The 144,179-nt window shown below is 43.6% G+C and overlaps 1 protein-coding gene across 1 annotated transcript; it reads left to right on the forward strand.

The window, feature by feature from the left end:
• Positions 1–24,572: 24,572 nt before the first annotated feature.
• On the forward strand, positions 24,573–100,079 carry LOC141147132 (lactase/phlorizin hydrolase-like). Its single transcript, XM_073634260.1, has 17 exons — positions 24,573–25,125; positions 30,709–30,779; positions 39,597–39,677; positions 43,243–43,348; positions 44,097–44,172; positions 46,973–47,642; positions 50,158–50,803; positions 52,981–54,534; positions 58,813–59,081; positions 62,711–63,001; positions 74,583–74,781; positions 89,140–89,339; positions 91,293–91,402; positions 92,442–92,576; positions 95,140–95,360; positions 96,788–97,030; positions 99,768–100,079. Exons 1-17 carry the CDS (start codon positions 24,573–24,575, stop codon positions 100,010–100,012), a joined length of 5,670 nt encoding a protein of 1,889 aa, XP_073490361.1. The 3' UTR covers positions 100,013–100,079.
• The last annotated feature ends 44,100 nt before the right edge of the window (positions 100,080–144,179 follow it).

Consider the following 144,179-nt stretch of genomic DNA (forward strand, 5'->3'; position numbering starts at 1 on the left):
GTGGAATGACAAAAAGAGGTGGGCCAGCAGGGATCAGTGTGCCAGCACGGGTAGATTTCTCATAGCAGCTTCCCTGCACTGCTCTGCTTGTGGAGAAAAGTGCTATATACCAGACCACTGCCACATGACCCCCCATACTATGCCCTCCTGACCTCCCTGTACTCTGCCCTGCTCATCCCTCTGTACTGTGCCCTCCTGACCTTCCTATTCTCTGCCCTCCTGACCCCCTGTACTCTGCCTTCCTGACCTCTCCCCATACTCTGCCCTGTTGACCCCCCTGTATTCTGCTCAAATGCCCCCCCCCGTACTTTGCCCTCCTGATCCCCTGTACTATGCGCTGCTCACCCCACTGTACTGTACATATCTGTCCCCCCTGTACTGCACCCTCCTGACCCCTTGTACTCTGCGCTGCTCACCCCCCCTGTACTATGCCCTTCTGTTCCACCTGTACTTTGCCCTGCTGACCTTCATGTACTGTGCCCTCCTGCACTCTATCTTGCTGACCCCCCTGTAAGGTGCCCTGCTGACGTCCCTGTATTGTGTCCTCCTTACCCCCTCTGTACTCTGTGCTTTACTGACTCCCCGGTACTCTGCCCTGCTGACTCTTCTGTACTGTGCCCTCCTGACACTCCTATACTGTGCCCACCTGAAATACCTGTACTGTGCCCTCCTGACCTACCTGTACTGTGCCCTCCTGACCCTCCGTACTCTGTACTGCACACTCCCCTGTACAGTGCCCTCCTGGCCTTTCTGACACCTCTGTACCCTGCCCTGATGATCCCCTTTACTGTGTCATCCTGCCTCCCATTATTAAGCCATCCTTACCCCCCTGTACTATGCCCTTCTGACACCCCTAAACTCTGCCCTGCTGACCCCTCCTGTATTGTATCCTCCTGACCATCTTATACTCTGCCCTCATGATCCCCATGCTCTGCTCCCTTGATCTCTCTGTACTGTGCCCTCTTGACCCCCCTGTACTGTGCCCTCCTGAACCCTCCTGATGCCTTTTTCTTTTCCCTTCTGACCCCCCTGTCCTCTGCTCTGCTGACCCTCTGTCCTCTACCCCGCCGACCCCTATCCTTTACCCTACTGATCCCTGTACCCCCTGTAATGTGCTAAATGCCACTGTACACTGCCCTACATACTCATTACCCCTGTACCACTGACCCCTGTAACAGATGGGTCCTTGTCGTGTAACCAATCTTATATAGTGCCATTTGCAATATTAAACATAAACTTTACCCCTATTAAAAAAAAAAAATACAACAATGACACCTTTATAGATATTTAGTAATGACAATCCTTTGCCACTACTTGCAGACTTTTTATGCTTTGAATATCTTATTTTCCTTTTCACAGTTGCCATTTTTAGCAGATGGAGCCATCTTCCTTTACTTCCTGGAACCCTGGGTCTGCCTCCTGGAACATGCGACAGTGTATATTATCTGAGGGGGACGGTACTACTGATGTAGCCTTCCCAGGTTGCATATGTGAGACCCTGGTTACATCACCAGTGCCTCACTCAACCAGTTTATATACAGTAAATAAAAGCAAAAAAATGTTTTACTAAGGTCGGCCATAGACAGATTAAAATGAATCCAGTTTAGCAGGAACCAGCCTAATATAGATTGGCCTTTGGGCAGGCTTGTTGTGAAGTTGATCTATCGATCAACTTCAGTATGACCAGCCTGTTTGGTTTTATTTGTGCAATCACTGTCGGCAGGGATAGCTGCTGGCAGTGATCATTGTATTCTGATGGCTGGGAAACTTCCCACTATTAGAATATATCAGCCTAGCTGGATAGATTTCCCCGTCCCCCAGAGAAGCCTATCCCACCTCCACCTAACAACTGTACTTTTATTTTCTCCATCAGCTCATCCCCCACAGTTATTACCTCTTGTATCTCTTGACCCTCCCTTTTAGATTGTAAGCTCTAACGAGCAGGGCCCTCTGATCCCTCCTGTGTTGAATTGTATTGTAACTGCCCTCATTTTGTAAAGCGCTGCGCAAACTGTTGGCAATATATAAATACTGTATAATAATAATAATAATAATAATCAATTCCAGAGAAACTCAACGACAAATGTTGTCATTGAATTTACTTGAAGATGTGACACAATCATTACACACGCAATGCAACAATTTACTCAAAAATGGACCTCTACTTTCATTATCACCAATATAGCTGTATTTCCTTATAGATTTGTCTTGATGATAGCGCTGTATAGTAAAATTGTTGTGGAAGAAGAAAGAAACACTTGCATTTCTCACACTTGTAAGTACTAACAAGTAAAATGTTGCAATGATTGCATAAATTTGGTGCAAGGCTTCTGACTACATCTGCACCGCCAGATGTGTGTCACAAATGCCCTGTTGTATTGCCCCTATAGAGTAGCACCCATTAGAAATAACATTGTATTAATAGTATTCCTTCTTGAAAAGTTATTTTGCCATTTTTGCAGCCATGTTAACATACACTATATTACCAAAAGTATTGGGACGCCTGCCTTTACATGCACGTGAACTTTAATCGCATCCCAGTCTTAGTCCGTAGGTTCAATATCTTCTGGGAAGGCTGTCCACAAGGTTTAGGAGTGTGTCTATGAGAATGTTTGACCATTCTTCCAGAAGCGCATTTGTGAGGCCAGGCACTGATGTTGGATGAGAAGGTCTGGCTCGCAGTCTCCGCTTTAATTCATCCCAAAGGTGTTCTATCGGCTTGAAGTCAGGACTTTGTGAAGGCCAGTCAAGTTCCTCCACCCCAAACTCGCTCATCCATGTCTTTATGGACCTTGCTTTGTGCACTGGTCCAAATCATTTGGTGGAGGGGGGATTATGGTGTGGGGTGTTTTTTTGGGGTTGGGCTTGGCCCCTTATCTCCTGTGAAAAGAACTTAAGGCTTAATGTACACGGGACATTTTGAGACGTCTCCTGAACGACAGATAGTAACCAACGTTTAAAAACAACCGATTTGCCGCGTTTAAATGCCGCGTTTGCGCTTGAAAGCGTTTTTTTTTAAATAGTCAAAATTGTATCTCCATTAAAAACACCTGTAAACGAAACTCGGCTAAATGTGAGTTACCGCGTTTACAAGCTGTTACAGGCATTTGGCGTTTCAAATGCCTCTGAACATCCGTCCTGAAGGCATTTTTTTTGCTTTCCAAAAAAATGCATCTAAACTCAACTGCCTGGAAACGACTATAAACGACCCTGTGTACATGTACTGATAAGATAACATAGAGGAGAGTTCAGGGGCAGCTGAAAAAAACGCCCAACTGCTCCTAAACGTCCGTTTACCAGCAGCTGTGTACATGAAGGTGTCAGCATACCAAGACATTTGGACAATTTCATGCTTCCAACTTTGTGGGAACAGTTTGGGGATGGCCCCTTCCTGTTCCAACATGACTGCGCACCAGTGTACAAAGCAAGGTCCATAAAGACATGGATGAGCAAGTTTGGGGTGGAGGAACTTGACTGGCCTGCACAGAGTCCTGACCTCAACCTGATAGAACACCTTTGGGATGAATCAGAGCAGAGACTGTGAGCCAGGCCTTCTTGTCCACATCAGTTCCTGACCTCACAAATGCGCTTCTGGAAGAATGGTCAAACATTCCCATAGACACACTCCTAAACCTTGTGGACAGACTTCCCAGAAGAGTTGAAGCTGGTGTAGCTGTAAAGGGTGGGCCAACTCAATATTGAACCCTACGGACTAAGACTGGGATGCCATTAAACTTCATGTTCGTGTACTTTTGGTAATTTAGTGTATGTCTGCATGCTGAAGCCTTGAAATGCATTCCATTTATATGTCCGCCATACTGCTCTTCAAACAATACTTGCAGCGGGAAAAATATGAATTCATTGGAAACGGTGTAACAGGCGTGCTTCTACACAGCCGCACTTGATTTCTAGCTAGCAAACATTTGATAAGATGAGTTGAACTATACAGTATTAACATCATGTGTTCCTGACTGCTGAAATACCATTTGATTGCTTCCCCAAGAAGTAGCCAGTTCAGAGAAACCGAGAAGACATGTCAGAAAACAGGCCTGAGACTCATGGTGTTCCCTTCATACATTATTCTTTCCAAGCTGCCTGCATGAGAGCCAGGAAAATTCTGCTTAACCAAAGAAGTGGAATCGTCGCTCAAACTTCTGTTGGGGAATAGGTAATAAATGTTGTGAAAACTCAACACGTTGCTATTCTGTAAGAATTATCTCACATTTTTATAGGCACAAATTCGGGAAAGTCAATACAACTTGTCCTTAAAATAAGGTGGGGGGCGCTTTAATAGTCATATAGCATAATGTCTTTTAAATCTATTAAAAGTGGACTTTCGGCAAATATCTAACTAAGCAAATGAAATATATAAAAGGGAGCTGTTTTACCTGCCAAAGCATTTGTACTTCTCTCCATCCAGTCCTCAGATTTAGACAGCCCTGCCACACAGCAAAGCCTGACAGATAACACCACTTTCTATGTTGCTCTTTTAAAGTTTATGAGAAATACAGGGGTAGATTCACTAAAACTGGAGCACTCAGAATCTGGTGTAGCTGTGCATGGTAGCCAATCGGCTTCTAGCGTCAGCTTGTTCAATTAGGCTTTGACAATAAAACCTGGAAGCCGATTGGTTTCTATGCAGAGCTGAACCAGATTATGCACTCTCCAGTTTTAGTAAATCTCACCCACAGTGTTGTTTTCTCTATGCGAGTGATAAGTGAACTTGCCTGGGTTTAATCCAGAGGGGGGTTGGCCTATCCTGCTTCAAATTCAGAGAGTCTGAACTTAGAGGTGAATTGCAATTGAAGTCTACAGGGCATATTCTGTTAGTAAATTTGTAGACCTACTAGGCAAGCTATTGTTTAAAGGCATGGGAAGCTGAGGACTGATTCCTACCTACTCCCCATCCCCAGCCTGCTAAGTGCACAATGAAGAATCAGAAGGAGAATGACCGGATAATCCCTTTGCTCACTCTGCCCTCTCCTCCTATCAGCATGCTCTTTGCCAGCTCACTTGCTTGCAAGACATCTGATCCGTTCCCAATGCGTCCGCTCCATCTCTCTCTTTCTATCTATCTATATACAGTATTTCACAAAAGTGAGTACACCCCTCACATTTTTGTAAATATTTTATTCTATCTTTTCATGTGACAACACTGAAGAAATGACACTTTGCTACAATGTAAAGAAGGGAGTGTACAGCTTGTATAACAGTGTAAATTTGCTGTCCCCTCAAAATAACTCAACACACAGCCAATAATGTCTAAACTGCAGGCAACAAAAGTGAGTACACCCCTAAGTGAAAATGTCCCAATTGGGCCCAATTAGCCATTTTTCATCCCCGGTGTCATGTGACTCATTAGTGTTACAAGGTCTAAGGTGTGAATGGGGAGCAGGTGTGTTAAATCCGATGTTATCGCTCTCACTCTCTCATACTGGTCACTGGAAGTTCAACATGGCACCTCATGGCAAAGAACTCTCTGAGGATCTGAAAAAAAGAATTGTTGCTCCACATAAAGATGGCCTAGGCTATAAGAAGATTGTCAAGATCCTGAAACTGAGCTGCAGCACGGTGGCCAAGACCATACAGCGGTTTAACAGAACAGGTTGCGCTCAGATCAGGCCTCGCCATGGTTGACCAAAGAAGTTGAGTGCTCAGCGCCATATTCAGAGGTTGTCTTTGGGAAATAGACGTATATGAGTGCTACCAGCATTGCTGCAGAGGTTGAAGAGGTGAGGGGTCAGCCTGTCAGTGCTCAGACCATACGCTGCACACTGCATCAAATTGGTCTGCATGGCTGTCGTCCCAGAAGGAGGGGTAGTGGACTTTTTTTAGTTTTCAGTAGGGCAGTTGATGTTGTCAGTAGTTTTTTTATTTGTATTATTTTATCTTTTTTTTTTTTTACAATTTTAGTTTTTTTAAGGTACTTTTTACAATATTATTTTTACATTATTATTTTTTTATTTTTTATTTTTTAAAAAATTTTAGGAGCCCCATTGGAGGGCTTTGGTGAAATATCAGGGGTCTAACCCACCATCCACTATGGTATTCTGTACACATATATGACTGTACACCACCATATGCTTAATAGCGCTCCAGCGCCTTTATGAAACTCTATGCAAATCCCACTCACAAAGCGGAAAAGATGAAGGAAGTGTGGTAGTTAAAATAAGAACTGTAAAATTGCACTTACATTTGATTAAAAAAAAAATACTCAGGCATATAACAACATGAAATGGAAACTGAAAGATTGCGCTCTACCTGTGTTCCAAGGACCGGAAGTGACGTGTCCCAGAAGTTCCGTCCAATGCGTTTCGTCAGCAACCTCATCAGACTGTTTGATGACATACAGCTCTTTAATTTATATAAATTCATTTATAGCTGTTGGGTTATGTAGTAGACTTTTTTATTTATTGAATTTTTACACATTTATATTTATTAAGCTACATTCACAATTCTTGCACAGTTGTGGAAAGTTTGCGCTCCACCTGCATTCCAAAGACCAGAAGTGACATGTTCTGAAGGTCCCTCCAAACGCGTTTCATCAGCAACATCATCAGACGTTGTTTGATGACATACAGCTCTTTAATTTATATCTGTTGGGTTATGTAGTAGACACATATATTTATTTATTAAATTTTACAAATTTATACTCATTAGGCTACATTCACAATAGTTACATAGTTAGGTTGAAAAAAGACACAAGTCCATCCAGTTCAACCTTAATAAGTTGCGCGGGTGTGGAATATTTGTTTGAGTAAATAGAATGAGATTCCTCTGAGCTGTAACACCTAGGCTGCCCATCCACGTAATAGTTTACTATTGATCACTGCAGGTGGTCTTTGGCTCAAAAAAGTTGCCAAAACAGACCAGACAGTCTTGGCTTGTTCACCAAATCTCCCACTTAGCGCAGTTCATTTCTGAAGGCTGAAATTCCTTCATTGACTGATCTATTGTAGTGTCATTTTGTTACATCTATATCTAGCAGTAAATGTTTTGGCTGGAAAAAAGTACCTTTTATTGGTGCCCCCCCTACACTGCAAGGGTTATAGCTGAACTCCAGGACAACTAAAAATCCTTCCTTGCAGTGGGGCTGCACCCGATCCGCAAGTGTTACTTGGTTGTATAGGTCTGGGGATTTGAAAAAGTCGTTTCATTTATCTGACCCTTTGCTTCTGGCACTGTCTTCTCTCCTGCACTCCGACGGTCTAAGGTCCTATGACGTCATTGAGACCAATGCATAGACCTAAATATAGTCCACCACAATAGCATAGAGCAATGTTTCTTTTCAACTCCAATCCTCAAGTACCCCCAACAGGTTATGTTTTCAGGCTTTCCATTATTTTGCACAGGTGATTTGATCAGTTTTACTGCCTTAGTAATTACCACAGCCGTTTCATCTGAGGAAACCCTGAAAACATGACCTGTTGGGGGGGTACTCGAGGACTGGAGTTGAGAAACATTGGCGTAGAGCACTGCTGTCTGCCGGGGAAGCAGAGGATCAGGTAAAATAAAACTGCTTTTCCGTTTCCTAGACTAAATGAGCAGTTAACACTTGCAATGCTGGCACAGCTCCACTGCAAGGAAGGGTTTTTAGTTGTACTGGAGTTGGGCTTTAGGTGCTTGTTAATTCTAGGTGGTAGATAAGGCGGCTGTGTCATCGTACCCCTCTTTCTGACACACCCCTCTTCAGCATGACATTGTGGGCAGTCCCTTAGCATCATCACATACAAAGCAGGGCTGTTAGTCCTGTACTGTATTTGGAGGGGGTAAGTGTGTGACCAGGGGGATCTTGGAGAAGAGGCTGTGGGGGTACAGTCACTGGAGCGATCGATACAGTGTTAAAGCTTACTCCTCTACCCCTAGACACAGAGAGCATTTAAAGTTGTTGTAAAGACTGAAGGTATTTTTACCTTCATGCATTCAATGCATGAAGGTAAAGAACCCTCCGTATGCAGCCTCCCCTAGTATTTACCCAAACTGGATCCCAATCCAGCAATGTGCATGAGAGCAGCTGCTCTTCCGGATCTCTGCCTCCTCATTGGCTGAAACAGATCAGTGGGCGCCATTGGCTCACGCTGCTGTCAATAGCAGCTAATGAGCCAATTAGGTAGAGAGCAAGGGTGGGGCCGAGCCTGGTTTTGTGTGTCTTATTAACACACAGTGCGGGGCTTGTGAGCGAGCACATACAAGTGCCCTCATAGCAAGCAGCTTGCTATGGGGGCACTCAGAAAAGAAAAGGAGCCAGAAGTGCCAGCGGGGGACAGAAGAGGAGGATCGGGGCTGCTCTGTGCAAAACCCTTACACAGAGCAGGTAAGTATAACATGTTTGTTATTTTTTTTTATTTTTATAATTTAACCTTAAATAGGAACCTTAAATAGCGAGCTTAAATAGGGAGCTCCACTGCAAGGGTAGTTTTGGGTTTATTGCTTTTTATTTTTTCCTGTGCCTGGCATTGGGCTTTTAGCCCCCGTTCAACCCAGTGCGACTTGTCATGCATTTTGACCGTTCCAAATCGCCTGACAAGTCGCACCCTATTGCCGGCAATGGAACCATTCAAATCGGTGGCACTCCAACTTTGCTGTGCCGCACCGGTTTGAAAAAAAGGTTCCTGCACTATTTTTGCGATTTCAGGTGTGACTTGCACAGACATCTATGCATGACGTGGCACAGATGTCATCCAAGTAGCACCTGAAATCGCGCTGACCTGCTACTTTCAAATTGTGCTACTTCAAGTGAAGTAGCACGATTTGAAAGCAGCATCATTGTGAACCAGGACTAAAACCGAGACACAGGATCCCCTTCGACAAGTAAACTCTTCATGCTCTGTGTATGTACTTTTTGGACTATTGAAATATACGTGTCTTTTTTAATCTCTTACAGTCCAAGCTTATGTAGCTCAGGGGTTTAATATCAAAGTTATCATGTTAAGTAATGCAATGTTTCTTAAGTAAGGGTGTTGGCTCCCTCTAGTGACCGCTGAAACTTTATCAGGAACTTTTCTTCATTTGAGGTAAACAGTTTTGCATTGTGGGATATGTAGTTTGATGAGGAAGTGACTCATGTTGTTAAAGTGGAGTTCCACCCAAAAAAAAAAAAGTCATTAATGTGCATGAAATAAATTAAAAAAAAAATTTGTGTGTGTATGTATATATATATATATATATATATATATATATATATATATATATATTTTTTTTTTTTACTCACCTTTAAATGGCTGTTGCTATGCGGTCCCTCAAAATCTTCCTCCTTCATCGCCAAGGCTCCTGGGAGAATGTGTGTCATCATTTCCCAGGAGTCAGTTGGGCAGCGCCGAGGGCTAGGTTGCCATAACAACGGGGCGGGCACTTCCGATGCCGACGCCCATTGTTATGGCAACCTATATACTTTACAGCGCCTCTACGGCGCATTATTGTGCATGCGCAAGAACGGGGAGAGAACGGGCGGTGCATGCTGGTCCAGCAGCAGCACCGTGTCCCCGGAACTGGATGCTTGTGGGCGTCACATGCCCACAAGCAAAATAAAAATGGACAGGACACAATTATATAACTTCATTTTTTATATTACAGCGGACATCGGAGGAAGAAATCTACAAAACAAGTGAGTGTTATATTGTAATGTTCTGACATTTTTTGAAGTGTTTAAAAAAAAAAAAATTTGAACATGTCGTTGGAAATCCACTTTAACTCAGTTTGGGAACTACTGAACCCACAACGCCAAGTCACAGACCCACAATGCTAAGTCACAGAACAGCCTGCTGGGTAAACAGATAAAAGGACAGGCGTGGCCGGTTTCGGCCTCTCCGGACGCCATTCAACAACCAGCAGGGAGGTCTGTGTGTGTGTGATCAAAAGACTGTGGCCTACACGGCGCGGAGCGGGATTGCCAGCCTCTGAGGGACTTCAGAGTACAGCCCGGCCAGCTTAGCAAGCGGATCGATGTGTAGTGCCAGGACATCTGGAAGTTTCCTGCATCTCAGCCATCCGGAGGAGCGGTACAGCGCGGCGGCGCCATCTTTCATCAGACTGAGACAGCAAGAGGAGAGTCTGGACGGAGCCTCACAGCCTCTGGGTCTATTGCGGTGAGAGGGCACCTGCCCATTTCAGTAAAGTGCACTGTTTGCTGAGTGAGTTATTTACAGACTGCTGGTGAGACTTGTAGTCCCACAAAAGTAATCCTGCCTATTCATAAGCCACACACAGCTGAATTCTAGGGTCTGTTATTCCCTGTGCTGTAAAGTTAGTACTGTATTACACTCACAGATAAGGAGGAAGTGTTAGAAGTGCTCTATTTCTTGAGTTAAACAGTTATCAATGTATTATTTATTCTACAGTTTGCTTTCTATCCATTTCCTTGTTGGATTCCAAATACTGCAGTTTAAACTAAAGGCTAGCTGAAGATATCGGAAGAGAAGGAACTCTTATAATTTACTGCAAAGTATCACGGTTCTATTTTGTAGTTGGGACACTGAATTACAACCTAGGGGGCTAGGGGGAGCCCTTGAGCACTGGCTAAATATTGCATTGTACTGCTGTATGTAAGTAACATTATAATATGACGGTTTGGTGTGTGTGTATTGGGGCTTCAGTTGGTAGGTGTTTAATATAGGTTTTGGAGCATATTGAGCACCTGTCCCATTGTGCGCTTGTCTGCATATACTCCCTACTGTGATTATTGAACCCACCGTCTCACATATACACTGACTGTTATTTACTGTCATTTATTATTTCTGATTGATCACATTGTTCATTGTGTTTAGTATCCACTTTAGTAAACTTTCTGAGTTGTTAATTGATATTCTGTGTGAGTCTCTATTTACTACCACAGCTGGTGAAGTGACTTGATCCGGGGCTATGGTAACTATATTTTATGGTTTATCATTAATGTGTTTCTCTCTGTTGCTGAGTCTCACACTAATATTACAAAGCAGGTGTGCCAGAGGGGTTGATACCGTTCTTGGGGTTGAGAGGCAGGGTGCAGAATCAAACATACATTAAGCTACTCCTCAGGGGGTAGCACTACACTTAGGATAATATGCCAATAGGGAAGTTCTATAAGGAATGTAGCGCTGTTTACATAGATATATGATTGCAGACTTATCTTTATATCTAATGCACTTCAAATGTCTAAATGGTTATGAAAACATAAAAGTGACACTAAACAATATCCTTTGCCTCCCTATACTGTATAACCCATACACATCCACTACTTATTGGCACTGTAATGGTCGGACATTGATCGGACATTCCGACAACAAAATCCATGGATTTTTTCCGACGGATGTTGTCTCAAACTTGTCTTGCATACACACGGTCACACAAAGTTGTCGGAAAATCCGATCGTTCCGAACGCGGTGACGTAAAACACGTACGTCGGGACTATAAATGGGACAGTAGCCAATAGCTTTCGTCTCTTAATTTATTCTGAGCATGCGTGGCACTTTGTGCGTCGGATTTCTGTACACACGATCGGAATTTTCGACAACGGATTTTGTTGTCGGAAATTTTTATTGCAAGCTCTCAAACTTTGTGTGTCGGAAATTCCGATGGAAAATGTGTGATGGAGCCCACACACAGTCGGAATTTCCGACAACAAGGTCCTATCACACATTTTCCGTCGGAAAATCCAACCGTGTGTACGGGGCATTATACATTTTTCATTAAATCGTTTCTTACGTCTCAACAATGTTTTATTGCATTTTCAAAGAAAAACAACAACAACAAAAAAAAGACAAAAGGAATAAACTCAATGAATGAAATAATCAGATAATGGAAGAAAGAAGGAAAAAGAAAAAAAGGAAAGGGGGATGGAAAAAAAAAAGAACAGAAAAGAAGAGAAAAAGGAGGAAAATGCTTGCAGGCTGCCATTCACTGTCAGGACCGGTCTTGTATCAGTCAGGGCCAGCTAAATTTAAGCTATAGATATGATTTAAAGCTGTCCAAGTCCATATTTATCCACCGCAGACACCAAATGTCAAAGTAGACTTATGTCCTCTCATGCATCTGGGCTGTCAGTTCCTCTGTGCACATGATATGAAATAACTCTTTGGCCCATTCAGAAATCGTCGGGATTAAATTATTTCTTACTGTGTTATGTCCTCCATAAACTTCCTGAACACCCCCCCCCCCTTTTCACCTTCTTTTGTTTGGAAGGAACAGTGTATGTTATGTAGCACCCTCTAGTGTGCTACTAGACTAGTAGTAGTGCAGGTAAATTACCGTTTGGCTCAGGGCTAAGCCAGAGCCATGGAATCTGGGTCATGGTTCATTAGGGTTCAAGGCTGGATGACTCACCCAGGCAGCTCTCTGGTGCCTCCCCCTGGTTCTAGAATGTTGGAGAATGTTCTAGAAATTTGTGGGCATAAGCTAGGAGGTTGTCTTGTATATTTAGGGGCCTTTAGGAAGTGGGCCTGGCAGGGGACTAAGTGAACCCTTAAATAGACATGCATCATGCCAGCAAGAGGAGTCAGGTGGAAGATGAAGATGCAGTGCTGAGAAGGCTGTCAGTGGCCCTCGAGAGGTTTTACCTCGGCCTGGAGCTCAGGTGGCTGACCTGGAAGGATCTTACCACAGAAGAAGATAGAGCTTTCCTGAGAGGCAGCGGAAGCAAGAAAGGACAGAGTGAGTAGATCAGCATGGTGCAGGGACAGACAAGGGGAGAGACTGCCACTTGCAGCAGATCTCTCTTGAAGACAGCGGTGTGCTAAGTCTTCATCAAACCTTGCCCTGGGAAATCTCCTCCAGTGTGACAGTCAGGTGGCCTGTTCGAGTGTGTCAGTCGGGTAGACTGAAAAGAAGAAGCAGCCAGGTGGGCTGGTAAAGAGGAAGCCGGGTGGGCTCGCATTTCCTGCTGTGATAGAACTGGAACCAGTGTCTACAAGGGGAGCTGGAGGTACTCCAGGAGGCAGTCCACAACCACTTTCTTGCGCTACTTCTAACAGGGCCGGAAATTTCCTAGCCTGTAAAGGGCTTTTGCATTTTAAGAGACTGCCAGTACTAAGGAGAATCAATTGGAGCTGGAGCTGGAGCTGTATAGAGGATCAAGTTAAGTTGTGCAGGAGGATAAAGAGGAGCTGTAAATAGGGAGAGATTGTCCCTGATTTTTTCCTACTGTCAAGTTGGGCATCCCATAGTTCCCATCCCCATCCAAGTTATTACCCCCTCAATAAAAAAAAAAACTAAACAACAAAAACAAGCTCAAGGACTGTTTTTCTGCATTTGGATGCCAACTGAAGATGCTATGTGCCTGATTGTGCAGCAGTGGGGAACCCTGTCACTTGCAGCCCCTATGGGGGTAGTGCTACAGTTATCTGCAGTCATGTGCACTGCTCTATGCACACTACACATCCCATAGTCTATAGTCCATCACAGAAGTGAACATAGAGGGTGGCTACATTCCTACATACAGAGGGACCATACAAACTTGAATATATATATTTTTTTAAGCCAAAGTTTAGTATCATTTTAATTTAAAGGGATTTTTTACTGAATTAGGCTGGTTATACGCATATCGCAAATTCGGTTGGTAGGTGTGTACCCCAGTTTGTTCAACAGAAGCAGGTTGTTCAGCATCTGCAGAATGGTCCTGTTAGAAAACCAGCATTTGATCAGTACTTGCAGCCAATGGCTGCAGCTCTGATTAGTGTATTCTGATGGTGGAGGGGGTGGAGTCCCCTCGGTCAGTATACAGTAATGCAGCAGGGGTGATCCCTGCATCCACATTTTTTGTGGGCAATTTATCAGGGAAATGGCTGGTGTTGGCGCGTCAATCATCCTGGCACCATGGCTGATATGGTGTCAGGATGATTGAAGCGCATTATTACCATTATTAAGTTGTTATATAAAATTAAATAGTTCAACTCACCATAATGCAGAATCAGTGGGAGCCCTGAGCGTGTCACTTGCCACATTGCCTGTCACCAGATGTGGATTGTCACTTGCTACGTTACCTGCCACAAGTTGCGAATTGTCACCTGCCACATGTTGAGGACTGTCACTTGCCACGTCACCTGCCACAAGTTGCAGATAGTCACTTGCCACGTTACCTGTCACCAGATGCAGATTGTCACTTGCCACGTCACCTGCCACACGTTGCGGATTGTCACTTGCCACGTCACCTGCCACACGTTGCGGATTTTCACTTGCCTGCTACAATTGTCATTTGCTGTGTCACTTTCTTGCTAAGGTGGGGATTGTCACTTGCTGTGTCCCAGAGTGAAGTCAGGCAGCAGAGAGATGATGTAATCTCTCTGCTGTCCGCGGCTGCCTGCACAGTGGGGACGGAACTGCAGGGATGCAGCGCGGGCGCCGGGTGGCGAGAGATGATTGGCCAGCCGCCCGCTCTCCCACCGAGCTGCCCGCACGCTCACCTGTCTGCCAAGCTGCCCGCCCGCCGAGCTGCCCGCTCACTCACACGCGACTAATTTCTCGGGGGGGGGGGGGCAATTGCCCCGTTGCCCCCTCTGGATCCACCCCTGGCGTGTATACCTATCTTTATTGTGTGCACATCAGTGTAACATTACTTGTTTAATGAGACACGTTGAGTTCAGCCCGCGAGTTGCGCTGCCAGTCTGAGTGTGGCTGTAGTGAAGTACAAAGAGTTCCACAAGTTTGTGATAAAGGCCGGAGCCTTGATGTTGGCCAATAAAGTGAGTTCTTCCTGACCGATTTGGTTTTCAACCCACAGGACTGGAAGCCAGTTTTGCAATCTCTGCATCCACTCTGAAGCAGTATTGAAAATGTTCACCAGAAACTTTTAACTTTACTGGAGACGTAAAGGGTTTGTATGTAAATCCTAACAATAAACTGATCTTTGGTCTGTCAAATAGATCATTGAATCAGTTGTTATATTTTGTTCCATGAGTGCAAAAAAAAAACATTAACCTAAACTCTTCCTGTGTTATTTCAAGGAATCCTCCCAGTTCTTATCTTGTTCTACGTAGCAATTAGTCCCTATGCTATGGAGTGAGAAAAATGGGCGGATTCAGTAGTTTAACAGACAACTAGGCAGGGTGACATCAGTCTTCATCCCTATAATGTGGTGTCATTCCACAAAAGGAATTTACAAGCTAAATGCTTGCAGTTTCTTAAAAGAGATAAAACAAACAAAATTGTCTGGCGCTTTGTTCAATCGCAGAAGCTAAAAGGACCAAAATATTGGATAGGATGTCCACAGGATGGTAAGGCCCGGCTGCTGTTTAATGTGAGCCAGAAATCATAGTTCAATACACTGAAACCAATACACTCAAGGTCCTCCCCAATCCAAACCAATAAGTGAATATTCCTTAAGATAGATGAATACAGTACAAGAACTGCCACAACAATGTAAAAAAAAAATCACAAAGTATTTATTATAAAAACACACCAATGTCCCAAGAGTCATATTACTCATACAGTAAAATAATGAATCCATTGTATAAGGATCAATATAGCAGATGAGCAAAGTAAAAAGATATAATTAAACAGTTTTCTGCGATCCAAGCAAGCTTACATAGTCCAGATGGGTGTTGGCAGTAGTAACGGAAATGCAACCTGGTAGAAGTGAGGACCCTCCCAGCAGTAGGTTGTGTCAATCAGAAGCCGGGGTAACTGCTGTCCATACCGGAAGTGATGTACAGGAAGTGATGTCACCAGACTGTCAAAGAGCAGCCGAGGATGGAGCCACCTTCTGGAACATTGGAAGAGGCTTGGAGTGCAAACAAACCTAGGATGCCACGTTGTCATGATGACGCGTTTCACGCATTCGCACTTTGTCAAGTCCTTAAAAGGTGAATAATATGTGGAATGGGCATGTATTGCAGAGATGGGCTTTTTCTTTTGTTTTATTTTGCTCTTTGTATGCCATAAAACATATCCTACATACATACCACAAGTATCTTACCTTAAAAACATCAAGCGTAAGGTATAAAAGTTCTTGAAATAGTGTTAAATCAGATTTTACCTGTCATATTACCTCTGACTGTTAGAAATTTAAAAAACATTTGGCTTTTGGGACACATCTACCATTCTACATAAAGCTAACTGACTTAGTATAAGCTGAGATTGTATAAGCTTAGATTGTATAACCTGCTACATTGTTCTGTAAGTTTGGGCACAGTTGGCCTTTGAGCTCAGTGCATTTCATTGCAGTGCAACTGCCTCCTTCCTGCAGTCTGTCCAACTGATACGCTTTGCCTTTCCAGGGTGTGAGTTACAATGATGAATTTGACAAAATATACCTGAAGGACCAGGTGGCAATCCATGAAGCCATGGAATAGCAAACAATTTTTATCACCAGAGCTGTTGTTAAGGTAATCGTTGCAAAGTGGAAGACCGGTTTCCCTCTTTCTGCCATCTCCATCCACAAATGGGACTTTACTGACTTTTACCTTTCTTCATCAGGCAGCGTTGAAGACAAGGACATCCATCTTGATTGCTGCAAATCATGTTAGTAATCGTTATGACGGATCAAAGTCCCTGAAACACAACATAAACTTGTCTGATCCAATCAGGTCAAGATTTGACTTCTTCTTCATCCTGGTTGATGAATGCAATGATGTACCATCATTGTCTAGGCTTTAGATATATTTTAAGAGGGGAAACTGCTGATAAACTGACCATTTTGGTTATAAACCCAACCGCTATTCCATACATTGCTTTAGTAGCCAGTTTTAGTAGCCTTGCCTTCCCGCACCAAAGAATCCATTGATAGAGTGTACACCCTCGATGAAGTCCATAGATATTTGCTCTTTGCCTGGCAGATCAATCCTAAAGTAGATTTTCTTAAGGCAAGATTTTCTGTTTCTTCAATTTTTCGTTTGTCCTTCCTCATTAAAATATCTACTTGTAACAGATGTAGCACCCTGTTCATGCACAAAGTTGTCTTTTTGATGGTCATTACCTTAGCTTGCAGGGTCTTGGAGTTGACTGTGCTTTTCGGCAAAGAACCTTTCCTTGTTAGTCACCAGGATATGGTGGTGTTGAGGCCTTGAGCTTCTTTCCTCCCCAAGGTGGATTCCTACCTTTTATTTTGGCTAATGTCTATTTTGAAGTTGGCTGCATAAACCAAGTAGTCATGAATATGAACTCCTATGTGTCCTGTGATGTGCTCCAAGAAATAGATTTTACAGGTAAACCAAAAGTCCTATTTTTTTCTCTTTTGTGCTTTAATTACTACTGACATGTATATTTAAAAACTTGTACTTAGTTAGGGAATATATAGGTCACTATTGCTGGCCAGCTGCTGAAAATGCTAGCTTTCTCTGGTTTCAATATCTTGTCAAGGTCTGTTGCAGTCAAACTCATATTTTTGCACGTTTTCTGAGTCACCGACTGAGAGTTGTGAATCCACTGAATCTGAATTGCCATGGAACTGCCATTTTTAGGAGAAATTGGCAATGACTTCCTCTTTATGTCTTTACCAAGGGTTCCTTCAAGACCCTTATATGATAGTGTTGCACAGTGTGAAATCTCTGGGAAAAAATAATTAGCTGCCATAGAAGAACATAACTGTAGTGCTATTACTTGCCTAAAATCATTGCATGAAGGAGTAAGATAATCCCTAAAAGTAGGTAATGTTGCTGTGCATGTTTTTCTAAACATTTTATTAAAGTGTTGCACTGTGTTCACTGTTTTGGGGGGCAGAATGGTTTTTCAGCAACTGCACTATTGCACACAGATACTGACGTATGTTATTGTATTTTGGCTGGGTATATTCCAAGCTGCATTTAAGCTTGTTCAGGTTACTAAGTAAAAGAGAAAGCTTAAATTTATGGTGAGGGTCTAAAGGTTTTTTGTGAGACATTGAGGTAATTACAGTACATGCATGGATTAAGACTCCATAAAATCAGCTTTTTAGATGTGCTCCCAACACATCCACAAAGGGACACAGGAAGTCTTAAACCTTTGGGTTATCCTGACATCTACAGGAGAAAGAGCAAACAAACTGTAGGCCAGCCTAGGTTTTAAGCCCTCCAATTCCAGCAAGCCTCAGTTTTTTGCTGGTGACCTAGGAGAATGGACAATTTTTTAAAATGTATCCTTCATTCTGGAAGGATGCCTCAGCTTTTCATTCATGCATTTCTTGGTGGCTCACACACATCATTCAAGCTCGATCTCAAGGATCAGGTTCCACCTTTTCCTTTCTAGGTGCACCCGACTAGATCTATGAGTGCTTTTCAGCATTAAGCATCTGTTTTCCAGCTTTGCAAGGCTGCCACCTAGTCTTATATTCACATATTCTCTAAGTTCTGCCAGGTGGATGTTTCTGCCTCATCTGATGCCAGCTTTGGGTATAAGGTCTTTAAGGTGGCTCTTTGAGCTGTAAGCAGTCCCCAGGTCTCTGATGTTTTCTTGGGCCTGTTAATGTTTGCTGAGTTTCTCACGTCTCAGTTGGACTGCTTTTGGAAATGCTGAAGGTTAAGACATTCTGTGTTCCTAAAAGGACTTTTGCACTTAATTTCTTTCTCACCCCCCTGTGTTTGTGTTGTGGTCTCAGTGCTACATAACTGAGGCTTGTTGGTAGTGACTCGGTTAAATTGATGATAGGCAACTCCTATCCTCATATTGATTAGTGGTTCCAAATTAATAATAACTACTGCAGTAGGGAACAGACACAAAAGATACGCTCAGCATCTTTCCAAATTACTGTTCTGCTTTATTATGACGCAATTGAAGGTTTTTATGCACATGATTACGTAGGTATCACATTAATATTACAATTGTAGGTTTATCGTAACAAGGGGCGTTACATAGGCAGGCTTATTCTAATCAGGACTCGAAAGAATGTAAACATTTACTGAAAACATTATTAGTGCTGTTACACAGTGAGGGCAGTGTGCAATACATACAAAATACAATACAATTATATACAGAACTTACAAATTTCTATTACAGTCTCCCCTCTTTTGATCAATATTTTGATCACTAACCATACCTGCTATAACCTTTAACCTGGAACCTCCACACGCTTAGGTGGAGATAGTCCTGGCCAAAGAAGCAAAATCTCCATTGTGGAGAAAATAATAGCTGAGCAACTTTTTCATTACCAAAATGACTTTTCATTGTAAAAAACAGATGATTGATAAGACATATTTACAGAGTACTGGCTGTACACTCCTGTGGCCAGAATGGCCTTCTAGCTTAATTGTTGGCATGCTGACTTATCAGCACATGTAAACACAGACAATTCTACATAAAATGGAAGACATACAAAAGACAAATATGACTTCAACTTGGCTGAACTACTTTTCAAATATATATATATATCCCTTACAATTAAAGTAATTGAATAAAAAAGTACCCTAGACTGTGATCACAAGAGGGAAACAAATCAAACACGGAGATTTCTTTAATTTAGTCATTTTCGCAGTGTCTGGTGTGGATCCAGGTGACTTTTTCTTCCAGTTTTGCAAAAACTGTACATGAAATAGATGCTGTATTGAGTCTCCAAACTTTTCCTTATATATAAATGTCTCTTAACAATCCACAAGTCACCTGGCTTTAGTTTTAGATCCTTCCAAACTTTTAGGATCTGGAATTGGGGAGAAAACACATAAATGAGTTTGTCAAAAAACCTTAAAAGATCAGCAACATTCTCTGTGAGATCCAAATGAAGGACTTCAGCTGCTGAGACAAAATATAAGCAAGTGAGTAACACACTCCCAAACCAAATCCCATAGGGAGAGAGTCCAACATCCCCCTTAGGGGCTTGATAAAATATAGGAAAACATTCAGGCAAAAGTTTTCTAGTTTCTTACTCTACTTTGTCCGCTACATTGTAGACAGTAAGGGGTGTAAAAATAAAACCTCAAAACTTCTATTAAGGACTCTCCTATAAAAAATGATTTCCTCTGTTACTCTCTGTACTTTCTGGCACTCTGTACTTACAAACTACTTCTGATAATACTTTTTACTGTGGCCTTTGCAGTAGCATTTGCCACTGAACATCCAAAAAACATGTCCATACAGACAAAATGCATACTCGTAAGATCCTAACTTGGGCATCTGGATATATCTTTTATGTAATCTCTGGGAGGGATGTTCAGCTTTTGGTAACACCTTTGGTAACAGGTAAAACAAGAAGTGGTTATAAAAACAACTGTGGTGAACCCTGGCTCTATCCCATGCTCATTTACTAAGGCAGCCATAACTTCTTGTGACTGATGACACGGTCCATGTGTTAAGCTGGAGGGAAAATGGTGGCTGGCAGACATAAATGATCACCTTTTCCAAAGTCCTGTTTCATAAGAAGTTGCCCCCTGTGGACCACTTGTTCTTCTCGTTCTGGGGTCCTTAAAGTTGAATTATTAATCCCAGCTATACTGGGCCAGAACTAGGGTGGAATCTGTGAGTTGCACAGACCCATCAAGTGTCCGGGGCTGTAAATGCAGCATCCTTAGTCACCTGGTCTGCTTCCATGTGTGAAAGTTAATATGGCTACCTCAGCAAGAACCTGGAAGGCTGAAAACAGCCGATCAAATTAACTTGGCATGCTTGGTTGGTTTACCTGCCGAAGTAAAAACAAACTTCTGGCCCTTCAAATGGAACCAAAAGCTCTCTATATCTCGACTATCTATATAAATATACACTCTTTTTATAGCTCACAGGCTTTGCTAAAACATGGTGCACTGCTTCTTGAGCTGGGGAAAAAGGATCCAATGACTTTGAATACAGAGTATCCTTCTGGGTGATAAACTGCATACTCAAATCTACAAAAAATGTAATATCTGGGTCTTCAGGGAGTGTGTCCTGCACTGGGCTCACAGCAGCTGATTCCCACATCAATTTAACACACATGTCTTCCTTTGTCTCCGGCCTCCAATAGAGGCAATAAGGTGGCTGGATTCAAATGTACGCATTTTTCATTGTTAGATTTGTACATAAACAAACTCATATTTTAAACCTTTCATTAGACAAACATTTAGTTATCTGTATATTTGCTGCACAGAATGTCGGACCATTAAAAATTAAATGTTTGACCAAAACAATATCTAACTTTGTCTAATAGCACCTTTGCATAAAAACTGCAGCTCTGATATATCGGGGTGAACCCTTCATTACTGGGTCCAGCTTGCATAAATATATTACAATGGCTTGTGTTCTATCACACTGTTTGTGTAAGAACTCCAGTTTCATGTTTCAAAAGACAACTTCTTCCTGGCAATATTATAATAAATGATAACAATACCCTGCGGTCATGCAGAGATGCCCATAAATCCAAAATATTCTTCTGCTTATACCACTGCACTTACAAGAAAAAGGGGCACATCATTTCACAATCCACACATTCTGCTTTGGATTTCAAAAATAAAAATAAATAAAAACAAAAGGACCAAGAATCTGTATGATGGACCAGAAAGCATCAAAAACTATAAAACAACTGGCTGCAGGCGGCATCTATCCTAACAGGGTGTGTGGACTTGATGTGATGGGTCTGTTATATTTAAATTTTATTTAATATTACTCTTACATCATGGACCGCACATCAAGTTATTATCAAAAACCTTAAAATTTCATTTTTGTAGAAGAACTTCTTATGTATTCCATCCATCTTGGCTTTGTTAAATATTATGGCAGCTTTATTCAAAATAACAACCTCATCTTAATCTTTTTTTTTCTCTCAATAAGGGCTTATTGTATAAATGTAAAATTACAAAATTGTTATCTTAATCTAAACTAATCTCATTCATTACAAATTTCCCCAATAACCTGGATTTCATTTCCAACCAAAGGTTGTCTAAACCAGTTTCAATATATCTATATTATTAATAAAATTGTTAAACTCATATTAGAAATTAATACTCATTACTACTTAATTTCCCTTTTTTAAATACACTGTTTCCACTATCAAAGGATATTCAATTTGTGTAATACACGGTTAAATGTAACCTTCATTTTACCATGTTTGGAAAACAGATTCAAAATAATTGTGATCACATTGTTTACCATTAGATTCGTTAACCCGGCACATTTTGTTATAAATGTTTTGTCTAAAAAACTGGAATTGGCATGATGTCCTTCCAGCTTATCACTAACCTCTCATCCCAGCCACATTTCTTTCAGAAGAGCACAAAGGAGGGGGTCACATCTGCGTACATGACACACACAAGCAATAGAACTAAAGGTCCCAGCATTCGCACACACACCAATATCTCTCTAAAATCGCTTACATTTTTCCCATTTGTGCACAACACATGCATATCATTCTCTCACTTTCTTTTAACTCTCATTAATATTTTCCTGTCTAAATTCTACTTTCTTTATTTTGTTCAGATATCTTTTATATCTAGCTTCTATTGTGAAGGAATGTGATGTAGATAATAATAATAGTAATCTGAAAATGTCTATTTTCTTATGTGCATACATATTTTTCTCCTTACTCATTATATAAGTATACAGATTTGCTCTGTTCCTATATTTTCTCAAGATGGCGATTACCCCCTGCATCCCACACACAGAAGAACGCGGAACTGGAGATAAGACCAAAGAGAGCCAAACCTCGTTATGAAAATTATGCATCTTCTTTTCTATCTTAACCAATGAGATGTACCTATTAGACTAACATAGCAATGACGTATTTGTGTGTATAAAACATTAACACCGCCTTGAATAAATTAGAAGTGTAACAGTAACGAAACTGAGCGTGTCTCAGTGTGTTTACTTTTATATGCATGCATATCAACACTTTTCAAATTAGAGACAGCAGCAGATAACCTTGAGCTCGATTGGAGCTCTTAATCATTTCCATAAAACTATGATCAGACGGGCAGCCAGAGTGCTCATCCCATCTTCCCTCTCTGACAACATATAAAGTATTCTGTTTTAACTCTCATTTCTCTGTTTCTGACTCTAATAGTTATAGTGCCTGACTCCAAATTCATCCCACAACTTAACATGAAAATGTCCCTTTCTGTCTAGTGTTAATGTCACCCTTGATCCATCCTGCTCACATAGATAGCTGTTTCTCTAGCTGTTTACTCTGCATGATTCTTAGTCCCTGTGGACTTTGGTAACCCAGTTACCCAATGTGGATCCATGTCCACTCTAACCATTAATCTAGGGGCTCAGTATAGGCGGAACCGCACCTTTGGTTCATATGTAGCGCTCCTCTTGCGCTGGGCATTTTTGAGGGTCTCTTACCCTTCATTCCCTTACTTAATTCAATGCCCATAATGACTGGCCAGTCTTCTCTCTTCTCTACGTTTGCCTATACCCTCTTGCCTCTAAACTACTTTATCTAGCAGATGTACTACATATACCTGTGAACAGCACTATTCTTCCCTTTCTTATCTATAACACTCCGATGGACAGTAGACAGGGACAACATAACATATAACCACCAATCGATACAGTTCGATTAAGGGGAGTAAAATAGGTTCCCTTTGTCCCGAAAATGCCTTACCGATCAAGGAAGTCTGATAACTCAAATGTAAGCAAAAGGCTTACCTCAGCCGGCTGATTATCAGAAATTCCCGGATCGTCTCAAGCTCCTCGTTTCGGATACTCAGGGTCACCTGGAATCCCCTCCTAAGGCAAAGCTCGCCATGCTGACTCGGTTAAATTGATGATAGGCAACTCCTATCCTCATATTGATTAGTGGTTCCAAATTAATAATAACTACTGCAGTAGGGAACAGACACAAAAGATACGCTCAGCATCTTTCCAAATTACTGTTCTGCTTTATTATGACGCAATTGAAGGTTTTTATGCACATGATTACGTAGGTATCACATTAATATTACAATTGTAGGTTTATCGTAACAAGGGGCGTTACATAGGCAGGCTTATTCTAATCAGGACTCGAAAGAATGTAAACATTTACTGAAAACATTATTAGTGCTGTTGCACAGTGAGGGCAGTGTGCAATACATACAAAATACAATACAATTATATACAGAACTTACAAATTTCCATTACAGTAGTGAAAAGGATTATCTTGGGCTGGCCTTCACTTTTTTGGCTTGCCAGTGTCCAATCCTGTAGGCAGCAGAATAACTCAAAGGTTAAGACTTCTTGGGGTTGATTTACTAAAGCTGGAGAGTGCAAAATCTGGTGCAGCTGTGCATAGTAGCCAATGAGCTTCTAACTTCAGCTTGTTCGGTTAAGCTTTCACAAAAAACCTGAAAGCGGATTGGTTTCTATGCAGAGCCGCACCAGATTTTGCACTCTACAGTTTTAGTAAATCAACCCCCCTTGTGTCCTTCAATTGCCTACACTGATGGGTTCCATTGTTCCTAAATAAACTCTTATGGTGAGCACAAAAATCTTATTTTTCATCGCTACTTCCCTTATTCTAGTGTTTGAAATTTCATGCTATTACATAGTGTGTGTTTATGTATGTAAGAACAAATCCCTTTGCTAAACCAAGGGTATCATGTCCTAAACTGAATCCTGTCCCTTTCAGCTAATAATTAACACTTGTTTCTGTTTAAATACATTCCATGGTTTTTCCATATCATACATTAGTAAATCTTCATCAATAAAAAGCTTTTCAGCAGTTTTCTTATCTGTAGGAAAGATAATAAGGAGTTTATGGTCCCAGATCAGGTATAAGTGTCCTAATACCAGTATGTTTGTACCTTCTGATCAGGATGGCGCTGGCCTGGAGAGGACTTATTTTAGTTCTCCTCTCATCACTGTATCATGGAAACTGTTCTGCAACTGCTAAAGACTTGATTACAATTGCTGGGCCTCTGAGAAGTAACAACGAAGGCTTACACAATGAAGCAAGGCCATTTGATGTGTTTGATTGCCACAAAAATGATGTACATGAGATGAGAGAGCGGATTTTGGTTCTGCAAAAGTATGGAGTCACCCACTACAAGATACATTTAGAAGAGAGCTCCATGGTCAAGGGTGACAGTCAAGTGCAGTGCTACAGGAGCCTTCTCCAGGTCCTGGCTGAGGCTGGGATCAAACCTTTAGTAGTATTGCATAGTGGAGATGGTCTATCAATCCGCCAAACTACTGAGCATAATATGTATGTAAACTATGCTGACTTTGCCTTCCGCACGTTCGGGGACCTGGTCCACACTTGGATCACCTTCGATATCCCCAAACATGAGACAACTGTCTCTTTAAAAGATCTGCTACAAGAACATGTGAAGATATCCAGCTTATACCGCAGCAAGTATTCCACAACTGGTGAGGCGTCCTATTGCATTTTGAATTATATCATGTTGAAGCCCTTTTATTAGGTTGTACCTTAGCAACCAGATATTTTGTCTGTTTTCCTTATTATTGCCCCCTTTTACAAATGGGCATAAACCAATCTGCCATTTCGGAGCAGCTTTTTCCTCTGCTATGTCACTGTACATCACTGTTAAAGGGTAGTAATCACCTGATAGAAATTGATGTGATCAGCATCCTGCTCTCTCCATGGTGACTGTGACAGTAGTTGGATGCCCATGATCCTGCCTTGGTCTTGGAAATATGAAATAATTAGATCCACTATAATTATAAGTGTGGATCTGCATACTAGTAATGTGTAAAACATGACTTACCGGCACAAAGAGCTGCTTGTAGTAGGCATTAAAGTTATACTCCAGCCAGGTGGCTGCTGTACTCCTGGGGAGCCTATCCTTATCATACCTGAGATCTTGAGCAATGGTGTCCTCTTAAGCAATGCTTTGAGATACATTGCTGCGTATGCCTAGGTTGCAAACCATTTCACCAGCTAGATTTCCCTGGATCCTGGTGGTTATTCCACCCAAAGCCAGTCTCAGGTGATTTTGATTCAATTTCCTGGTCTCCCTGGAAACATACGACGTAATTTCTCCGGTGATCTATACCACCGGGTTAATAACTTACATCCTGATTCTTGCATTCTAGACGAAATAGATGATTTATGTATAAAATGAAATAAAGTCTCTTTGCTCATCAGAGATAGTTATGTTCAAATGCATTTCCCATGTGGCAATATAGGATGGAATATGCAATTCTGGAGGTGTTATCAATTCTGCAGTTGCCCTAGAAAGGCCTTGTCTAAGCATTTGCCCCATTGTGCATAATTTCTCAAAAGCAGTAGGTCCAAGCAATCAAATGGTAAAGATGTAAGATAGTTTCGTAGTTGGGTTGCCTGCCATATCGGAAAAGGTGGTGATAGCATTGACTGAATATCAGCTATAGACTTCCATCTTCTCGAGTCCCTAAAATCTTGCATTATGATTTTATTAATTTCTATAAATTGATGGAAATTAGCATCAAATAGTCCTGGTACAAAATCTGGGTTTCTAATTACTGGTGTCATAGTTGACATCTCTGAAGGTTTTATCAACCTTGGTTTGGTTAAGCACGCTACTTTACAGGTAGTGCCCACGATAGGATGTTCCCTTACCTGGTTAGGGAATTAATTACATGGTAACCACGGGCGAGCCTCAAGTGGGACGGTCGTAATGGATTGTTCAATAGATATCCAACTCTTTGTCCCTGTGTGGTTGCACCAGTCTAAGATTCTGGATAGATGTACTGCTTGGTAATAGAGGATTGGGTCTGGAAATCCCATACCCTCACATTTTTTTAGGCATAGTAAGTGTATCTGCCTTGATCCCGGGTGGGCAATCTGCCCATAGGAATTGTATAAACTCCTGATTTAATTGGCTTAGGAAGTTAGCTGGAATTGCCACCTGCAAAGTCTGAAATAAATACAATAATTGAGGCATTACGTTCATTTTTAAAATACGGTATTTTCCAAGCCATGTATGTGTCATATTTCGCCATCTCCTAAGATCGCTTCTAATATTAATCAGCAGTTGTGGAAAATTATGCCGGAACGTATTGGTTATGCACCATGTAAGGTATATTAATAAATTCTTAATTCTCTCCATCACCCATTTAAACGAGAAGCTAGATTCCAAAGCAGAGACTCTAGCTTCAGGAAATGTTAAATTCATCGCCTCTGATTTTGCATAAATAATTTTATAATTTAATAATTGTGAGTATCGATCCAACTCTCTAACTAGATTAGGTAGAGATATTTCCGGATTGGTAATAAAAAAAGTAGATCATCTGCAAAGGCAGCTATTTTATGAGATGTCCTTCCAACCTGTACACCTGTTATATCTGAGTTACTTCTGATATGTCTCAGCAACGGCTCTAGAGTAAGTATAAAAAGAAGTGGTGAGAAAGGGCATCCCTGGCGAGTGCTGTTTGCCAATGTAAAGTTAGTAGATAATACACCATTGGGATCATACAATGCTTCCATCCACTTCATTGCATTTTTTCCGATCCCTATATGTCAAAGGACACTCCTCGTGAAAATCCCAAAAACTTACCCTGTTAAATGCCTTTTCAGCGTCTGTGGAGAGAAGCACATCTGGGAATGTGGCGTTATTACAGAAATAAAAGATATTGAGAGCTCTGGTGGTATTATCCCTCTCCTCTCTGCCAGGCATAAAACCTACCTGGTCCCCATGTATAACTCTCTCCAAATAGGGCAAGATTCCTATTGCCATTATTTTTGTAAACAGCTTTAAATCTGTGTTAGGGAGTTTGGTCTGTAGCTGGCACAGAGCGAGGGATCTTTATCTGGCTTCAACAATACAGTAATATGTGCATGAGAGGTATGCTTTGGGATAGGGTTGCCCTGTAGTATTGAGTTAAATGCCGGGACAAATTTAAGAACCAGGACTTGACTGAATGTTTTATAATAGAGTAGAGTAAACTCGTCGGGTCCTGGTGCCTTACCCACTGGCAAATTCTTGAGTGCTAAGTTAAAATCTTCTTCTGATATAGGTTTTTTAAGTACTACTATTTCATCACTAGTAAGTTTTGGGAGAGAAGAGTCTGCTAGATATTTATTTATGAGATCCTCTTTTTCGGTAGACGCGCAATGATGCATTTGATCCGGAAGGTTGTACAGAGCTGAATAAAAATCCCTAACAGTTTGCTATTTCTGCTGACTTATGCCACGCACACACGAGCAGACTTTCCGACCGTGTGTGGGCTTCATCGGACCTGCAGCTGACTTTTTCGAAAATCTGACGGACTTTAGATTTGGAACATGTTTCAAATCTTTACGTCGGAACTCCGCCGGACCCAGTTCCTATCGAAAAGCATGCTAGTCCGATGGACGAAAACCGACGCTAGGGCAGCTATTGGCTACTGGCTATCAACTTCCTTATTTTAGTCCGGTCGTACGTCATCAAGTACGAATCCATCGGACTTTGGTGTAATCGTGTGTAGGCAAGTCTGTTCGTTGGGAAAGTCCGTTGGAAGTCCGGCGAAAGTCCTTCGAATAGTCCGTCGGACCAGTCCGCTCGAAAAGTCTGCTCGTGTGTATGCGGCATTAGTGACCTTTTTATTCTCTTTGGACATTATGGCCTGAATTGAAGCCTGCATTGCTGAAACCTGGATAGAACGTGCAAGTAGCCTGCCTACTTTATTTTCGTATTCATAGTATAAAACGCCTACTATACAACATCTTTATTTTAACTTTAGATAACATAAGGGAGTTGACCTGTTCTCGCAAATTAGCTAGCTCTGTCATTAATTGTATCGCTTGTGATTTTTTTATGTTGGATTTCAATATGGTGTATGCGTGGGATTAATGAGTTCAACTTTCCAAGATGTTTTTTTTTGCGCCTCGAATCAAGTTTAATCAAGGATCCCCTGATGTAACATTTATGGGCTTCCCAAACTGATAATGATCTAATATCACCTATATCATTTAATTCGTAAAAAGTTGAAAGCTCGGCAAGGAGTTTTGTCCTCAACACTTCCTCCTGTAAAATACTTTCATTAAGGTGCCACCTTTTGTTTTGAGGGGGTTGTGTAGAAGTGGTGAGAGACAAGGTAATAGGGGCATGATCTGACAAAATTATTGGTTCTATGGTACTCTCCACCACATTTTCCACAAGTGCATGGCAAATAAAGAAATAATCGATCCTAGAATAGGTTTGATGTACGGGAGAATAACACTTATAGTCTCGTGCATACATCACATACAAGCATGTGGGCTGGATGTGAGAGGTGGATCAGCAGGATGAGTGTGCCAGGACAGGTAGATGTGTCTCATCTCTGCTTCCTTTCACTACTCTGCATATCACGCATATCATAGATGAGAAGAGGGTACATCGGTGGAGCAGATGAGCAGGAGGGTACAGCGGTGGGGAAAATGAGCAGGAGGGGTTCAGAAGTGGGACAGATGAGCAGGGGGGTACAGTAATGTGCCAGATGAGCAGGGGGGTGTAGTGTTGGGGCAGAAAAGCAGGGGGTAGAGCAGTGGGGCAGATCTGAAAGGAGGTGTATTGGTGGGGCAGATGAGCAGGGGGTTACAGTGGTGGGGCAGGAGAGCACAGAGGTGAGACAGATGTGCAGGAGGTACATTGGTGGGGCAGATGAGAAAGCGTGTTACAGTGGTGGGGCAGATGAGCAGATGGGTTCAGTGTTAGGACACATGAGAAGGTGATTCAGTAGCGAGACAGAAGAGCAAGGGGATACGGCGGTGGAGCAGATGTGCAGGGAGGTACAGTGGTGGGGCAGATGAGCAGGGGGGTTACAGTGGTGGGGCATATGAGCAGGGGGTTTACAGTGGTGGGAAAGAAGAGCAAGGGGGTACAGTGGTGAGGCAGATGTGCAGGAGGTACAATGGTGGGAGGGATGAAAAGGGGGTTCAGCGGTGAGACAGAAAAGCAGGGGGGTACAGTGATGGGGCAGATGAGCAGGGGGTTCTGTGTTGGGCCAGATGAGCAGGGGGTTACAGTGCTGGGAAAGATGAGCAGGGGGTTCAGTGTTGGGGCAGAGGAGAAAGGAGGTACATTGGTGGGACAGAGGAGCAGGGGGTACAGAGGTGGGACAAATGTGCAGAAGGGTGCAGAGGAGAAAGGAGGTACATTGGTGGAACACATGAGCAGGGGGTTAGTGGCGGGGCAGAAGAGCAGGGAGAACAGAGGTGGGACAGATGTGCAGGAGGTACAGTCATGGAGCAGATGAGAAAAGGTGTTACAGTGGTGGGGCAGATGTACAGGGGGTTACAGTAGTGAGACAGATGAGCAGGGGGGTACAGACATGGGTCAGATGTGCAGGGTAGTACAGTGGTGGGGCAGATGTGCAGGGTGTTACATTGGTGGGGCAGGGTGGTACAGTGTTGGGGCAGATGTGCAGGGGGTTACAGTGGTGGGGCAGATAAGCGGGATGGTGCAGTTGTGGGGCAAATGTACAGGGGGTTACAGTGGTGGGGCAGATGAGAAAGGGGGGTACAGTGGTGGGGCAGATGAGCAGGGGGGGTACAGTGGTGGGGCAGATGTACAGTGGTGGGGCAGATGTGCAAGGGGTTACAGTGGTGGGGCAGATGAGCAGGGGGGCACAGTGGTGGGGCAGATGAGCAGGGGGGCACAGTGATCTGAGGTGTGAAGGTGCATGAATTGAAGCTCATCTGAGGTGTGGAGTTGCAGGATTTGGGGCTGATCTGAGGCGTGTGTCCTGTGAGTGCAGGATGTTAACTTCTCACTACTAAAGTAGTTTACAGCATTTACTTTATAATAAATGCTTTTTGTGATTAAGAGTGTGAAGTTGACATTTTTTTTGTTATAAAATCGGCACGCTCAATTTCTTTGAAAACATTTTTCGGCACACTGTGCTCAAAAGGTTGCCTACTCCTGCTGTAAGTCATTACACCTAGCCTGATTTCTAGTTGATAAAGAAACAGGTTTTTATATCTCCTAAAAAGTAGATATAACGTAATTAAATCTAATATATATAACAATGTTTTTAAAATTCCTCCATCAGGTGGACAGCTGTCAATTGCTGCAGATCCAGCCCTTGTGGATGTATTCCCTACCATTCAAGAACATTTCTTGGTAAACGTAACCTCTTCACCAACCATTTATTCACTTATATGTGTTGGGGTTTTTTTTTGTTGTCTGTGGTATATAAACTAAACAGTCAAATGTACAGAAACCTAGCTCAAGCAAAATAATATATCATAAAAATAATTAAAGAAAGGACCCTTGGTAAAATTCACTCTGGATAGCTACAGCTCATATTTCATGGCTGTCAAACCCCTAGCACCCATCTTCATATCTAGTGGGAATGCCCTAAGATTAGATCTTATTGGACTTGCATATACCAAGTGGCATATATACTTTTGGGGCAAAGGTTTCCCAGAGTCTCCAAAAGAGGCCCTACTTAACCTGAAATTGCACGCTTGCACGAACACCCAAATTACACTGACATTCTTGTTTACCGCATCCAAACAAGTTCTTGCTAAAGCATGGTGGTCCTCAGACCTCACAATTGCACTAGTTAAATTAAAAATGAATTGTTTGCTATTGTTTTTTTTTGTTTTTTTGTTGTTTTTTTTTTTGTTGTTTTTTAGATCAGATTTTAATTTGGATTTTTTAACACATTAATATACAAAGAAAAAGCAAAAAAAAGCATATCACCAAAAATCTTATCAAACCTGCAACGAAAACAACAACAAAAAAAACAAAACAATCCCCACTGTTAACATATAGCAAACATGAAACATTGCAGATGGAACCTATTTTACCAGCAAACCTAAACCTGAACAGGCTCACCCCTAGCTCGAGCCCAAACTCATATGGTCTAGCCATGGTGACCAGAGTCAAACCTCTTAGATGAATTTCTAAGAAAAAAAATATGTTTGTCATAGGAAATGCAATTATTAAGTTCAAATATCCAATCGGATATAATCAGAGGATGCAGGGAGGTCCACTTAAGGGCAATTTGTCTCCGAGTCATAAACAGTGCACGTATGACAATAGAACACTTTGGTGGCTAAACCAATAAATGACCAACAAAGCCCAATAAGCATGTAAGAGGATCAACTTGAAGGTTCGCCTCTAAGATTCAATTAATTGTACCCAGAACCTCTGCCCAATACCTCTGAAGTTTTGGCAGCCCCATAATGGGTGTATCAGAGACCACAAATTACCGCATCTAGGGCAAGCCGAATCACCTCTTAAGCCAAAAGCACAGAAATTCAGGGGTTCTATACACCATATGTAATATAAAAAAAAATGTACAAACAAAAATGAGACAATAAGCCCTACTCCAATCCTCCTATCTCAGCGCTAAAGGATATTCGGTATATACAGATGGAAGATAATAATGGTAATAAACCGCAGTGATTTAACCTGATGTCACCATATTCTGAGTGAGATATCTCTCAGCAGCCACTTAATACAAAAAAAAAATAGAAATATAAGTATGGATGAATGAATGTACTATATGAAACAGCAATTAACCCATCAAAGCAGCGCTATTTTCAGTCCTCAATGCTGACTGATAAAACAAAGTCTTTGTAAATGCAAGCAAAACACATGCAGGCAGGTCATTTCCAACAAAGACACAGCGGTTGGAGCTCGGTCTGGATTCCCTTATATGAATAGTAGATCTGATGGGTGCACCTTTCACCATCTATTGGGACACCTTGTGCTGCACACACCCCGTAGGGGTTCAAACTCACCGGAGCCAAGAGGTTAACAAGCCTTGGATCAAATCCTCTCTCTGTTTACTCCCGGTCCTCCAGGGTTGAGATCAGATAACAGCAACAATATCCACATGTAAAAAAGAGACCCCGAATAGTCCAGTACCGTTTCGATAATTTATTGTAAGTCACAAATAAGAGAAAAAAATACTAATAAAGTAAATACACTGTAAAAATCAGTGGGCGCAGTTCCTTCTAGGATAGCCTTCTAGCTTTCAGTTGGTTGGTAATAGTGGATAACTCAAACTGCTTCTCTCAAAGCACAAGGGTACTGGTTGCAGACTGGATGGATGATACACACTCACAGCTGATCAGTCCTTCATTCCACTAGTATACAATTACAAGCTTGGAGCGCAGTGCGTGTCAACCAGGCACAGCTGATCCGCACTTCCTCCCTCTCGTGTCTGAAGCTTCAGGCTAGAAGCACACTGCGTCCTCACGTGACAACGGTTGCCGTGGTATCGTGCTCTGACTAGTTTCGTCAGGAAGACTTTTTCAAAGAGCATGACTACACGGCTTGTTGAACAAAATTTATCTGAAAACCAAGGGGTGGGGCACGACCTACACTCCGCCCTAATGAGTTAATACTTGGTAAGCACTAGGTCTGATTGGAAGGTGCGTCCCTATCTTAAACTGGGAACGTATCCATACTCCAACCAACCAAAAGCTGCAGGCTGCACATTTAAATGACACCGCAGTCTATTTATACCAGAATCTTGCATTACATCTGCAAACTCCCAATTCCTTGTGAGAAACAGTGCTTATGTCCTGGATTAAAACTAAACATCTCCTCTTCCATATATTCCAGGTGCAACTGAAGAGAGAGAGTCGCTTAACCCTCAAACATAATTAAGCTATATGGATGTCGCAGTGTAGTGACCAAGTAATTAAAATACCCATAGTTCCTCACCCGATATAATTATCATATTAAATCAGATACGTTTATCACATTGCGACATAAAATTGACAATAAATAAAAATGTTACATACAAAATCACATAAAATCGCATATAATCGCAGCAACATCAGAACTTGTGATAAAATCACGAAAATAATAATGATTAAAATCTAATCAGATTAAAATTACCTGACATACCTATTGACATAAAATATTACGTGCAAAATCGCATATAATCGCAGCAACCTCGGAACTTGTGATAAAATCACAAAAATAATCGTGGTTAAAATCCAATCAGATTAAAATTACCTGCACAGCATAATCTAAAATTCTACGTGGATAGAAAGCGGAAGTTGATAAAAGATTCTCCAGTACCGCTCTGTATCACATAGTTCCATATTGTACATACACAATAAAAAAATATGTAATCCAAACGGGGCATAGTTATTAAGTTATCTATAAAGAAAACAGATCGAAATCTCAGAGTGAGGAACCCCTCCATTAAAACTCTAATACATTGTGTAATCGTCCACTCTAGTGAACCTAAAAATCGCTGATAAAGCAATTAATATCGAGTTCGATATTTAACCCTTTCGGGCTAAGAGTGTCAGTTAAAGAAATCCATTGATTTTCTTTTTTTGATAAATCCCTTATTATATTACCCCCCCTCCAAGATTGTTTGATGTGATCAATCCCCCAGGGATACGTTATGGTCTTTATAGCCACAACATTACTATTGGCTATAAAGACCATAACGTATCCCTGCATTTCAAATTACATCACGGACAAGATCCTGCTGGATTGTTATTTTGGGGGATTGATCACATCAAAAAATCTTGGAGGGGGGGTAATATAATAAGGGATTTATCAAAAAAAGAAACTCAATGGATTTTTTTAACTGACACTCTTAGCCGAAAGGGTTAAATATCGAACTCGATATTAATTGCTTTATCAGCGATTTTTAGGTTCACTAGAGTGGACGATTACACAATGTATTAGAGTTTTAATGGAGGGGTTCCTCACTCTGAGATCATGATCTGTTTTCTGTATAGATAACTTAATAACAATGCCCCGTTTGGATTACATATTTTTTTATTGTGTATGTACAATATGGAACTATGTGATACAGAGCGGTACTGGAGAATCTTTTATCAACTTCCGCTTTCTATCTACGTAGAATTTTAGATTCTGCCGTGCAGGTAATTTTAATCTGATTGGATTTTAACCACTATTATTTTTGTGATTTTATCACAAGTTCTGAGGTTGCTGCGATTATATGCGATTTCGCATGTAACATTTTATGTCAATAGGTATGTCAGGTAATTTTAATCTGATTAGATTTTAATCATTATTATTTTCGTGATTTTATCACAAGTTCCGATGTTGCTGCGATTTTATGCGATTTTGTATGTAACATTTTTATTTTTTGTCAATTTTATGTCAATTTTATGTCGCAATGTGATAAACTTATCTGATATAATATGATAATTATATCGGGTGAGGAACTATGGGTATTTTAATTACTTGGTCACTACACTGCGACATCCATATAGCTTAATTATGTTTGGGGGTTAAGCGACTCTCTCTCTTCAGTTGCACCTGGAATATATGGAAGAGGAGATGTTTAGTTTTAATCTAGGACATAAGCACTGTTTCTCACAAGGAATTGGGAGTTTGCAGATGTAATGCAAGATTCTGGTATAAATTAGACTGCGGTGTCATTTAAATGTGCAGCCTGCAGCTTTTGGTTGGTTGGAGTATGGATACGTTCCCAGTTTAAGATAGGGACGCACCTTCCAATCAGACCTAGTGCTTACCAAGTATTAACTCATTAGGGCGGAGTGTAGGTCGTGCCCCACCCCTTGGTTTTCAGATAAATTTTGTTCAACAAGCCGTGTAGTCATGCTCTTTGAAAAAGTCTTCCTGACGAAACTAGTCAGAGCACGATACCACGGCAACCGTTGTCACGTGAGGACGCAGTGTGCTTCTAGCCTGAAGCTTCAGACACAACAGGGAGGAAGTGCGGATCAGCTGTGCCTGGTTGACACGCACTGCGCTCCAAGCTTGTAGTTGTATACTAGTGGAATGAAGGACTGATCAGCTGTGAGTGTGTATCATCCATCCAGTCTGCAACCAGTACCCTTGTGCTTTGAGAGAAGCAGTTTGAGTTATCCACTATTACCAACCAACTGAAAGCTAGAAGGCTATCCTAGAAGGAACTGGGCCCACTGATTTTTACAGTGTATTTACTTTATTAGTATTTTTTTCTCTTATTTGTGACTTACAATATATTATCAAAACGGTACTGGACTATTCGGGGTCTCTTTTTTTACATGTGGATATTGTTGCTGTTATCTGATCATCAACCCTGGAGGACTTCGGGAGTAAACAGAGAGAGGATTTGATCCAAGGCTTGTTAACCTCTTGGCTCCGGTGAGTTTGAACCCCTACGGGGTGTGTGCAGCACAAGATGTCCCAATAGATGGTGAAAGGTGCACCCATCAGATCTACTATTCATATAAGGGAATCCAGACCGAGCTCCAACCGCTGTGTCTTTGTTGGAATTTACCTGCCTGCATGTGTTTTGCTTGCATTTACAAAGACTTTGTTTTATCAGTCAGCATTGTGGACTGAAAATAGCGCTGCTTTGATGGGTTAATTGCTGTTTCATATAGTACATTCATTCATCCATACTAATATAAAAAAATGGGTTAGCCTGTGCGAAGGTAAAAGTGACATAGAAGGAAGTGTCCAAAGAATCTCTTCCCAGGTATTATTAGGAATGGGCCCAATATCCTGTTCCCACTTTTCTCTAAGGGCAAGGGAAGTAGGCAGCGGAAATAAGGCCTTTAGTAGAAGTTGTTTGAACTACTCTCTCCAGCACTGGCACCGGAGGAAACCAAACGGGAAGCTAAAAATTGGGCATGTAGAGCATGGCGTAGGCGTAGCTGCAAAAATTGATAGAATCCCCTCTGGTTAAGAAGAAATTCTTTTAACAGCTGCTCAAAGGATTTGAGTGAACCAATCTCATACAATTGAGACAGAGTAAGAACCCCCACCCGTTCCCACCCCTGAAAACCCTGCAGGGTTGATAGCTCAGGGAGCTTTTGAATACCCTAAATAGGGGAATATTTATTAAGGGAGGAAGCTCCCGTTAACTTCTTGACAGAATCCCACACCTTGAACAGCAGTACAAAGGTGGGCATGACAGAAAAAACAGAGCACCCAGACAACCCCTCCAGGGTAAGCAACGGTGGGCGTACCTGGAACACAAAGGTTCTTAATGCCTCTGTTCATAAAATTTGAATGAGTTCGGACTCCATAGATAAACACCTATTTCCCTATGGACTTTGACCATAGCATTCCTTTTGTGTTAGGATAGGATCCATTCTTAGATCTCTCATCCCTTCCCTCCCATTTAACTTGAGATGAGATGTCCCTCACTCTATTCTACTTTTTTCTTCTCACCTAAAAGATGTTAGGCCCTGGACTCGCATGTCAAACATTCCAGCCTGTAATCAGTAGCTGACCTTGTTCTTCACATATCTATGTGATTTTTGTAGCTCTAGGTTCCTGAGCCTTTTTGGTGCTAACCAGACATCATATACCCTAATGGTTTCATGCCATCTGAGGATATTATTTTTTTAGGATTGTTAAAAACAACTTATTGTCAAATATCTGTTTATGATTAGAGATGGGTGTGGGCTAATGAAGGGTCCCTCAATATCAATACAGGTACCACTGTTTATATTTTGTCAAATGTTCTATTGTCAAACTCTCAATAAAAACTCATTAAAACAGAAAATAAGGGCCAATTCAGACTATATGTACAGTAAAATGTATGCTACACACGGTAACTCAAGTACAGCTTTGTGGTATTGATTTTGAAAGTACCCTAACGCAACAAACCAAACAAAACCAAAGAAAATTCCCAGCTCAACTCACCACCCAGCCTGCAACCAACCAAATTCTATTGTCTAACAGTTTGCATTAAAAACAGGGGTTTGGTTTTCACACATTTGCAAGTACTGTATATGAGTAAGCTGCAGAGCCATGCCATGGCACCCCAATATTATCTGCAGTCCTAACTCTGTAAATGTATGAGAGCCGCTATAGTAGAAGCACATGCATTCTTATGGATATATAGAGGGCAGGTGAGCCTGGAGGGAGCCCACCCCTCCTTAAAGGCACAGGGGCGCGGTGGACACCCAGCACATAGCACAATGGCAGCAAAGGTGTCCAGTGCGTTCCCTTACCAGTATTACATCAGTACAAACAACTAGCCACTGCCTCCACCTATAACTGGCCTTTGCAGCATGGAGCACATGGTAGGGGCGACGCATGTGAAACAAGACCATAAAATTCCCAGCTCAACTCACCAGCCAGCCTGCAACCAACCAAATTCTGCTGTCAAACAATTTGCATTAAAACCGGGTTTAGTTTACACACATTTGCAAATACATACGTAAGCTGCAGAGCCACTCCATGGCACCCCAGCATTATCTGCAGTCCTAACTCTGTCAATTTATGAGAGCCTCCATAGTAGAAGCACATGCATTCTAATAGATAGGCAGAGGGACAGTAAGCCTGGAGGGAGCCCACCCCTCCTTAAAGGCACAGGGGTGCGCTGGACACCCAGCACATAGCACAATGGCAGCAAAGGTGTCCAACAAACCAAAGCATCTACATGCAATGCACCGCATGACTAACATACTACTGTGCATTGTGGTGTGCTGTGTTGGAAAAAAATGCATGTCCAATTTTGTGGTGTGTTGGCAGACCATTTAACACGCAATGCATGTTAAAGTACCACAACAAATCGCATAGCTCTGAATGGGCACTATGTTGTTTGGTAAGTAATAATGCATAATAAATGGTGCAGAAATCTCTTCATATGGGACTCAGTTCAGGAAGCTAACACACCAGAATAATGATCCTTGATTAAAAAAGTCTGGGTTTTTAAAATTATGATTAATGATTTAAAAATAAAGTTCTGTATCCTTGTGTTAAAGCTTTGTGAATTGAGCCTATAGATAACTGAAGTATTCTTACTTGGTATATTGACAAGAGCCAGCCACGAATCCCAAAATATTCCACTTTTTTCACTTTTATTTCCCTTATTAAAAAATAAATAAAAAATAAACCAATAAAAAAGGGACAAACTTGATGGACTGCTTGGTCTTTTTTCTGCTGGCACTCTTCTATGACACGGTTTAGCATGTTGTAAGCCATGTGTGAAAATGCAGCAGTGCCAATTCTATACTGAAAATAGAACAGTAAAGTGGGAAAAAATAACAGTGGGTGGGAAAACTCCAAACCCCAGGCAGGAAAATTGCAACCCCAATTCCAAAAAAGTTGGAACGCTGTGTAAAATCTACTTAAAGCGGAGTTCCGCCTGGGAAAATAAATAAAAGTCAGCAGTTACAAATAGTGCAGCTGATGACTTTTAATATAAGGACACTCACCTGTCCAAGGAGCCTGCAATGTCGGCACCCCAAGCCGATGTTCGGATCGACTCCCGGGTGCTGCTGCCGCCATTCCTGGTAAGGGAACCAGGCAGTGAAGACTTTCGGCTTCACTCCTGGTTCCCTATTGCGCATGCGTGAGTCGCGCTGTGCGTTCTGAATGGTCCCTGCTGTCTTCTGGGATGGGACCTGTGTGTCTCCCAGAAGACAGCGGGGGGGCGTAGTTTGCCACACAATGTGCGGCGTTTTTTTGCCGGAAGTGGGAGCAAATACCTGGGTTTGACAGGTATCTGCTCTCCCCTCCCCCCTGAAACAGTCCAAGGACGTCATATAAACAGGTGACCTGTAAACATTTTTAAAGCGTCGCCTATGGAGATTTTTAAGTACCAAAGTTTGGCGCCATTCCACAAGTGTGTGCAATTTTAAAGCGTAACATGTTAGGTATCTATTTACTCGGCGTAACATAATTTTTCATATTATACAAAAAAATTGTAAAACTTTACTGCTTTTTTTTTTTTAATTCATAAAACTGTTTGTTTTAAAAACGCATTTGAAAAATTGCTGCGCAAATACTGTGTGACATAAAAAGTTGCAACGACTGCCATTTTATTCTCTAGGATGTTTGGGGGTTCTGAGTAATTTTCAGCAAATAGTTTAGCTCACTATGCTCCACCTATAATTAAAATAAAACCTTTGGCAGACTGACGCTTTAATTCGTTCTTTTTTCTAACTTTAATCAAATTATTGTGTTCATTTAGAGTAGAATAAGCATTTACGTCTTTATATATTATTTATTTTCCAGGAGTCAGTGGATTTCCTGGCACTAAACCTGGAATATAATTGCCAGGATTCTAACCTACTGCCAACATGGACAGCCTATAAGGTAAGATTTGTGGCCAGCAATAAGAGGTACTTCAAATAAAAGAAAAGCAAAATGTCTTTATTATTCTACTTTGAGATCCTAGTAATTTACATATAATTATAATAAACACATGGCAGCACTCCAGTAGAGATCCTTGGCATCCTCTATTACATCACATGGCTAAAAAGTAGCTTGACAGAAGGGCACTCTGGAAAGATTCAACTTCATATGGGCCTCTTGGAGACGCCATGTATCTGAGGCACATCCGGTCTCCTCTAGGCTAGATGTGGCATTGCTTGCCTTGGCGGACTCAGACTTTCAACTACTTGTGCAGGCGCACCATTGGGGTCGACCCCCTTACCTGACACTTTGACTTGGCCGTTGCAGGTTCTTGTTTGTACTCTTTTTTTTCAGCCTGCGTCTTAGACGGGGTTGCTGAGTTTTGAACTGCTGGTTTGCCATGCGTCCTTTTTTTTTTTTTATTGGGTGCTGTTATCGTACTCTTTCACATTTTGTTGGCTCTATTCCTTTATTGTTTTGTTTTTGTAGACTGCAGCCTACGATTTGCCTTATTTTTTTTTTATTGTTGGTTGGTCTGTTATCGATGCATAACGATTTACATAATCTGATCCCTCCATTGGGTGCTTTTTTCTTTTTCGTTTTTTCTTTTTTGCCTTAGAACACGCCTCTCTATTTGGGAGCTTGAGGCACTACGTCTCTCAACTACTTGCCGCCCGTAGGACATCCATGGATGTCCTTGGGTTTCAGTAGTTATTCCGGGATGATGCCTGTACCTACAGGCATCATCCTGGTATGGATCTTTTCAGCTGGCGATTACCTTTCCATCAGAAGTGATTAGAGCGGCTTATTAGCAAATCGATCAATTTGTGGGTGGTGGAAGGGGGGTGATTTAACCTGTTACATTGTATACCTTGCTCACAAGTGGTTACAGTCTTTTATTCTGTCTTTGTATTTGAAAATTCGAATTTAAGAATACTTAAAAAAAAAAAATTTAGCTTGACAGATATGCTTACGTGTTTCAGCCACTCCAGAGCCCTACTTACTACTATGCATAAGGCCCTGAGTGGCTGAAACACGGCAGTGTAACCATCAAGCAGCTTTTTAGACTTTTGATGTAAAAATTATTACCAAGGATCGTTACTGGAGTGCTGGCTTGTGTTTATAATGATCGTTACTGGAGTGGCTTGCAGAGACTGAAGCTGAGCACCAGTGTTCCCTGATGAATGCAATTGGGTGAGATCAGGTGTGCACATGTTCAATGAGAGATTATTGACAAACTCCGCAATGTTGCCTGTGCACATAATGATAAACAAGGGATCAGTCATAGATATGTTTATTAAAACAATCTTTTGCTCAAATCTTTGTCTTTTGACACAAAAAAGAAAAAAAATAATTTGGTAACATTTTTATTAAATCTTCTACCAGGGCCGATATTCCTTTTCCATAGAAATTTTTTTTTGTTGATGAAATCACACTTTTAGTGCAGTGTGCTTCAGAAAAATACAGTACCTGGGCCCTTTTTACTGGGATATTCGCTCAGATTGCCAGTCCCTTTCTATATGTTTATCTCTCTAACAGCTGTTGTCGATTTCCCCCACATAAGCTTTTAATTGTCCACCATTTCCTTTTCGTAGCCAGAATGTGGCTCATAACCATAGGGGTGCGCACAGGGGATGCCAGGTGTGCCTGGGCACACCATTGACACCCCATGTGGCTCAGATTCCCTCTGCTGCCTGGGCCCCTATGTCATTTACTCTCCCCTTCCTTTTGTGAATGAACACGGTGAGTGATCGGTACTGGGTTCACACCTATGCGAATTGTATGCGGGTTTCCCCGCATCCAATTCACATGACAGGAGACTGTGACCGGCTCTCAATGGAGCTGGTTCACACATCTCCGGGGCGGCCACAGAGCGTACAGCGGAAGGGTCCTGTGCGTCTTTGGCTCAGTTTCAGCTCTGAATTCAGGCAAAAATTCAGACCTGAAACGGTAAACAGGGATGCCACGGACCCCCTGCTGTGCCCCGCGCCGCACATAGTGTGAACCCAGCCTAAAAAAAAAAAGGAGAAAATTAACAGCTTGGAAGAGAACTGAGCATGCTCAGTAGATGTGGCAATGGCTGGTCTACACAGTCTCAGGCTGCAGCGGGGACACAGACAAGGAAGGAGGGACAGTGAACAGCAGGATCAACCAGGATTTTTGCAGAATACAAAAATGAATCCCATTGAGTATGATCACTATGTAAAAACAGGTGTTTGAGCCGTGGTTTTACTTTCCCTGGCAACCCTCTTAAATTCTAACATTACAGGCTGTAGATAGGGCTATGCACATGCTGCAGCCTTGATGCTTTGCTTCACAGCCCCAGCGTTTTTAACTTGGCTAGCAGAGTTTGACAGCCAGTACCGCCTGTCAAGCTCACCCATTGAGGTCAATGGAAATTGGCCTGTAACAGCAAGCCAACAGGATCTCCTCCTTAAAGAGGAGTTCCACCCATTTAAAAGTCAGCAGCTACAAAAAGTGTAGCTGCTGACTTTTAATAAACAGACACTCACCTGTCCCACGGTCCAGCGATGCGGCCACCCGAAGCCTCGCTTCTTTCCCCCTCCTCTCTGCGGCGCCGGCATTGCAAATGTGGGCGCCCGGCTGTAGCTTCACAGCCAGGCACGCACTGCGCATATGTGAGCAATGCTGCGCGTTATGAATGGCCGGCAATCTTCTGGGACCTGTGACGTGTCCCAGAAGATTGCAGGGAGGGAGGGGGGAAAGGTGAACTTCCTTCCAGCGCCACGGAAAACTAGGTACCCACCCCCTCCCCCCCCCCACAAAACAATGACATGCCAAATGTGGCATGTCAGGGGGTCATGAGTACTTAAAGCGGAAGTTCCATTTCTGGGTGGAACAGCCGCTTTAATGCCTGCCAGCCGCTGCTCTACAGCCTTCTGGAAAGCAATCCACCACAGATCAGTTTTCAAAGGGCAGTAGGCATTGCCGCCAGTGTGAAAGAGCTTTTTGAAGTCGATAATATAGCTTCTGTGTCAGACAAAGAACTGCTTAACTAAGTTTAAATTGTATGGCTTGTTTGGGTAGGCTGCTGGTGAGCCTGTTGTTGAGTCTGTCCTGCAGATGTAGCAGTTAGAGGGTCGAGTCAAACCATTTTACACGGACAGGAGTGCTTACAATGGGCAGCTTTTATTCATGTATGTAAAACCTTTATCCCAAAAAGAACAAAACTGTTTGCTGGAACTGCTTATAAAGTGTTAGCTGGCTTTAATTGGTTAGTGTATCTAAATCTGCTATTCAATCTAACACTCCCCCCCCCCCCCCCCCCAGATTAACAATACTGCTGTCCTAAGGTGTCTTTGTTGCTCCTTAATACAAAATGTAGCCACCCTAATATAGAAGGTATGTTACTGGCAGGATCACCAGGTAAAAATAAAGGAAAACAAGCATAAAGAGAAGAAAACTAATGCAGCCACCACATCTAATGACTGGTAAGCTCCAATATATTACTTTTTGTTTTTGGATTTAACAGCGCTTTAATGGTCTTTCTTCTTTACATTTTTAGAACCTGAAGAAGAATCTAAAGATTTTAGTGTTTGGTTTATCCCCCACAAATTGTAATGGCAATCTGGAGAGCAGTAAAAATCTTATGGCATTTAACATACACACAGGTAAGAAAGTGTCATGTTTTATGATGTTGTGGCTGCACCCAGCTTAGACGTAATCCACCACCCAAGCTACCATATACTTACCTTTCCTTTGCCCCCCCATCCCCCCACATCTACATTAAAAGAAGCCAAAAGATAAGATAGTACTTCCAGGTTCTGAGGATCATGTGACTCACTCCATGTGACAGCACAGAGCCAATCAGTGGAATCCATAGCCTTGTGTGAGCTGTGACTCAGATAACTCATAGTTTGCAGAGGATATTCCTCCAATTCCAGCAGCTAAACAGAGAGGCGGGGAGTGAACCAAAGCTAAGTATGTTTTTCTGGAGAGGGCAGAGTTAAAGAGGACCTGTTGCTTTGCAAAAAATGTTTTCTTTTACATTCCTTGATAGATACAGCTCTTCTAATTCTTGAGCATAGGGTTTTAGCAGCACCTACAGGAGTAGGACACTAGACAGAAAAAAATACAGAGAGAATAGAGAGCTTTTTTCATTTTTTGGGCAAGGCCTCCACTTTCAATGACAGGTACAGGAAGTAAGGCAAGATCTCCCCAACAGGACTAAAAAATGGCAATAACAACCCTTTTGCAAATCTAATCCTTATCCACTATATCCAAAGTGAACAAAAAAGTTTTGGTTGAAGTTCGACTTTAAATACAGAGCAGACATACCTATAGTCTACCCCATTCCTCGTCAATTTTTTCACTGCCTGTTATGCCTGCAGGTTATTAACTCCATTTTCTTCCTTTCAGCTATAACTGGGACAGGCGCCACCTTCTTGGGATATGATGTCAACAATTTCCTCCCTGTATCTTCAGGTAAAATAGGGTAGGTATTTGTTGCATTTATGAGGTCAGTTTACACAAAAATGGTGCTTTTTTATTGGTTTAGTCAGATGTTTGCCTACATCTTTTATCTCTAATGCCCCCTACACACGGTCGGATTTTCCGACGGAAAATGTGTGATAGGACCTTGTTGTCGGAAATTCCGACCGTGTGTAGGCTCCGTCACACATTTTCCATCGGATTTTCCGACACACAAAGTTTGAGAGCAGGCTATAAAATTTTCCGTTGTCGGAATTTCCGATTGTGGGTACACAAATCCGACGTACAAAGTGCCACGCATGCTCGGAATAAATAAAGAGATGAAAGCTATTGGCTACTGCCCCGTTTATAGTCCCGACGTACGTGTTTTACGTCACCGCGTTCAGAACGATCGGATTTTCCGACAACTTTGTGTGACCGTGTGTATGCAAGACAAGTTTGAGCCAACATCCGTCGGAAAAAAATCCTAGGATTTTGTTGTCGGAATGTCCGATCAATGTCCGACCGTGTGTACGGGGCATTAGAAGTGAAAACTCCCAGCAATAGTTCAGAGACCCCAAGAGGTAGAAGAAAATGCTTTGTGAAGGGTGGAAAGCTGAATGTGTCAATAACCAGCAGCAGCCCATCCATTAGGGGCGCCCCTAATACTAATAATCCATATACAGTGGGGAAAATAAATATTTTTAATCCCCTGCAAATTTTGTAAGTTTGCCCACTTGCAAAGAAATGAAGGGTCTATAATTTTTATCATAGGTGTATTTTAAATGATATACACGGCGAGTCCCCCTCCTCAAGAAGGCACATGTACAGTCATGCCAATGAACATTTAAATGATTCAGAGAAGAATTGGGAGAAAGTACTGTGGTCAGATGAGACCAAAATTGAGCTCTTTGGCATTAACTTGACTCGCTGTGTTCAGAGGAAGAAAAATGCTATGACCCTAAGAACACCATCCCTACAGTCAACCACGAAGGTGGAAACATTATGCTTTGGGGCATTTTCTCTGCTAAAAGTACAGGCCGACTATGCCGCATTGAGGGACCATTGGACAGGGCCATCAATCTTGGTTGAGAACCTTCTTCCCTCGGTGAAAAGGTCTTCAGACCTTAATCCAATAGAAAATTTATGGAGTTGCCAGGAGACATCCAAGAAACCTTAAGGATTTAGAAAAGATCTGTAAAGAAGAGTGGACCAAATTCCTCCTGAGATGTGCGCAAACCTGGTCACCAACTACAAGAAACGTCTTACCTCTGTGCTTGCCAAAAAGAGTTCCTCCACCAAGTACTAAGTCATGTTTTGCTTGGGGATCAAATACTTATTTTACTCACTGAACTGCAACTCAATTTATAACATTTGTATCATGTGTTTGTTCTGGATTTTTGGTTGATATTCTGTCTCTATCATTTAATATACACCTATGATAAAAATTATAGACCCTTCATTTCTTTGTAAGTGGGCAAACTTACAAAATCTACAGGGGATCAAATAGTTATTTTCCCCACTGTACATTGTTGTTGAATTATATTCTATGAGAAACTCCATGCAAAACTGGGCACAACACCTGGCCCAACAAAAAAGCATTGAAGAAATCAGGTATGACCAAAAAGATTAGTACTAAGACATAGAAAAGTGAAAGCGAGGAGAGATAAAAGGGAGGACCAGAGTCTCCAAGAAAGGGAGAAGGGGGAATAGGGGGTCTAAACCATAGGTGTGTGCACAGGGTGTGCTGGGTGTGCCTGGGCACACCCTAATCACGCCAGGCACATTAGCATTATCACTTTGTGTGCCAGCAGGAAGATGGGAAAGATCTCCATCTTACCTGCTCTGCCATAAGAGAAGTACTTACGCACTTCAGTCTCCCTGCTGGCACAGTGAAAGAGATCTCCCTCTCTGCGTCATATATATGTAGGTACACATGTGTGCTTGAGCTTTAGGGTGTACACCCTAATACAATAGGCTGTGCACACCTATGGTCTAAACTCAAGTTGAATAATCTGTTATCTCTTATCCATTATCTGTCCCAATGGGATCAAAATCTTTATGTTCTTTATGCTGTGCCAATATTATATTTTATTCATGGATCCCACACCTTTTTAAATGCTTTCACTTTATCATTTAAATGGCCAATCATTTCTTATTTGATAATTTGCAGTTTACCCATTCATATTGGTTTCCATGATCGCCGGGTTTCTGGTGGACATCAGGTCCGCCAGACACACTGATTGGCTCCCACTTTGTCCAATCACAGTGGGAGTAGGCCTCCGGCTGTGCGCCCCAGACCAGCAAGAAGAAATCACGTACAGGTTTGTGATTTTGCACTTAAGGGCCGCCCTGCCACAGTATATGTACGTGGGGCGGTCCTTAAGCAGTTAAGGGCTCATTCACACCGTACATGCATGAAAACTGATGGGAACTGAGGGGAAAACTGACATTAGTTTCACATCAGTTTCCATTAGTTTTCATGCTCGTCAGTTATGTGCCCTATTCACACCAATGTTGATGTCATGTCAGTTTTTTCCTGTGCAGAAAAAAATCTGCATGTGATATCAGTGTTGGGGTGTAAACAGGGCACATAGAGAACAATAGTTTTTTTTGTGCCCTTGCAGAATGCGTGCAGAAAAACTGATGTCTCTGCAACATGGTATGAGCGAGGCCTTTTCGTTTCAACTGAAACCCTCGCAACCAAAAGAAATGTTATATTCAGCAACAACTTACAACAATGTACCTTTTTTTCTGGGAAAATGATTTCTCTCGTTTATATTCCTGGCACCATGGGAAAAGGCTGATTGTTTCTTTGGTTGCAGATCACAGAAGCAGCTGGATAGATCTTCACGGTCAGCATTCACCACTGTTTGGGAGAAGTTTGCCAGCCAGACACCAGATGATCGTGATGCCTTCTTATACGAAAGATTCCCTGGTAGTGTTTTGTGGGGTTCTTCCTCTGCTGCCTTCAAAGTTGAAGGGGGCTGGACTGAGGGAGGAAGAGGACAGTCTATATGGGATGTGTTTGGAGAACAAGGCAATGCTCAAGACAATGCCACTGGAAGTGTGGCCTCTGACAGCTACAATAAGATTGACTATGACGTATACCTCCTAAAAAGTCTACAGACTAAGGTCTACTACTTCTCCATCTCCTGGTCCCGAGTCTTCCCAACAGGGCGAAAGTCCACAGTTAGCACATCGGGGGTGAAATACTACAATAAACTGATTGATAGATTAATAGAAGAAAATATCACACCAATTGTGGCACTATACCACTGGGATCTACCCCAGGCTCTGCATGAGGCAGGTGGCTGGCAGAATGAAGCCATCATTGACGCCTTTGAGGAATATGCCGATTTCTGCTTTAGCAGTTTCGGAGACCGTGTGAAGATTTGGATAACCTTCCATGAACCCTGGGTGGTCAGTTATGCGGGTTACGGCACTGGAGAGCATGCCCCTGGGATTAAAGATCCAGGGAACGCCTCATTTAAGGTAAAACTTAAAAAAATATTGCTTTCTAGATTTCAATCTTTTTATTACATTTTTATGCATTTAAGAAAACAGAGCACCCATGAGAGGGAAAAAGTAGACAACCACTTGGGTACAAATTCCCTTCATGGGGTAACCAATAAAGTGAAGACAGAGCATTCAGTTAGGGTAGAGAAGAGAAATACTATTACATCTCAACAATTGCTGCAACGCTAGAGGAAAGAGCAGGTTCTAAAGAGGTCATCTCTCTTATTCGACATTCTCACTTGCTGTCTTACTTGCACCAAATGCCTAAACAAAAACAAATTACTATCAAGTAGAAATTTTTCTTGGATGTCCAAAAGAAGGAAGAAGGAGGCAGGGCAAGGGGGAAAAATGAAGAAGATTAAAGAGAAAGGACAGAAGTAGAAAAGATATGATCAAGATCCCCAGGATGCATTAAACTCTCGACAGTTATCGCAGCCAGACTTCCAGGTCTTATCAAACTTTGACTGGGTATATTTGAGGATACACAAGAGTTTATCGTTAATCATTATTCAGTTTCGTTTTTGAGCAATTTATTTAGACCACTGACTGGTTCCAACACCTAGCTCAACCCACCTGGTAAAAAAAAACAAAATACACTACAAAGCTGTAACAAACAACAGTGATCACTCTAATGCCACGTACACACGATCGGACATTCCGACAACAAAACCGTGGATTTTTTTCCAAAGGATGTTGGCTCAAACTTGTCTTGCATACACACGGTCGCACAAATGTTGTCGGAAATTCCAAACGTCAAGAACGCGGTGACGTACAACACGTACGACGAGCTGAGAAAAATGAAGTTCAATAGCCAGCGCGGCTCTTCTACCTAGCAGGCGTTGAATTTTGTGCGTTGGAATTGTCTACACACGCTCGGAATTTCCGACATTTGAAAATTTGTGATCCAGCTCTCAAACATTTGTTGTCGGAAATTTCGACAGCAAATGTCCGAAGGAGCCTGCACACAGTCGGAATTTCCGACAAAAAGCTCACATCGAACATTTGTTGGAAATTCCAACCATGTGTACGCGACATAAGAATAGCGCGTGAAGTCACAAAGCACAATTAATGCATTTGGACCAGTTGGGCTGCTTTTCGGCTCCTGAGTACTGATGCAATTATATACACACACCACAAAACAATATAAAACATGTACACACAAAACATTCCATACATATAAAGTATATCTTGAAAATGATTAAGGCCTCCATTTGAGGATAAAATCATTTTTTCATTCTTCTTCCCATGAAACATCTAATCCTGTTTAAAGCCTAGTACACACTACTAGTTTTTGTTCGTTCAACCTAGCGGGCTAAACGAAAAAAACAGACAGCTCAGGTTGGAGCCACTGTACTAACAATCCTATGCTAGTACAGTGATCTCTGCTGCTGTTCTACTGTGTTCTTACAGGGGGACAGCCCCCCTCTCCCCACTAGGACACTTCGGTCAACGCTCTCAGTCATTGACTAATGACAGGTCTGCAGACATTTATTGGTCATGTCCCTTCGAAAGAATCCGGCCAAATGGCTGGCTTCTATGGGACCAGCTGCAGTACACACAGGTCGAATGTCGGCCAGCTTCTATTGAACTGGCCTATACCGCCCGACATACGGGCCATGTGTACGGGGCTTAAGAAACACTAGATTATATGCAGATACCGGATTTCAACCCAATGTATGTGATAAAGACCTTCAGGTTGAAATGTGTCATCTGCATATCTGACGTCTAGTGGTGGAAAAAATTTCTGCAAGAGAAATCGCTGGAGAGCAGGTAAGTATCGCATTCAACACCTCAAGGGAGACTTTTTTTTTTTTTTTGCTCAGAGTTGGGTTTTAAGAGCTGATTTTAGGGGTTAACTGTAAAGTGATCAGAGAGGATAGGGTGTGTAAAGCCAAAACTTTTTTTTTTTAGATTTAGGCTGGGTTCACACTTATGCGAATTGGATGCGGTTTCCCCATATCCAATTCGCATGACAGGAGACTGTGTCCGACTCTCAATGGAGCCGGTTCACACAGTTCCAAGGCGGCTGCAGTCTGCACTGGAAAAGGATCCTATGCATCTATGGCTCTTTCTCAGGTCCGAATTCAGGCAAAAATTTGCACCTGATTAGCACCTGAAATGGAGAATGGGGACACACCGGACCCCCTGTTGCGAGCTGACCACCTTAGACAGTAGAGTAGGGAATGGCAAAAACCCCTGATGAGTTTTTTTTTTTTTTTGCTACCTCTAGCCCATTGGGGTGATTTCCTTTCACATCTCTCTGTCTAAAGGTACAAAAGAAAAGTGAGAGGAGAGCTCCCTAAAGTAAGAGAAATCTGCTCCCTCTGGACAGCAGTAAAATCTGATAGGGGTTGTAATCCCAATCCTATCCAAAACTTGGAAAATGTTTTGGCTTGACATATACTTTAACCATATTTGAAACTTTATGATTTGTCATTCTATAAGTAGAACTGCCTGCTCAGTAACACTCTTTCTTATGTTGTTTTCACAGGTTACCCATAATATTGTGAAGGCTCATGCAAGGGCCTGGCATGTGTTTGATGAAAAGTACCGTGCCGAGCAATTAGGAGCGGTGGGCATCTCTCTGAATTCAGACTGGGCAGAGCCGGCTAACCCCAATGACCCAGAAAGTGTGAGCGCTGCAGAGCGATATGTGCAGTTCATGCTGGGGTGGTTTGCTCATCCTATTCTGTTGAATGGAGACTATCCCGAGGTTTTGAAGACACAGGTAAACCAGAAGAACACCCAGTGCCCCAGCATAGTGGCTCCATTGCCCACTTTCACAGAAGCGGAGAAAAACTATATTTTAGGTACTGCAGACTTCATTGGGATCTCGCACTACACATCCCGACTGGTCAATGTCTCTAGCAGCTCTGTTTGTGAGTCCAGCTATGAAAATATTGGTGGGTTTACTACACATGTGGATCCATCCTGGCCAACCACCGCCTCTCCATGGATCTCAGTTGTGCCATGGGGCCTTAGGAGGCTTTTGAATTTTGTCAAGGAAGAGTATGGGAAAGCAGTAGTGTCAATATTTATAACTGGTAATGGAATGCCAACATCCAGTACAGGAGATGTATTCAATGACACGGCCAGAGTGCAGTATCTGACCTCCTACATCAATGAAGCTCTTAAAGGTAATGCCCATTGAATAAGAAATGTGATATTTAAAAGGCTTGAGAATTTGCATTTACTGTAAAGAATATCTGTTACTTTGCCCGTTTGCCTCTCAACCCACTGATACTTGCCTTACTTCGCCACTTAATTGTCAGTCTGTCAGTGCCCTCAGAAATACCCGCTTATCCTAGTATGGAAGAGTATGTGACCTCTTATTAGACTGGTAGTACATAAGTTGATAGATAGATAGATCAACTTGTGTATAATCAGCTATCTCATACTGTCCAGCTTTAGACCCACAGTCAGGGCTTTTTTTCTCAGAGAATAAGTGCAGGAACTCCCCACTCCCAAGTCACCACTTGTCTCCACCCCTACCCACCTCCAAGCACTGTCCCATGTTTCCACCCCATGCCCACCTCTCAGTACCACCTCTTTTAGAGAAAACAAAAGTATCGATATGTGGTGCTAATGGAATTTGGTAATTATAATAAGAAAAGCAGTAAAATGGATCCCATGCAGCCAGCAACAATACCCCCCCCCCCCCCCCCCAAGCAAAAATAAACCCCCAAGCAATAATAGACAACCCCAACAATATTAGATCCCCCCTGCAAAAATAGACAGCTTGCAACAAAATACCGCCTCACAACACAATAGCCTACCTTGATCATTTGCCCTTGTATGGGCATTACTAATTTTTAATGAATATCTTGTAACCTAGTTTGTATGAATTCGTAGTCATTTCTTTGTACTCATCTATTTTGTTTATGAATAAACTATATCACTTCGATTCATTCGTTAGATCACGTGCCTTCCATCACCTTGTTTCCACTCAGCCTCTTTTGGACCACCCTTGGTCAGTTTAGGCAGCGGGACACGCATGAACGTCCTATACTACTTACCATTCAAAATTACTACTATTTTACATTAATACAGCCTGCGCGAGCGCAGGAGAAACACTTTTTCTGTATATACTTTTCCTGCCTCACAACAGGCCCACCCCAGGAAAATAGACCCCCACCAGCAAAAATAGTTCTTCCAGCAGCCAGCAACAATAGACCCCCTCCTCAACAGTAGATCACTCCCAGAAACAATTTACCACCAGCAACATAAGACAACCCCCCAGCAACAATAGACCCCTCTCTCAACAATAAATCCCCCCCAGCAACAATAGATGCTCTAGCAGCCAGCAACAATAGATCCCCTAGCAGCAAGCATTAATAGACCCTCCAGCAGCCTGCAACCATATACCCCTCCCTCAACAGTAGATCCCTCCCAGCAAAAATTGACCCACTAGCAACATAAGATGGGGGGTCTTATGTTGCTAGTGGGTGAATTGTTTCTTAGGGCCAAAAACAATAGACCTCCCAGAAACAATAGAACCCCCAGCAGCTGGTATCATTGAACCCTCCAGCTTGCTATTAAGAGCACTGGTCATGGGTGAGGAGCCAGGAGGGCCAGCGGGGGACCTGAGAAGAAGAGGATCAGGGCCGCTCTGTGCAAAACACTTTAATTTAATGTACAACATAGCATATACAGCACAGGAGTCAAAATTGTAATGTACAATGCAGTCAGGAGTATAACATACAATATAACTTACTGTATATAGTGCAGGGGAGAGAGAAATATAATGTACACAATAGCATATACAGTGCAAGTGTCAGGAGTACAATTAGCAACATGGAAAATACAGATCAGGGGTCAGAAGTATAATGTTGGAAATGGTGAATGCAGTGGACAGGACTGTAAGATACAGCACAGTGTACAGAGTGCATTGGTTAGTAATATTTTGTCCCTAACTTGTGGTCAGTGGGAGAAAAAATGCCTCAAGCTGGTGTAAGAAAGTGGAGTAATAGACCCCTCAATCTCCATCATATAATGGAGAACCCCACTTTGCTTCCCCTCTAATGCCCCGTACACATGATAGGATTTTCCGTCGGAAAATGTTCTATGGGAGCTTGTTGTCAGAAATTCCGACCATGTGTAGGCTCCATCGGACATTTTCCATTGGAATTTCCGACACACAAAATTTGAGATCTTAATCTCAAATTTTCCGACAACAAAATCTGTTGTAAATTCCGATCATGTGTACACAATTCCGACGCACAAAGTATCCAGTTGGTACAATAAGTCATTTTTGACCCTGCCTTACATATTTTTTATATATTCTGACCTTTGTGCCTCTTTATTCTACTTGCAGCATTCAGTTCTGATGGTGTAGGTATAAGATCCTACATAGTCCGGTCCCTCTTGGATGGCTTTGAGGGCCCTGAGGGATACAGCCAGAGGTTTGGCTTACATCATGTTGATTTCCAAAACGCAAATAGACAACGTACCCCAAAAGCATCCGCCTATTCATACTCCACAATTATTGCGAACAATGGCTTTCCTAGTTTAAAAACTGACAAAAAGTTTTCAAGTGCAAAATGGCTGCAGTCTCGAAAGTTGGCTTCCCAGCCAGCCTCGGAGGTTCCTTCAAAAGCAAAAGTTGTGTGGGAGAAGTTTTCAGGGCAGACAGCATTTGAAAGAGACATGTATCATTATTCAGCTGTTTCAGAAGATTTTAAATGGGGGGTTTCAACATCAGCCTACCAGGTGGAAGGAGCATGGGATGAAGATGGAAAGGGGCCCAGTATTTGGGACACATTTACACATGTACCTGGAAATACATTTGAAAATGGCACTGGGGACATAGCATCCGACAGTTACCACCAGCTAGATGCAGACTTGTACATGCTTAGAGGCCTAGGAGTAAACAGTTACCGTTTCTCCATCTCCTGGTCTAGAATATTTCCAACTGGACAAGGCACGCCCAATGACAAAGGTGTTGACTACTACAACAGACTCATTGATGGTCTACTAGCAAGTAACATTTCTCCAATGGTGACCCTCTACCACTTTGATCTTCCACAAGCTCTCCAAGATTTAGGTGGCTGGGAAAATGACGCTGTCATTAACGCCTTCAATGACTATGCTGACTTTTGCTTTAGGACATTTGGAGATAGGGTCAAGTTCTGGATGACATTCCACCAACCGTACACCATTGCAACAGCTGGGTATGGGACTGGTACACATCCACCTGCAGTAAAAGACCCTGGGTATGCTCCATACAGAATAGGTCACAACTTGTTGAGAGCCCATGCCAGAGTCTACCATACTTATGATGATAATTATCGAGGAAACCAGCAAGGTGTGATCTCATTAAGCCTCAACACAAACTGGGTGGAACCCAAAGACCGAACAGACCCAAAGGACATTGAAGCTGCTGACCGTTACCTGCAGTTCACACTGGGGTGGTTTGCTCATCCCATCTTCATAAACGGTGATTACCCTGAGGCCATGAAATGGCAAGTGGCCAACAAGAGTGAGCTACAGGGTCTCTTATCATCCAGACTTCCAACTTTTACAGATGAAGAGAAGACCTATATCCAGGGCACAGCTGATGTTTTCTGTATTAACATCTACACCACCAAAATAGTTCAGCAGAAAATTGTCAGCCTGCACCCCCCATCTTTCAGTTCTGATATTGACATTGTAGAAAGCTTTGATGATAGTTGGCCTACCACAGCTTTTTATGATGTTTACAGGGCAGTAGCCTGGGGAATGAGGAGGCTTCTTAATTGGGTTAAAGAAGAGTACGGAGATGTCCCAATCTATGTCACTGAAAGTGGACTTTCAATGGACAGTAACCCAGATTTTGATGACATTGCACGAATAGAATATTACAAGACATACATTGATGAAGCATTGAAAGGTCTGTAAACTGCCTGTCTGTCTATCTATATCTATCTTTTGTAGGCTGCCACTGATGACTTCCCTCTGAAAATTGTCTAACTGTCTGGTTGTCATTTTGGTTTGCTGGCTTTACTACTTTCCAAGTCATAAGGATTGATTTACTAAAACTGGAGATTGCAAAATATGGTGCAGCTCTGCATAGAAACCAGTCAGCTTCAATGTTTTTTGCCAAAGCTTAAGGCCGGGTTCACACATATGTGTATTGGATGCAGGTTTCCCCACATTCAATTCAAATGACAGGCAAGTGTGACCGGCTCTCAATGGAGCCGGTTCACACATGTCTAGGGTGGCCACAGTTCGGATTGAAAAAGGGTCTGGTGCATCCTTGGGTCCGGTTCAGGTGCGAATTCAGGCTGAAATTCGTACCGGAATTGCACCTGAACTGGTTTACAGAAACGCACCAGACCCCAGGCACAAAACCCATGGCCGCACGTGTGAACCCAGCCTCATTGAACAAGCTGAAGTTAGAAGCTGATTGGCTACCATGCACAGCTGTACCAGATTGTGCACTCTCCAGTCTTAGTAAATTAACTCCACTGGCCCAGCACAAGTATGCAGATAAGCGTCTCTGATTTCCTTGGGTTAAAGCCCCCCCCAACTTTATCCTCAGGCCATACTCGGTACAAGCAGGGTCCTCTGCAGATAGTTTCCTGTAATGGAGAGCCCTAAGACCCCTTTCACACCGAGCCGCCTATAGCGTCGCTGGTAAAACGTATTTTTAGCGGCGTTTTACCGATGGATTTGCGGCGCATTTTCGGCCGCTAGCGGGGAGCTTTTACCCCCCGCTAGCGACCGAGAAAGGGTTAAAACCGCCCGCAATAGCGGCGCTTTGCCGGCGGTATCCCAGCGCTGCCCTATTGATCTCAATGGGGAGCAGCGGTGGAGGAGCGGAAAACACACCGCTCCTTCACCGCACCAAAGAAGCTGCTGAGAGGACTTTTCCTGACGTCCTGCCAGCACAGCGCTCTGGTGTGAAAGCCCTCGGGCTTTCACACTGGAGACAATGCTGCAGCTGTTTGAGGGTGGATTGCAGGTGCTATTTTTAACCTCCCTGGCGGTATGATTATTTTGGATTTTAGGTGCTGAAAGCGGTACAATTATTTTGCATGGAAATTTGGCGTTTTATATTGTAGGTCTGTAAATCTTAACAATAACACACTTAAATCTGTCCAAACCAGAGTCTAGTAGATATTCCGGGTATGATAAAGTTTGAAACACAAAAACATAAATTATAATATAATAAATAAAAATAAATAATTAAAAAAAATTTTAAAAAATAGTAATAAAATAAATTTCCCCACAATTCACTATCGCTCAATTCTGCAAGTGTTCTAATTTACTATCGCTGTTTTCTAGCTGGTCTAAAGCCACTTTTGACATAAAGGGACACTTTTTGGTTGCTATGGACAATCTCCAGTTTCCAGGCAGAAAGAAGAGTGTATATCATGTAAAACTGCATGCAGGGCATGGGCCAGAGCACTGGGGACAAAAGGGATGTGAAATCATTTCATACAGTACTGTAATCTGTAAGATTACAGTACTGTATGTGTTATGATTTTGACAGTTTTTTGAATTTGCCGCCAGGCTCCGCCCCCGTGCGTCGCGCCGCTCGCAGGGAACGGAGCCTGGCACGGAGAGGCTTCGGAGGAGGACGGAGCCCTCGGACACTGCGGGGGACATCGCAGGATCCCGGGGACAAGGTAAGTAACGCCGCCCCAGGATCCTGCAATGCGATCCCGAGTGTGGCTCGGGGTTACCGCTAATGGTACTGAATTTTAACCCCGAGCCACACTCATGAAAACCGCCAGGGAGGCTACACGCTATAGCGCCTGCAAAATGCCCTCGGTGTGAAAGGGGTCTAAAAGTGATATTAAACTCAAGAAGTATGGGGTGTTGAAAAAACAAATCTTAATCCTTGCCTCAGCTGTCCCATGTCAGCTCTAAGACATGACCGCTGATCACTGGGTTCTCGGCCTCAGATCTCGGAACCGGCTATATGCTCTGAACCTCCAGCACTCACTGGAGCTCTGGACTGGCCAGGTTACGGATGCAGCTGGCTACTGCTCTCATCTTCATGCTGGGAGACGCAGCCAGGTGGATCCTGACAATATTGTCAGGACCCTTCCAGAGCCTGGAGTAGCCCATCTTCATTAGCTTATAGTGGACAAACATAGGTGTACTCCTGTGACCCATAAGTATGGCCAAAAAATCTTTTGTCATAGTTATCCTTTAATCCATTCTCTGCATTATGGTAAACCCTGCCCCCATCCCTAAACACTTGCCTAAGTCCTGTCATCGATCCAGTGCTGTTCTGGCTGCTTCACCACCCTCTTCTCTTCTTGGTCTCACAAGAGACACTGAGGGCAGTAGGAGCCATGAGTTGCTGTCAGTCAAAATCCTGTGAAGAGGGAGCAGGGTCGTGGGTTACCAGTGTTGTGCATGTCTATGGGTGCACACAGCCCGGCTCGGGAGTGCGCCTGCACAGGTGCCCCCATAACACGCGGCACTCAAAGGAAGAAGGAGCAGATAGCGCCAGCGAGCAATTTCCAGAATAGGGGGTAAGGGACCACGCCCTGCAATATCGTTGCACAGAGCAGGTAAGTAAAACATCTTTTTTTTATATAAATGTAGCCTTTAATATCACTTTGAAGATACAAATTGCAGTACTGATGCAATGATGTCTCTCTCTGCATCATTTTATGTCAGTGCTATTCGTCATGATGACACCCAGTCCATGACGCCTTGCCATTAATAGATGTCCTCAGACTGCAGGGTTAAATAATTCTGTACTTCGTTTAACCCACAAGACGGGGACATCTAGCGGCAGAAAGGTATTACAGCGCCACTGTCTGGGGGATGTAAGTGTTGCATGCAGAGCTGCTTTTTGTTTTAATTGGATTTTCTTTATAGACCAGAGTGCTGTAATGGTGGTTGGATGAGTGACTCACAATATTACAGCCCAACACAGAGGTCAGGAGAGGCAGCATCCATGTTTCTGTTTACTCTTTATAGTTTCTGATGATATGTGTAAATGGGGGAAGCCTTATTTTCTAATTGCACATAAAACTGTGTTCCTTGTTTATTAGTGCAGCATAGTGACTGCGGTTCTGTATTCCCCTTTTTCCACAAAAGCCTGTTGAGAGAGTTCTGTCAATAAGTGTACAGTAAAACCTTGGATTGCGAGCATAATTCATTCCAGAAACATGCTTGTAATCCAAAGCACTTGTATATCAAAGCAAATTTCCCATTAGAAATAATGGAGACTTAAATGATTTGTTCCACAATCATTTATTCATAGGTCCTTCAGTTTATAGTCCATATAAAAAGATTATAGCAATGTGACCAGGTTGTGTAACCATAAACACACATGGAAGCCTCCACAAGGGGATTAGAAGCAAAATCCAGCAGGAGCTACAGGGTATTAAAGTGGTGTTCCGGCCGAAATTATAATTTTTAAATAAAAATACCCCTATAATACACAAGCTTAATGTATTCTAGTTAAGTTAGTCTGTAAACTAAGGTCTGTTTTGTTAATTTATAGCAGTAGTTTGTTATTTTATAACTTACAGCAGGCCATGGCCATCTTAAGTGTGGGCATCTGAAGCCAGACTGTATTTCTTCCTGGATCTCATCCTTGCAGATCTCGCACATGCTCAGTGCAGCACAAGCAGTGTAATAGGTTTCAGGTCAGGTTTCCATAGCATGACAGTGTCAGAGGAAGTTGCCGCCCCTTCCCAGAAGGCATTGCAAACAGGAAATGATGCGATCAGCCACGGCTAGGAAGGAGGAAGTGAAAAATGAATACAGCAGATATACAGTAGGTGCTGAGAAAAAAAATGTAAAAATATCCAATTTGTTTACAGTGCACAGTTTAGTGAGAGATGCTGAAGAGTTGTAAAAGTGGGTGGAACTCCACTTTAAAGAGAACAGAGACACCTCAAAGTGTAGCAATATGTTGCTAAATGTTGTACCTTCATTAAATGTAACCATATTGCTACACTTAGAGGCGCCTCTCCTCTTTTATACACAGTTGTGACATGAAGCTACTTGTATATCAAGTCAAAATGTATTTATAAATGTAGCTTGTCTTGCAAAACACTCTCAAACCAAGTTACTTTTAAACCAAGGTTTTACTGTATAGTGAAAACAAACAATTGTACTGATTGTTGATTGTACTAGAGGATGTTTCTATAAAACTATAAAATTTGATTTTGAACCTTTTTACTGTTTTGTGAAGCTCACAGCCTGGATAGTGTCAATCTAAAGGGTTACTGTGCGTGGTCCCTAATGGACACCTTTGAGTGGGATCAAGGATACCGACTCCGATTTGGACTTCATCATGTGGATTTCAATAATCCCAATCGCCCAAGGACAGCCAAGCGCACAGCCATTTATTACACCGAGGTGATACGCAACAATGGAATATTACAGTCTAGAGATGATTATTTCCTGTATGATGAATTACGCCCTGATTTCGCTTGGGGTGCGGCCTCCTCGTCTTATCAGGTACAGTAATGGTGCTTTTCTGGATTTTTTTTCCCCGATAGATAGTTTCCCTGACAGGCATTAACATATATTTTCCTGTGAAACTGCAATAATAGCAGTAGTGACTGATCAGATGTGGGGTTACTGTAGCCATTTTAGTTAAAGATAAATTTTGACTGGTTGCTGCAGGTTATTATTATTATTCTTATTATACACGATTTATATAGCGCCAACAGTTTACGCAGCGCTTTACAATGTAGAGGGGGGACAGCAGAATTACAGTACAGTTCGAAACAGAAGGGACGGGAGGGCCCTGCTCGTAGAGCTTACATTCTAAAGGGAGGTTGTGGTGGTACAAAAGGTAATAGATGCGGTAATAGATGTGGGGAATGATTTGATGGCGGAGGCTCAGGGACAGTTATTAGGTGGGTGATTACAATTGATTGTGCTGAGTGCCAAAATGAAAACAGTGAAAGCTGCACTTTTGTTGTGCTATTCAGTTAAAGTGCTAGTGCATCAATAATCAAATGAAAACAAATAAAGTGTTTAACCTCTTGCTTACTTGGCACTTAAACCCCCCTCCTGCCCAGACCAATTTTCAGCTTTCAGCGCTGTCGCACTTTGAATGACAATTGCGCGGTCATACTACACTGTACTCAAATGACATTTTTATCATTTTTTTTCACACAAATGGAGCTTTATTTTGGTGGTTTTTAATCACCACTTGGGCTTTTATTTTTTACTAAACAAACAAAAAAAGACAGAAATTTTTGAAAAAAAAAACAAAAAAAAAAACATGTTTCATAGTTTGTTATAAATTTTTGCAAACGGGTAATTTTTCTCCTTCATTGATATTCGCCAATGAGGCTGCACTGATGGGCACTGATGGGCTGCACTGATGGGCATGGATAAGGCGACACTGATAGGCACAGATAAGTCGACACTGATTGGCACTGATAGGAAGGCACTGATGGACACTGATAAGATGGCACTGATGTGCCCTGATGGGTGGCACTGGTGGGTGGCACTGATGAGTGGCACTGATAGATGTCACTGATGGGCACTGATAGGTGGCACTGATGGGCACTGATAGGTGGCACTGATGGGCACTGGTTGGTGGCACTGATGGGCACTGGTAGGTGGTATTGATAGGCAGCACTGGTGATGACGCACCGATTGGTGGTTTATAGGTGGCACTGTGGGCACTGATAGGTGGTACTGTGGGCACTGATAGGTGACACTGAGGGCACTGATGGGTGGTACTGTGGGCACTGGTAGGTGACGCTGGTGGGCACAGAAGCCTCTACAGAGGCTCTTCATGATCGGGACCGATGTCCCTCTCACAGCCGCCGGTGATCGGCTTTTTTTTTGTTCTCCTCACGCTACCAGCGTGAGGAGAAAAAATAGCTGACAGCTGATCACGTGGTAAGGGACCGGGATCGACCCCTTACTCCGATCTGTGATCAGCCGAGTCTCATAGACTCGCTGATCAGGGAGCGCGCCGCGTGCGCCCTGCAGGGGGCGCGCAGGCCGCTGAAGCACGGGAGGACGTTCAGGGACGCCCTCCCAGCAAATTAAGTCCGCGCTGCAGCCGTCTTTCGGCTATAGTGCGGACGGGAAGTGGTTAAACAAGCAGAATTCATGCAAGATAGATCATTTCATAACCATTCAAAAATAATTAATATAGAAAAGAATGCATAGTACAAAACAGTCCATCAATATATGCTCAGTGCAAAACAGTCCATATGCGGGATGCCCAAATCCAAAGATGCTGCTTGTACATATACACCACTTCACACCCGGGTGTGCACCCCACTCACAAGCTGCTTACCAACAGGTATGACCCACAAAAATGGAGGTCTGGCTGCACTTTTAGGGGAAAATCCCGCTGGGATGGATGGCTGGCACAGTCCCAGGCTCAGAAATTATGATTTCAAAAGTAATGTAATTCCTATACCCCTGGATAATGTCCTATCGAATGAAACATGTCGGGTGGAGCAACAGCGGTGACGTAATCACACTCGTCAGGGTGCTCACTGCGCTGATCTGGTTTACATGCTGTTTATGACCTGGCTTTGTGAGTAACTTTTTATCGAAATAAATGCTGGTATTTTATATTGCTACACTATGGGGTTGAAAGGGCAAAAAAGCTGTGCACTTTTCAAAGTGCAGTTGCACTCTCCATGTGCCATTGCTCCAAAGCAAATGAAGCTCAGGAAGTGATAAATGTAGAGAAGGGACTCATAGAGGTTGATTTACTAAAGTCAAATTGGCTGTGCACTTTGCAAAATGCAGTTGCACCAAAGCTTAGTAAATGGGGTAAAACTTCACTTTGCAAAGAATACCCAATCACGTTCAAGGAAAATAAAAAAAAAAAAAACAGCATTTTTGCTTGCACATGATTGGATGATGGAAGTCAACAGAGCTTCCCTTCATTTACTAAGCTCCAGAGCAGCTGCACTTGCACACGTTCAAATAAAAATGCTGTTTTTTTTATTTTCCTTGCATGTGATTGGGTATTCTTTGCAAAGTGAAGCTTTACTTCATTTACTAAGCTTTGGTGCAACTGCACTTTGCAAAGTGCACAGCCAATTTAGTAAATCAACCTCTATGAGTCCCTTCTTTACATTTATCACTTCCTAAACTTTATGCGTGGACTGCCTTGGTTACTTTTGAAATTATTGTTCCTGAGCCCCAAAACTTTGTCATTCATCCATCCCAGTGGGATTTCTCCCTAAAAGTACAGCCAAAGCTTTTCTTTAGTTTGGATGGAGTTGCAGTTGGAAGCTGTGCATGGTTTTTATTGCTGCCGGTGTTCCTGTTAAAAAATTAATCCTCACTTTCTGTGTGGTCACCAAAATAGGAAGCAGCAGGTTCGGGCGTTTGACACAGGCACCATTCAGAGAATTCTTATTTTTCTCAACGAATGCAACATATTCTGTGGGGAAACAGAGTGCTGACAGCACATGCTCCACCTAGTCCAATCAGAAAATTCTTGCAATTCATTGGGAAAATGCAAAGCATTCTCTGGATAGCACCTGTGCCAAGCGGCCAACCTCCTTCGTTTACAATGCAGCAGGGCAGCCACTTGGCACAGGACCCAGAAGCTAGCAGTGACCACTGTAGTAGTGGTGCCTACAGCAGTTATTTCCAGCTTCCACAAGCATTTCACAGGTATGGTATTATCCAGTTTGTACCTGCAATTCTCCCTTAATGTTACCAAAAGAGGAAAGAAGTAAATCCAGCCCTAGTGGATAAGTGAAATATAAGCTGTATTCTAATTGGCAGGCTTAGGGCTTTTGGACTTTGGACATCTTTTTTTGGCCCTTTCCGCCATTCAGTTGGGGTAGGTGGTAAGCGCATCATGAAATATGTGTCTCAGTTGCTTTAGAACTCTAGATAGGAGCAGGGACCAGGTCTACGTGACAGCAGGAGGAGTCCCAGTACCCAAAAGACCCACATCAAGTGTAAATGGTCCACTTAAATTACCAAAGGGTTGTTGTGCTGTTGGACAGTGTTCACAAATGGCTTATCCACCATTTTCGGACCACTCTTATTATTTTTGATATATAATTAAACCATTAGTTCAAAGGTCAACATGTACCCAGGAATGTATTGTGCCCTAACTCCATCTCCATTCTGATCTGTAGATTGAGGGAGCCTGGAGGGCAGACGGGAAAGGGATTAGCATCTGGGACCAATTCTCTCACACAGAGTCAAAGATTAGTGATGGCACGACTGGAGATGTAGCATGCGGCAGTTATTACCGCATTGATGAAGATGTAGAGATGCTGAAGAGTCTGAAGGTCACCCACTACCGCTTCTCCATCTCCTGGCCAAGAGTTCTCCCAGACGGTACAAAAAATGTGGTGAATGAACCAGGGGTCAATTACTACAGTCGTCTGATTGATACCTTACTTAATGCTGGTATTACTCCCCAGGTAAGCCAAAATTTTTGTTTCCATTGTAGACCAAAGTAACTGCTCAGCTAGGAGATACTCTTGCACTTTAACTCCAGTCTTCAAAGTCCAACATTTTTTCCTTTTCAATAAAGAGGTCATTGATGACCTCAAGTTAGCTGAATCTGAACATGCTGTAATTCATCCTTATGATTGCAAGATTCCCTCTTTATTGAGACAACCCTAAATTGTTTTTTTGGTGTTTAGTTGGTGATAGTGGCTCAATATGGCTAGCAGATTTATTGTGTGATTTTGAATGTTGTTTTTTTTGTTTTTGTTTTTTAACATTATTTGTATTAAAATGTATGATTTTTTTAAGGAATTGTTATATTTTGGTGCCTTCAAAGTCCATGGTTTCGTTTAAAAATTCCTAACCCTAAATTAAAGGTTTCAGCTTAAAGCCTGGAGACACCCTTTTTTTTCTTCTTATAAATCTTTTTCTTTGTTTTTTAGTGCAATATAAAATGTGCGAATGTACGTATAAGACAAACAACAAACAAATTTACAGTTTCGGCATTCTACCCACGCAGGGGTGAATAAGTCACAAGGAGTAATATATGGTAAAACAGGGTAGCTTAGCCAACTGTATCTGTTATGGAAATGATTAAGAGCTCCAATCGAGCCCAAGGTTATCTGCTGCTGTCTCTAATTTTGAAAGTGTTGATATGCATGCATATAAAAGTAAACACACTGAGACACGCTCAGTTTCATTACTGTTACACTTCTAATTTATTCAAGGCGGTGTTAATGTTTTATACACACAAATACGTCATTGCTATGTTAGTCTAATAGGTACATCTCATTGGTTAAGAAGATAAAGAAGATGGAGAATTTTCATAACGAGGTTTGGCTCTCTTTGGTTTTATCTCCAGTTCCGCGTTCTTCTGATGTGTGGGAGGCAGGGGGTACGCGCCATCTTGAGAAAATACAGAAACAGAGCAAACCTGTATACTTATATAATGAGTAAGGAGAAAAATATGTATGCACATAAGAAAATAGACATTTTCAGATTACTATTATTATTATCTACATCACATTCCTTCACAATCCCCCCTAAAATGACTATTTTCTCTTTTCTGTCCCTAATACTAAAGGTCCTACTTTTTAGCCTGGCCCTTCTCCTCAGCAACTCTTTTTGGCTGTATATAGAATTGGGCAGCAACTGTTCACTTCCCTCCTCGATACAGCTGGAGAGGTGCAGTCAGGCGCTATCTATCCCTAAAACCCTATAGGATTGTGAGGTTATGGACAGGGAGTGACTGTAGGGGAGAGAAGGGTTTGTCATCTTCCATCATAAGGGGGTCCTCTTCTTCTTGGTGGAGAAATGTAGGTGTGCTATTGTCTACAGCCTTGCTCATTAACTTCTTTACGAAAGGTAGAATACAGCATATAATCAGGGCTAAAAGAACCAGGATTATTAATACCGTTACCCCTATCTGGGCGAGCACCTTCTGCCACCCACTCATCCAGCTAAAGTATTGATCCCATGGGTCTGTGATACCTGAGTTCTTCTTCAACTCCAGTGACAGATCTTCTAATTTCTTTATAGCTAGAGTAACCTTACCATTTGGCCCAGTATTATCAGGAATGTATGTACAACAGGTTCCCGTTTTTTCCTATGATTTTACAAAACACCTCCTTTCCCAGATAGCACCATGTCTAAGGCCATCCGGTCCTGGAATGTCATGTAGGAAGTGGGGGCTAACTGATCAGAAATTCCCTGGAGGGCATCTTTAGAGTAATTTACAAATCTCTGTTGGTTATAATATGTGTAGTGTCAGGTCACCTAGAGGCTGGGTGACAGATGCACACCGTTGGGATCAGGAATGCACCGCAAGGTAGTGGTCCCTATGGCTGACTGCTGCGGATTGTACCCTGGGAGGTTCAGGAATCAGGTCTACTGGACCACTGACACAGATCCCACTGGGAGCTAGAGCATAGATTCCCCAGGGCGCGGAGTCTAAGAGCCAGCAGGTGTTCACCAGAGCCTCTAGTGGTGAGGATGGACTGCGCTGCAGTCTGGCTCCAGGTCGCGGCCCCCAGGGTCTCACAGCTCACGCTCACGGTAGACTACAGGAGAAGAGGAAGGAGGGAGCTGTCTGGAACATCAGGGTCACAGGCAAACAGGGATGGTCGGGAACAGGCCAAAGTCGGTAACAGGAATCAGATGTAGGAAACACAGCAAGTACACATAGAGGCTAAAACACAGTGGTTGATCAGCACTGCTGGCTTGCAGTGCACAGGTTAATATAGGGTTCCCTGATATGGCCTGGGGTGGGGCCATGCTTAGAGGGGAGGTTACAAAAGCAGTCAGGTGAGGGTCAGCTGGTCTCTAGAGATGAACACATGGAGACAGGTATGCTGATCGACAAACTCTATTGCATAACCATGACATGTAGTTAATTCAATCTACATTCTTGCTGACAGTTGTTATGGGGATCAAAGACTCAAACCCAGCTTTTACCTGATCCCTGGCTTTAAACTCATCAGGGACCCCCCTTGTAACCCCTATGACATGTATGTATACATGAGAATCAAAGCTTCCGGAGAGAGCTGCTCGCTTCCTCCTCTGACTGTGTGCTGGGTCAGTGCATGTATCAGGGGTATCTTTGGTTAGGATATGGGGCTTTCTATTTTCATCTTTTTTTTTTTTTTTTTTTTCTAATACACTCTGTGGTCGCCCAGTCTGGCCCTGTGTTCCAACCCACTGGCCCCCACAGAAACCACAACTCTGTCCCCAGTAACTCTGTGTGGCATACATATATGTCCTTACCGTCAGGGATATCACTGTACCAATGGCATCACCATGAAGGGTCAAACGGACAAGGTACTATATCACAGTAATCTAAGGTAAAGGTGGTCACATGTGTACCTGAAGAGTTACACCAAAATGTAATTATGTTATCATTTTTGTGATGGCCACCTCCTGGGTCCCTCCCCCCTAGATCAAACAGAAAAAGGATATGCAGCACCCGAAAACACGCTCTCCTGCAGTGATAAGCGTGCATTCAGGTGTTCTTCCTGGCCAACTTGACTGAGGTAGCTGTGGTCAGCAAAACTTGGAATGGACCATCATAACTTGGCTCAAGGATCTCCAGACAGTAGTTGGTGTGTTCCTGTATCTAATTCAGGATCTGGAATGGAAGAAAACACCTGGACATGCATTCAGGTTAATTCTCGTGATAATGTGGTTACATAATTAGTCAACACATCAGACTGCAACTGTAACTGTTGTGGAAAGTAACAACCAAGTCTGGGAGCTGAACCAAACAAAATTTCATAAGGGGATAGGGCATGTTTCCCCTGGGGGTGTGTCTGACACTGAACAGGGCAATGGGCTAACTGTCTGGCCAACTCAAGTTAGTTAGTCTCTTGGGCCATCTTTAACATCCTGTTTTTAGTGTCCCATTCATCCTTTCTACCTTCCCGCTACTTTGAGGGTGGTATGGGATGTGTAGTGCCAACTGAACCCCCAGTGCTGCCCAAATCTCTTTTGTAAGGGTTGTTGTTAGGGCTGGTCCCTGATCTCTCAATATTACCTCTGGGACCCCAAATCTACATACTATCTCACTCAGTAATTTCTTAGCTGTGGTCCTGGCAGTCATGACCACTTCCACTAGGGCGTATTCGAATCTGTCACTTCTTGGCACTTGAGAATGATCAATTTGCATCCTCTGGAATGGGGTATAGGGCTTTTGCCAGGTGCTTCTTCTGTGCATCTTCTGTGCATCCTGGGTTACATTTGGTGCAGATAATGCATGATCTGCAGAAGCTGTCGGTCAGTGGAGTAACTCTTGGTGCAACACTTGTTGATAAGAGAGTTCATAAAAGTCTTTGTCAAGTGGGCAGCTCCATGTGCCCATTGCACTACGGCTGGGTACATACTCCTGGGTAGACAAGGCTTCTTGTTGCACTCGAATAGTCCATTTCTGAGAGTTGTTCCTCTCCGTTTCCAGCTTTCCTTCTTATCCGGACTTGCTGTTTCCTGTAGTTCTTTTAGATAAACTCTGTCCACTGGGAAAGTCTGTAAGGTAAGCACGGGGTGGTCTTCTTCTACCACCCTGCTGTCCACTTCCCGTGGATCACCAGCTGTCTGTTTGGCAGCTGTATTGGCTCGATGATTGCCTTAAGCTTCCTTTGAGTTCATTTTGTCGTGTGCTTTACTCAGAATAGTCAGTTGGGTTGGGAGAAGCAAGGCATCAATCAAGTTTTCACAGGTGCTCCTGCAGCCATCAGGAATCCTCTGTCCTAGATAACACCATAATCATGGGCAATGCTGAAAGCATATCTTGAGTCCATATGAATGTTGGCTCTTTTTCCCTCTGCCCATTTACGTGCTGTAGTAAGTGCTTATAGCTCTGCCTCCTGTGTAGACATCACCGGTGTTAAGGCTTCAGCTTGTAGAACAGTGTTTTCAGTGGTGACCGCGTGTCCTGTGTGGTCATGGGGTGACAAGTCAAGACTCTACTCCTCCTCCTCCTTTCCCCCCTCGAGAAGTGGAAGAAGGGTGGTAGGGTTCAGTGTTTGACAACTTAATAGAGTAATGCTGTCCAGTAGGAGGGAACACTGGAGTCTCAAGTGTCTGGTAGTGGACAAGTGTTTCGGCTGGATCTTGGTTGAATATGGCAACAACATCATGGGGGGCAAGCACAACGAGGCAGTGTCCGAGGACCAAGTTCAAAGTTTTGTCAAGCAAGGCTTGTGTAGCAAATCCAGCTCGCAGACACAATAGGCCTCCTCTTACTACCGCATCCAGCCGACAGGAATAATATCCTATGGGGCGTAGGCTGATGCCGTGTGATTGGGTGAGTACACCTGCAGCATGTCCCAGACGTTCGGATACAAAGAGCTTGAGCGTTTTGTCGTAGGCTGGGAGCCCTATCGCCTGAGATGGCACACTTGAGGGCCTCGAACTTAGATATTTCTTCAGGAGACATCTCGAAGGGGTCTGATTGCAGAGCATCAGTAGGAAGGCTTCTGTAATCCATACTCTGCACTAGGAAATTAATCCAAGGAAAATGACAGGTGTTGAGCACCACTGCAATTTGGGCTTTGAGGCTCTGCACCCCTGGTTGGCAAGATAGCACAACAGGCTTTCTGAGGTGACTTCAACAGGGGGTAAGTCAGCTGCACAAAGGATAAGGTCATCAACATGTTGGAAGAGAATCACTTCCGGGTGTTCCTCTTGTCATGTGTCAAGGATGATAGCCATAGCTTTTGCAAACTGGCTTGGAAAGTTCTGTGCCCCTTGTGGCACAACTGTTTAGGTATGTTGCCGTTTCTTTCCGTGGATGAATGCAAAAAGGTACCAGCAGGAGGGGTGAGGGTGGACACTGAAGAAAACGTTTGTAAGGTCCACCTCTGTGAGGTATTTTGCAGTCAAAGGCATCCACAGTAGGTACCTGGTTCTCTTTTTAGGATTCTCTTCTTGGGGTTATTGTGGTTTCCGGGGCAATGATGCGCCCTCTTTTAGCTTGACTGAAACTGGTGGCACTTTTAAGTGACCGTTGTCTTCCGGTCGTGTGGACCATAGGCACGCAGGGATTCTGTCAAGTACTTCCTGTGGTATTGAACTTGGAGTTATTGCTTCATGAAGTGTCATCATGAGAGGCAGAGAACACAAGGCAGATGAGTCTTCTAAAGATAGGGGAGTATGTAACTTCATCCCCCCTTCAGGCGTGTCCTGATTGAGGCCTGTAGTCTGGACAACACATCAGCTCCTAGTAGATTCAAGGGACATGTAGAGGAGACTACAAATCTGGCAAGTAAATCAGGAAATGTTCCCACCTGTAGTGGCTCAGTAAGTGGACTGGAGCGGGGTACCCCATCCACTCCTACACAGGAAACATCAATAGTAGAAAGAAAAGAATTATCAGGCAGGTCCACAGCCCTCAACACGCTTCTGGCTGCACCCGTGTCAATGAGAAAGGTGGTAGGTTTTCCTTGTATGGGTAACGTGACCGTTGCTAGGGGTCCCCCAGTTCCACTTGAGGACACTGCCATAAGGGGTGACACGGGTTTGCCCATTTCCTAATGAGAGTTGGGGCGTGGTGGTGGTGGTGGTTCATGTCCCCTTTGCCCTGCATAGGGTTCCCTGTCTCGTTTGGGATATTTTGGGGCTCTGCATTCTTTCCTTATGTGACCCCGTTTCCCACAGTTGTAACAGGTGTTCCTTACCCTGGTATTGGGCAGTGGTGGTGGACGAGTATAGGTGGGATCTTCGTCATGGGTTACCATGAGGGGCGTTGGTTTTTTACCTTTTTGATTTTCTATACCTCTGGCCACCAACAATAAATCAGACATTTTCATTGAACGGTATTCTGGGCGGGCCACCATCAGGCATTTTCTAACATCCTCCTTGAGTCCTGAAACAAAAGCAGTTGATAACATGTTTGTGTGTGCCTTTTCATAATGGGAGAAGCCCAGATCATCAAAGGCCTGTATGAGTCTAGCATGGTACTTCTCCACAGACTCCCCTTTGTCTTGGGCAATATCTTGGATTGTGGTAGTCTGGTCTGCTAATTTCTCCTTTGCCCAATCATGGAGTTGTGCACAGAACTCCGCACCTGAGGTGTATGAAGTGGCGCTTGTCAGGCAGGCATCATTGAAGGCCGTCTGCATGACCGGCCAAAAGACATGTCCTGCTTTGATTTGGCATAGGCTGATCAAGTCTCTCCAGGCAGCTGAGTAAGTTTCTTGTATCTGCACTATCCTGCGGTAGAAGGGCATTGGCTGCTTCTCTGGGTCAGGCAGACTTGTCACTAAGGCCGCCGCTTGTGATGGAGTAAAAGCGACATACATCACTGGTGCCCCTTCTGGTAACCGAGACTGTTGTTGTTGCGGGGGCTGGGAAGGGACACTGTTCCTTATGGTTGCCAGCATGTGTTTGAGATCCTCTTTAAACTGTGAGTCTGGAACTGGATTGGGGGTTAAATCAGCAGGTGGTCTTGCTGCCTGTTGCTGGTCTTCCCACTCAGATGCTTCTTCATCATTAATATATCCGGCCTGTGAATGTGGTGCTTCCGTATTGGGGAAGACAGGTGTGTGGAAGGAACCATCCCTGTTTAAAACAGGGAGGACTGGGTACAGGCGGTGTTTGAGCTCACTGGGTGTACCAAGATGGCCTCCGGCAGGAAGTGCACTGGGCTGGGCAGTCAGTGAAGGCATGGGTGCACCAAGATGGCCACCGGCAGGAAGTGCACTGGGCTGGGCAGTCAGTGGAGGCATGGGTGCACCAAGATGGCCGCCGGCAGGAGTTGTCACAGTGGGCTGTGCTTGGGCTGGGAGGGAGAGAAGGGAGTGGATGTCAGGTGGAGGGCAGGGTTGTCCCTCCCTTCTCTCGGTCCAGGTTTTTTGATAGGGGGGTGGTTTAGGCACATTATCAATTCTGTGATAAACATACATAATACAATTGGCATCTTTCTTGATTTCCTCTTCAATCCAACCCTCGTTGTGCAATGCCTTTGCAGTCCTATACCAAGCTTCTGCCACAGCCAACAAGCCATTATCACACAAAACCCCCCTTTGTTCTCTTATCAGCACACGCCATTCCTCTGCTTGTAGCCTAGCAACCTAATCTGTGAAACCACAAACTTTCATTAATTTGGAAAACCGATTAACTGCTTCACTGCCCTCCCTCCTCTTCACAATATCACAAGCTAGGATTCCTTTCTCTGGTTTAGAGTTGTTCTGACCCATCTCCCCCTCCTCTCTCAGGGCCTCCTAAGACGTAACCAAGGTCTCTAACTCTGTTTTGTTCGTCTGCCGCAGTCTCGGCTGACGGTTTGAAGGGGGAATGAGGACAACTGATGGTTTGATGACCCTCCTCTCTGGCTCTCTGTTCTATCTCTTCGAGGGTCTGCCCAAACCCCCCTGTCACCGGGTAATGTACGTTTAATCTCAGTACAAGCACGTCAGGGGTAGTAGGGAGCAACGGCTTGTGACCCAACAGATCCTTCGGGTAGCCTCCTTCTCTGACTTTCACCAGCCCCCAACCCCTCTCATGTATAGCAAACAATAGACCACAAATACACTCATGACAGGACATTACACCTGCCACTCTTCAAACTGCAAAATTTCAGCAGGCTAAGATAACCACAAGGGCAGACCACCCTGCAAAAATAAACCCGTTTTATAGACGTTTGCCACAAGGGAAACCAACTCATTCCAGAGACCGATAGTTCATCTGGAGATGAGAGCACACATTCACACATGTAGCACTTTAGTCTGCAAAGCCAGCAGCTAAAATAGTAATCCGTCTATAAACGTTTGCTACAAGGGAAACCATCTCATTAAAGAGACCACACAATCACACATGTAGCACCCTTAGACTGCTGAGTTTCGTAGCCCAAAGAATGGCAGACAGTGAACAAATACAGTCAGCAGAAACCCATCAGCAGGTTCGTTAAAACAACCTCAGGCGAGGAAATACCTGCCTCTAAGACAGTCTCAGCATACCGACAGAATCCAGCCGTCAACCGAAAGATAAGAGAGTCGTACAGTGGTAAGAATATAAATCAACTCACCGGTACTGTTAGGGCTGCGCAAACCCCACTCTCATTAATCAGTTAACGCCCGAATGCTTGTCGCGGTATAACTTCGACTGTAGCCTGAGGTCCCGGGTTTCGGCACCATCTGTTATGGAAATGATTAAGAGCTCCAATCGAGCCCAAGGTTATCTGCTGCTGTCTCTAATTTTGAAAGTGTTGATATGCATGCATATAAAAGTAAACACACTGAGACACGCTCAGTTTCATTACTGTTACACTTCTAATTTATTCAAGGCGGTGTTAATGTTTTATACACACAAATACGTCATTGCTATGTTAGTCTAATAGGTACATCTCATTGGTTAAGAAGATAAAGAAGATGGAGAATTTTCATAACGAGGTTTGGCTCTCTTTGGTTTTATCTCCAGTTCCGCGTTCTTCTGATGTGTGGGAGGCAGGGGGTACGCGCCATCTTGAGAAAATACAGAAACAGAGCAAACCTGTATACTTATATAATGAGTAAGGAGAAAAATATGTATGCACATAAGAAAATAGACATTTTCAGATTACTATTATTATTATCTACATCACATTCCTTCACATATCTTCCCTATAACGTATTTATCAGTATCAAGACCTGTGTACCACCGACCGGAGTATCCCCATCAATAACTTAAAACCCCAAAACCAAAACACGGTTAATATTCCAGCTTAATAGAGAGTGTAGGTGGGGTTGCCGGTAAAGGTTGTTAGTTGTCCACGGCCATGGATAATTCTGCAAGCCATTTGGCCCAAATTTTTTCATACTTCTTAGGGCAACCTCTGTGAAGGTATGTGTCTCTATAATAAGGAAGAGCGCTATTAACAAAACATTTCCATGCAGAGGGGATGCCTGCTTCTTCCAGTGTAGTGTGATGGCTTTCCTGGCATAGAATAGTAAAAGGCCAACCAGAGTCCTGTCTGCCAACCCAGGGGCTGAAAGGATGGTCATGTGGTTTCTGCTGGTCATGTGGTTTCTGCTGAAGGTGAGGATCAGCGAAACTGAACATTTATCCTCCCTTTCAGCAGAATCTTCAAACTAAAAGCCTAGGCTTCAATCAAGAGACAAAGTACTGAAGGGAGCCCTGAACAGCATTTTCTCCATGAATCCTAAGTATTTAATTCCTTTTGTTACTCTTTTTTCATCTGTCTGTTTATAATAGCTTCAATATAACATATGTCTACGTTGTAGTTTAAATTTAATAGTAATCTATATGCTCATAGGTAGTAGAAGGCACCATCTGCCAACCGTTTTTCTCAAGAATAAGCTAGTGATTGACCAGAATGGATCTTGTGGCCTGATTGCTTGCCTTTCCTCAAGGTCAGGGGTCTCCAAACTTTCTGAAGAAAGGGCCAGTTTATTGTCCTTCAGACTTTAGAGGAGCCGGATTGTGGTCAGTGGGAGTGGAAATATTCTTAGCATCAGTGAGAGTAAACATTGTTACGTTTGGTATTAGTGGGAGGAATAGTGCTCCATCGTTGGTATCATAGGGAGTAATAGTGCCCCATTATTGGTGGTGTCGGTGGGAGAAATGGTATCCCATTATTAGTGTCAGTAGAACAAATGGTGCGCCATTATTGGTGAGTTGGCAGAATTGTGTCTTGTATTAGTGGAAGGTCCCAAGGGCCGAATAAAAACAAGCATAGGGCCACATCTGGCCCCGGGGCCGCAGTTTGGAGACCACTGCTCTAGGTATTTCTGGAAGCTGCTTACTTCAGAGACATTGAGATTGATTTACTAAAGGCAACTAGTGCACTTTGCAAAGTTCAGTTGCACCAGAGCTTAGTAAATGAGGTAAAGCTTCACTTGCAAAGAATACCCAATCACATGCAAGGAAAATATATATAAAAAAAAAACAGCATTTTTGCTTGCACATGATTGGATGATGGAAGTCAGCAGAGCTTTTGCTCATTTACTACATTCTGGAGCAAGGGCTCTTGCAGAGTGGAACTGCACTTTGAAAAGTGCAAAGTTTATTTGCCTTTAGTAAATCAGCCCCATTGGTACATGACTGCACAGCCTAATACAACCCCTGGCAAAAATGATGGAATCACCAGTCCCTGAGGATGTTCCTTCAGTTGTTTATTGTTGTAGAAAAAAGCAGATCACAGACATAGCCAAAAACTAAAGGCATTTTAAAATGGCAACGTTCTGGCTTTAAGAAACACTAAAAGAAATCAAGAAAAATAATTGTGGTGGGCAGTAACAGTTAGATTTATAGAACAAGAACAGGGAATAAATTATGGAATCACTCAACTCTGAGGAAAAAATTATGGAATCATGAAAAACAAACAAACAAAATAACACTCCAATGCATCACTAGTACTTTGTTGCACCACCTCTGGCTTTTATAACTACTTGCAGTCTCTGAGGCATTGACTTAATGAGTGATAAACAGTACTCTTCATCCATCTGGCTCCAGCCTTCTCTGACCCCCTGTATTGCTTTAATTTTTCTGTTTTGACGCTTTGATGTCTTCCTTGGTCTACCAGTATGCTTGCCTTTAACCACCTTCCCATGTTGTTTGTATTTGGTCCATGTTTTAGACACAGCCGACTGTGAACAACCAACATCTTGTGCAACACTGCGTGATGATTTACCCTCTTTACCTACATACTAACAAGCAGATTTAATCTGATGCAGGTGTTAGTGTTTGTAATGAAAATTTACAGGGTGATTCCATAATTTTTTCCTCAGAATTGAGTGATTCCATAATTTATTCCCTGTGCTTGTTCTATAAATCTAACTGTTACTGGCCACCACAATTATTTTTCTTGATTTCTTTTAGTGTTTCTTAAAGCCAGAAAGTTGCCATTTGAAGTGCCTTTAGTTTTTGGCCATGTCTGTTGATCTGCTTTTTTTTCTACAACAATAAACAACTGAAGGAACATCCTCAGGGACTGGTGATTCCATAATTTTTGCCAGGGGTTGTAGAAGAGATTGCTTATTCAAACTCAACGTTTGCAATGTCCTATCACCATCTAGCTCACTTTATCACAACTTGGCAGTAAGACAAATATATCTTTACATCCAGGTGACAATGTATCATTGGGACCTGCCACAAGCTCTGCAGAATGTAGGAGGCTGGGAAAATGAAACTATAGTGGAGAGATTTAGAGACTACTCGGAACTGCTGTTCCAGAGACTGGGGGACAGAGTGAAGTTCTGGATCACCCTCAATGAGCCGTATATTATTGCCCATCTCGGATACGGAGAAGCAGTATTTGCACCCGGTAAGTGTTATGAAACTATATACCATAATTCACTGGATTTATTAATCTATGCAGGGCCGGCCCATTGGACCCAGGCAGCACTTTGGGAGGGGCAGCAAATTGAACCACGGCCACCTCTCTTTCTCTTCTATTTACCCAGCAGTTTTGTGTGTCATGATGACAACTGCCCCTGGGCCACTCCGCCTGCCCCTATACTACCCTATTTTACCCCTATACTGCCCTAGCCTGTCTATTTACTACCCTATCCTGTCCATATACTACCCTAGCCTTCCCTTATACTGCCCTAGTCTGTCTATAAACTACCTTAGCCTGCCCCTATACTGCCTTAGCCTGTACATATACTACCCTTGCCTGTTCATATACTACCCTATCCCTATACAGCCCTAGCCCCCCCTTGGAATTGAACATAATGGTATGTCATAAAATGTTGCATATAGACAAGGTACTGTGGCATGCAAATCTGCAAATCAAAGGTTTAACTGTGTGCCTAGCCAGTGTTTTTGTGCACACAGTGTGCTGCCTTCATTAGGGGAAGAGACGGATTCTAGTCTTTGCTTTGCAGACACAGAAATGTCCCTCCCCCTGTCAGAACTGAGATAAGCCTTGTTTACATATCTCAGTTCTCTGTGTTTTACTAACGATCGGCAGGTACCGGAGGACATCGAGTCCCTGGGACCCGCAGATCAGCTTCTGCTGTGAATTATTAGCTGGATTTCTACTCACTTTCTGTTCTATGGACACTACAGGAAGTCTCTTTAGTGTAAAGGAAATCTTCTTTTAGGCAGTTACTACTTGAACACGTGTGGCCATGGAAAGATATCCTCTCTCTTTCTGTTGCTTTGACAACTCAAAAAATTAGATTTTCCTTTACTTTGGGGTTGTTTTATTAAAGACAAATAGACTGTGCACTTTGCAAGTGCAGCTGCTCCAGAGATTAGTAAATGAACAGAAGCTCTGCTGACTTCCATCATCCAATCATGATGCGGTCAGATGGCATGCCGCTCACTCCTGGTGGTGTATAGGCGGGCGTGTGACTGCTGCTGTAAATAGACAAACGGAGTTGCCCTGGTCCAGATATAAAAGCCGCAAGGCTGAAACCGAGGTCGGACCGGGTAGGCTTGTGCAGGTGGCGTGCAGCGCTGATGGGAGCCGAATGGACTCGGGAACCTGCATGTGCTGGGGACTTTTTTTCTTGCACGTGTTTGGGTATTCTTTACAAGGTGAAGCTTTACCTCATTTACTAAGCTCTGGAGTAGATACACTCGCAGAGTGCACAGTCTATTTGCTTTTAGTGAATCAACCCCTAAGAGTCCCAGGGGTTGATTTACTAAAGGCAAGAAGACTGTGCACTTTGTAAGTGCGTCTAATTCTTTCCATCATCCACATCATCATTGTATTGACTTTGGATTTTGGCTTTCTTATGTGCATTATTTATTAAACCTGTTACGCTTTTTCATGCTGCTTCCCAGAGACTCTTTTCTACTCCAAACCCATTGAGCGCTGATACCCTTGGTTTTGCTGTCACCCATATTCTCCAGTTATGGTCATTGTCCAGCTGCCCTGTTTTTAGCCCCTACTATAACACCTGAGATCCCTTTCCACATGACCACAGTTGAGCGTTGATGATTTTGCTTTTTTATCTCGTTTATTAAAGCGAACTTCCACCAAAAATTGAACTTCTGCTTTTTCGGAATCCTCCCCCCTCCGGTGTCACATTTGGCACCTTTCAGGGGGGAGCAGATACCTGTATAATCCAGGTATTTGCTCCCACTTCCAGGCATAGATAGCCGCAGTATCCGCGTAAATCTATACCATATCCGGCGCCTCCTCCGCCCCTCCCCCGCTGTCTTCTGGGAGACACACAGGTCCCAGAAGACAGCAGGGACCAGTGGGATCGCGCAGCGCGAATCGTGCATTCGCAGTAGGGAACAGGCTGTGAAGCCGCAACTTCCTGGTTCCCTTACCGAAGATGGCGGCGCCTCCACCCGAGAGCCAAGGGACAGATCGGCTTTGGGTGCCGACATCGCGGGCGCCCTGGACAGGTAAGTGTCCTTATTTTAAAAGTCAGCAGCTGCAGTATTTGTAGCTGCTGACTTTAAAAAAAAAAAAATTGGCGGAAATCTGGTTTAAGCTCTGGAGCAACTGCTCTTACAGAGTGCACAGTCTATTTGCCTTTAGTAAATCAACCCCCCAGTAGGGATGAGCTTCGAGTTCGAGTCGAACCCATGTTCGACTCGAACATCGCCTGTTCAATTGTTCGTCGAATTGCGAACGTTATGGGCCGCAAAATGGCGCATCATGGCCCATAATTCACTGTGGCATCGCAGTGCATTTCTGGCTGGTGATTGGCCAAGCATGCACTATGACCCGCATGCTTGGCCAATCACAGCAGCGTTTGTACAGAGAGCCGCAATTGGCCAAAGCCAGGGTGGCTTTGGCCAATTATGGCTCAGGGGGTTTAGTACACGCCCCACACTATATAAGGCCGCCTGCGTGGCGGCGGCGGCCTTGTGTAGTGTGTTGCGGTGGCGGAGAGAGATAGACTGAGAGACATTTGATTTAAGTTAGATTAGGCAGGCGAGTCAGTTAGCCACACTTAAAGTGTATTGTGTGTGTATATATATATATATATGTGTGTATATATATATATATATATATATATATATATATATATATATATATATATATATATATATATATATATATATATATATATGCATCCTAGGTGATATATATATATATATATATATATATATATATATATATATATATATATATGTAGAAAGGCCAGTATGGTGGCCTGAATTTATGGGAGGAGCCCGGGGGGTATTTAAGCAGCCCGCTCACCTGTGGTGCTTGTCGGTTTCCTGTGCGCGATATACGTCACTAGGCCGACTATTCGATATACCAGCGTCCGCAAGTTCTTGCCTCGCAAGTTCCCGTATTCGATATTCCGTACTCAAACCTTCGAAGTCCGCGTTTTTCGTTCGTATTTTGTACCACGCGTCTGGCTTGGCTGTCGCAGGTAAGGTCCCGTCGGACTTTTTCGTTTTCATATCATGTCACTAAACCGTTATTTCAAATTTTCGTTTCACTCGCATTTCACAAACTGCAATGTATATCGCTCGTACGTTCGATATGTTACCCTTTCGACAGCACCGCGACGCAGACGTCGCTTCATTTCTAGCATGTCGGTATTCAAAAACGAAAAAAAAAAAAAAAATATGTATATGCGTCGGTAGACAGCCATAGCGAGTCGCAAATTGCAATTTATCAAGTCAGTTCGATACCAACCATTTCTCATTTCTGAAACATTTCTAAACTCATTTCTGACATTTCAAATCATTTCTCATTTCAGTCACTTACCGCGCTCCGATTCGAATCCAGTCGCACCAAAGGTGCGCCGATTCGTTCCGGTGTGCCCCAGTTATTACGGCCTCATTTCTATACATGCACCAGAGTTACGTTATTGTCAGTCAATTGTACCTCTGCCATGGTTATCATTTCATTTCCACGTATCACGTTCCGACATGAATTCAGTCGCATGAAAAAAAAAAAAAAAAAAAAATGCACCGATTCATCTCGGCGTGCCCCAGGATTGGCCTCATTTCTATACATGCTCCAGAGTTACGTTTATCAGTCAATTGTACCTCTGTCATGGTTATCATTTCATTTCCATGTATCACGTCCCGACATGAATTCAGTCGCATGAAAAACGCATTGATTCGTCTCGGCGTGCCCCAGGATTGGCCTAATTTCTATACATGCTCCAGAGTTACGTTATCAGTCAATTGTACCTCTGTCATGGTTATCATTTCATTTCCATGTATCACGTTCCGACATGAATTTAGTCGCATGAAAAATGCACCGATTCATCCCGGCGTGCCCCAGGATTGGCCTCATTTCTATACATGCTCCAGAGTTACGTTATCAGTCATTTGTACCTCTGTCATGGTTATCATTTCAGTCCCACGTATCACGTTCCGACAGGAATTCAGTCGCATGAAAATGCACCGATTCGTCTCGGCGTGCCCAGGATTGGCCACATTTCTGATACATGCTCCAGAGTCCGGATCATAGCTAAATCGTAGACATCGGGGGATTGACCCATATCTCTGTCATGCAATTTCTACCATTTCACTCCCACAACGCATCACCGTTTCGGAACCAGTCGCATCTGAGGCGCACCATTCGTCACGGCATGCATCACTGGTTCCGATCACATTTCATACCTACACCAGAGCTCGGTTAGTTGCCAGTCGCTAACACGGCACAACCAATTCGAGCCTCGGTCAAAACAATCATTTCTCTCATTTCATTAATACTGCACTCCTATTCGAATCCAGATGCATCAAACAAGCACCGATTCGTCCCAGGAGCACCAATATTTTCAGTTGCCTCATTCCAATACACGCTCCAGAGCCCGGTCCACGGTCGAACAAATCGTGACACGACCAGGCCGCACCTCTGTCATGCAGTTCATTCATTTCACAATCAAGGCAAAACATTTCGAATCATTTTCATTGTCACAAAATTGCAAGCACCATACAAATCATGGCTTCAAGTTACTTAGCAATCCCTTCACGAATTGTCACCTTTCATCTTCCTCAGGTCAGTCAAAGTTCAGTAGGTCCACCCTGCACCAGGTTGGACGATATCCCCCCAGGTAAAAAAAAAAAAAAAAAGGGAGAATAAGTCGGGTAAGTATGACTCAGCGGATCAAAGAAAAAACTTGAAATTCATCTCACCCCCAATAGGTCACAGTCAACCAGGAAATAAAGCTCGAGAGATCCTCACCAGAGCAACCATGTCCCAGGCCGGCAGTGAAGACTTCACGGCCCCTCTATCACCTACTCCGGTCTCAGAAAGCGGCAGCGTGCAATCCCTCAGGGGATGGACTATCCCCAAACTGACGGCAGAGCTCAGACGCAGAGGTGTCCCCTTCCCCGCCACAGCGAGGAAAGGCGAGCTCTTCAAACTCCTCTTCCCCCCACCAGCAGCAGGACCCAGTACCCAACAGGCATCCCTCCAGTCCATATCATCGGCCATCTCACAATTACACACGATGGTGTCATCTCTATCCACCTCAGTTGCAGACGTCCAAGCCAGGGTGGCACTTCTGGAGGCCCGACCGGCCACGGCTGTCCCCGACCCAACTGCAACTCAGACCTTGACACCTCTTCCTACAGGTACCTCAGGCTCAAGCGCCATTGTCTACCCCTCCCACCTGGTCCCAACCAGTATCAGGAAGGACATTTTGGACGGCAAGGACGTCAACCTGGCCTCTCTCCTTATCTCCGTGCATGATTTGGCAGAAAATAAGGCCTACTCCTGGGGCGACATATCGGTGGTCCTTAAAGCCAAAGACCCCAGGCTGAACCGCAAGCTATCAGTCCCCGAATTTACCCTGGCCTTTGGCATGCTCAGAGATGTCTTGTGCTCAGCCACCCCTAGCAGGCGGGAAGAGCTGGACTTATACCTCCATACTGTGGTAGACTTGGGCCACAAGTATGGAGGTTTCGCCTTCTACGATTATCATCGTTCCTTCTCAGCCAAGGCCGCCGCCAGATTCTCACAATTCCAGATCACGACAGATTGGAGTCTCATGGACACAGAGCTCTTCTGCCGCCACTTTGCCGGCTTACGCTCACCTCTGTGTGCAATTTGCCAGTCTTCCACCCACACTGCCACCTGGTGCGCCAATACGGCGATCAGACGGCCCTTCGAGTTCCCCTCTACCTCAGGTACAGTACAGGGCCAGTCGATCCCTGAACCAACGCCTCAGGTGGACAAACTCGGACGCCCAGTCCGAACCGTGGGAGGGGCAGCCATCTGTAACAACTTCAATTATGGGTCCTGCAACTTCAGCCAATGCCGTCTACTTCACATCTGCACTTTATGCCAAAGAGCACACCCTAGGAATTTGTGTGAAGTCAAGCAACACAAGAGGGCATGACTAAGCCGAATCAACATCTTATGGTTAGGACTGTATCTCACTTCACACCCCACCCCTTCCCTGGCCACCTACCTTATCCAAGGCTTCACAGTAGGCTTTCACACCGGCCTCATTGCACTGCCCCACGGTACTCACGAATGCGCCAATCTTCGTTCGGCAGCCATCGACGAACAGGCCATAGATCAGCTCTTACAGGCAGAGGTAGATCGAGACTACGTAATAGGCCCTTTCACTTGCCCCCCTTTCAGCACATGGAGAGTCAGCCCTATTGGGCTTGTCAAGGGCAAATTCTCTAATAAATTGCGTTTGGTGTACGACTTGTCTGCGCCTCATTCTTCGCACATACCCAGTCTCAATTCCCTGATCCCCTCCGAAGAGTTTTCCCTAAAATATTCCTCCGTTGACATGGCAATACAAGCGATCATCAAAGCAGGCACAGGTGCCTGGCTCTCCAAAGCCGACATCTCGGATGCTTTCAAGCTCCTGCCCATCCACCCATCCCTTTGGTGCTGGCACGGCATCAAATGGAAGGAAGCGTATTATTTTGCCACGAAACTCACCTTCGGTTCGAAGAGTAGCCCGTGGCTCTTCGACACGTTCGCACAGTCCCTCGTTTGGATACTATTACACAAGGGTCAATGCCATGAAGTCATCCATTACCTGGATGACTTCCTACTGATAGAACCGCCCAACAAGCCCCCAGGAGATCTCGACAAACTTAGAGCAATTTTTGGAAACCTCAATGTTCCTATCGCCGAGCACAAAGTCGATGGTCCAGCAAACATCATCACCTTTCTCGGGGTCAGCTTGGATACCTGCGCAATGCAGGCCAGTCTCCCCCCCTGACAAATTAACACGCATTAGGGCAGTCCTTCACGACTTTACACACACCAAGGGCTGTACCAAAAAACAGTTGCAGTCTCTCCTGGGTATGCTCAACTTCGCTATGCGAATTATCCCACAAGGCCGCACATTTGTATCACGCCTGCTTAGATTTCTGTCAGAAACTCAAGACCCTGATCAGATTTTGAAATTAGACTCCGCAGCTATAGCGGACCTAGCAATGTGGGAGGAATTCTTGTCCGCCTGGAATGGCATATCTCTATTTATACCTATGGTTTCGATCCATTCACCCCAGGTGGTGACTGACGCTGCAGCCTCCACAGGTTTCGCGGCAATTTTTGGCCATCATTGGTTTTCAGGACCCTGGCCTCAACAGATACTGTTGATACCCGGCTTTTCCCAAACATCTGCCCTCTTTGAGCTTTATCCCATAGTGGCAGCCGCACAACTCTGGGGCCACCACTGGACAGGACAAACCGTAGTCTTCACCACCGACAACCAAGCCACGGCAGACATCATCAACAGAGGCAGGTCCAAGTCCCTAGCAGTCATGTCCTTCCTGCGCAGGTTGGTACAACTGTCTTTACAACATCAGTTCAACATACACTGTGAATTTATACCCGGCAGATACAACTCAGCAGCTGACGCACTATCACGTTTCAATTATCCCTCCTTTTTCAAACAGGTTCCCGATGCCGATCCAATGTCGGCCCCTATCCCCGTCTGGTCACAACTGACCCTGGACTAGTTCAACATCTACACGGAGCTACGCAACTCATAAATAATTCCCTCTCCCGCAACACACTCAAAGCCTACCAGACAGCTTGGAAGGCTTTTAATAAATTTCTCACGTCCTGCCGCAAAGAACCAACAGATATCAAACAGGTACTGGCCTTCACGGCACACTGCCACACGCAGCTGGCCTTATCCTACAACACCATCCGGTTATACCTAGCCGGCATTCAACATTTCATGGCACTTGAAGACCCGACGAAATCGTCACTGTTCTCATCTCACGCTATACGAGCCATCCTAAGGGGAATACAGAAACAACAACCAGTCATCAGCACTAAGCGCTTGCCCATTACAGGGCCCATCTTTAGGGACATGTCAAATATTCTGGCTACATCGCCATTCGGTCTGCTCCCCAGCACGGTCTTACAAGCAGCCATATATTTAGCTTACTATGGGTTCTTGCGGCCTGGCGAATTCACCTCTAACAAACCCACAGACCAAGTACTATGCAGACGACACTTGCTTCGACACCAAGACCACTTTATCCTGCACCTCGAGGTCTCTAAAACCCAGCAAACGGGCTCGGGAGTGAACATCCACCTCTACAGAACCAACAACAGCTGGTGTCCAGTCGCTGTACTCAACCGACTCCTATCTCTCCTGCCTGAGCAACCAGACAGCAGTCCCCTTCTACCATTCCCAGTCAAACCCTTAAACGCCTCTCAGTTTGTGAGTCACATAAGGATACTTCTCCGCAATCTTCACCTTAACCCTAGTCAGTATTCCGGACACTCTTTCCGCATCGGAGCAGCCTCCGCGGCGTCCCGCCACGGGGTGCCAGATCACATCATCAAAAGACTAGGCAGGTGGAAATCAGCCTGCTTCGCCCGGTACATCCCCAATCCACAAACAGAGATGGCACAGGCATTCTCCAAATTGGCTCAATAAATAACTGAAAACCAATAAAATTATAACCCTACCTGAATGTTTTTGCCCCCTTATTTTGGCATACCGGCCATTAGACCAAGGCACACTTTCAGGTCCATTTCATATGGTAAGTCCACACTTTTAGGTCTATTTCCGATGGTAAGTCTTATCTTTACTATAAGTGTTATCTATGTCCATATCGGACATAGGGCTCCGACCATAAGTAGGAAGGCCAGTATGGTGGCCTGAATTTATGGGAGGAGCCCGGGGGGTATTTAAGCAGCCCGCTCACCTGTGGTGCTTGTCGGTTTCCTGTGCGCGATACCCACCCTCCCATCCCCATTTCATAGCATTTCTCAACTATTCATTTCTCTTACAGAATAATCATTTCTTAAACCAGGGTATGCCCCCTTATTTTGGCATACCGGCCATTAGACCAAGACACACTTTCAGGTCCATTTCATATGGTAAGTCCACACTTTTAGGTCTATTTCCGATGGTAAGTCTTATCTTTACTATAAGTGTTATCTATGTCCATATCGGACATAGGGCTCCGACCATAAATATATATATATATATATATATATATATATATATATATATATATATATATATATATATATATATATATATATATATATATATATATATATTGCATTACATACACACACACACTGTATTCAGTTTAGCTAGATCCGTTACTGTTATTCTCTTCCTAATATACTGACACAGGAAGGTGTTTTTACAGTGTTTACAGTTAGTGTACTGTGTCCTTTGCACAGTGTGCACCTAAAGCTACCTGAAGAAAATTGCTGGTGTTATTCTGATCCTATTAATACCACAGGCAGGCAGCTGCAGTATTTACAGTTAGTGTACTGTGTCCTCTGCACAGTGTGCACCTAAAGCTACCTGAAGAAAATTGCTGGTGTTCTTCTGATTCTATTAATACCACAGGCAGGCAGCTGCAGTATTAACAGTTAGTGTACTGTGTCCTCTGCACAGTGTGCACCTAAAGCTACCTGCAGACAATTGCTGGTGTTCTGATCCTATTAGTACCACAGGCAGGCAGCTGCAGTATTTACAGTTAGTGGTACTGTGTCCTTTACACAGTGTGCACCTAAAGCTACCTGCAGACAATTGCTGGTGTTCTCATACTAATAATACTACAGGCAGGCAGTTGATTCTGCTAGCTGCAGTATAATGAGTATATATACACATCCCAGCTTTGTGCAGCTACATCTCACTGCAGGCCATTGGTATGTCTGTAAGGCCAATAAGGAGAGGCAGACAGTCACAAGCCAATAAAAGAGGGCAAGCAGGCTCTGTGTCTAGAGGCAACAGTGCTGGTCGTGGACACGGTGCATCCTTATCGGCATGTGGCCATGGGACATGCGTGTCCCTTTTTTCGGCAGCTGGCCGCGTTGAGCCGCAACATGCCGAAAACTTGGTAGAGTGGATGACCAAGCCATCCTCATCCTTTTCATCCTCTCTCACCCAGTCTCAGGGTACTTTGTCTGGCAAAGCAGCTGCCAACGCGGCCTCTTTCCTCGGCTCAATGGCATCAGTCACTCCTTCCCTAGCCCCACCATGTCCTCCTGAGGAGTCCCCCAAACTGTTTGACCACAGTGTTGGGTACATGCTCCAGGAGGATGCCCAGTGTTTTGAAGGCTCCGATGATGGTACCCAGCTAGAGGAAGGCAGTAACGTGAGCCCAGAGAGAGGGGGTGCCCAAGAAGGACAGCAATCTGGTAGTCATGTTCCCCCAGCTGCAGCATACTGCCAGGTTTGCTCCAGTGATAAGGAGGGAGGGGATGTTGAGGTCACTGACTCCATGTGGGTGCCTGAGAGGAGAAGGAGGAGGCACATCTCCAACGAAGAAGGCTGCCCTCCAGGGGCCAGCTTAAGGGCAGCACACCGACTTCATTACACCGCAGAGCTCCGCATGTGCAGGGCGCTACTGTCTCCACACGTTTACACCGCTGCTATTTGCAATATATGTCTCAAGTGTATCTCGCTTGGCCAAAACATCTCCCGCTTGGGCACCACATGCTTGACCAGACATATGTCGACCTGCCATGCAGTTCGTTGGCAAGCGTACCTAAAAGACCCACACCAAAGAACAAAGCGGACCTCTCCTTGCTCCTCATCAGCTGGGATCTCCAACCCCATTATACCTTCAGTCCTCTCTGAAACCTGCACTGAGAGGAATGAAGGTGTATAATTAGGTGTGTCACAGCCAAGTACTTGCGGGTAATCTGCTAGCAGTACACCGACGTCAGATTGTACCAGGCAAATTTCCCTGCCCCAGCTGCTGCACCGCCGAAAGTAGTTCACTCCCAGCCATCCACATGCCCAGGGGTTGAATGCTAGCTTGGCTGAATTGCTAGCACTTCAACTGCTGCCTTTTCAGTTGGTAGACTCTGCCCCCTTCCGTGAGTTTGTGGAATGTGCGGTTCCTCAGTGGCAGATTCCCAAACGGCACTTTTTCTCAGAGAAGGCGATTCCGGCTCTCTACCGGCATGTGGAAGGCAATTTCTTGGCCTCGCTGGACAGAGCGGTCAGCGGTAAGGTGCATATTACCGCTGACTCATGGTCCAGCAGGCATGGACAGGGACGTTACCTCTCTTTCACGGCACATTGGGCGACTCTGCTGGCAGCTGGGAAGGATGCAGGACAAGGTGCAGTAGTGTTGGAGGTTGTTCCGCCACCACACCTCCAAAATGCTACTACTGGCGACTCTGACACACATCTCTCCTCCACCCCCTCCTCTTCTTCTTCCTCCATGGCCTCTTCCTGCCTTTGTGCTCGGAACCAGCGGTGCTCTGTAGGCAATCAAGGGGCTACGCAAGTACGCAGGCAAAAAGATGCCATGCAGTGCTTGAGCTGGTGTGCTTGGGGGACAGGAGCCACACTGGGGCAGAGATTCTGTCAGCTCTGCAGGGGCAGGCTCAGAGGTGGTTGATGCCACACCAGCTTAAGCCAGGAATGGTGGTTTGCGAAATGGCACCAACCTCCTCTCCGCCCTCCGACAGGGAAAACTGACCCATGTGCCCTGTTTGGCTCACATCCTTAGCTTGGTGGTGCAGCGGTTCTTGGGCAGGTACCCGGGCTTACAGGATGTCCTGAAGCAGGCCAAGAAAGTCTGTGTGCATTTCTGCCGGTCATATAATGCCAGTGCTCGGCTGGCTGACCTCCAAAAGGAATTTAACCTGCCCAAGAACCGCCTCATCTGTGACATGCCCACCAGGTGTAACTCAACGTTGGCCATGCTGCAACATACGTGGCTGGGAGGGGGTGGCTGCGGATCATGTCGTCCTTAGTGACCCAGAGGACTCTGGACCAAATGCCTCAGCAAACCTACGCTGCATGGCCTCCCTGATCCTGCAAAGCCTGCGGAAGGATCCTTGTATTCGTGGTATCAAGGAGAGGGATGATTACTGGCTGGCAACCCTCCTTGATCCACATTACAAGGGTAAGGTTGCGGACCTTATCTTGCCGTCGCAGAGGGAGCAGAGGATGAAACATCTTCAGGAGGCCTTGCAGAAAGGTTTGTGCAACGCGTTTCCAGAGTCTGGGAGGTTACAATTTCCTGATCCTCCTGGACAACGTGTTGCTGAGGCTTCGGTCAGTCACAGAAGGAGCGGTGGAGAAGGTGGCCGTCTGCCCAATGCGTTCAGACAATTTTTTAGTTCGCAGCCCCAAGGTATGATCAAGGTATGATCGGTTTTAGCAACCATCGCCAGCGTCTGATTCACATGATGCAGGAATACCTAGGGGCAAGATCAGACTTGGACACCTTTCCCACCGAGAATCCTCTGGGTTACTGGGTCTTGAGGATGGATCACTGGCCAGAGCTTACACAGTATGCAATTGAGCTACTGGCCTGTCCTGCATCCAGCGCTCTTTCAGAACGCACATTTAGTGCTGCTGGAGGCTTTGTAACCGATCACAGCGTGCGCCTGTCCACCGAATCGGTCGATCGGCTAACCTTCATAAAAATAAATCTTGGATCACCAGCTACCAAGCACCTGATGCTGATGTAACTGAATAATTTAGTTTTTTAATGTGAGATCCCTTCAAGACTGCCTATGCCGATGCTGAGTGACTATCCTGCTATGCTGAGTGACAATCCTCTTCCTCCTCAATTTTCATGCTGTTAGCTTGTAAGAACATTTTTGGTTCTGGGCACCGCCACCAGTGGCTAAGGCCCAATTTTTCTGCCCCTGTTTAACAGGGGTGTGTAATTACAATTTTTGATGCAATACTTTGCAGCAGGGCTCATTCCTGTGGTCCAACTTTAGTATCTGTGAGGGGTTGCAGTGTTGTGGCACCAGCACCAGTGCCCAAGGCCCAATTTTTCTGCCCCTGTTCAACAGGTACATGTAATTACAATTCTTGATCTAATATTTCACAGCAGGGCCCGTTCCAGTGCCCACCAAGAGTAACTGTGAGGACTTACAGTGTTGTGGCACCAGCACCACCACCACCACAGGCCCAATTTTTCTACCACTGTTCAACAATAGCATGTAATTACAATTCTTGATCTAATATTTCACAGCAGGGCCCATTCCTGCGCCCACCAAGAGTAACTGTGAGGGCTTACAGTGTTGTGGCAACACCAACACCTAAGGCCCCAATTTTTGCAGAGTATATAGGGCAGGCCCTACTTCCAAACATCCAACTTACAAACAACTCCTACTTGCAAACGGAAGGAGACAACAGGAAGTGAGATGAAATCTACCCCTAGGAAGGGAAATTCTCTCCTGTAAGAGTTAATATGGGAAAACATGTCTCATCCCCACTGATGCTTCATCACCAATCCTTGTTTCACTAAAAACCCCAAATTTTCAAAAAACATTTGTCATTGGGACAGAAAGTGAGATGAACTCTTTTGAAGAGGTGCACAGACAGCAAAACAAAATGTTACAGGTGTGATAACCCTTCCCTATTTTTTCCAAAAAGCTTAAAAATAGATTTTTTGGCTGGAGCTACACTTTAAAAATGTACCAGTTCAAAATTACAAACAGATTCTACTTAACAACAAACCTACAGTCCCTGTCTTGTTTGCACCGCCTGTATACTGCTATTCAGAGTAAATAGGGCCTGGGGGTCCCACACCTTTCTTTTTTAAATTTGGGTGCGGGGTTCCCCTTAATATCCATACAAGGCCCAAAGGGCCTGGTAATGGACTGGGGGGGGTACCCATGCCGTTTGTCTCACTGATTTTCATCCATATTGCCGGGACCCGACATTACATTAAAGCCGCAAGCAGTTTTAAATTACTTTTATTCCTTTACAAATGTCATTTTGTGCAGGGACTGTTCTAAGCACGGGAAACACGCGCCACTTTACAGGCATACTATAGACACCCCCCAGGTACGATATTTAAAGGAATATTTCACTTTTTTTTTTTTTCATTTTAAGCATTATTAAACTCGCTGCTCCTGAAAAAACGGCTGTTTTTAAAACTTATTTTTGCATTGATGCATGTCCCCTGGGGCAGGACTCGGGACTCCAAACCCTTTTTAGGACAATAACTTGCATATTAGCCTTTAAAATTAGCACTTTTGATTTCAAACGTTCGAGTCCCATAGACTTTAATGGGGTTCTAAAGTTTGCGTGAACTTTCGGTCCGTTCGCAGGTTCTGGTGCAAACCGAACCGGGGGGTGTTCGGCTCATCCCTACCCCCCCAGTGGCAGCGGTTCCATTGACAAACATAGAGGGTAAATCTCCCCATTGGGACCACAGACCACAATAAAAAATAAAAAACAGGTAGCATTACCCTTGACCACTCTATCCAAAGCTAAACTTTTGCCATTGGTTAATTTTGGTATAAAATGATACATGCGCTTTGAGGTGACCCTGTTGATCGGTAATGTTCTCTTTCCATTACTAGGCATTTATTCCCCTGGTGTTGCGGTGTATGTGGCAGGACACAACCTATTAAAGGCTCATGCTGAGGCCTGGCACTTGTACAATGACAAATACAGAGCCACACAGGGGGGACAAATCTCCATCACTATCAACTGTGACTGGGCCGAACCCATCAACCAATACAAGCAGGAAGATGTGGATGCGGCACGAAGATACTTGCTGGTACGTTGTATTTGTTTGAAAAATAAAGCGGTATTAAACCCAAAACCAAAAATTGTATATATTGCAGCTTTAAACACCCTTCCCCCCTCCAATGCCACATTTGGGGATGAGAGGGTACCTGGTTTTGACACTTCCAGGTAAGATTGCCGATCTACAACATTTCCATCGGACCAAGCTGTCCTGCAGATGTAGCAGTTAGGCCGCATTCATGTCTAAGCGTTCCGGGAATGCAGGTGGAGACGTGCATTTATGACCGCATTTCCAGAAACGTGCAAAAAAAAAAGTGGCAGAATTCATTACGCGCTTACTATGCCATTATTAAGCAGTCCTGCATTTTTTTTTGCAAGTGTATTGTGCGTCAAATTATGTTTGGCTCCATGCCAAAAAGAGGTAGATTAGCTACTTTGGCACATTTGTTGTGCATAGGGCAACCCTGTCAACTGGGCTGCCCTATGCTGTCATGTGACAAATGCATCTAAAAACTTGATGCATCATGAAGGTGTGAATATGGTGTTTTGCATGGCTGTGTTTTTTCTTGCCAACTCCTCCTTCCCATCCATAAACAGTCCAGCCATTTTGCTTACCCAGGGAGCTTGGGAGTCATTTGATTTTAAGGGTCATCGCCTTGTGATTTAATCAGCCCTTCAGGTGTCTTAAGAAGATGCTTAGCATCTCCCAGAGACTCATGAGATGCTTTAACTGCCTACCGAACATGATGGGGGGCTATTTTTTGCCATGCAGCAATGCAAATCATTGCAGCTGCATTATGTGCATACCCTCATAAGGCTTGGAGCGTTGCTTAGACAAATGGGGGGGGGGGGAGCAAGCGTAAACTAGGATCAGCAGGGAGTGGTAAAATGGTCTGTGCTCTATAGTTTCATATGATAAATGTACCAGTAGGTATTCATCTTCAGTTTTATTCTAAACAGGTGAACAATTAGAGCGGAACTCCACCCAAAAGGGGAAGCTCCGCTTGGTCAACCCCCCCCTCCACTGCCACATTTGGCACATTTCCAGTCTCCCCTCCTCCCCCGCTGCCTTCTGGGACACACACAGGTCCCATAAGATGGCGGGACCATTCATAAAACGCAGCACGACTCGCGCATGCGGAGTAGGAAACCGGCTGTAAAACGTAAAAGGCTTCACTTTTTACGTTTCCATTACTTACAATGCAGGCGCCTTCACCCGAAGCGGATTGACGAATTGGCTTGGGGTGCCGACATCGCGGACTCCCTGGACAGGTAAGTGTCCTTATATTAAAAGTCAGCAGCTAACGTATTTGTAGCTGCTGACTTATTTTTTTTTCCAGGCTGGAGCTCCTCTTTAAGAATTGGCCAGGGTCAGGTTTTATTCTGTTCAAAAGCTGCTATAGAGAAGACATTGATGACTCAAGCTGTAAACTTGCAGTCAATTGGTCTCATTGCTCCTGCTTGCAGAACAGATACTCCCCTCCTCAAGCCCTGGATTTCACTGGGGCAACTCTCAGCTATAGTCACCTCTTTACACAGAACATTTTTATGATTTCTTCAGTCAGGCATAAATAAATAATGTTATAGTAGACGACTGAACATCTAGTGATGATTAGTGAAAAAATGTGTAGCCAATCAAAATACAAAAAAAGGCCTCCTCTTTGTTTCTTCCGCCTGCTGTGCCTCAGCCTCATTCACATTGGTGTACTACAATGTACACCCCTGCGAGTGCCCTGTTTGCCCACACAGGGATGCACAGGTGTTCCGTGAATCCCTGTGCAGGAAGTCCCATTCATGTCAATTGGGATGCAGCAGGTGCATGGACACAGCCGTTGCTCCAAATCTGACAGCCGTCTGGGTTTGAGTGCACAACCCCCAACGCAGACAGTTTAGGCCTTATAGTAAGTCCAGTCCTGTGTCTATTGCATTATTTAGATAATAGATTTTTATCACATAAATAATAGTTCTTTACTTTTTGCCTTAGTTTTTTTGTGGTTGGTTTGCATACCCAATATTCAAAACCGGGGATTACCCTGAAGTCATGAAGAAGAATGTGCGGGAGAGGAGCCTTGCCTTTGGATTGCCTAAAAGTCGGTGAGCATTTCGTGTTCCATGTCACCTGAATACAGTATGCATAGGATTACATGACACATGAGACCAGTATGCAGAGAGACCTTTGTTAAATGCTTCATGACATATGAGCACAGCATGCAGAGAGACCTCTGTAAACTAATACAAAGATAAGAGTGTCGCTCAAAGCTCCAAAGTTTTCAATCCAGTGATTCCCACATACGGATGGTTGAAGCTCCAAAGGGGCCTGTCCTACCCGGATAGATAGACAACAAGCAGAAGAAGATAGGAGCGCACTCTGATGCTGCCCAATTCTAATACTTTAAAACAAGTTTCAGCTTTTCCTCTTCCCAGACCACGCCCCTCTAACGCATTTCACCCACTCCTGGGCTTAGCCGTAGCAAGACATGACACATGAGCACAATATGCACAGCTAAATTTGTTACATGTCAAAAGAGCACAGTAAGCATGGGCACCTTTGTTACATGTCATATAACTCATGAGTACAGTATATGCAGGAACCTTTGTTACATGTCACGTGATACATGAGTACAGTATATGCAGGGAACTTTGTTACATGACACATGAGTACAGTATGCACATAGACCATTGTTAAATGACACATGACATTTGAGTACAGTATGCACACATGTAACACATGAGCATGAAATGGCTGCTTCATAGTGCACATGTGCGCTGCAGCCCCATTCATTCCTATTGGACAGCTGTATTCCAGGCCACCATTTGTGGCAGCAGGTTTTTACATGGGAATGAACTGGGACGTGACCCACATTTGTGGTACTAAGTGGCCATTTTTGGGAGAAAAGCTATGTGGTTCTAAAGCAGGGTAGCACAGTGCAGATCATTAATCAGGGCTAAGGGACATATGAGACTTAAGCCGGGTACACCCTACAGTTGGCTGAGAGCACTGATCGGGAGTCGGTTGGATGCTGGCATTCTGCCCTTTTGTACGGGGCTTTAGTGGAAAGCACTCAGAGTGCGAGGAGTTAATCATGGACAACTGAGTGTCTTTTAATGTTATGTTTTTGTTTTTTTACCACAGTTTGCCAGAGTTCACAGAAAGTGAGAAACAAAGGATTAAAGGGACATGTGATTTCTTTGGCCTTAACCACTACACTACAGTCCTGGCGGGGCGAGCTGTCTATGACCTTGAATACCAGGCTTACCAAGGAGACAGGTAAATCTCAAAACAGGGACATTATTGTAGTCGTTCAACATTAATGAAATATACACCGTGAATCGGACAGGCTGCCTGACACTTCTGCTCAGTAGAGGGTGACCTGTTCTGCAACATATTTGACCATTGGTGGTGAATTGACCAGATGGTTGACCTGTGTTTGGATCACCTCTGCCTTTGCAGGTTGTTAGTGTAGCACTAACTCTCAGTGGAGCTGCTAATTTAAACGGGTCTGTTACCTTCATTCTGCTTCCCTCTGTTTCACCGGCACCGGGTCTAGGGTCCCGTTGAGTTTACTGATGGACGACACACGCACCAACACTGGAGTACGTTTTCAATGCTTTATTAACACAAACGATTTGGGAAGTAGCAGGAAAGAGGTAGAAAGGAAACTTGCAGAAGAAACTCAAATGTTCCTTAGTAGGGTTCTCTTGATACAATGTCCTGGTAGAATTCAAATACTATTTAGAATGCGTTCCCCTCATGAGACACACTCTTTGCTCGTCTGGATAGGCCTCTCTCACCGGTCTAGCAGCCAACACACAGCACGAATCGAAAGTCTCTGTCACAGACTTGTTTAGGAATAAAATCCGTACGATCCTCTGCCACAGGATGTATAGATTTTCTGTAGTGAAAGTCAGCCACAGTGCTTGAAGCTTTAAGCCAAGCCGGTAACACTATGCTGTATAGATGCTTTTGGATACGTCCTCCAACCGAGTCACCAGGCCCCTCTACAGACCAGCACGTTGCGTGATCTCTCCAAGATGGGTCCTCCCTTGGGATCTTCTCGGTTGTCCAGCTTCGTCACACAGGACCGACAGCTCAGGACCATTCCTCGGCCGCGGTGGTAGGCCCCAGACAAGCCTCTGGACCCACCTCTGCGCCGCAGCATCGTGGGCCTCCCAATTGGAGGACCACGAAACAGCTCCTTAACGCATACCTGTCGGCCAGGAGGGCCAGCAGGTGGCTGTAAAACGAACCCAAAACTATGGCGTCTGTCCCATAAATACCCTCGCCCAGAATTCAACTCGGAGGACCACCTCCACCGAGCTTGTCCCCGGGACAGAGGAGCATCCATACGCTTCAACACGTTGCCTTTCCAACCCTGACCAGTGGTAACAGCGACACCCACCGGTCAGCACGGAAACATACACAATGTCAGCCAAGCTGGAACAGAGGCAAACTTTACCTTAATAACGGACAATTCACTAAATTTACCTAACATGCGGTAGATCGTAAATCTACCAGCGCTACATTAGTATCAGCAGAGAACTGGCATTTCAAAACACAAAGCAAACTAAAGGTCATTTTGAATAATAAATCCCAGTTAAATCACATTTTCACATATATGACACTATGAAGTTGATTTACTAAAATTGGAGAGTGCAAAATCTGGTGCAGCTGTGCATGATAGCCAATTAGATCCTAACGTCAGCATGTTTAATTAACCTTTGACAAAAAAAAAAAAAGGAAGCTGCACCAGAATTGGCACTCTCCGGTCGTGGCAAATCCACCCCTATGGGAGAGATTTACTAAAACAGGTACACACAGAATCTGCTGCAGCTGTGCATGGTAGCCAATCAGCTTCCAACTTTATCTTTTTACACTAAGCTTTGACAATAAAACCTGGAAGCTGATTGGTTTTTATATAGAACTGCACCAGATTTTGCACATTCCTGCTTTAGTAAATCTCCCCTATGTGTGCTAGTTAGCAATGATGGTGGTGGGCTTCTGTTCAACTCCAACGCTCCCACAGGGCACAATGCAAGTTACACCATCAGTAAAATAAATACAACTGATCTAAGCAGGACTTTAGTTGGCAAAGCCAGTTATCAGACTGAAAAAAAGGACACCATACTGGAAAAATGTCTGATGTTGTCCAGTGGTGAAAAAAGTAGAATAACAATGGCAGTTGGCTGTGTTTCCCAGTTACTTCTTTGCTAGTCATATTTTTACAAAATAAGAATCAAATAAACAATAATAAACTGTAGAAGTGATCTTAAAATAAATCTGTCCATATTTATTTAAAAGGTCTGTCCATATTTAATTGTTTTTGCAAAATCCTGAAGAATTAAACCTCCAACTGGGTTTTTTATATCTGTCATAGCCTCAAGCTGTGGCAGTGAGATGTCTGTGCTTACATACCCAGCCATACACACCAGATACAGGTTTAGCAAGGTGGTCCAACTGTTCCTGATGTTTATAGTTTGGGGAACACAACTGGGAGAACGGAAACACCTAAATGTGGGCTAGAGCAGACCCAGGGTCTAGCAGGGAAATCTCACAATTGGGGGCCTTAGGAAGCCAACAGATGTCACTACGGCACTGCTGCAACTTTAATATTGTCTTTGGATGGACCAGCCCTTTAAAATCATGCATATGAAAATCAGGAAATTCAAATGGCCTGTATTTGGAGAATGAGCACTTCTCCCAAATTCCTCCCTTTAGCACTTGCCGGCCAACTTTTGTCTAAACCTTTACCCTACACTGCTGGCTTTCAGGAGGCCTGGATGTGTATAAGATGGCGGTCTGTCCAACTAATAGATGTGTTTTATCATGACAGAGAAATCTACACATGGAGTGACCCCACCTGGCTTGGGTCAGGCAGCGTCTGGCTAAGGATGAATCCTGTTGGCCTGCGAAGGTTATTAAACTGGATGAAGGAGGAATTCAACAACCCCCCCATCTATATAACTGAGAATGGAATATCTGAACAAGGGACAAACTTGAAAGACGTATGGAGAGAACACTACTACAGATATTATATCAACGAGGCCATGAAAGGTACAGAACAGAAGAATTTTCTCATAACTGAGCATATCATTGAGAAATATAATAAAATGAATAAAAATACATAACCAGAGGCTACCATCAGGGAATAAATGTTGAAATGGTCAGTAGTAAAACTCCCATCTGTCTGAGGTGGGAAAGAAGGATACTTTTTAGCAGAAATTGTTTAGGGAAAGGACATACAGTATCCTTGTCATACATGCACCCCCTCATCCTCCAACCACCTTGATTATTTTAAGTGTATCTAAAGCCAAGGCCCAGAGACCAATGTCAATGAGAAGGGTTATCAACAATCCACAACATTTTTTTTCTGAAAAAACATGACAATTTTTTTGCATTCTTGTGGGATTCACATACAGTTCTGTGCAGTGCAATTTTAGCCCATTCTTTTTGAATGGGCTGAAATCGCATCACACCCGAAGTAGTAGAAACTCACCGTAACCGGATCGTATGGTACTTCTGTACCATGTGATCCAGTGCGGGCAAACACACCACAAACACGCACAAAACACAGGTTTCCTGCAACGTATTTTGTTGTGAACAGGCCCTATAAGGATTTTGTTGTTAGTATAGAGAGTCCACTAGATGGCACACAATATAATATATCCATTTTGTGGGTCCTCTTATGGAGTACCCCTAAAACCTTATATCTTACACTTTATTGACAACAGTATGCTGGCTTTCAGCTGAGCTCTCAACCTTCCATGGCCTTTTTAGGAGTTAGGAAAGTTTTTCCGAGGGGTCCTAGAAAGAAGTGAAGACCCAAAAAAGGGAAAGAGTCTAGCCAAAACTTCACTGAAAATGGAAGAACACCTTTTTGATGCGGTTAAGTTTTACATTTAGGTATTAAAGAATGCTTCCTATTCGTTTTTACAAAGTAAAGTTAGTGGAGAAATGCTGGCCAAGTCTTATGCAGCGTACACACGGTCAGACTTTTCGACCAGACTGGTCCGACGGACCGAGTCCAGCGGACAATCCGATCATGTGTGGGCTTCATTGGACCTTCAGCTGACTTTTCCAGTCGAAAATCTGACGGACTTTAGATTTGGAACATGCTTCAAATCTTTACATCGTAACTCTGCCGGACCCAGAAATCCGCTCGTCTGTATGCTAGTCCGACGGACAAAAACCGACGCTAGGGCAGCTATTGGCTACTGGCAATCAACTTCCTTATTTTAGTCCGGTGTACGTCATCACGTACGAATCTGTCGGACTTTGGTGTAATCGTATGTAGGCAAGTCCGTTCATCAAAAAGTCTGTCGGAAGTCTGTCAAAAGTCCGTTGAAAATCCGTCGGAAAGTCTGTTGGACCAGTCCGGTCGAAATGTCCGCCCGTGTGTACGCGGCTTTAGTGGTTAAATCTAGATTAGGAAAAACAAATCTGACATTTTAAAATTATTGTCTATGTTTTTTCCCACACAGCTGCAAAACTGGATGGGGTGGACCTGCGTGGGTACTCAGCTTGGAGTCTCATGGATAACTTTGAGTGGGCTAGTGGTTACGCAGAACGCTTTGGTTTGTACTACGTCAACTTCTCAGACCCGGCTCTGCCTCGCATTCCCAAGGACTCTGTCAAATTCTACAGATCCATTATTAGGTGTAATGGTTTCCCCAATCCCCGGAATATCTCTCATCCTTGTTTCCAACCAGAGAATTGGCCTGAAGGTGAGTCAGGGGGTGTTTTGTGTGACCTAACTGGGTTGTTGTCATGTAAGGCATAGTGACTAAAATAAGGAGACCTTGCTGTCTCTGTTAAAGCGGTAGTAAAGGCAAAGGCAATTGCATAATGCATTATGAAATACTTACCTTAGAACGAAGCCCTCGAGTGGCGCACTGTCACCGCTGAGAGAGTTGACATCTTACCCTGGCCTTTCTTCTGGGTTTGCGGTCTACGGGGCTGTGAGTGGCTGGAGCCGTGATAACGTCACGGTATGCCAGAACTTCAGAGCACATGCGCCGGTTACGTCACTGGCTGCATCCAGGGGGAATATCTCCTAAACAGTGCACGTTTAGGACATATTCATTACCTACAGGTAAGCCTTGTTATAGCGGACTTTCACAAAGCGGACTTTACTACTGCTTTAACTGTCATTGAGAAATAGGTAGGACTTGTCTGTTGCTTGTACATCCTTTTCTTGTGTCTAATCACCACAAGACAACAGGGGGAGCTGGGATTTTTAGCAGTTGTAGGGACGCCTTTTAGCAAAAAGAATGTAGGCGAAGAACTCGCACCGCCATACCACCAGTGAATTATGAAGAATTACAGTATTACTCAAAAATTAAGCACTTTTTTCACCTCTACGTTTTTTTTATACTGATTTTTCAAAGTAACAAATGCAATAATTTAGAGGTTTGATGAACAGTTTAGTGCAGTATAGCACTTTTAATAGATAAATGGGACCTCTTAGATCTAGACCCCTTTCTGCTGTCACATAGACCTGAACACTTCTCATTTCCTGGGCAGGTGAGAAGTAAACATTCCTCATTAATGTCTCCTTTTAATTGAATGGGGGAAAAGGAGGGGGCAGATTTATTATAGGGTTTTTCAATGTACTGTATGTCTGTCACTTTCTTCATTTCCAAAAATTCGTATTATTTATATTTCAAGAACAGTACAACGTGATATACGTTTCATTGAACACATCAAGTAATATAAAATGTTTCCCATACAATACAAGCAAGAGAAAAAGACAAGACGTTTTTGGTGGTCAAGGAAAGCAGTTAAAGAGCTTCTGGGTACCATTACATCAGCTGAGGTCTGTCATTCCACTAACATAGAGGTGACCCTCCTCGTATGTCTCCGGGGCTTACCCACTAGGTGGCATTATAATGCTTGTTGACGGGTGCTTCTTAAGATTCACTTGAGCGAGAGAGTAGATAAGGTTGTATAGTCGTGTCCAAAATCGTTTCGGGCATGTCCATCAAATCTGGAGTGGTGTACCCTCCTGGCCACACCCTCTGAAACAGTGTGGAGAAGCCCCCCGGGACATAGGATACCACCAATGACTTATCAACTGACCAATGACATCATCAGTTGATAAGGAGGATGTCAGTCGCCTGTATAGCGTCCTTGTTTGACCCTCCCCTGCCTCTCTCCATCTGCTTTGGGGTCACATTAGCTGAGTGATGGAGAAAAACTGAGGAAGAAGAGAAACATTGGAAAACTAGTCAATACCAGTTTGCACCTCTAACTTTGGGTCTCCTACGTATGTGAATGTTGCTGTATTATGTAAAACAATTAGAATAGTGTTTACATTTCAGAATGGGTGCCTCAAGACTGTCCATAATTTTAAAGGGTGCCTTGACTTAAAAAAGGTTGAGAAACACTGCCACATACCATCTCAACATCACTTTATAATTGGTTTCTATGACGGAGGTTTAATATAGGTCCTGAAGGTACACTGTGCCAGCTTGTACCAGTCATCCAGCTCAAGTATCTCACCCATATCTCGCTCCAATTTCTCCATTTAAGGCAACTTGGTAGATGTAGAGGTGAGTATGGTGTAAATCTTATATATATAGCCCTGCAGCTTGTCATAATTCCTGCATAGGTGTTATTTTGATGTAAAAGTGGTCAGGTCAGAATTACTTTTTAAAGACCTTAAAAAATGTGCTATCTGAGTATATCAAAAAAATTCTGTAGAAGGTAGCTGATACTTGTACTGCAAGAATTGTTTTTACACGATGCCCCTTTTGTCACATAAATCTGCAATTTGCAACAAGCTCTTGTTGGTCAACCAGTTAAAGTTTTGTGGAGTTAGGCCCAGGGTGAAAGCGGGAGTTGTGGGAATAGGAGGCTATTCATGGATCTGAATTTATAGGTAGTCAACAACCTATCCCATAAATTGAGCAAAAAGGATCGAGTTGGACGGAGGATAACAGGTCTGCCCTTAGCCAACACATCAAGTGACTAATCTTTCTGGATGGGTGAAGAGAAGACTCCAATTTTATCCATAAAGGAAAGGACTTCTGTGTATGAAATCTTATTAGCTGTGCCAATTGTGCAGCCTGGAAATACTTGGCTAAGTCGTCTGCCACTTTTTTATACTAGGGTTATCTGTTCTGATAACATGTAAGCATGCTTGCCAGTGTGGCAAGTGTGGCTGCTGATTGATTGGCTGCCTGAGCAGCAAATCTGCGCCTCGGACTCATCCAAATCCATCCCCTTGCCGTGGATGAAAACAGGAAGCAGCTGGAAGGATCAAGTCCGTAGAATGCAGGGAGATTATGCCACTTGTAGGTTTATCAGCACCTGAATTGCAGTTTTTAAATAGTCAGCAGTGGGGATCGGGGAGTTGTATAATATGGCTGTAGGTCACTCGACATAAGGACAAATCAGCTTGAAAAATATTTTTTAAAGAATAGCTAAGCTTCTTACTAAAGATCTTGTTTTGCTCTGCAGATACAACCACCAGCACATCAAGCACCAGCAGCACCACCAGGAATACTCAGGCAGGCGGCAGCCCAGAACCCACCAAGAAAACAGAATCTGTCAGTTTCCTGGGATTGGACATCTCTATGAAAGATGCCTCCACTGCCTTGTACGTGGAGTTTGCCCTGCTACTCACTTCTGTCTTGGGCATTATTTTATCTATTGTGATGTACATTAAAAAAGGCAAAAATTCAGTTAAAACTGAAACATTCTAACTGTGTTTGTAACTAATGTATAATGTTATATAAAAGATCTTCCTGAATGGCCTGAAATAAACTGATTCCAAACAAAAATCGCATTTTTGTTTATTTGTCTGATACTTTGTATGGTCAACCACATAGTCATCCCAAATGTAATATACAAGTAAACCCAAAGCATAACAAATTCCTTCTCAGGTTCAAGGCACCTCTAGGTGTATACTCCTGTTTCCATATTTTTTGTAGAGCGCCCCAGAAGCTTAAAATCGCGAGGTACCGTACATAGAAAATTGCAACCATAGCAATCATGGTTCCTGTGTAGCCCTTCCCCTTCATGCTGCCTTTGCCCAACTATTGAGGAGGATATGAATGACATTGCTGGCCAAAGAAGGATGCAGTGGGTAGGAATGAGTGGGTGTTCACAGGGACCAGGCAAGCACTGGCTGCAATTTCCATTAAGTAGTAAAGCAGGATTTTCAGCTACTGAGGTACTGTTCGAACAAACTGAATAAACATGGAGGAACCCTTGAAATAACTTGCTGGTCTCAGGTAACCCCTGCTTATAATTACTATATCTACAGTTTAGAATACATTGTGATGATCACTAGGAAGAATGTTCATTACATTTGTGGTCTTTACAGATAGCTTAAAAGATCATAGTTTCAGTGGTTACTTATCTAAGAGGCAGAAATTACTCATTGTATGGTGGTGGTGCTGCGCGGCAGGATGACTAGTAAAGATGAAAAGGTCTACAGCATAAGGTGCAAGTGACAATCGATATGTAAAAATGTAAATATAAATATTATACCCACAATATTCTTATGGTAAATTTGCAAATGCGTGGAAAATCTTAAATATAAATTGCAAGTGCAGATGGCAAACAATGTGTACAAATCTATAAATATTCCCACAGTAACTTGATAAAACAATATAGATTGCACAGTAAATAGGTCAAAAACTTAATGTGCGGAAAAAAACAAAGGTGCCATACAGTGCAGTACACTTAAAATGTCCCATGTGTCACCTTAGGCACAAGTGGCAATCAGAAAAAAATAGTTCATATAGCAATCGAAAGATGATGTGTAGGTGATGATGCCCTTCACCATAACCAGTGATTAAATGGCTGATGCCTAGCCAGTCCAATACAGTGACACCTCAGTGTTCGCTCGCCTCTCACCTTACTGCTGCAAGGTAACAGCATTGAACTAGAACGGATTCTTCAGACGGCCTCCGGGGGTTTTCTGGTGGTCCCTCTCCAGTGTGGTGGCAGCCCACCCTCTTTCCCCAAAGCTTTTCTACATACTTAGACCTTATAGAGTTTTGGGAAGAGAGGGTGGGCTGTAAAAGCCTTAGGAGTAGATCTAGCTTTTAGGGGTGCAATGGATCAAAAATCTCAGGGATCGGATCGATCCTCAAGTCAGAGTCACGGATCGGATCATTTTCGGATCAGCCAAAAAAAAAAAAAAAAAAACACACAAATCTTGTTACACCCACCGGAGTTTTACATTTAAAAGCTATTTTCAACACATTTAATGTTAAATGTGAAAATCAGAGGTGTTCTGTCACATTAGCAACCATGTAAGGTCAGCAGGTTTGCTGTTGCTTTTAAAATCTAACATCTAAACAGTCTGTCCGATCTACAAATACTGTATTTATGCATATAAGCTCGGTTTTGTGTTGAAAATGGCTTTTAAATCTAAAACTCCGGTGGGTGTAACAAGATGTCCGCTTGTCCCCTTCTCACTCTATCATTATTGTACTGTGCAGGAGTGTGGGGTGTAGCAAGATGGCGGCGACGAAACATCACTTCCTGTCGAGACAGCAGCCGCTTCCGGGTATACCAAGATGGCCGCCGCTCCAGAGCTAGGCCGAAGCCACGGCCTTTCCTATGGCTGAGGACGCAGAGTGCTCCGCGGATCGCGGGTGTGCCGATCCGCGGAGGGTGATCCGTACGGATCACGGATCGGCAACGATCCGTTGCACCCCTACTAGCTTTTGATGCCTTATGATGGGTAAGTCTTCCTAGATGGTTTCCTCGGTGCCAGTAATAAAGGTAAAAGGAAGATCCCGGATAGTGTAGTAACGTTTGGTAAAAGGTTTATTAAAATAAAATTGTGGCTCATACACTCACTTTTTTGAATTAAGCTCATAAACAAGCAATCTACGAGCAGCGAGCTTGTATTCCTGCGTCACTTCCGGTTTTGCCTATCGCTCAAACCGGAAGTAACGCAGGAATAAACCTTTTACCAAACGTTACTACACTATCTGGGATCTTCTTTTTACCCTTATTACTGGCACCGAGGAAACCATCTAGGAGGATTTACCCATCATAAGGCATCACTAGCTACATCTACTGCTAAGGAAGCTTTTACAGCCCACCCTCTCTTCCCAAAACTCTAAATCTCTATAAGGTCTCAGTATGTAGAAAAGCTTTGGGGCAAGAGGGTGGGCTGCCACCACACTTATGGACTAGTAAACTGCAAAATATTACATTTTTGTACTTGGGTTTAGTTATCCTGCTGTGATCCAATTTTGATGGGATTTCTAGTGTGATTATGTAGTGCAACTTTGTCACTAATTGGTTGCATTTTGGATGTGGCTTGCGTATTCTATGAGGCCAAAATCATACTGTTAATAAAAGTAAAGTAGTAGAGGAACAATTTTTTTAAAGTACACTGCATAGAGTCGCATTGTTACGAACGGGCACCATTAAAAGCGCTGTGATTTCTATTGTCATGCAATTCTGTGTGACTCAAGTTGCATCTGAATTCGCACTAGTGTGAACCAGGCCCTAATCTGAGTTCATTAAAATCCCCAGATTCACTCTGAATAATCAACATATTAATCATTTAAAATAAATACTGACTAAAACCATAGTATAATTTTCCCTAAATATTTTTTCCCTATCAGTCATATGATTGGTTACTCATTATACCTGCTAATCATATCAGAAAATTGTAGATTTGTTGATTAACAGATTGCAATAAATGCCTCTTTAACTGAGATCAAAGACCAAACTGATCCCGATAAGATATGGAAATAGCAACACATCAACAATAAATACAACAATCATGTGTCATCTGACAATCACGGCAGTCTATTAAATTATTATCTCAATTTTATAGATTTTTTTGCTAAGTCCAAAAACATTATAGACTGATGAGCAAATTGGCCATTTTCCTTGGAAATTTCACGGGGCTCACTGGGTAATAAAATCCCAATATTTCTTTCTGCATTGCACAGCCTTCTTACCATTTCAGCCTTTGATTTCAAGGGAGAATGGTCTCTGGACTAATTACTAATGACTTTTTTTTGTACTAATTATTATTATTATTTAAATTAACATTAAAGGTAAACCTTTTTTCAGTTTTGGAAAGAAGGTAGAGGGAATAGATCATATGTCACATTTTTATTGCTGTCTGTGCCCCCGTTGGGGAGATTCACCCACTCTATTTGTCATGTTTACCGCTATCACCGAAAGTGAATGAAAATCCCAAAGTTTTTTTTTTGTTTGTTTTTCAATAGTTTTTATTAGTTTTAGAAAAAGTACTTTACAAAACAGAGCCTTCGGGCATTCCCTGGCTCAAAAGAAAACATAATACAGTAAAACCTTGCTTTTGTGAGCATAATTCGTTCCAGAAACATGCTTGTAATCCAAAGCACTTGTATAGCAAAGCATTTTTTTACAGGGTATAAAAGAGAAGAAAGGCAACTCTAATGCCCTGTACACACGGTCGGATTTTCCGACGGAAAATGTGTGATAGGACCTTGTTGTCTGAAATTCCGACCGTGTGTAGGCTCCATCACACATTTTGCATAGGAATTTCCGACACACAAAGTTTGAGAGCAGGATATAAAATTTTCCGACAACAAAATCCGTTGTCAGAAAATCCTGATTGTGTGTACACAAATCCGACGGACAAAGTGCCAGCATGCTCAGAATAAATTAAGAGACGAAAGCTATTGGCTACCGACCCGTTTATAGTCCCGACGTACATGTTTTATGTCACCACGTTCAGAATGATCGGATTTTCTGACAACTTTGTCCGACCGTGTGTATGCAAGACAAGTTTGAGCCAACATCCGTCGGAAAAAATCCATGGATTTTGTTGTCGGAATGTCCGATCAATGTCCGACCGTGTGTACAGGGCATAAGTGTAGCAATAAGTTGCTAAATGTTGTACCTTCATTAAATGTAACCATATTGCTACACTTAAAGAGGAGGGCCAGTCAAAAAAAAAAAAAAATTAAAAGTCAGCAGCTACAAATACTGCAGCTGCTGACTTTTAATTGGACACTTACCTGTCCCTGGGTCCAGAAATGCAGGGGATCGAAGCCCCGCTCGTCTCCCCCTCCGTTCGGCGGCGCCAGCATTGCAACTGTGGGCGTCGGGCTGTGGCTTCACAGCCTGGCACCCACTGCGCATGCGTGAGTCACCTGGGAGGGAGGGAGCAGAGCTGAGCCCTTCCTGTGCCGAGACGGAAGTGATGTCACCAGACTACGAGGGAAAAAATGTTTTTTTGTATTTTTTTTTTGGATTTTTCATGTAGTTTTTTTTTTTTGGGTGGAACCCCACTTTAAGCCCTGTACACGCGGTCGGATTTTCCGACGAAAAAAGTGCGATCGGATTGTGTTGTCGGAAATTCCGATCATGTGTGGGCTCCATCGGACTTTTTCCGTCGGAATTTCCGACACACAAAGTTTGAGAGCAGGCTATAAAATTTTCCAACAACAAAATCTGATCGGTTAAATTCCGATCATGTGTACACAAATCCGACGCACAAAGTGCCACGCATGCTGAGAATAAATTAAAAGGCGAAAGCTATTGGCTACTGTCCCGTTTATAGTCCCGGCGTTGGTGTTTTACGTCACCGCGTTCTGAACTGACAGTCCACTCCCTCCCTCCCTCCTCCTCCATGCCCACCAACCAGCTAAATACAATGGATGTGGGATATTACATCTTGATTGGTGGAGGCTGCACCTTCCTCTTCTTCTTAGACACAGGCTGGAGGAGCATGACACAGCCTGTGACTGGCAGAAATCAGCCCACACCATGTTATTGCCAAAAAATAATAAATATTTCATTTCAAATATACAGTGTACTTGATATAATTTTTTTTATTCTGTATTCCAAAGGCTGTTTTTTTATTTTGAACATGTGATCAGCAGCAGAGGACTAGAAGCTCCTTCTGCTTATGTATCCCTGCAGACAGGCTGGGAGAGATCTAGGTCATGTGGCAGCTGTATATGAAAAGGTACTAAGATTTTTTTTTAGTAAAATAATTACAGTACTGTGACGAGAGTCACTTTGGGCGGGGGGCACGTGGAACCCAGCTTACCTTAGAGGGGTCAGGAAACTCCTTTTCCAGCTCCCCGGGCCCCTCTTATGTGTTAGTCACCCTGTGTCTATTAGGGGCACAGGGTGACCCGAGAAGCCCAGTCTGGTCTGCACTAATCAGACTCAGTGCAACCACACCGGACTCAACATTTCATTTTACCCCTCAACCAGCCAGGTTGTTTACACTATGTTTAGAACACTGACATTGGACATTTGAACTGTGTGCAGGCACAAGTGGTCTGCACGCCCAGTTAGGCCCCTTTCACACTTATACGACTTCAAAGTCGCGCGATGCAGCCGCGATTTTACCGCGATTTGGGAGCAGTACTACTTTGTACGACTTTGCCACGTTTTTGGCATTAACAAATGAAAACATACAGTAGTTGGTATGAATCCTAAGGGGGAACTCCGCGCCAAGTTTTAAATAAAAAAACTGGCGTGGGTTCCCCCCCAGGGGCATACCAGGCCCTTAGGTTGTCGGGGTCTGCGACAAATCATACCAGGCCCTTGGCCGTTGGTTGTCGGGGTCTATGGGCGGGGGGCTTATCGGAATCCGGGAGCCCCCTTTAATAAGGGAGCCCCCAGATCCCGGCCCCCCACCCTATGTGAATGAGTACGGGGTACATAGTACCCCTACCCATTCACCTAGGGAAAAAAGCGTCAATAAAAAACACAGTACACGGGTTTTTAAAATAATTTATTAGGCCTGGTATGCCCCTGGGGGGGAACCCACGCCGGTTTTTTCATTTAAAACTTGGCGCGGCGTTCCCCCTCTGGATTCATACCAGACAGCTGTCAGCACTGCCTGTCGCTCATCAGGAAAGGAAAAAAAAGTTTTCCTTTCCCAATCAGCGAGCCAGGCTTGTGCTTAAAAAGTCGTACTGAAGTCGTGTCTATATTATTCAGGCACGATTTGCATGCTACTTCAGGGTTTAACATTGAGGTCTATGAAGTACAACTCGCATAGAAGTTGGACCAAAGTAGTGCAGGGACTACTTTCAAGTCAGTCATGCCAATATGAATGGTAGTCATTGCAAATCATGGAGAATGACTTGTCATACGATTTTGCAGTTTGGGACAAGTCGTATAAGTGTGAAAGGGGCCTTACTGTTTGAAATAGTTGTTGAAAGGTTAAATGTTTCAGTACCATTAGTTGTAGGCTGCATGCCCAGATTTTGTTTATAGATGTGTTGAAAAGTTTGAATGTACCTGTGCCTGATGTTATTGGATGTAAAGTTTATCCAACCCTCTGTCTCTATGCTAACAAGGAGAGGGAGATTGTCTCCAGAGATATATACTAGTTGAAAGGAAATAGAAGGTATTCTGGACGACCACCCTTCTATAGGTACACCAACAGGGCCCTCAGATATCTAGAGACACTGAATGAAACGAGAAGCAGGTTGTGCATTCGTAAAATGTCTACCTTTATTAGGTGCGTATACAACTTATATATGGTTCAACTTACCAATAGAAAGAGGGGAGGGGGGAGTGGTTAGTAAATGATGTATTGGTATAAAATATATGGTTACAAGTCAGTGACCCCTAAAATACATTTATTATGAGGTTACAAGAGTCAACAGATCATCTGGTTATGAGTCATAAGTCATGCATCCTGCCCCATGGCCTACAGAACAGGGAACGGGAAAGGACAAACCAACCCACAATGATATATATATATAAAAATGTATTTTGATTTCATCTGATATCCTTCTACATAGAATGTTTTACTTTCCCATGCAGCTGAGCTCTCTCCTCATATCCAAGAGAGGATCATGGTTTTGGATCTAGAGGTTCTGACCAATGAATGAAAAGAGGAAAACATGTACTGTATATACATTACTTGCAAAACTTTGTTTTGTTTTTTATTCCAAAAGTCAACTTGATTACCACTTAAAATCTATCTATGGTCGAAATGTAAAATCGTACATTAATTGCCAATTTCAATTATTTCTAGCTGACTCCCATTAATCGGAACAATAGTAAAGTTTGTAAGGTCACTTTGTGAAGATTCTGACACATTTACTTTTTTTAATTATGCAACACGTGTTATATATATAAAAAAAGTATTACGATGTCATGTGAAAACACGACTAAATATTAGTTAAACATTAGATTAAAGGAACACCAAAAAGCACCAAAGCCCATACAGTAATGAAATGTGCAAAATCCTTCAAATTCAGTGCAACACCCGGTGCTCAGACAAGTGAGGAAAAAATATCTTCTTACCAGATCCAAAGACCTTTCAAGGTCTATATTCGCATCTGTGAGTTCTCAGCTCATCCAACCTTCTCATGGAAACTGTTGGTGAAAACAAGCCAGGGATAGAGCTCTCAGGGTAGCCACAGATGCCAATCAAACCATCAATCAAACGAGAAAAGGAAAACTCATCGCACAGAGTCCAGATTAAAACAGGGAATTTATAAAAAATCTAATTTAAACAGATCAGTGAATACAGGCATTGGAAAAATAACATCCGTCCTACACCCTCACAAGCATCTCAACATCACCACTATTTCTTGCCCTGCCTGTATGTTTCGTCTGAATAGACGTCTTCTGTGAGGCATTAGGGTTAGCCTAAAAGGGTAAGGTTACAGCAGCCATATTGATAATGTGCTTTAGCTTTGAAAGAGAAAGCATAGGGAGTGCTGCATAGAGTAGGGTGCCTGGACCTCCCTGATTTCTAGGAAAAGTCCCTGATTTCAGGATACTATCTAGGGAAAAAAGTGTCCCTGGGAGCTGCGTGTAATCCTTATACCTCCCAATTTTGTCTCTATGCTCTGGACTCTCAGCTAAACTATAGGTTTATTACATATACACAGACCCATTCAGACAAAGTGCACTTATTCTTTTAGGTCTTCCTTGAAGTCACATTAAAAGAACCCTCTCCTAACAGATGTGCCCATCATACCCTGATTAATTTTTTTAACAACAGCTTTCCTATTAGTCTTTAAAATTGCAAAAATGTAATATCATGATTTGTCTCTCCCCACAAAAAAAAAATAGGCATAAAGCCCAGAACAAGGCATGCATGCCAAAAATGGGAGAAAAATCACTGCATGGAGCCCACAGGTAATACTGGTGTTTATTTCTTTGCCATCCATTAGACCAGGAGTGTCCAACCTTTTGACCTTCCTGGGCCACATTGAAAGAAGAGGAATTGTCTTGGGCCACACATAAAATACACTATTAATAAGGATATCTGATGAGCAGAAAAAAGGCGGGCAGATCACAAGGCAGCGATCACTGATATAAATAATGTACCTGAGTAATAAAACTTAATTTTTTTGTAATATTTTTTAATATGAAAGTAAAAGAGGGCAACATAAAACTAGTGCAATATTTGGCACTGTTTTTGCTAAACTAACCCATCATTATCTGGTTGAATGGATGTAGTAGCAATTCTCAATGAATTCTAAAGGTGCTCATCAGATATTTTGGTTCTAATTTTGCCCTTTGCGTGCTTCATCCTTGAAAATAGTGCTGCTGAAAACTGATCATATGAATAAGGCGTGATTGTGAAGAGTGGAAGATTGTTCTTTAGAAAGACAAAAAAAAAAGTCCAGTTAAGAGACACTGGGGGTGATTTACTAAAGACCTGCGCCTGTGGTGCAGTGGAGAAATTGGAGCAATTGCACAGAAAACGGGACTCAAGACAGTTATCAAAAATTATGGTGCACTTATATGCACCAAACCATATTTACATAGGAAGCGCTATTGCGCACTTGCGCTATCCTTCGCGCCTACCATTAGCAAGCGCAGCCAATGTAATAATCTACATTTTTGTCTGAATACTGTGGATAACTTTACTACAGTTTACCATCTTCTGTTACCAGGCTAAAAAGTATGTATATAATATTGTTTAAATGCACAAATTCTGTCCAGAACATGTAGATCTGTCTTACAACTAATCAAGCCTTTTTACAACCTTCTTTCAGCTTACTCAACTGCACATGCTCATTGTCAAAACTCACCATTTCATCCTCGCCTGACAGGGCGCACACGTTTTAGCTTGTTAAAGATGTGTGTTGCACACAGGCGCATCTGCGTTCTCCAGCGTGCACAACTGCTTATACATTGTGCACTTGCTCATTGTAGTTCTAATCATGATAATGAGCTTTTCCTTATCACATGGAGAATATTGCTTCCAGGTTTATTCCATTCATTCACTTCTTTTTGAAACAAGTCAATATTCATTCTAGAGATCTTCCTCCTATCAACAACTGTGCGGATGTTCCCTTAAGCCTCCGTCTGATGATGTGGCCATTTGAAACCGACCTCTGGGGTAGACACACAGCGGAGGCATCCTCCCCCCCACGTTAATCGCCACAGACCCATAAGGGCACTCCTGAACTGGAACTCTCTTTGTATCACACTACAGATTGACCAAAGGCACTCAGAAAACGAAGCTAGTTAGGAAAGACATGATCAGTGGGTTGTGGAGGGCTCACGAACACGTTTGTGATGGGGGACACTTGCATATTATGATCAAGATCAGTGTTTCTCAACTCCAGTCCTCAAGGCGCCCCAACAGGTCATGTTTTCAGGATTTCCCTCAGACGAAACGGCTTTGGTAATTACTAAGGAAGTGAAACTGATCAAATCACCTGTGCAAAATAATGGAAATCCTGAAAACATGACCTGTTGGGGCGCCTTGAGGACTGGAGTTGAGAAACACTGATCTAGATAACCTGGTCTCATGATCCATGTGCTTGTACATAATTAGGGGGAAAACTCGCGATCCAAATGATCAGGCACGGGTTTGCAGAAAATTTTACACATAACAGTTGTTTGTTCCAAACAGGTTATTTTACTGCCATGCGAAGGTCTGTTCACCGTGGGGGACTGGGACAAAGTGGACCATTAGATACGCTACGGGAAGGGTTTTAATATCTTAATTTTTTCTGGAATAATTGGCCGCCTCCTCCTCTCATTCACGCTGCGGGGTGGGGGGAGGGGACAGCTGCGGTGAAAATACTAATTACTACATACTTTTTAGAAACCCACTGACCTACCCCCACGGTGTGAATGCCCGATGTATATGGAAGATGATCTCTCCTTTTAGATAATAAACTGGTGAATGTACAATGCGTAATGAGAATGGCACTTTGGGCTATACTTGGGGAACTCTGGAGTCATAGGTGTCACCCGGGAGGCCATCTCGGATTGGGTTGTGCGAAGAAGGGAAAGAAAGTCCCTCAACGGGAGAAGGGGCTGGATGGGTGGCTTTATGAGCCACAAAGACAAGTTCTCGCGCTCCCTCTGGTTTATCCCCGGAGAGGCGTGGTTATGTTTCTACAAAGTTGGGCTAGATCCCCCTTTCCGAGGAGATAAAGGCACACTGGCTATTTCCAAGAGATCAGGTCTGCCCACGTCGCAACCAAAGTTTTCTCAACTGAAGTTGGAAGATGGGTCACAATAAATAAATCTGTTCAATAAGTTAATACTGGGGATATGCGTGTTCTACATATGTGTGTATGTTTAAGTTATCGCCTGTTTGCTTGCTTATTTATATGTTGTTTTTCTGTTTTCATACAATATACATGCCAAAGTTGTACCTTAGGGTTGGGGGGGCTAGGTGGGGCCGAAGTCTAACCTCATCCCCAATAGGCCGAAACACCTGCCCAGTGATAGCCGGATTGTGTTTCATTGCAATTAGTACTAGTTAGGACAATTTATAGCACTTATTGTCCACTCTACTCTTTTTTAGAGCTCTCTTGCTCTCCCTTTTCTACCCTATCCCCCTTCTCTACTTCCTCCACTTCTTACTATCCCACACCGACCCTAACCCTTCCCTACCTATAGCCCCCCCCCGGACACGGGTCGTGATGGATCACGTTAATATTTTTTCACTGAATGCCAAGGGGCTAAATGTGCTTGAAAAGCGCCGTATGCTCTTGAATGATCTTAAAAGATCTAGAGCAGATATAGCGTTCATTCAGGAAACGCACTTCAAAACAGGCACACCACCTTGTCTGAAAAAACGTTACTTCCAGACCACTTACCATGCCACAAATCCAACAGCAAAATCTAAGGGTGTATCTATACTCCTTGCAGGAAAATTACCTTGGACCTCCCGTGACACTAAAATAGACACTGAGGGGCGGTATGTGTTCACTAAGGGGCTAATAGGAGAGGTGCTGGTGATGCTAGCTACGGTTTACGCACCAAATGACAGACAAGATACTTTCCTACACAATACACTGACCCTCCTGATGGATTTTGCCGAAGGGCATTTTATTCTAGGAGGTGACTTTAACGTACCCCTCAACCCCATGGTGGACACATCCTCTGGTACCTCATCTCTCCGCAACAGTATACACAAACGCATCACTAGAGAACTCCATGAAGCCCAACTAATAGACATATGGAGACTTCACCACGCTGGGGAGAGAGATTACACATTCTACTCATCCCCTCACAAAATATACTCCCGTATCGATTATTTCTTGGTACCACATGGCCAACTTGAGGCGGCACATGACCCAGTGATAGGAAATATCACCTGGTCGAACCATGCACCCATTACAATGCGCTACACTCTCTCACAGACCTCCACAGCTAAGGCAAAGTTTTGGAGGCTTAATGAAAGCCTATTACAGACCCCTACGGTGCTGACAGACATTACAAAAGAACTGAACCAATATTTTCAAACCAACGACACCGACAATTGTGACCCAGGGATACTCTGGGAAGCCCACAAATCCGTAATTAGGGGAGTCCTGATCAAGCATGGGGCACATATCAAACAAGAACGGGAAAAACAACTTTTACTACTCTTGCATAAGATACAGGAATTGGAAACCAAACACAAGAAAAACCCCATACCCTCATTAGAAGCAGAATTGCAAACTCTTCGCAGACAAACAGTAGACCTCTTACAATATAAGGCTAAGGCAGCATTACAATCTTGTAGGAGACTTTCCTACGAGTCAGGGATGTAAATGTAATGCAATGTAAATAATCCAAAGTGTAATGCTGCAAAATCTATAGTGTACACATAACCACCACAGAATAAATAAATAAACAAATGATTTCGCGCAGAACACAAAAACAATACTTCTTCATAATAATTAGCATGTGCCAAATGGTGCACTAAGTCACTGTGTGAGATAATCATCAAATATTCCCATAGGAGTGATGTTGTACAAGAAGAAGAAAATATCCAATGGGGAGATGATATAAAATATGTGCAAAAAAGGAAATGCAATAAAAAATGGATGTGCTAATGGTAAAAAACAAAAGTTCATTAACGGAGATAAATCATCAGTGAGTGCACATCAATAATGTGAATGTTCATGGATATCCTTCCATAATTGCAGTGAGAAAAGTAGATAAACGTGGGTGATCTTTGTGAAAACGTGCTCACAGTGCCCTTACCTTAACCACTTGCCGCCCGCCCTATTACAGAATGACGGCGGCAAAGTGGCTTGATATTCCTGATCGGACGTCATATGACGTGATCAGGAATATTGAGCCGCTGCGCGCCCCCGGGGGCGCGCATTGCGGCGATCGTTGTTGCGGGATGTCAATCTGATCCAATCACGGCTGATCACGATGTAAATAGGAAGAGCCAGTGATCGGCTTTTCCTCACTCGCGTCTGACAGACGCGAGTAGAGGAGAGCCGATCGGCTGCTCTCCTGACAGGGGGGGTCTATGCTGAGCCCCCCCTCGGATCCTACCCAGGACCACCAGGGAAGCCGACCCAGGACCACCAGGGAAGCGATCCACACTGGACCACCAGGTATGCCCCTAGACCACCAGGGAAATGTCACTGTGTGCCCAGGCAGCTGCCAATCTGTGCCCAGGCAGCTGCCAGTCAGTGCCCACTGCAATGCCTACCACTGCCAGTGCCACCAGGGATGCCCATCAGTGCCTCATTTTAGTGCCACGTATCAGTGCCCATCAGTGCCCAGCAGTGCCGCCTATCAGTGCCCAGCAGTGCCCAGCAGTGCCGCCTATCAGTGCCGCCTATCAGTGCCACCCTATCAGTGCCTAGCAGTGCCCAGCAGTTCCACCTTTCATTGCCCATCAGTGTCACCCATCAGTGCCCATCAGTGCCAACCAGTGCCATCCAGTGCCACCCATCAGTGCCCATTAGTGCCGCCTATCAATGCCCATCAGTGCTGCATATGAGTGCCACCGATCAGTACCGCCTACCAGTGCCCATCAGTGCCGCATTTCAGTGCCCATCGTCAGTGCCCGCTCATTGGTGCCACCTCATCGGTGCCGCCGTATCAGTGCCTGTCAGTGCCTGTCAGTGCCGCCTTATCAGTGCCCATCAGTGAAAGAGAAAACTTACTTATTTACATTTTTTTTTAACAGAAACAAAAGCAAAACTTTTATTTTTTTCAAAATTTTCGGTCTTTTTTTATTTGTTTAGCAGAGGTGATCAAATACCACCAAAAGAAAGCTCTATTTGTGGGAACAAAATGATAAAAATTTAGTTTGGGCACAATGTAGCATGACCGCGCAATTGTCATTCAAACTGCGACAGCGCTGAAAGCTGAAAATTGGTCTGGGCAGGAAGGTGTCTAAGTGCCCTGTATTGAAGAGGTTAAAGGACTTTGATAAAAGCCTTAGTTGTAGAAAATGCTAGATGGCAGTAGAGATGACTGTAATGGATGCTCCTGAGTGGTAGTGGGTGACATCAGGTGGATGGATGTCCGTGGTGGATCCACATCAGGCTTGCCTCGAGATCCAAGGAATCATGCCAAAGAGAGAGAAGGAAACATAGGGGGGCCTCCAATAGTGTAGTATAATTTTTTTTTTATTGGAATAAAAAAGCACTGTACAAGTTGGTGAATACAGTGACACAGTGTGAGGCGGCATACCGCCGTCACCAAGTACGATACTTCCGGTCCGCGGTAAAAACAACAGGGTCAGAGTGTACTGACTACCGGATGCGTCGGCTAGCAAAAATTCCTACGCGTTACGTCACGTGACCTCGTGACTTCCTCAAGGAATCTGATTGGTTGAGATCACAGTTCCTTTATACTGGGTGACAGGAAGTGACTCGGACGCCATATTTGCGTGGTCCGAGATGGGTGAATAATTGTGCATTAGTGCGGTGGGCAAAGCAGTCTAAAAAATAAATATATATATGCTCAACATAATAACAAATTTATTAAATGGAATAATTAATTAAAAGAGGGTTTTTTTTTTAAATAGATAGAGACTCGCTGATACACTTCTGTAACATCAGTGTAAAGCGATGCCTGCCTAGGCTATGTTCAATGCTGCCATCATGTGGTAGTAATGGTAATTGCATGAGGTTTGATTAACATAGCTGGGTCAGTACAGCAGTATAAAAAAGGCATTAATAAAATGACAGTGGTCATGTGAAGATGATGAGAATAACTACGTACTAGTATAAAAATGTAAAAAATAATAAAAATCAAGAAGCCAGATGATGGGCACACCGGAAATTTAGTACAAGGTTCACAATCCATAATGAGATCAGTAATCACTAATGAAGCAGTTTAAGTCAAAGTCTATATTTAACCCATTGGGTACTAATGTATTCATTTTGTGAATCCATTGGGATTCTTTTTGACTAATGTTTCTAATTTTATGGTTGCCTCTCCATGATTTGTGTTAACGATCTATACCCCAGAAGGTCATTTCCGCCGGGTTACTATTATGAACCGCAGCAAAATGCCTCGATACATTATGTTTAGGAAATTTTTTTATTATGTTTTGAACATGCTCTTTGACTCTGACTTTTAAAGCTCTTTTTGTTCATCCTACATACTGTAATTTGCAAGAGCATTGTAGGACATACACAACCCCCTCCGTATGGCAGCTGATAAAATCTTTAATTGGATATGTCCAGTGCTTGTTGCCAAAAAATCAGTTTTTTTACGTTGGAATTTTTTAGAGTGTTGGCATGCAAATCAATATTTACATGGAAAAATTCCTTTTCCGTTAAAAAAAGAGAAAGAATTAGTGGAAGGAGGGTCCACTACATTTTTAACAATTAGGTCACGTAGTGTGGTGGCTCGTTTGTATATGATTAGTGGTTTGTCTGGCAAGATACTCTGAAGGTGTTTATCTCCTCACAGGATATGCCAGTACTTCTTAAATATTTTTTCAATATCTTTATGTTGTACGTTAAAGTCTAAAATTAACGCCGGTGCCTCTAACATTGGTGATGTTTTTTTTTGAGTATGAATCATGGCCATCCTATCAAGAGATTGGACTGATAGAATTTGTTGGTTGATAAATTCTGAGGTGTAACCTTTCTCCATAAATCTCTTGCCAATCAGGTCAGCTTGTGTCTTAAAGTCGTAATCCTTCGTGCAGTTGCGTCTGATTCTGACTAGCTGCCCTTTCGGTATATTAAAGAGCCATGGTTTATGATGACAACTGGTAGTAGGTAGGTAACTGTTTCTTGCCACTTCTTTGAAATATGTTTTGGTGATGAGTTGATTGTTTTCAATGCTAATTTCTAAATCCAGAAATTGAATCTGTTTAGCATCGATTTTCCAGGTAAGAATGATAGTTCTATCATTCTGATTCAATCCAGTCAAGAATTGTTCCAGTGAGTCTTTGTCCCCATTCCATATAATTAAAATATCGTCGATGAATCTTTTATACAATTCTAATTGGCAGGGAGTGTTGTTATGTACCGCTTCCTCTTCCCATTGAGCCATGAAAGCATTGGCCACACTGGGAGCAAATTTGGCTCCCATGGCGATGCTTGTGATCTGTTTGTAGAAGTCTTGTTGATGCCAAAAATAATTATTTTTAAGGGAAAAAATCTATACATTTAATCAGGTACTTCCTTTGTGTACAATGTAGGCTGCTGAATTGTCTCAACACCCATTTAGTGGCTTCACATGCCTGATGGTGTTTGATAATGGTGTACAGAGAGGAAACATCAGCTGTGGCCAGTAGAGTTCTTCCTTCCAGGACAGTTGGTGATTCCAATAGCTGTAAAACATGTTTCGTTGTCCTTGAGATAGGCTGTTGTGCATTGAACAGCTAGCTGAATAAAGTTGTCAATGTATTGGCCTAGTCTTAATGTTAGTGAGTTTATGCCATTGACAATAGGTCTTCCTGGTGGATTCTCTTTATTCTTATTCATCTTTGGGACAGTATAGATCACTGGAATTCTGCACGAATCTGGTATTAGGCATCTGGCTTCTTTATTATTTAGAATTGACTTCTTCACTCCCATCTGGACGATTTGTTCCAGTCCTCGTTTAACTTGTGGCGTGGGATTTTTTGAAAGTTTAATGTATGTGGACACATCTTGAAGTTGACGTTCAATCTCATTCAGGTAATTAGCTTTAGTTTGAAGCACTACTCCTCCTCCTTTATCAGCTGGTCTGATTACTAAATCTTTTCTCATAGTTAATGATCGTATGCCTTTCTTAATATGAATGGGTTCCTTGATTTTTTTGATCCTTAATTCATCCAAATCTTTCAAGTCTCTAAAGATTTCGATGTGATGGTTGTCATGAATCTGGGGATTGGAAAGAGACTTATTCCGTAGGGTACTGTGTTGTACTGTACCTTGTGCTGCTGGTACATTAATACTCCTTGTCTGAGGATTGCTAAGAATAGCTTTCTTGATACTTATTTTTCTTACGTACTTGCGAATTCCAATGTAGGCATCAAATTTATTTAAATTCTGAATTGGGGCATATTTAAGGCCTTTATCTAGGACTGCTAGTTCTTCTATACTTAGCTCTTGACCACTAAGATTAAAGATGCCTTCCCCGACTATTTGCGCTTTCTTTTGGATTCTCTTTCCTGCTCAGTGTCCTCTCTTGGTTTTGGTGTTCTTCTTGGATGATCGTCGTATTGGCGCCTTCTTGGTGTATCGTGCCTTTCCTGTTGGTATCTTCTTGGAGACTGGCGTGTGTGTTTATGTCTCCGTTTTGGTGAGTGGTCCCTCCAGCCTCGATCTAAAAAATCAGCCCTCTGTCTGTCTTGTTGATGATAGGGTTGGCGATAGTCAGTGTCATAATAAGTCTGATGTCTTAGTGGTTCAAACCTATTGTAGGTCTGTATAGGACTCCTCTCCCATCTATTATGTGGGTAAGGATAGGCATAGTCCCTAGTGTCCCTCTGGTGTCCCTCATACTGAGGTCTACCTGGGTGTTGAGACAATTCAGCAGCCTACATTGTACACAAAGGAAGTACCTGATTAAATGTATAGATTTTTCCCTTAAAAATAATTATTTTTGGCATCAACAAGACTTCTACAAACAGATCACAGGCATCGCCATGGGAGCCAAATTTGCCCCCAGTGTGGCCAATGCTTTCATGGCTCAATGGGAAGAGGAAGCAGTACATAACAACACTCCCTGCCAATTAGAATTGTATAAAAGATTCATCAACGATATTTTAATTATATGGAATGGGGACAAAGACTCACTGGAACAATTCTTGACTGGATTGAATCAGAATGATAGAAATATCATTCTTACCTGGAAAATCGATGCTAAACAGATTAAATTTCTGGATTTAGAAATTAGCATTGAAAACAATCAACTCATCACCAAAACATATTTCAAAGAAGTGGCAAGAAACAGTTACCTACCTACTACCAGCTGTCATCATAAACCATGGCTCTTTAATATACCGAAAGGGCAGCTAGTCAGAATCAGACGCAACTGCACGAAGGATTCCGACTTTAAGACACAAGCTGACCTGATTGGGAAGAGATTTATGGAGAAAGGTTACACCTCAGAATTTATCAACCAACAAATTCTATCAGTCCAATCTCTTGATAGGAGGGCCATGATTCATACCCAAAAAAAAACATCACCAATGTTAGAGGCACCAGTGTTGATTTTAGACTTTAACGTACAACATAAAGATATTGAAAAAATATTTAAGAAGTACTGGCATATCCTGAGAGGAGATAAACACCTTCAGAGTATCTTGCCAGACAAACCACTAATCATATACAAACGAGCCACCACACTACGTGACCTAATTGTTAAAAATGTAGTGGACCCTCCTTCCACTAATTCTTTCTCTTTTTTTAACGGAAAAGGATTTTTTCCATGTAAATATTGCTTTGCATGCCAACACTCTAAAAAATTCCAAAGTAAAAAAACTGATTTTTTGGCAACAAGCACTGGACATACACATCCAATTAAAGATTTTATCAGCTGCCATACGGAGGGGGTTGTGTATGTCCTACAATGCTCTTGCAAATTACAGTATGTAGGACGAACAAAAAGAGCTTTAAAAGTCAGAGTCAAAGAGCATGTTCAAAACATAAAAAAATTTCCTAAACATAATGTATCGAGGCATTTTACTGCAGTTCATAATAGTAACCCGGCGGAAATGACCTTCTGGGGTATAGATCGTTACCACCAATCATGGAGAGGCAACCAAAAAAAAATTGGAAGCATTAGTCAAAAAGAATCCCAATGGATTCACAAAATGAATACATTAGTACCCAATATGTTAAATATAGACTTTGACTTAAACTGCTTCATTAGTGATTACTGATCTCATTATCGATTGTGAACCTTGTACTAAATTTCCGGTCTGCCCATCATCTGGCTTCTTGATTTTTATTATTTTTTACATTTTTATACTAGTACGTAGTTATTCTCATCATCTTCACATGACCACTGTCATTTTATTAATGCCTTTTTTATACTGCTGTATTGACCCAGCTATGTTAATCAAACCTCATGCAATTACCATTACTACCACATGATGGCAGCATTGAACATAGCCTAGGAAGGCATCGCTTTACACTGATGTTACAGGAGTCTCTATCTATTTAAAAAAAAAACCCTCTTTGAATTAATTATTCCAATTAATAAATTTGTTATTATGTTGAGCATATATATTTATTTTTTAGACTGCTTTGCCCACCGCACTAATGCACAATTATTCACCCATCTCGGACCACGCAAATATGGCATCCGAGTCACTTCCTGTCACCTAGTATAAAGGAACTGTGATCTCAACCAATCAGATTCCCTGAGGAAGTCACGAGGTCACATGACGTAACGCGTAGGAATTTTTGCTAGCCGACGCATCCGGTAGTCAGTACACTCTGACCCGGTTGTTTTTACCGCGGACCGGAAGTATCGTACTTGGTGACGGCGGTACGCCACCTCGCACTGTGTCACTGTATTCACCACCTTGTACAGTGCTTTTTTATTCCAATTGGAGGCCCCCCTATGTTTCCTTCTCTCTCTTTGGCATAATTCCTTGGATCTCGAGGCAAGCCTGATGTGGATCCACCACAGACATCCATCCACCTGATGTCACCCACTACCACTCAGCAGCATCCATTACAGTCATCTCTACTGCCATCTAGCATTCTCTACAACTAAGGCTTTTATCAAAGTCCTTTAAGGTAAGGGCACTGTGAGCACGTTTTCACAAAGATCACCCACGTTTATCTACTTTTCTCACTGCAATTATGGAAGGATATCCATGAACATTCACATTATTGATGTGCACTCACTGATGATTTATCTCCTTCAATGAAATTTTGTTTTTTACCATTAGCACATCCATTTTTTATTGCATTTCCTTTTTTGCACATATTTTATATCATCTCCCCATTGGATATTTTCTTCTTCTTGTACATCACTCCTATGGGAATATTTGATGATTATCTCACACGGTGACTTAGTGCACATGTCATTATTATGAAGAAGTATTGTTTTTGTGTTCTGCGCAAAATCATTTGTTTATTTATTTACTTTGACCGGGTGAGTTGGGAATTTATGTTTTCTGTTCTCAAACACATTGGACTCGGTGAGAACATGCTACATTGGATCTCCAATATATACTCTATCCCGATGGCCCAGGTCAAAGCTAACGGAGTCCTCTCTGATCCCTTCATCATCTCCAATGGTACCAGGCAGGGCTGTCCCCTGTCACCCCTTCTCTTCGCCCTAGCACTAGAACCCTTCCTATGTACGATACGCCGAAACCCAGATATATCCGGAATCACCATAGGTCAGGCTCAATATAAGATTTCTGCATATGCAGATGACCTTCTATTTTCCCTCACTAATCCAATGATATCTCTCCCAAACTTAATTAAAGAATTCAAAAGCTATGGGAATATATCTAATCTGAAGATCAACTTCGACAAATCCACAGCTATGGGCATTAATATGACTTCTGACAACCTGACTACTCTGAAAACCAAATTCAATTTCAAATGGTCAGACAGCCATCTTAGTTATATAGAAACCAACATCCCCAGTGACTTGATGCACACATTTGATCTAGATTTCCCCCCAATGTTATCTAAAGCAAGAGGGCTGCTTGAGGAATGGAAAAAGGGACTCCACTCCTGGTTCGGTAGATGCAATCTTATTAAAATGTGCATATTACCGAAATTCCTTTACCTGTTTCAAGCGTTGCCGATTAAGATCCCACATCCGTATTTTAAACGAGTACACGCAATATTCACAAAATTTATATGGTCACATACAAAACCACGACTACGCAAACAATACCTGACACTACCGAAACAATACGGAGGACTAGCCCTCCCTGGCATAAAGCACTATTACCAAGCGGTACACCTAGGGAGAATCATAGATTGGAACAGACATGAACAATCCAAACTATGGATTCAAGTAAAATGCACCCAGGTGTAGGGGTCCCGCTAAAGGGAGCAATTTGGTGCTATGATCGTTTGCCTCCAGACATGACAACCCATCCTACCATAGGCGCCACGTTACATGTGGGCTCCATAATAGTCAATAAATCCTCCCTGACATCACGACAGTCCCTGATATCCCCGATCCTGGGCAACCCCGTGTTTCGACCCGGATTGGATTGATCGGAATATGAGACACTTTGGAAGGTGGGTAAAGACCGTGCTTTACACTACCTAGACGGGGATAAATAGACTTCGATCCAATTACTGATGAGTGATACCGGGGGCTTCCAGCTTCCGTTTTGGAAGGCGATCCGATTACATCACTTCATACATTCAATACCAGAACCGGTGCAATTCCAGCGATATAGGGATATTGACTCGGGTCAATATCCAGGGATATTGACCCGAGTACTCTCAAAAACATATGCTTTGCTTAACACACCAACAGAACAACCAGACCTGATGTTCATACAACAATGGGAACGTGACCTACAATGCACTTTTACTACTATACAAAAACAAAACATAATCAGATTCTCTCTAAAATCATCCATCTGCACAAGGATACAAGAAACGAACTATAAGATCCTAACGCGGTGGTATTATACGCCTCAGTTACTACACAGATTCTTTCCTACTACAACAGACAGATGTTGGAGATGCCAAACAGACAAAGGAACACTCCTCCATATCCTATGGTCCTGTCCGCTACTGCAACACATTTGGACAACAATAGAGACAGTCATACAAAAATTTACAGACCACGCAATTCAGAAAGACCCAGCGTTCTTTCTACTGCACGCCACCACAATCCCGGCACAGTCGTATAAGAAATCCATAATACGACACTTACTCAATGCCACAAAATCCTGTATTCCAGCTACATGGAAACAAAATTTACCCCCATCTATCGGATTGTGGCTGCGTAAAGTAGAGGACATTAAGAAACTAGAGGATCTGGTGCTCACAGCACAACACAAACAAGAAAAGCACTCTAAAACCTGGATGCAATGGAATATGTTCATATTATCTGATGAAGGGCAAGCTCTTCTAAACTCTTAAAGGTCACACCGAAACTGATGGACTGGAAGGTGACGACATTGCTTCATCCATCACGCTCGTGTCGAACAACACCCCCCCCCCCAACCCCTTCTCTCCCTTCTCCTCTTTCCCCTCTTCCTTTCTTGCTTTCTCTATCTTTTACTCTCTCAACCGAAGGTTCTATTTCCAGTTGATTTACTTCCTGCCTTTCTCTCCGGTCTTACTAGTGTGGTCAGGACATAGATAATGCGATCAAGTGCGCAGCCCGTTGACTGGGGCAATATCATAAACACATGTATATGAGATAAGGAATGGCTATAATCGAATTGGGTGAAATATAAGATGTTTTAACATGTTTTCTCTATCGTAACATTATGTCATCCATATTGTAAATAGAATATAAGCCTTCTCATGCAGACCAATATGTATGTTTGTTTGCCTATTATGGCCACTGATGTCTTGTACTGTCCCTGTACCTCTCTTGTTTTGTTTTTTCTCTTTGAAAAATTCAATAAAAATTATATTTGGAAAAAAAAAAGAAAAAGACTTTGAAAACTTAACATTAATAAGTCCCTGGGACCAGATGGCTTGTACCTCGAGGGTACTTAGGGAACTCAGTAAAGTAATTGCCAGACCCTTGTTCCTAATTTTACTGATAGTCTACTAACTGGAATGGTACCAGCTGATTGGAGAAAAGCCAATGTAGCACCAATATTAAAAAAAGGGCCAAAATACATCCCTGGGAATTACAGACCAGTTAGCCCAGGGATCCTCAAACTACGGCCCTTCAGCTGCTGCAGAACTACACATCCCATGAGGCATTGTAAAACTCTGACATTCACAGATATGACTAGGCATGATGGGAATTGTAAATTCCTGAACAACTGGAGGGCCATAGTTTGAACACCCCTGAGTTAGCCTGAGTTAGCCTAACATCAATAGTATGCAAGCTCTTGGAGGGGATGATAAGGGACTGAATGAAAACGGTATCATTAGCAGTAATCAGCATGGATTCATGGAGAATCGTTCTTGTCAAACCAATCTATTAACCTTCTATGAGGAGGTGAGTTGCCATCTAGATAAAGGAAGGCCCGTAGACGTGGTGTATCTGAATTTTCAAAAGGCATTTGACACAGTTCCCCATAAACGTTTACTGTACAAAGTAAGGTCCGTTGGCATGGACCATAGGGTGAGTACATGGATTGAAAACTGGCTACAAAGGGTGAGTTCAGAGGGTAGTAATACATAAGGAGTACTCAGAATGGTCAGGGGTGGGTAGTGGGGTCCCCCAGGGTTCTGTGCTGGGACCAATCCTATTTAATTTGTTCATAAACGACTTGGAGGATGGGGTAAACAGTTCAATCTCTGTATTTGCGGATGATACTAAGCTAAGCAGGGCAATAACTTCTCCGCAGGATGTGGAAACCTTGCAAGAAGATCTGAACAAATTAATGGGGTGGGCAACTACATGGCAAATGAGGTTTAATGTGGAAAAATGTAAAATAATGCATTTGGATGGCAAAAAATATGAACGCAATCTACTCACTTGGGGGGGAACCTCTGGGGAATCTAGGATGAAAAAGGGCCTGGGGGTCCTAGTAGAAGAGGCTCAGCACTGGCATGCAATGCAACAGAATATTGGCATGCATTAAAAAGGGGATCAAGTCCAGAGATAAACCGATAATTCTCCCACTTTACAAGACTCTGGTCCGGCCCCGCCTAGAGCATGCTGTCCAGTTCTGGGCACCAGTACTCAGGAAGGATGTACTGGAAATGGAGCGAGTACAAAGAAGGGCAACAAAGCTAATAAAGGGTCTGGAGGATATTAGTTCTGAGGAAAGTTTGCTAGCACTGAACTTGTTCTCTCTGGAGAAGAGACGCTTGAGAGGGGATATGATTTCAATTTACACATACCGTACTGGTGACCACACAATAGGGATAAAACTTTTCCACGGAAGGGAGTTTAATAAGACACGTGGCCACTCATTAAAATTAGAAGAAAAGAGGTTTAACCTTAAACTGTGTAGAGGGTTTTTTTTACTGTAATGCCCTGTACACACGGATAATGTGTGATAGGACCTTGTTGTCGGAAATTCCGACCATGTGGGGGCTCCATCACACATTTTCCATCGGATTTTCCGACACACAAAGTTTGAGAGCAGGCTATAAAATTTTCCGACAACAAAATCCGTTGTTGGAAATTCCGATCGTGTGTACACAAATCCGACGCACAAAGTGCCACGCATGCTCAGAATAAATAAAGAGATGAAAGCTATTGGCTACTGCCCCGTTTATAGTCCCGACGTACGTGTTTTACGTCACCGCGTTCAGAATGATCGCATTTTCCGACAACTTTGTGTGACCGTGTGTATGCAAGACAAGTTTGAGCCAACATCCATCAGAAAAAATCCATGGATTTTGTTGTTGGAATGTCCGATCAATGTCCGACTGTGTGTATGGGGCATTAGAGCGGCAAGGATGTGGCATTCCCTTCCACAAGCTGTGGTTTCAGCAGGGAGCAACGCTAGTTTCAAAAAACTATTAGATAAGCACCTGAACGACATACATGGATATAGTGACATATAATCACACACATAGGTTGGACTTGATGTCTTTTTTCAACCTCATCGTTTCTGAGCATGTGTAGTCTTGCTGTTACGATTTTTTTCGGACGAAAATTCGGAATCAGCTGTCGAAAGCACCATACTAATGATCTGAAAATCAGCAGATTGTTGGCTGGATGAAATTTTACTTCCAATTTTCATATCGTGTGTACGGAGCTTTAGACGGTCCAGTACCCAAGCTTGTGTGTGATTTTTTTAAAATAATCACGTGTTCTTAAAAAACGCACCGCAGTAAAATTGAGATCAACTGGATCAGTGTGAAGCAGCCTAAAAGGACATATATACATACATTTTAATTTTTTAGCATCATCATTGTAATAGCAATATAAACAATATTTTTTTTGTCAATCCGAGATAAGCCTACTTGAAAAACCAACCTCCTTTCAATTGGTCCTTCCTGTCTGCTGGCCATGTCCCTTTTCAGCTCTTTCTGGATTCCCAACATGCTTTGCTTCTCCTTAAAGTGGAACTTCACCCAAAACAGGAAGTTCCGCTTCCCCCCATCACGTTTAGAAGAGGTACCAGTTGTGCGAGGTACCCACTTCCACACCGACTGCCTAGGATTTCAGAGCAGAAGTTCTCCCTTCCACCCAACCCCCACCTTCCCGGTCTCCCCCGCCCCCCATGCCCACAACCTCTTCAGACACACCACAGGTCCCCCGAGGCTACAGGACCATTCAAAGGCGCGCGCAGTAGGGAAGCTACATAGTTACATAGTTAGTCAGGTTGAAAAAAGACACAAGTCCATCTAGTTCAACCATAAATATAAATAAATAAATAAATAGAAAAAATAATATCAAACACTCCCATATACCCAATCCCCTTGTCCTCTGTGTTGACCGTAAAGTGAATAACTCAACACCAAGTTCACTATTTGGACCACTTATGCATTTGTACATGTTAATCATATCCCCGCTTAGTCTCCTCTTCTCAAGAGAGAATAGATTCAGTTCCTCTAATCTTTCCTCATAGCTGAGCTCCTCCATGCCTCTTACCAGTTTGGTTGCTCTTCTCTACACTTTCTCCAGTTCCTCGATATCTTTTTTGAGAACTGGTGCCCAAGACTGAACTGCATATTCCAGATGAGGTCTTACTGATGATTTGTTCAGGGGCAAAATGATATCTCGCTCTCTGGAGTCCATACCTCTCTTAATACAAGAAAGAACTTTGCTCGCTTTGGAAACCGCAGCTTGGCATTGCTTGTTATTATTGAGTTTATGATCTACCAAAACCCCCAGATCCTTCTCCACCATTGATTCCCCCAGTTGTACTCCCCCTAGTATGTATGATGCATGCATATTCTTAGCCCTCAGGTGCATAACTTTACATTTATCAACATTAAACCTCATCTGCCACATAGTCGCCCAATTAGACAGTGCATTGAGGTCTGCTTATAAATTGGAGACATCCTGTAAGGACGGTATTCCACTGCATAGCTTGGTGTCATCTGCAAAGACTGAAATGGTACTTTAAATCCTAGACCCAATATAATTTATAATGGTATTAAAAAGTAAGGGTCCCAACACTGAACCTTGGGGTACACCACTGATAACCTTAGACCATTCAGAGTAATGCCCCGTACACACTGTCGGATTTTCCGATGGACAATGTCCGATCGGAGCGTGTTGTCGGAAATTCCGACCGTGTGTGGGCGCCATCGGACATTTTCCATCGGATTTTCCGACACACAAAGTTGGACAGCAGGAGATAAAATTTTCCGACAACAAAATCCGATCGCATCAATTCCGACCGTGTGTGGCCTGTTCCGACGCCCAAAGTGCCACGCATGCTCAGAAGAAATTCCGACACGGGACAGCTCGTTCTGGTAAACTTAGCGTTCGCAATGGATACAGCACTTTCGTCACGCTGCAATGTAAAAAATGGTTTAATACAGCGCACTCTCTTCTTCTTTATAATGTGACAAGAATTAAGTAGTTTTGATGCTCATATTCACACACACTTCTCACAAAGTTTTATTTGTGTTTTTTTAGTGGGATTCCCTGAATATATTGTTATTAGTTGTCACATCTGACAGTTTTATATTTTTTATGTTTTTTTTTTTTTTTTTTTGATTTTAAGCCTTTTTTTTTCTTTAATGTTTGGATTTTTTCCAAGGCTGATCTTTGTTCAATGTTATTTTTATTTTTACTCCAGAATATTTTTGTGTGTGTTTTGTGTGTCAAGTTACCCCAACACCATTGATATCTTTTATTATTTAATCTCAAGGAGATTGTTTGTTGTTGGTGACCCTTGTTCATTTCACATTGTATATTTGAAATGTACCTGAATCCTCACAAACCAACTGTCCTTTTTGAAGTAAAACACATAGGAGAGTATAATTCAAAACAAAAATCCTTTATTAAGGGATCAGAACCAAACAAAGAGGAAGGCAACACTGGATCAACAAGAGAAATTAGCGAAGCCTGGGACCCCCACGGCAGACATCAATTCTTCAACATCAAAATTGGTGGCCTGAGGAGTCCATATGTAAGGGAGGGCAGTCTGGTCCGGGATTCACAGAGACTCGGATAGCAGCAGATGACATCTGTGTCCGCAGGCTGTGGTACCACAAGAGGCTGCATCTTTTGGCCGACCAGACTGGATCCAGGGCAATCACTCTCTGGTCTTCCTTCCGGGCTGTGGCTGTGCAGTTGGAGATGTGGCAGGAGGAGGAGTAGGACCTGGAGGAGGAGGAGGACCTGCAGGAGGGGGAGGAGGACCATCCCAAAGCTGTGTGTGAGGTGTAATTTGGCCCCTCACACCTTTTGCCAGAGCCTCAGATATGAGGGCCTCACACATGGCTTTTTGGCCCTTCTCCATCCTCTGCATTTTATATGCTATGAATGCAGCAATGTTCTCCTGCCTGGTGTGTGGTGCTTCCAGGACCTCTGTAGCCCTACAAAAAAATCTGATAGCCGCCTCCTCTAGGCCACTCCTCCTACTGCCACTTTCTCTTTCCAGGGGGGGTGGAGGGACCTGCAGATCAGCCAGCCGGCTCGGCCCGGCCACCTCCTGGCTGAGACTTCCCTGTGTATGAAAAAGGGACATAGTTGTAATGTTTTGCATCATCAATCACAATCCTTAATTAGTACTCCCAACTAACATCTAGTTCACATCATTTATTGGACAAACAGAAATATTTAGAGGAATGCTATACCTGGCTCAATCTGGGCTCCTCTACATGTGGCCTGGAAGGCCCAGGTTGGGCATCAGAAGCCTCAGCCGGGGGGGAAGGAAGCGTGGAAGGAAGACTGGAGAGGGATGGCCTGGGTTCAGTCTGGCCTGCCAGAAAGTGCAGCCTGTCGTAGTACAACATCCTGGGGACATAGATGTCACCTGCTGCTCCGGATCTCTGTAAATCCAGGACTTTATTGCGCTCCCTCAGATATGTGCTCCTCAGGCCACCAATGAAAATCTTTAAAAAAGTGATGTCTGCCGTGGGGATCACCTGCTTCACAATTTCACACAATTGCTCCAGTGCTGCCTTCCTCTTTGTTTGGTTCTTGTAATGGGGGTGTTTAATCTCCCACAGACAGGGCAGCTCCCTTAGCATCTCTATGAAGACTGAAATGAAGTCATTATCTTTCCTTAAGATATCCATGTTCACTGCAAGACACAACACAAGACAAAGCCTAATGTCACACAAAACTCTCCTAATCTTGTTACAATATAGGCCTCAATCTAGAAGCAGTATAGGCCCAAGTTTGTCTCTTACCTTCGTTCTTACGATCGCCGCGTCCAATGCTCCTTCCTCCGCTCACAGATCAAACGTAATACGCACGCGTGTTACGCTTTATATACACTGCGCATGCGTGTAACTCTGCCCGCCCCTGACGTTCTTTCTAGTGTATTCCCCGCCCCTTTTCGTTCTGCGCAGTGGGGGAAGAGCATGATGGCGGATATACAGCAGGTGCGGGCTAATTGTAGCAACGAGGAGGAGGAGGAGGAAAGGGCAAGTCCAGGCACGTCCCGATCCAGAAGGAGACGTTTTAAGGCCACAAATATGTCGTTTGGGGAGATGTTGGAGATGGTTGACATCATGAGGAAGTCCGACTATGACGGAAAATATGGGCCTTACCCCAACCCGAACATCCGAAAGGCCAAGATCATGGCGAAAGTGGTCAGGAGTCTAGAGCGGAATTTCGGGGTACGAAGGTCTAAAGATCAGCTCAGGAAGCGGTGGTCGGACCTGAAGTTGAGAGAGCCAGAGCAGTACCGAAAGATCCGGAGAGTGCTGCAAAAAAGTAAGTAGTTGTGCTGTGTTCCTATTCTTTCGGTCTTTATTACGTTCGTTCTGCTCCATATGCTTTTATTAGTTGTAACGTTTCAAAAGGTCAACTTTAATGTTCATGGGCACATTATTCGTTCGTATCAAACATTTTTCTTTTGGCCTCTAGAACACCATTGTTTAGGCCATATGCATTTTCACACATTTTTGGGGGCCTACTTGGATGCCAAATATTTGTTTGTGTAGATGGGTTTGTTACTAGAATGAAATGCAAACTAGATTGTGTGTAAGGAGAGGACACTGAGCAGCTGTTTTCACATCTGGACACTGGAGCACTAGTGTGGGACACAAGAACACCATTTTTATTAGGGGGGGCCACACAGGTGCTCCAGTGTATACTATAGGGGGGGCTACATCTGTGAAGCTTGTACCAAACAGGTAAAGTATTGCAGCTTGACAAAGGGCAATAAAAAATATATATCTTGGAACTCTGCTAAAATAGACAATTGTACCCCACTTCCAAGCAATCTTTCCTATTTCTATAGTTCTGCCATCAAATATCTGTGTGCTAAATATACCATTTTTGTTTTACATAGGGGATAAAAGACTCGGAGGACACCCCTCATCCCAGGAGACCAGAGACCCCCCCCTCTGGAAGAAGGGGAAATACCCCCAACCCAAGAAGCTGAGCAGGAGGAAGAAGAAGACGTGGTGGAGATTGGCACCACAACAGGTGAGTGTCTGCGACCACAGGCTCAGGTAAAAGAGATGGATGGTGGCAGATTTTTGAGACCTTTTTTTTTGTTCTTTATCTCTTTTTAGGTGATCGTGATCCAGAACGCTTTACATCTGAAAGTGCCCAGATACTGATCGGGGAGATTATGGGGTGTAATCTCCAATTGCAAAACATCCAGCAACAAATCAGTGATGTTATTAAAAAAAATAATAACATCATTGATGTTTTGGGGTGAATTTAAACCCCACAAAATCACCTGTTTTATCGTACCAAACTTTTTTAAATGTTTAGAAAAGCCAAATTTGGAGGATGCACACAGTGTGCCAACATGTGCTATCTGCCATCACGGGAGATCAATGGACGCATTTTGGGGGTGCAACCCCTTCCTCAATTATAAAGTAGCGTTGAGGAAGGGCTTGCTCCCCCCAAACACGTCCCTTGATCCCCCCTGATGGCAGATAGCACATGTTGACATTCGTAAATTGGTGTGCATCTTCCAAATTTGGCTTTTCCAGGGGTGATTTCCCCCCATCTGAACGCTATATCAAACCCAGTTCCTAAATACTGATGTCTGATATAGCCTTCAGGTTTTACCTAATGTGAACTTTGTAAGTTCAAGTTTTTTGGCTTTCTTGTTGGTTTTACACAGGCCTGTTTTATCTGAAATGGATATTTTGATTTTTCATAATGCTACTGCAAACATTGTTATACAACAAACATGTTGGTTTGTTTTAAAAACCTTTGGGAAATGCACATGTGATTGTGCAGGTATAAAAAAGTGCCTTACTCAAGAATGTGTGGATTATTGTCTCAACACTACAACACTTTTGGGGTGATGTAATTGTTGTTTTATGCAAAAATGGGGGTTATTTCCTAAGGGCAAATCCTCTTTGCACTACAAGTGCAGGTTCAGTGCAGTTGCAAGTGCACTTGTAGTGAAATGTGTTTTTGCATTTAGGAAGTACCAGCCAACACTGTTTTTTATAAGGTTACCCAATCACGAAATTTTCTGCACTCAACACATTTCTGTCAGGGTCAGCTAAAACAAACACAAGCAGTAAATGTCCACCAAGAATTTCTTTTGGTTGTTTTTTATTTGAAAAAGGTGTCACAGATTGTCTGGCATATTGATAGCCCCCCTACCCGCAAAGAACTCCAGGTAGCGTAACCGGACATCACGGGCATTCAGGGAGGGCAAGCCAGGACGGCCACTTTCAAGCGCCATCAGTGTTGATGGATTAGGGATTTCGGCCTCAGGCCCAACTGAGCCAGCATAGTTGGCTGAATGTTTTCTTAAAAAATTATGGAGAACACAGCAGGCAAGTATTATATGGTTCAGTTTATACTCCGCCATATGGATGGGTGTCATAAATAATTGGAACCGGCTGGCCAGGATTCCAAATGTGTTCTCCACCACTCTTCGGGCTCTGGCCAGCCGGTAATTAAAAACCCTCTGCTCCGGAGTGATGGCTTGCCTCATGCAGGTATCCTGCCTGCTGATATAGGGGGTCAGCGAAGTCAACAAATGGTGAAATACGGGGTCCGTCATCCTGAGAAAGTTCCTGAAATCATCAGGATTATTCTCACGGATCTCACGGAGCAAAGGCATATGACAGAACTGGTCACGCTGAAGCAACCAATTCTTGGTCCATGAACTCCTCCCCACCCTGTTCATGGACTGGACTTGTGTCAAGGTCAGGACCCCAACACCAAGCCCCCGCACAGCACGAACTCTACAAGGAGTACGCATACGAAACATGGCTAGAAAACGGTCGGCTGCTCAGAACGAAGTAACAGAACGCACTGAAGAACAGCAAGGCCTGTGAAGAGCGACCTGAAAAACAGCAACAAGCAGGCAAGATCACACAGAAAACTCCGATACGAACTGACTGCACGCACTGAAGAGCAGTAACAAACCCACAAGCACAAACTGAACGTCAGAAAACGATCTGAAAGCCACGAGTCTGAAAAAGCGCGAATCGTCTCTCACCAAACTTTTACTAACACGAGATTAGCAAAAGGAGCCCAAAGGGTGCCGCGCTTGGTTCTGAACCGGCCTTTTCTAGTCTTGTCGTACGTGGTGTACGTCACCGCGTTGTTGGCGATCGGAAATTCCGACAACTTTGTGCGACCGTGTGTAGGCAAAACAAGTTTGAGCCAACATCCGTCGGAAAAAATCCTAGGATTTTGTTGTCGGAATGTCCAAACAAAGTCCGACCGTGTGTACGGGGCATTAGAGTCATTAACCACTACTCTCTGAATTCTGTCTTTTAGCCAGTTTTCTATCCATTTACAAACTGATATTTCCAAGCCTGTAGACTTTACCTTAAACATTAGCCGTGTGCGGGGAACTGTATCGAACGCTGACTGTGAAGCCACAATGAATCACATCTGGCTTCCCACAGTAAACATGTCAGCTCCGGGGACCTGAAGACTAGTTAAGAGTCGGCCAGGTGAGGATGGCGCTAGATCCCTTGACAGGTAAATGTCCTTCTATTAAAGGTCAGCAGCTACAGTATTTGTACAAATTGACTGAAGTTAATGTTTAATCACTTCCTGACCACGCTATTGCCAAAAAGACGGCTACAGCGCGGTCGTTCAGTTCTGGGAGGGCATTCATAGATGTCCTCCCAGAACCCTGCTCCCCCTGCGCACATCCTTCAGCATGCATTGTGGGCACTCTTTGACCGCTGATCTAAGATTGGGGTACAGGGCCAATCACATCGGCCCTTTACCATGTGATCAGCTGTGTCCAATCACAGCTTATTACATATAAACAGACTTGTCGGTTATCGGAAGTCCTTTCCTCCCACGCTGTGTGTATGTGAGGAAAGGAGAGCAATGTTCTGACAGGCAAGCCTGTCAGAACATTGTTTACACTGATAATCAGGGCACTAATCATCAGTGTCCTGATGTGCAGCCTATCAGTGCCCATCAGTGCAGCCTCATCAGAAAAACTTTTTCTTTTCAAAATTGTCAGCCTTTTTCATTTGTTTAGCAAAAAAAAAAAAAAAAAACCCAGTGTTGATTAAATACCACCAAAAAAAAGCTCTCTCTGTCTCAAAAAATTGCTAAAAATGTAATCTAGATACAGTGTTGCATGACTGCGCAATTATCATTCAAAGTGCAACAGCGCTAAAAGCTGAAAATTGGCCTTGGCAGGAAGGGGGTGAAAGTGCCCGACATTAAAGTGGTTAATTTATAAGGACTATATATCCCATGGTACCTTGCTGCCTGCAAGCAGTGATTCCTGGACTGACTCCGCCTCCTAAAGCTCCTCCTCTCAACCCCTCTGTAGATCAGAAGGCAGGCTCTGTGAAATGTGTGACACAGCAGTGCTACCCACAGGACATAGTGACTACGTGTCACAGAGTTCAAGGAAGTAAATGTGTGGGGATCTTCAGAAAGTAAGTTTACAAATTTTAAAGTTGTTCACATTAATAGGACAAGGCTAGAAATAATTGAAATATAACGCAAAAATAATTATATGATTTAACTTTTTGACCATAGATAAGGTTTAGGCCGGCCTCATGAACACTGGTCATTTTTTTAGCTGTTCCTAGGGGAATCTGGCGTTTTTTTTTTCTGCCTCTAAATGCCCCTGCCTGTTAACCTACTGTTTGTGTTCATGTACACATAGGCTTTAGAGGCAGAAAAAACACCACTGCTAGTGCATCCAGAAGCAGCAGCGTTTTGGCAAAAAAAAAGATTGATGTCTGTAAACCTGTCTAAATGCGCCTAAGCGCTTGAGTATTATTTCATTTCAATGGCCAGAATAAATGATTATTTTGACCAGTATAATGAATTAACATCCAAGCGCTGGATGGGCCTAAACACGTTGCACACTTTTACAAGCGTCAGGTGTTTTTTCTGCCAAAACACTGCTGCCAAGAGGAAAGGCTTCTGGGGGAATTAGCAAAATATCCTGTGTACATGAGGCCCTAAAGTGGAACTTTAGTCACAAAAATAAGCCCTGTTGATCACTTCAGGCTGGCCCCCTTTTCAGGTATACAGTAGCTATGTTAGACATTAAAAACAGGTGCCTATACTGTTTGAAATCCAGTAATATCCTGCTCTGCATATGCTCAGTTTCTCTCTATTTTTTTCCTAAAATGTAGAGGCTGATGTGCTGACAGCCTAAAGATTTATTGCTGCTCATGGGCTGTGGGCTTCAGCAAAATGGCAGCCTCCAGCAAGAAGAAGCAGGAGCAATGCTGAAGGCAATTTACAGCAATACACTCATTTTGGTAGCATAATTATTAATGTGGAATGTATGTTCCTTGCTAAAGAACATATTTTTTTATCAAGTTGTTATGGGTAAAGTAAATATTGAAGAGTCAGTGTTCAACTGTTGGCCTCTGCATGCGTTATGTAAGGAATAATGAACTGTTGAACCATACGCGTCACCAAGTTCTTGTATAATCAACACTTCAGATAATTTACAAGGCTAGGTTAATGTGTTATATACAAGGAGAGTGCAAATACACATACACTTATAACAGGCTTTTAATGTAATATACAAGAGGATTTTATAACCAGTTAAAGTGGCCATAGATCAGCCTTTGTCAACCGGGGTTGTGTAGAACCCTAGGGTTCCTCCAGAGGTTGCTAGGGGTTTCCTTGAGCAATGAGCAAGTTCTTTCTCTTAGATCAGGATTCTCCAAACATTCTAAACAAAGGCCCAGTCCTTCAGACTTTAGGGAAGCCAGACTGTGACCGTTGGGAGTAGAAAAGGTCCTGATGTCAGAGGGAAAAAGCAATGTCCCATCTTTGGTGTTAGTGGGAGGAATTGTGCCCCATCGTTGGTGTCATTGGGAGGAATTGTGCTCTATTATTGCTGTCACTGGGCCCCAATATTAGTGTCATTGGGGGAAATTGTGTACCATCATTGGTGTCATTGGGCCCTGTTGTTGGTGTCACTGGGAGAAATTGTGCCCTGTCGTTGACTTCATTAGGAGGAACTATGCCCCATTGTTGACAGGAATTGTGCTCTATTATTGCTGTCACTGGGCCCCAATATTAGTGTCATTGGGGGAAATTGTGTACCATCATTGGTGTCATTGGGCCCTGTTGTTGGTGTCACTGGGAGAAATTGTGCCCTGTCGTTGACTTCATTAGGAGGAACTATGCCCCATTGTTGACATTATTGAGAGGAATTGTGCCTCTTCATTGGGCTCCATTATTGGTGTCAAGGGTGGAAATTGTGCCCCATTGTTGATGTCAGTGGGAGGAATAGTGCTCCATTGTTGGTGTCAGTTGGAGGAATAGTGCCCCATCATTGGTGTCAGTGGGGGGAAATTTTGCCCCATTGTTGGTATCAGTGGATGAAATAGTACCCCAAGGGTTGGATAAAAGCAAGCAAAGGGCCACATCTGGGCCTTGGGCCGCAGTTTGGAGACCATTGTCTTAGATAACACTTAGCTAAAAAGATCATTGGTGTCAGTGGTTATCTATCTGTAAGGGGGGGCTCTTCTTAATGACCACAAATGTAAGGAGCATGCTTCCTAGTGACCATCACGCTAATGATTAATGAGCAGTAGATACTGTATATATTTATTAGTAGGGGTTGCCTTACATCAAAAAATGTTATTTCAAGGGTTCCTCCATGTTAAAGAGGTTGAGAAAGGCTGCCATAGATGACCAAATTATTAGATATTCTCATGAATTCTAGCTTTACTGGCTGTGTTAAGTGGTTTCCAAGCCCTAGACCAGTGGTTGTCAATTTACAAGGTATAGAGAGGCCTCAGTTGTGGCACTTGACATCACCAAAGGCTGCACATAATGTTCAATATATGTAATGCAGGAGAGGTCTGTCAGACTATGGGCATGATATAAGTTTGGTTGGAGACTAGAGACAAGTTTCAAAAGACGGTGAGAAACTGGGGACAGGTTACTTGAGTCTAGTCGAGATCACTGTTGTCACCCCCTTACCAACCAATGCACCCACTGCAGACTGCTGGGATCTGAGGGTCATGTGCTGCTATCAGGCCTCATGTTGGGAACCAGGGCTCTAGAGAGTGGTAAGTGTCCCTGGCTGTTTGAGATACACATCATCTACATTTATTACCATGGACACAGTTTTGGGAGAACCACAAATTAACGTTTAGATGGGCAGATCTCTTCACTCTTCATCCTCTGGGAAATACTGTATCTACCAGGCTGTAGACACCACACTTGGTGTCAGGTCACCTGTATCCAGGTGACAGATGCACCCCGTTGGGATCAGGAGTGCACTGCAAGGTAGGGGACCCTATGGCTGACTGCTGCGGATTGAACCCTGGGAGGTTTCAGGAAGCAGGTCTGCTGGATCACTGACACAGATCCCACTGGGGGCTAGAGCATAGATTCCCCAGGGCGTGGAGTCTAAGAGCCAGCAGGTGTTCACCAGAGCCTTTAATGGTAAGGATGGACTGCGCTGCAGTCTGGCTCCAGGTCCCCAGGGTCTCACAGCTCACGCTCACGGTAGACTAAAGGAGAAGAGGAAGGAGGCAGCAGGCTGGAACAACAAGGAAAGTAAGGGACAAACCAAGGTCGGGGCCACAAGCAGACAAGGACAACAGAGTACACGCCAAGGTTCAGGGTCACAGGCAAACAGGGATGGTCGGGAACACGCCAAAGGTCAGGGTCACGAGCAGACAGGAATAGTTAAGAACAGGCCAAAGTCGGAAACAGGAATCAGATGTAGGAAACACAGCAAGTACACACGTAGGCTAACACACAATGATTGATCAGCACTGCTGGCTTGCAGTGCACAGGTTAATGTAGGGTTCCCTGATAGGGCCTGAGGTGGGGCCATGCTTAGAGGAGAGGTTACAAAAGCAGTCAGGTGAGGGTCAGCTGGTCTCTAGAGATGAAAACATGGAGACAAGTATGCTGATCGACAAACTCTATTGCATAACCATGACAGTACCCTCCCTCTTAAGACCTCCCCCGCCTGTGCCCAGGCTTAAAGGGAAACTCGAGATGGAACTTCCTCAATAGACGAGGAGCAAAGACCTCAGATGCAGTGATCCAAGACCTCCACTCAGGACCAAACCCTTTCCAATGTACGAGATACTGAAGAATGCCTTTACGGAGCCGGGAATCCAAAACTTGACTAACCTCGTACTTTAGATTATCCTCAGAGGCCGGAACCGAGGTAAGGAGAGGATGAAAGGACTTATTGAGGACTAAAGGCTTTTTAGAAATGGGTAAGGGCACGAGAAGACCATCAGAAGTCTGAGCAGGGTCCCCCAGACCCTTAAAGATGTGCTGGACATCCAACACAGGACTATCAGACTGGGTAGAGGTCAGTGGATCTCTGAGGTCAGGTTGGTTAAAAGGTGATGTGTCACAAGAGTTAAGCTGGATAGCTGAAACACAAACAGAATGCAGAGAGCCCTGAACAAAAGATTGAAAACCCCACCTGGCCGAATGAGGCAGTCTATCCAAAGGATGGATTGAGCCTCTTAAACAGGTTTGAACAGATGTAGTAGCAGTAGGGTGAGGCCAGGTTACAGAAGGTCCTGAACAAGAAGCAGGAAGCTCACTGGGCATAGGCTGGACTGGTGCAGAGGCCGACTGAACAGCATTGCCAGGTGCAGCGACCACCAGAATTGCATCGCAGGGCGTAGCGACTGTGGAACTGGTGGACGAGTCAGCCTGGGTGTGTGTCCAAGGGGGTCCAGGGACAGGCAAAAAGAAATGGCCATGCAAACTGGAGTGACTGATCGGCTCAGGTTCACAGGTAGGCTTCTCATCTAGAGTACCACACGACCCAGAGAGTGCCTCAGCAGGACTATTGCAGGGGACATTCCAGAAATCGCTATACGCAGCGGGAAGAGCAGAAGATACTGGGATGGTGGCAACAGGAGTATTCTCTTTTGGGGTAACCTTGAGTAGGCAGGAGGAGGAACAGGAGGAACCCCAAGTCAAGATCTGTCCAGCAGTCCAGTCAACATGTGGAGAATGGAGCCATAACCAAGGAAGACCTAATATGATAGGAGACGAAGCCTTAGGTAAGACAAGGAAGGATTTCCACTCCTGGTGGAGTGTCCCTACCGACATCTTAACAGGGAGGGTCTGGAAGCGGATAGGGCCCCCTGGGAGAACAGTGCCATCAATCGCCAAGACCACCAATGGCGTAGTAAGGGGCAAAAGGGTAAGTCTCATGAAAGACGCAGTTCCCCAGTCCATGAAATTGCCAGCGGCTCCGGAAACCAGATGTGCGGAGACCGAACGAGAGGAAGCGCCGACATGAAGGAACACAGAAAGAAGAAGACGAGAAGGTGATACTTCAGGGTCTAATACTCCACCTTCCAGATGTATTAGCCCCGATCGTTTTCCTGGAGGAAGAGAACAAGTGTCACGAAAATGACCTTTGGCCTCACAGTAGAGGCACAGGCCCAGAGTTCTGCGCCTAGCGCGTTCTTCAGGAGACAACTTGGTCCAGCCCAGCTGCATAGGTTCCTCAGCGGGCAGGGGGAGCTCCTTGGATCGAAGAGAAGGGACTGGGAGCTCAAGCTGCCTAAGGAACGGGGAGTGCTGGCGTCTTTTTTCCAGGGCCCTCTCCTGAAAGCGAATATCGATCTGGTTACACAAGGTGATGACACCGTCCAGATCAGCAGGAAGAGATCTTCCTGCTATTTCATCCTTCACTCTATCAGAGAGGCCATGTAAAAAGGTTGCAACTAGGGCCTCATTATTCCAGCTCAATTCAGCTGTGAGGATACGGAACTGAAGAGCATACTGTCCCACAGAAGCGGACTCTTGACGGAGACGTAAAAGAGCACTAGCTGCTGAGGAGACACGACCCAGTTCCTCGAAGATATTCCGAAAAAGTTTCAAGAAATCAGACGGGCTAGAAACCACTGGATCATTCAGTTCCCACAGAGGGGCAGCCCAAGCTAGCGCCTCGCCGGTCAGAAGGGATATAATATAGGCTACTTTTGCCCGATCGGACAGGAAGTTTTGGGGCTGAAGTTCAAAATGAATTGTGCACTGGCTAAGGAACCCTCTGCAAGCCTTTGAGTCCCCAGAGAAACGGGCCGGAGATGGCAGTTGTAATGAATGTGTGGCTGCGACTGGTGCGATAGGTGCAGCAGCAGATAGCGGTTGAGGTTGTTGAACCGGGGGTCCTATTGAGGCCTGAACCTGTTCAAAACGGGACGCCAAATCCTGAAGGAATCGCATCACTTGGGTCTGATGCGATTCCTGGGTCTCAAGTCTGCGAACTAAGCCCTGCAGCGGATCATCTGTGGGTAGCGGCACATCAGCCGGATCCATGGCTGATCAAACTGTCAGGTCACCTGTATCCAGGTGACAGATGCACCCCGTTGGGATCAGGAGTGCACCGCAAGGTAGTGGACCCTACGGCTGACTGCTGCGGATTGAACCCTGGGAGGTTTCAGGAAGCAGGATCACTGACATAGATCCCACTGGGAGCTAGAGCATAGATTCCCCAGGGTGCGGAGTCTAAGAGCCAGCAGGTGTTCACATGGACTGCAGTCTGGCTCCAGGTCGCGGCCCCCAGGGTCTCACAGCTCACGGTAGACTACAGGAGAAGAGGAAGGAGGCAGCAGGCTGGAACAACAAGGAAAGTAAGGGACAAACCAAGGTCGGGGCACAAGCAGACAAGGACAACAGAGTACACGCCAAGGTTCAGGGTCACAGGCAAAGAGGGATGGTCGGGAACACACCAAAGGTCAGGGTCACGAGCAGACAGGAATAGTTAAGAACAGGCCAAAGTTGGTAACAGGAATCAGATGTAGGAAACACAGCAAGTACACACGGAGGCTAACACACAATGGTTGATCAGCACTGCTGGCTTGCAGTGCACAGGTTAATATAGGGTTCCCTGATAGGGCCTGGGGTGGGGCCATGCTTAGAGGAGAGGTTACAAAAGCAGTCAGGTGAGGGTCAGCTGGTCTCTAGAGATGAACACATGGCGACAGGTATGCTGATCGACAAACTCTATTGCATAACCATGACACTTGGACATCAAGGTAGTTGCCTTTGTTGCAAAGTACAGTAAATAGATTGATAAAAAGGAATTAACCAGACAGCATTCTTACAAATACATATGATCAAATAAAAAATTTATACATACACAAATATGCAATGAAACTAAAAGTCCATAATAAGTAGTCCAGATATAATGGCCAGTGCAAATGAACAAATCCAAAAGTGATAAAAAAGTGACACCAAAGGAAAAAAGTGTTCTTCCTCTCTCCACAATAGAAACACACTGCACTCAGCAAAAATATATGACCCCCTTTTCTCAAAGAAGGTCACAGTTGGCTTATGGTATTTCCTACTGATATTCTCCCACATGCAGCTCTTAGACTCTCAGTCTCTTCCATCCACTATGATATCCTGTACACATAGATGACTGTACACCACCATATGCTTAATAGCGCTCCTGGGCCTTTAAGAGACTCTGTGCAAATCCCGCTCGCAAAGCGGAAAAGGTGAAGGAACCTCTCATAGTGTGGTAGTTCAAATGAGAACTGTAAAATTGCACTTACATTTAATAAAAAAAAGTACTCAGGCATATAAAAACATGAAATGGACACTGAAAGATGTGCTCCACCTGTGCTCCAAAGACCAGAAATGACGTGTCCCAGAAGTTCCGTCCAATGCGTTTCGTCAGCAACCTCATCAGACTTTGACGTACATCTCTTTAAATTATATAAATTCAGTTATATCTGTTGGGTTATGTAGTAGACACATGTATTTATTTATTTATTGTCTTTTTACACATTTATATTTATTAAGCTACATTTACAATTGTTGCACAGTTGTTGCACTCCACCTGCGTTCCAAGGACTGGAAGTGACATGTTTTGAAGGTCCCTCCCAACGCGTCTCATCAGCAACATCATCAGACGTTGTTTGATGACATACAGCTCTTTAATTTATGTCTGTTGGGTTATGTAGTAGACACATATATTTATTTATTGAATTTTTACACATTTATACTCATTAGGCTAAATTCACAATTGTTGCGCGGGTGTGGAATATTTGTTTGAGTAAATAGATTGAGATTCCTCTGAGCTGTAACACCTAGGCTGTCCATCCACGTAATAGTTTACTTTTGATCACTGCAGGTGGTCTTTGGCTCAAAAAAGTTGCCAAAACAGACCAGCCGGTCTTGGCTTGTTCACCGTATCTCCCACTTAGTGCAGTTCATTTCTGAAGGATGGAATTCCTTCATTGACTGATCTATTGTAGTGTCATTTTGTTACATCTATATCTAGCAGTAAAAGTTTTGGCTGGAAAAAAGTACCCTTTTATTGGTGCCCCCTACACTGCAAGGGTTATAGCTGAACTCCAGGACAAATAAAAATCCTTCCTTGCAGTGGGGCTGCACCCGATCCGCAAGTGTTACTTGGTTGTATAGGTCTGGGGCTTTGAAAAAGTAATTTTTTATTATCTGACCCGACCCTTTGCTTCTGGCACTGTCTTCTCTCCTGCACTCCGACGGTCTAAGGTCCTATGACGTCATTGAGACCAATGCAAGGACCATAGGCCTAAAAATAGTCCACCGCCATAGCACAGAGCAATGTTTCTCAACTCCAATCCTCAAGTACCCCCAACAGGTTATGTTTTCAGGCTGTCCATTATTTTGCACAGGTGATTTGATCAGTTTTACTGCCTTAGTAATTACCACAGCCGTTTCATCTGAGGAAACCCTGAAAACATGACCTGTTGGGGGTACTTGAGGACTGGAGTTGAGAAACATTGGTGTAGAGCACTGCTGTCTGCTGGGGAAGCAGAGGATCAGGTAAGTAAAATTGCTTTTCCGTTTCCTAGACTAAATGAGCAGTTAACTCTTGCAATGCTGGCACAGCTCCACTGCAAGGAAGGGTTTTTAGTTGTACTGGAGTTGGGCTTTAGGTGCTTGTTAATTCTAGGTGGTAGATAAGGCGGCTGTGTCATCTCACCCCTCTTTCTGACACACCCCTCTTCAGCATGACACTGTGGGCAGTCTCTTAGCATCATCACATACAAAGCAGGGCTATTATTCCTATACTGTAATTGGAGGGGGTAAGTGTGTGACCAGGGGGATCTTGGAGAAGAGGGGTACAGTCACTGGAGCGATTGATACAGTGTAAAAGCTTACTCCTCTACCCCTAGACACAGAGAGTGTTTAAGGTGGTTGTCATAGGTGTGCGCAGCCTCTTGCATTAGGGTGTGCACCCCAAACCTCAAATACATATGCATGTGTATATGTACTGATGGTGTCAGTAGGGTAGTGGACAGTGTAATTTTGTTTATTTTATTTTTCTAAAAATTATTTTCTTTTGTAAAATTTTTTGGGGGGATGAAATATCAGTGGTCTAAACAGGGGGGAATATGCACCACACAAGGCAATTAGGGTGTGCCCAGGCACACCTGGCACACCCTGTGCGCATGCCTATGATGGTTGTAAAGACTGAGCCCGGGTTCACACATGTGCGGTGCGAATTGAAGCACAGTTTCACTGCGCAGAGAAAAATCATTCGTTCAGCGGTTCGTCTGCGTTTTAGCTGCGGATCAGCTGCGAATTCAGAAGTAACCCATGAGTGTCTAAGTAGAGATGCTAATTTTGAGCAGGCCAATCGCTTGTTATCTATTTGTGAGGCTGCTTATAAAAAAGTTTTTTCAGGACACTTCCTGGTTGTCCAGGAGTCTGTATTGTGTGTGTTATTTTTGTTAGCAAAATGTGTGCTGCTCTGCCAATGATAATGCCAACAGTTGTTGCTGTAACAGCATCAATCTTGCTGGAAGTAGAGAAGAGGAGAAGGAGGAGGAGAAGAAGATACTGGGTTCATCCCATAATAGCAAATAGGGAGGAGAGAGGCCAGTTCATGATCCTGTATGAAGACCTCCGTGCGCATGTATGGGCATGTAGATACATTTTTTAATTACACGCGCATGTGAATAACTAGGTGAGTAATTTTTCTATGAAACTAACATTTTTTAACATAATTCCATAGTAGGGGAGGTTTTAAAAAGACACAAGTCCATCAAGTATAACCTATGTGTGTGATTATATGTCAGTCTTATAATTTAAAAAAAGCATGGTGTCCCCCCCCCCCCCCAAATCCATACCAGAACATCCATACCTAAGCATGCAGCCTAAAAGGCCCTGAAAAGGGGGGGAGTGAGCACCCCCTTCCTGGACCAAACCAGGCCATATGCCCTTAACATGTGTAGTGTGTTTTGTGTCCCCCCCCCAAAACACCTTGTCCCCAAGTTGATGGGGACAAGGTGCTTTGTGTGGGGGATCCCACGACATTTTGTTGTCCAGTTTGGGACCAGACAATTGTTATTGTTAAATTCAGCTGCCAGTGGCTAAATATATGTCCAAATGATGATACAACTGCAAATGACGTTATAGCTTATTTTTGATGCCACTTCTTTAACATACATTTTGATTTGATTAAGGATGCAGGCCTTCTTACAAATAATACTGTTCTTAACCACCTGCCATCCGCGCTATGGCCGAATGACGGCCACAGCGCGGACCTTAATTCTCGGGAGGCCGTCATATGACGGCCTCCCCTGTGTACGCTCCCTGCGCGCGCCCTGCAGGGCGCGCGCCGGGCGCGCTGTGATCGCCAAGTCACTGAGACTCGGCTGATCACCGATCCGAGTAAGGGGCCGGTCCTGGCCCCTTACCATGTGATCAGCTGTCAGCCAATGACAGCTGATCACATGATGTAAACAAAAGATCGGCAATCGTTTTTTTTTTACTCACGCTGACAGCGTGAGTAGAAAAAAAAGCCGATCACCGGCTGGGATGTGAGGGACATCGGTCCCCAAGTGGAAGAGGCACATCTGCCCCATCAGTGCCAGCTAATAGTGTCACTTAACACTGCCCACAGTGCTACCTAACAGTGCCCACAGTGCCACCTAACAGTGCCCACAGTGCCACCTAACAGTGCCAACAAGTGCCACCTATCAATGCCCACAAGTGCCACCTATCAATGCCCACCTGTAGTGCCAATCAGTGCCACCTGGCAGTGCTGCCCATCACTGCCGCCCATCAGTGCCCATCACTGCCGCCTCATCAGCGTACATCAATGAAGGAGAAAAATTACCCGTTTTAAATTTTTTATAACAAAATATACAAAAATAAATTTAAAAAAAAAAAAAAAATCAGTTTTTTACATTTTTTTAACAAAAAGTAAAAACTGCAGAGGTTATCAAATACCACCAAAAGAAAGCTCTATTTGTGGTGAAAAAATGATAAAAAGTTCATTTGGGTACAGTGTTGTATGACCGCGCAATTGTCATTCAAAATGTATCAGCGCTGAAAGCCGAAAATTGGTCTGGATAGGAGGGGGGTTTAAGTGCCCTGTAAGCAAGTGGTTAAACACTTACCTTATTATTTCGAAAAGTGTATGTCCAAATTTGTTTCATACATGAATCTAATAAAAGACTAATTTTTAAATTAGTTATGACCAATTGCTTGGATTAATCTCCCCTCGCTTGGAGCATCATAACACGTGCTACAGAACAAGTATCCAGCCTGCTGAAAGATTACTGATCACATTAAGGTACTTTTCACCACTGATGTCCTTTGTCATGTGAATGTAGGAGAATGCAAGATTTTTTATTTTGAAGTCTTCAAACATGTGTCTTT

Source organism: Aquarana catesbeiana, linkage group LG06, assembly GCF_042186555.1.
Source record: "Aquarana catesbeiana isolate 2022-GZ linkage group LG06, ASM4218655v1, whole genome shotgun sequence".
Classification (NCBI taxonomy): Eukaryota; Metazoa; Chordata; class Amphibia; order Anura; family Ranidae; genus Aquarana; species Aquarana catesbeiana.

Excerpts from the sequence above, each read along its gene's own strand:
- LOC141147132 (XM_073634260.1), top strand. The coding sequence starts at position 24,573 with ATGGCGCTGGCCTGGAGAGGACTTATTTTAGTTCTCCTCTCATCACTG. Across the intron at positions 39,678-43,242 it reads CAACATGGACAGCCTATAAG|AACCTGAAGAAGAATCTAAA; the intron begins GTAAGATTTGTG and ends TTACATTTTTAG. Across the intron at positions 47,643-50,157 it reads CAGGGAACGCCTCATTTAAG|GTTACCCATAATATTGTGAA; the intron begins GTAAAACTTAAA and ends TTGTTTTCACAG.